Source organism: Loxodonta africana, chromosome 14, assembly GCF_030014295.1.
Source record: "Loxodonta africana isolate mLoxAfr1 chromosome 14, mLoxAfr1.hap2, whole genome shotgun sequence".
Classification (NCBI taxonomy): Eukaryota; Metazoa; Chordata; class Mammalia; order Proboscidea; family Elephantidae; genus Loxodonta; species Loxodonta africana.
In genome coordinates this window covers 53,750,146-53,888,790 of record NC_087355.1, presented here as the reverse complement: position 1 = coordinate 53,888,790, position 138,645 = coordinate 53,750,146, and the positions used below count along the sequence as shown (strand labels likewise).

The 138,645-nt window shown below is 42.3% G+C and overlaps 1 protein-coding gene across 1 annotated transcript; it reads right to left on the bottom strand.

Annotated features, from left to right (window-relative positions):
- Positions 1–48,786: 48,786 nt before the first annotated feature.
- Positions 48,787–138,230, bottom strand: BAALC (BAALC binder of MAP3K1 and KLF4). The gene is made up of 3 exons (XM_003408426.4): positions 138,042–138,230; positions 69,255–69,424; positions 48,787–50,218 (listed from the first exon to the last, which is right to left on the bottom strand). The coding sequence occupies exons 1-3, from the start codon at positions 138,199–138,201 to the stop codon at positions 50,108–50,110; spliced, it is 441 nt and encodes a 146-aa protein (XP_003408474.2). The 5' UTR covers positions 138,202–138,230; the 3' UTR covers positions 48,787–50,107.
- Positions 138,231–138,645: the final 415 nt, after the last annotated feature.

Below are 138,645 nucleotides of genomic sequence, written 5' to 3'. Positions count from 1 at the left end.
GTGTAAGAAAGTGAAAGAGGACTCACACCTCACACCATACACAAAAACTAATTCAAAATGGATCAAAGACTTAAATATAAAACTTAAAATGATAAAGATCATGAAAGAAAAAATAGGGACAATGCTAGGGGCCCTAATACATGGCATAAATTCAATACAAGCTCTAACAACGCACAAACACCAGAAGTTAAACTAGGTAACGGAAGCTCCTAAAAATTAAACACTTATGCTCATCAAAATACTTCACCAAAAGAGTGAAAGAGGACTGGGAAAAAAAAATTGGTTATGACATATCTGACAAGGGTCTAGTCTCTAAAATCTATGGAATACTTCAACACCACCACAACAAAAAGATAAACAATCCAATTAAAAAATGGGCAAAGGCTATGAACAGACACTTCACCAAAGAAGACATTCAGGCAGCTAAAAGACATATGAGGAAAAGCTTGCGATCATTAGCCATTAGAGAAATGTAAATCAAAAGTAAAATGAGAGACCATCTCACCCCAACATTACTAGCACGAATCAAAAAAACCCCAGAAAATAACAAAAGTTGGAGAGGCTGTGGGGAGATTAGAACTCTTATGCACTGCTGGTGGGAATGTAAAATGATATAACCATTATGGAAAACAATATGGTGCCTCCATAAAAAGCTAGAAATACCATATGATCCAGCAATTCCACTCCTAGGAGTATATCCTAGAGAAATAAAAGCCATCACACAAATAGACTTATGCACACCCATGTTCATTGCAGGATTATTCACAATAGCAAAAACATGGAAACAACCTAAGTGCCCATCAATAGATGAACGGATAAGCAAATTATGGTGCATACACACGATGAAATATTACAGAACTATAACGATGAATATCACATCATGGATGAGTCTGGAGGGCATTATGCTGAGTGAAATAAGTCAATTATGAAAGGACAAATATTGTATGAGACCACTATTATAAAAACCCAAGAAAAGGTATACACACAGAAAAAAAAAATCTTTGATGGTTTTGAAGGAGGGGAGGAGTGAAGAGGGGAAATCACTAATTAGATAGTAGACAAGCAGTAACTTCAGTGAAGGGAAATACAGCATGTAATATAGAGGAAGTCAGCACAACTTGACCAAGGCAAAGTCATAGAAGCTTCCTAGATACATGGAAACACCTTTAGGGACCAAGGTACTAGGGCTGAGGGCTGGGGACCATAGTCTTGGGGGACATCTAGGTCAAGTGGCGTAACATAGTCCATAATGAAAATGTTCTATATTCTACTTTGGTGAGTAGCGTCTGCTGTCTTAAAAGCTTTCGAGAAGCCATCTAAAGTAGATCTATTGGTCCCATCTTGTCCGAAGCAAAGGATTATGAAGAAAACCAAAGACACAAGAAAAATATTAGTCCAAAGGACTAACGGACCACATGAACCACAGCTTTCACCATCCTGAGCCCGGAAGAACTATATATTGCCTGGCTGGCGCCACTGACCACTCTGACAGGGATCACAGTAGAGGCTCCCAGACAGAACGGGAGAAAAATGTAGAACAAAATTCAAACACACACAAAAAAGACCAGACTTACTGGTCTGACAGAGACTGGAGACCCCCAAGGCTATGGCCCCGAAAACCCTGCTAACTCAGAATTGAAGCTACCCCCAAAGTCTACCATTCAGCCAAAAATTAGACAAGCCTATGAAACAAACAATAACAAGTTAGGAACGTGCTTCTTAGTTCATTTAAGTATACCAGACCAAATGGGCAACACCTGCCCAAAAGCAAAGACGAGGAGACAGGAAGTGACAGGAAAACTGGATGAACAGACACGAGGAACCCAGGGTGTAAAGGGAAAGGTGAAGAGTGCCTACACATTGTGAGGATTGCAACAAATGTCGCAAAAGAATTTGTGTATATATTTTTGGATGAGAAACTAGTTTGTGTCATAGACTTCCACCTAAAGCACAATAAAATTAAAAACAAAAAATCAATGGAATATTTCAATAATGGGTTGTTTTCCTAAATAAATTTTGATTGGTTCAAACCAAAAATGCAATTGGCAGGTTTAGTCTTGAGTGGGACCAGAATATGGTGAGAAGGGTAGATATGGAGGTGAGAGATAAACTAGACATTCCAAGGAAGTATAAGAAACTGTTTACATTGGGTCCCCTGTGGTTGACTGGAATCAGATGAGTATAAGGCAGAGGCTGAGGTACAAAGAGGATTCTTACTTTTCTTCCCCCCCATATTGAGCATACACTGAAGGAAAATTGGAAAATCTCACAGTGTAGTATATATACAAGAACAAATGGCAAAAAGGGGAAAGAAAACCCCACAATGGTAGGGAAATTAGTGGTACTGCCTACTCTAATGGAGAAATTAGACAAGACAGGAAGTTTTCAGAAAAATGGGTTATGCCTTCATCACATTTCATCTGGTTTGGCAAAGGAAGTTTTTATTTAAGAGCTTTCATAAAAAAGGCTACCAGACTGTGCAGAAAATGTTGGGATCGACATATTCCTTGGCTTTTTTCCAGCTGGGATGGCTTAACTATGGCTGAAGTGTTGGCAGCCCATTGTATTTAACAAGAAAAACAGTGATTTGAGACTATCTTGAGCTATTTTTTGAGCTATATGGGAACTATATCAGGGAGGAAAAAATATACATCTTGGACATAAGGCATGATTATTATGTCAGCTTTTAGAATGTTATTTAGTATTTGGTTCCCTGCTTAAGCCTTTTGCATAAGCCCACCTCATACGTTTTTCTAAGCCTAATATATACACATTTCCAATTCTGGGTAGGATGACAACTTCCCCACTGAGGAATTTATTCTCTTCTGGAAAAAGAGTGTTTGTTCTACTTGCTGTCAGGCTTTTGATAATAATCTTTTAAAACATTTCTCCTAATCATAAGTTCTAAGCTCCAATAGTGAGATTCCTCAGAAACAGGCAGTACGAAAAATGACTTTGAGGTGGGAGAAGTCTGAAAAATGTGAATGAGGTATTTGGTAATACTTTAGGTTCTGTAAAGACAGCTTAGTGAACAGCATCGGAGGAATACTTAATACTCCCAAGTTTTGTGAATATATATATAGCCTCTGCAGATTCTCCTTCCCTTTAGGTCAAGTAGCAAGAGGCAAGGGCTGTAGCTTTAGACTTCCTGAGCTTAAATCCAGGGCTGGACATTTACTATGTACCTCGGGTAAGTTCCTTAAGCTGTCTCTGCATAGTTTCCATATTTGTAAAATTGGCAGGGGTCTGCCTATGGAAAATAGTGCCTATGGCAATTAGTTTTAAATTGCTGTAATATCTCTCACAGCTGGTGATGGAAACTGCGATGGCCAATAGAAACTGCTCATTAGTGCCTCTCCTCAAATGGCGCCCAGGGCGCGTGCTGTACCTGCCATACCTTAGTTAGGCCTCTGAAATTGATCCAAAATAAGAATGCATTTTCTACTGGTTGTTACAAGATTTAAGGAATTAATGCATGTAAAGCATTAAGACCATTGCCTGGCAAGGAGTAAGGTGTTCAATTACTGTGGGCTATTATTAAGTCCATTGAGAAAAGTCCCTGGAGACCTTCTGGAAAACAGGCAGATGATGGTGGCACAAACTCTTCCGATTGGGAGGGACATCAGGCATTCTCTACCTCTTCCCTTCATCCCAAGAGGTGCCTTTGAGAATCACACAACCTTTTATTATTGCCATGAATTTACCCATCAACTGGGTGGTTCTTCTTGTCTCAGTGGCGCTTATGCACCTGTGGTCAGCACAGTCAGCTAGGTGGCTCTCCTTCTGGAGGTTGCCTGGGTATTGGTTGGGCACTTCCGTTCTCCACATAGTCTCTTGTCCTCCATCAACTTAGCTAGCATTCGTGCACACAACAGTCTCAGGGTTTCTAGGAGAGTGAAACTATGCAGGGTCTCTTGAAAACTAGACTCAGAACTGGCATACTATTGCTTTTCCTAATTTTGTGGAAGCAAAACACATTATAAGGCCAGCCCAGATTCAAATACTGGGGAAATAGACGCCACCTCTCAATCGGAGACAATGCAAAGTCATCTTGCAAAGTAGAATGGATAAAGGGAAGGGAATAACTGCAGCCACTTTTGTAAACAGTCTTCCACACTACCCAATTTAATAATTTCTTCTTGAGCATTTCCAGCAGGTGGTTTTGTACCCAGAACACCTTCAAAGGTGGGCAGCTCACTGTTTTACCAGGCAGTTTTCACTGTGGAGTGTTCTTTTCTTTTATGCATCCATAGAAACAGACTCTCACAGAAACTTTGAGTTATAGAACTGAAGGTCGTCCAGGCAATGAGCTTTTTGAAGTTACTTTCATGTATAGGAAGCCACAGGAAGTTTGCAATTTCCATTGATTTGTCCCAGTTGTACCTTTTGGAGCAAAACAAAGCATTATGTATTTATTACTCATTGTTTTTAGAAGCATCTAATCCCGGCCTATTTGGACATGACATAACAGGTACATACTCCATTCCAGCATCCATTCACTTGTTCCTTTATTCATGCATTCAACAAATATCTCTTAAGCAATTTCTGCAGGCCAGGCACTGGATGCTGAGATGAGAGACAGCATGGAGTTTCAAATCACTTAAACTTGACTCCAAATCTCTCATTTTACCACTTATTGACTGTATTACTAGGAAAGTTATTTAACTTCTCTCATTTTCAATTTCCTTATCTGAAAATATGTATAATTATACCTACTTCATAGGGTGATTATGATAATTACAGTGCCTACAACTTAGTAGGCAGTTAATCGTAACTATCATGGTGGCTCCCTGGTGGTGCAATGGTTAAGCATTCAGGTGTTAACCAAAAGGTCAGCAGTTTGAATCCACCAGCTGATCCTTGGAAACCCTATGGGGCAGTTCTACTCTATCCTAAAGAGTGGTTATGAGTTGGAACCGACTTGATGGTAATGGGCCTGGTTTTTTTTGTTTGTTTGTTTATCATCATCATTATTAGCATGTTTATTAATATTATTAAGAGATGATTCCTGACCAGGATATATTTCCTGTGATCTCACTATTTCCTGGGGTCTCAAATTACTGTCAATGTCTTGGCAGCACTTTCTTCTGTGTTGTTGTTGTTAAGTGCTGTCCAGTCAGCTCTGACTCATAGCAACCCTACATATGACAAAACAAAACACTGCCTGGTCTAGTACCATCCTCACAATGGTTGTTATGCTTGAGCCCATTGTTACAGCCACCATGTCAATCCATCTCGTTGAGGATTTTCCTCTTTTTTGCTGACCCTCTACTTTACCAAGCATGTTGTCCTTCTCCAGGAACTGACACCTCCTGATAACATGCCAAAAGTACATGAGATGAAGTCTCACCGTCCTTGCTTCTAAGGAACATTCTGGCTGTACTTCTTCCAAGACAGATTTGTTCATTCTCTGGAAGTCTATAGTATACTCAATACTCTTTGCCAACACCATAATTCAAAGGTGTCACTTCTTTGGTCTTCCTTATTCATTGTCCAGCTTTCACATGCATATGAGGCAATTAAAAATACCATGGTGCACCCTAGTCTCAAAGTGACATCTTTGCTTTTTAATACCTTAAAAAGATCTTTTGCAGCAAATTTGCCCAATGTAATACATTGTTTGATTTCTTGACTGCTGCTTCCATGGGTTTTGATTGTGGATCCAAGTAAGAGGAAATCTTTGACACGTCAGTACTTTCTCCATTTATCATGATATTGCTTATTGGTACAGTTGTGAGAATTTTTGTTTTCTTTATGTTGAGGTGTGATCCATACTGAGAGCTGTAGTCTTTGATCTTCATCAGTAAGTGCTTCAAGCCTTCTTCACTTTCAGCAAACAAGGATGTGTCATCTGCATATTGCAAGTTGTTAACGAGTCTTCCTCCTATCCTGATGTCTCTTTCCTCTTCATATAGTCCAGCTTCTCAGATTATCTGCTCAGCATATAGATTGAATAAGTATGGCAAAAAGATACAACCCTGGTGCATAGCCTTTCTGATTTTAAACCACACAGTATCTCCTTGTTTTGTTTGAACAACTGCCTCTTGGTCTATGCATAGGTTCCTCATGAGCACAATTATGTGTTCTAGAATTCTCATTCTTCACAATATTATCCATAATTTGTTATGATCCACACACAGTTGAATGCCTTTGCATAGTCAATAAAACACAGGTAAACATCTTCCTGATATTCTCTGCTTTCAGCCAAGATCCATCTGACATCAGTAATGATATCCCTTATTCCATGTCCTCTTCTGAATCTGGCTTGAATTTCTGGCAGTTCCCTGCTGATGTACTGCTGCAGCCATTTTTTGAATTATCTTGTGGGTAGTATTAATGATATTGCTGAATAATTTCCACATTCTGTTGGATTGCCCTTCTTTGGAATGGGCACGAATATGGACCTCTTCCGGTCGACTGGCCAGGTAACTGTCTTCCAAATATCTTGGCATAGACGAGTGAGTGCTTCCAGTGTTGCATCCATTGGTATTCCATCAATTTCTGGTGCCTTGTTTTTTGCCGATGCCTTCAGTGCAGCTTGGACTTCTTCCTTCAGTGTCATTAGTTCTTGATCATATGTTACCTCCTGAAATGGTTGAACTTCAACCATTTCTCTCTGATACACTGACTTTCTATATTCCTTCAATCTTCTTTTGATGCTTCCTGCGTTGTTCAATATTTTGCCCGTAGAATCCCTAAGTATTGCAACTTGAGTCTTGAAGTTTTTCTTCAGTTCTTTCAGCTTGAGAGTTGCTGAGCGTATTCTTCCCTTTTGGTTTTCTAACTCCAGGTCTTTGCACATTTTATTATAATACCTTGTCTTTTCCAGCTGCACTTTGGAATCTTCTGTTCAGCTCTTTTACTTTACATTTCTTCCATTCGCTTTAGCTACTCGACGTTCAAGAACAAGTTTCAGAGCCTCTTCTGATATCTATTTTGGTCTTTTCTTTCTTTCCTGTCTTTTTAATGTCCTTTTGCTTTCTTCACATCTGATGTCCCTGATGTCTTCCCACAGCCCTCTGGTATTCAATCATTAGTTTTAAATGTGTCAAATCTATTCTTGAGATGGCCTCTAAATTCAGGCGGGATGTACTGCATTTTTACACAAATAAGTGTATCTTCTGTTTGTTTGCCAACAGTGCCCTCTCCACCATGGGGTATTTTCATAAGTGTGCTATGCTAATTTTTTTACAGCAACATATAAAAAAATTGGCATAGCTGCACTTATGAAAATACCTGGAGGGGGGATGGTGCAGTTGGCAGACAAACAGAAAGCACATGTTATCGCTGTAGAATTACAGTACTCAAGATGGTACTTTGGCTTTCAGGGAATTGTTTTAATTTTATTCAGCTTCAGTTTGAATTTGCACTTGAGAGATTGATGGTTTGTTCCGCAGTCAGCCCTCGGTCTTGTTCTGACTGTGTGTATTGAGCTTCTCCATTGTCTCTTTCCACAAATGTAGTCAATTTGGCTTCTGTGTATTCCACGTGGTGAGGTCCACGTGTATATTTGTCATTTATGTTTTTGAAAAAGGTATTTGCAATGAATGAGTCATTGAGCTTGCAAAATTCTATCATATGATCTCCGGTGTCCTTTCTATGAGTAAGGTCATACTTTCCCTTCCTTCTTAGGATAAGTAATATTCTACATAGACAATATAGTGTAGTGGAGTAGTTTGAATGCATGGCCTTTCTAGTCAGACATGCCTGGGTTTGAATTATGACTCAGCCATTTACTACTCCATGATTTAAATTCTCCCAGTCTTAGTTTATAAATCTGCAAAATGTGAGGATTATATGAGAGAATGTACTCAAAACTCTTAACATGGTCTGACACTTGGTGAGTCCCTTCATTGCCACTCCCCACAAAATGGAATCTGTGAATTTTATTCAATGCATTTTCATTGTGTATAGCATGGCGTCACGGAAAGAACCAGAAGAAAACTTGGGTTTTAGTGCCCACTCTATCCTATAATGGCAACAAACGCTTGGTCAAGTTGCTCCAGCTCTCAGAGTCTTAACTTCAATCTGTTAGGAAGGGGATGGACTCTCCGATCATCAAGGTAGCATATAGCTCCAATAGCCCGTGGTTTGCTTCCTCCTAATTGTTCTTCTACTCCTTTTACCAGGAATAGAATTATGCAGAGTATTGTGGTGACTGTAAAGAGTAAAAGAAAATGGAAATTCCAAAGCGTTTCCAAGACCAAATAATCCCATGAGAGTCTCAAGTCTCTAAGAGTGTGCCAGGCCACCCTCTCCTTGGTGATCAAATATGATGCTCCAGAAAGCCAATGTTAGAGGAAAGTTGTCCTCTTTGTTCAGGCATCCTGCCAGAGGTTTCATGTGGTGTTAAATAGACTATGTGGCTTCATAGCAGCTGTAACTGAAAGGAGAGGCAACTAGATACAGTCTGTTTTGGAAAGCAGTGATAACACTGCCAAGTGTTACAAGTAAACGCTTAACAAGCTTTATTGCTTTTTTTTACATTTCCCTTTCAATGTCCTCTGAAGTGTGGGAAAATAACTGGTTGACTACCTCTTCATCTGGATCTTTTTAACGTGCTTTCTTGTGATCTTCTTAAAGTTACCCTCCCTTACGTATTAAAATAAATAGCTTAAAGTTGAAAGACAGCACTAACTAATGACCAGGTGTTAATTTCCGTTGACTTTTAAAAATATCATTCACAGGTAGAAGAGAGCTTCCATGTTCTAGTGTCTTGGAATGCTTTACCAAAAAAAAAAAAAAAATTGATCGAAGTTTTGCCAAATGATTTCCTTAAAGATAATCTCCTAGTCATGAGGACTAGATTTAATGTAAGAATGAGAGGATTGCAGGACAACTGTGGGTCTTGTGATTTGTTTCACTTTGTGTAAGAGCTCTCACGAGGAGCCCTGGTGGTACAGTGGTTAAAGCACTCGGCTGCCAACCAACAGGTTGGTGGTTGGAACCCACTGGCCACTCCTTGGGAGAAAGATGTGGTAGCCTGCTTCCGTAAAGATTACAGCCTTGGAAACCCTATGGGGAAATTCCATTCGATTATAGTCGCTGTGAGTCAGGATTGACTCCACAGCAATGAGTTCATTTTTTCTTTTTTTTTTTGGTTAAGAGCTCTCACTGATGTTAATAGTGTATCCAGAGGAAAAATCCAGAGCAGTACTCAACCTTGCCTGGCTTTGGTGAAAGGCCTAATATGCCCGTAGACACGTCATCACATATTACTAATAGCAGCCCACTGTAGGCACCCACAGACCAATCTTGTTATTGTTGGATTAGGTTCTATTTAGGACACAACATTCCTTTATATTCATTCTTCCCTCAAAAGGCTTCCTTGTAAGTTATCTAAGAAACGTGCCACGTCCAATTTGACCAAGGCAAGGTCATGGAATCTTCACAGACACCTCCAAACTTCCTGAAGTACTGAATTACTGGGCTGAGAGCTGGGGACCATGTTTTGGGGGACATCTAGCTCACCTGGCATAACATAGTTTATAAAGAAAATATTCTACATCCTACTTTGGCGAGTAGCGTCTTAAAAGCTTGTAAGAGGCCATCTAAGATACATCACCGGTCTCACCCTTTCGGGAGCAAGGGAGAATGAAGACAATCAAAGACACAAGGGAAAGGTTGGTCCAAAGGACTAATCGACCACAACTACCACAGCCTCCACCAGGGTGCATCCAGCACAACTAGATGGTGTCCACCACCGACTGCTCTGACAGGGATCACAACAGGGAGTCCCAGACAGGGCTGGAGAAAAATGTAGAGCAAAATTCTACCTCACAAAAAAAGACCAAACCTACTGGTCTGACAGAGACTGGAGAAACACTAAGAGTATGGCCCCCGGACACCCATTTAACTCAGTAGTGAAGTCATTCCTGAGGTTTATCCTTCAGCCAAAGATTAGACAGGCCTATAAAACAAAATGAGACTAAATGGGCACACCAGCCCCGGGGCAAGGACGAGAAGGCAGGAGGGGACAGGAAAGCTGCTAATAGCGAACCCAAGGTCGAGAAGGGGAGAGTATAGACATGTGGGGTTGGCAACCAAGTCACAAAACAATATGTGTATTAATTGTTTAAGGAGAAGCTAGTTTGCTCTGTAAACCTTCATCTGAAGTACAATTGAAAAAAAAAAAAAAAAAAAGGAAGAAATGTGCCAGTCAATCAAAGTAGTCGAGCAATGAAAATATTTTGTTTTTGTTTTTTTTCACCCCATGAAAGGATCATTTTGCTCCCGGTGCATCTCATTAGCCCTGTTTCTGACTTGAACCAAGATAAGCTGCTCCTCCAACACAGCTGCAAGGATGGTTATGTTGCGTGAAATTCCTGTCATTTTCAATTGGAATGTTGTTGTCTAAGTAGCTGACAATATATATTCTGTTTCGGTATCTTTTGTGTAACAATTATTCTTAAGATGCTAATCTGTTCTTCTAAACTACCCAAAGAGCAGAAGAGATTTGGACACAAAACATGTTTTACAATAAATTGTCTCTGCAGTATATCAAAATTATCATAAAACATTTGTAAACCTCTGTAAGTCTTTCTTATCTTCAAGAATATGACAAGGAAAAGTCAAACATAAACATACAGTGAAATGTGTTATGGCTAAAGCCTCTTAGTGTGTCACAGTGGTGTTAGCAAAACCACTTTTGGGAACAAAATAGTAAATAGCAAGAAAATTTGTATCACCGTGTCAGGTCCAGGAGACATTATTTTGACATACTCATGAACTGCCATCACATGTGATAATTTAGTAAATCTTCCATAATAATATGGCCATAATAGTATGGTGAGTAATTCAAACTAAAAAACCCATCTTTACCATAAGAAGAATAAAGAGACATTGATATCATTTGCTAGACAAAGTGACAAAGAGTGATGTAGAAAGGAGGGAGAAAGACAATGTTCAGCAAATATATTCACAGAGTTTTAGCTAAAACAGACATTGGGAGACAGATGGGATTACCATCTCTCCACAGACTTCCTGCACTGAATGCATCCCCCCCACCACCATCATCAAAAGCTTTGTAAACATTTATTTCAGATGATAATTATAATGAACATTTATTAGACACTTACCATCAGTCAGGCATTTGCTGAATGCTTGCATCATCTTGTTTAGTTCTCCCAATAGCCCTATAATCCTAGGAGGTAGGTATTATTATTAGCACTGCCATTTTTGCAGATGGCTTCCAAAGATTGAGTAACTTGTCCAAGATGGCACAGTTAGTGAGTGACAGACTGAGGTGGAAATCCAAGTCTGTCTGACATAGATTCTCTACTGGTCATTTGCCTGCTTGCTTTTAGCTCCAATCTAGCCCTTCCATGACCTGCTTTGTATTGCAGGGTGTGAAATCTACATTGTCCAGTATGGCAATCACTAGCCACATGGGCTATTCATTATAAATAAAATTAAAACTTCAGTTCCTCAGTCACACTAGCCACATGTCATGTGCTCAGTAGCCTCCATGTGGTTAGTGGCTATCATATTGGACAGCACAGATTATAGAGCATTTCTATCATTGCAGGAAGTTCCACTGGACAGTGCTGAATTCTAGACCCTACACATTATATTTCCTTTCACTGAACTTCCAGTGCCAGTGGGAGGCCCTGATGGGAAGTACGCAGAGGGGTGAAGTCATCGTTGTTCTTCTAACAACCTCTGATGGCTACAGACTCCTGTGACCTTTGGCAGTTTCAGCAGCAGCAGCAGTGGGCCACAGCTGCTGGCGGGCAGTGGGTAGCAGCTGTAGCATCTGCAGGCCCCAGTGATGTCAGTGGTTCTGGCAGTAGCAGAAAACTTCAACAGTGACTGTGATGAATGCCTGATGGACCCGGTAACTTCACTTTCTCCCTTTCACCCCCATCCCCAGCCCTTTTTTCCTCTAGCCCTAGAAAATGGTGGCAGATTCCTGTACTACTAATCTCTTAGTTATCTCAATGTCCCCTTACTTTAGCCCTTCCAGGACTTTTGTAACAGTTCCCTCTATTTTAATCCCCTGTTTGAAGTACTTACTGGGCTTCTGACTAGACTATGACTCTGAACCCAAGTTCTTAACTAGTCAACTGTGCTGGAAAGAAAATGAATAGAGTTAGAATTTAACTAAAACTAGCAGTGGCATGACTCAAAATGAGAAGAAACAGCTGCAAACATCCAAAAGTAATCGGAACATGGAATGTACAAAGTGTGAATCTAGGAAAATTGGAAGTAGTCAAAAATGAAATTGAACGCATAAATATTGATATCCTAGGCATTAATGAGCTGAAATGGACTGATATTGGACATTTTTTATCAGAGTATGCCAGGAATGACAAACTGAAGAGGAATGGAATTGCATTCATCATCAAAAAGAACACTTCAAGATATATCCTGAAGTACAACGCTGTCACTGATAGGATACTATTTGTACATGTGATGTAAGGATTTAGTTAATATGGCCCTTCTGGCCATGGTCTTTGTGACTCACACACAACGATTAAATGGGACTATGCAAATAAGGTATATGGAACTTGTGATAGTTGGGGTTCAACTTGGTTAAGCCATGATTCCCAGTATTGCATGGTTGTCCTCCATTTTATGTGCTGTGTATCCTGACCTCTACATGTTGATGAGGCAGGATTGGTGTAAGATGTGTCTTGGGTCACAGCCTCGTAGGAGGGCATGGCTCAAGTCCCATCTTACTCAAGTTACGTTCTTCCCTGGGGTGTAGTCTGCATCTAAGATGTATGTGTAGATGACCCGGTGGGGCTCTCTTTCTCTGCACCTGGATCCCATGTCCAGTTCTTGGTCAGTTGAGCTCCGGTTCTTGGAACTTGAGTCAGAGGCCTACTGTCTGACCTGCCAATTCTGAGATTCGATGGCTTCCACAGCCTCATGCATGGGCCGGCAGCCTATTGTCTGACCCGACTCACCAGAGTCACTGTACTAAAATGAATTGGTGGACATTCAACCATTTCAGGAGGTAGCATATGATCAAGAACCGATGGTACAGAAAGAAGAAATCCAAGATGAACTGAAGGCATTAGCAAAAGATAAGGCTCCAGGAATCAAAGGAATACCAGTTGAGATGTTTCAAGAAATGGATGCAGTGCTGAAGGTGCTCACTCATCTATGCCAAGAAATTTGGAAGACAGCTACCTGATCAATTGATTGGAAGAGATCCGTACTTGTGCCCATTCCAAAGAAAGGTGATCCAACAGAATGCAGAAATTATCGAACAATATCATTAATATCACATGCCAGTAAAATTTTGCTGAACGTAATTCAAAAACAGTTGCACCAGTACATTGTTAGGGAACTGCTGGAAAGTCAAGCCAGATTCAGAAAGGGACGTGGAACCAGAGATAGCATTGCTGATGTCAGATGGATCATCCCTGAAAGCAGAGAATATCAGAAAGATGTTTACCTGTATTTTATTAACTATGCAAAGGCATTCAACTATGTGTGGATCATAACAAATTACGGATAACTTTGCGAAGAATGGGAATTTCAGAACACTTAATTGTGCAGAACCTGTGCATAGACCAAGAGGAAAGGTGTGTGTTGGGTTGTATTCTTTCACCATACTGATTCAATCTGTATGCTGAGCAAATAATTCAATAAATGGGACAATATGAAGACAAATACCGCATCGTATGAGGAAGACTAATTAATCTGCAATACGCAGATGACACAACCTTGCTTGTTTAAAGCGAAGAGGACTTGAAGCACTTACTGATGAAGATCAAAGACTACAGCCTTCGGTATGGATTGCACCTCAACATAAAGAAAAGAAAAATCCTCATAACTGTACCAATGAGTAACATCATGATAAACGGAGAAAAGATTGAAGTTGTGAAGAATTTCATTTTACTTGGATCCACAATCAATGCCCGTGGAAGCAGCAGTAGAGAAATCAAATGGTGTATTGCATTGGGCAAATCTACTGCAAAAGATCTTTTTAAAGTGTTAAAAAGCAAAGATGTCATTTTAAGGACTAAGGTTCTCCTGACCCAAGACATCGTTGTTTTCAATTGCCTCATGTGCATGTGAGAACTGGACAATGAATAAGGAAGACTGAAGAAGAAATGACACCTTTGAATTATGGTGTTGGCAAAGAATACTGAATATACCATAGACTGTCAGAAGAATGAACAAATCTGTCTTGGAAGAAGTATAGCCAGAATGCTCCTTAGAAGCGAGGATGGCGAGACTTGATCTCACATACTTTGGGCACTTTATCAGGAAGGACAAGTTCCTGGAGAATGACATCATGTTTGGTAAAGCAGAGGGTCGGAGAAAAAGAGGAAGACCCTCAACGAGATGGATTGACATAATGGCTGCAACAACAGGCTCGAGCATAACAACAATTGTGAGGATGGTGCAGGACTGGGCGGTGTTTCTTTCTGTTGTATGTAGGGTTCCTATGAGTTGGAACTGACTCAACGGCACCTAACAACAACTACCTGAAAGGTTGGCAGTTCATGCCCACCCAGTGGCACCATGAAAGAAAGGCCTAGTGATATGCTTCAGTAAGGATTACAGCCCCAAAAAACCGTATGGAGCAGTTCTACTATGTAACACATAAGGTCACTGTGAATCGGAATTGACTTGACAACAACACAACAACAGCAACATATCTTCCCTGTCTTCCCCAGTTCTACAAAGATGGCAGATTGCAATATTTTATGGAAAAGACTACCATCTCCTGGTTTTGGGAGGTCCCTCCTTGAATTCCACATGGAGTCTTTGCTTACACCAATGCAATACATTTACTTGTTTGTGGATCTGTTTATCTCCCCCACTGTCATGGATTGAACTGTGTTTGCCAAAAATACGTGTCAACTTGGTGAGGCCATAATTCCCAGTAATGTATCATTGTCCTCCATTTTCTGATTTGGTATAATTATCCTCCATTTTACAATGTGCTGTAAATCCTAACCTCTCTATGGAATGAAGCAGGATCAGTGTAGGGTATATCTTGAGTCACAGCCTTAGAAAAGAGTATGACTCATGTCACATCCTTACTCAAGCCACACTGGCTTGAGTCATACCTTTTCTCTTACAAGAGATAAAATGAGAGAGAAGCAAGCAGAGAGAGGAGGGCCCTCACTATCACCATGGTCCCTGCGCTAAGAGCTTCCTAGACTGAGAGGGAAGATTGATATTGAGACACATGGAGCTCTCCAAGGAATGGCGAGCCCACAGATGTTGAAAGTAGGTAACGATCTTCCCCCCAGAGCTATCAGAGAGAGAAAGACTTCGCCTAGAGCTGGGGCCCTGAATTCAGACTTCTAGCCTCCTAAACTGTGAGAGAATAAATTTCTGTTTGTTAAAGCCATCCATTGGTGGTATTTCTGTTATAGCAGCACTAAATAACTAAGACACTCAGTAAATGGAGAACCCCTTGTGAGCAGGGGCAGTGACTTATACTTCCTTGTACCATTGGTTCCAATCACAGGGCCTGGTGAATAGCAAGAGGTGAAAACATGTTGGTTGAATGAATGAACACTAAAATTCCTGGGACACATTCACTTAGTATCAAAATGTTTCACATAGCAACTTTTCACAGGAGAAATGCAAGCCAAGAACTTTACCTAGAATATTTTCATATGTGAGGGATACATGCACTTAAATTACAATGTGCTGTGCTATTTATCGTTCTGTTCAGCCAAGAAAACCCTGTGGGGCAGTTCTACTCTGTCGTATAGGGTCACTATGGGTCAGAATCGACTAACAACACGGGTTTGGGTTTTTTGTTTGTTTAATCCTATATAATTTTTATTAATTGAGATTTAATTCACATACCATAAAATTCACCCTTTTAAAAGTGTAGAATTCAGAGGATTTTAAGTATATTTACAGAGTTGTGCAACCATCACCACTGTCTAATTCCAGAATATTTTCATCGTCTCAAAAAGATACCTCATGCCCATTAACTGTCACTGCCCATTCATCGTTCTCCTCAAGCCCCTGGCAACCACGAACCACTCCATGGGCACTGGTAACTGGTAAGTATCAATTACAAACTGTAATCAGAACACTGAAAGAGGAATAGCTTGGTGGGAGATTTTGAAACGAGGAAGAGCTGTGTTATGGATTGAATGGGGCTCCCCCAAGATATGTGTTGGAATCCTAACCCCTATGCCTGTGAATGTAATCCCATCTGGGAATAAAGTTTTCTTCGTTATGTTAATAAGGCCATATCCATGTAGATGTGTCCTAAGCCAATCGCTTTTGAGATATAGGCACAGAAGAAAGTGAGCAGGAATGGGGGACAGATAGATGCCATGTGGACATCTCCAAGGAGCACTGAGAAGGCTGGAGAAGCTGAGACAAGGATCTTTCGCCAGAGTTTCCTCCTGTGTGTGTGTTGGGGCGGGGGGGATTCTGTTCATTGAAGTCATCCAGTTGCATTTTTGTTATAGCAGCACTAAGAAAGTAAGACAAGCTAGATGTGCTCAAGTAGCTGAGGTATGACCAGTGTGGTTTCAGCATGAAGGAGGGAGAAGCGGCTGAAGGCAAAGAGCGAAGCAAAGGCCAGGCAAAGGCCAGATCATGTAACCAAAACCCATTACCCTTGAGTCAGTTCCAACCCATGGCGACCCCACGGGCTACAGAGCAAAACTGCTCCACAGGGTTTTCTTGGCTGTAATCTTTATGGAAGCAGGTCACTGGTCCTTTCTTCTGTATGCCACTAGGTGGGTTCTTACCACCAACCTTTAGGTTAGTAGTTGAGTACAAAATTTTTGCGCCACCCAGGGGCCTTTCAAATCATGTAAAGCCTTGTCATATAAAAATGAGAAGGAGGAAGCTGGTGGGGGCAAGGGAAAGGAGAGCTGAAAGTTATTGAGAACTTGCTATCTGCCAGGCACAGTTCTAAGAGTTTTACATTTATTAACTCACATAAAACTCTAGATAAGAGGCTGTTATTGTAGGTCACACTAAGGAGTTTTTTGTTTGCTTGCTTTATTCTGGGTGCAAGGGGAAACTATTGGGGAATTATAAGCAGGGAGAGATAAAACCAGTTTTCAGTCTTACAAAGAGCCTGCTGTTACGTTGAGGAAAGATTGGAGATACGCAAGACTAGAAACAACTGATTATATTCTCAACTGTCCTTTTGCACTTATTGTCCTAACTTGCAGGGTTTTTGTATATAAAGTGCCTTACAATAAATGGGTGAAATTATCACAGTAAGTTCATTGCACATGCAGCAGGAGATAAAAACAGAAGTAAAAATGTGGAAACTGCAACATAATATGACTTTTTACCTTGTTTATCAGATGAGGAGCCCTGGTGGTGCAGTAGTTAAAGGGCTCAGCTGCTAACTGAAAGGTTGGTGGCTTGAACCCACCAGTTGCTCCACCAGAGGAAGATGTGGCAATCTGCTTCCATAAAGATTTACAGCCTTGGAAACCCTATGAGGCAGCTCTATTCTTTCCCACAGGGTCACTATGAGTCAGAATCGACTTGATGGCGGTGGGTTTCCGCAGTGGAATATAGTCATATAAGAAGTCCTGGTGGTGGTGCCCGGCTACAACTGATGACTGCCCTGACAGGGAACACAACAGAGAACCCCTGAAGGAGCAGGAGAGCAGTGGGATGCAGACCCCAAATTCTCATAAGACCAGACTAAATGGTCTGACTGAGACTGGGAGGACCCTGGTGGTCATGGCCCCCAGACCTTCTTTTGGCCCAGGACAGGAACCATTCCCGAAGCCAACTCTTCAGACATGGATTGGACTGCACAATGGGTTGGAGAGGGATGCTGGTGAGGAGTGAGCTTCTTGGATCAGGTGGACACTTGAGACTATGTTGGCATCTCCTGCCTGGAGGGGAGATGAAGGGGTAGAGGGGGCTAGAAGCTGGTGAAATGGACATGAAAAGAGAGTGGAGGGAGAGAGCGGGCTGACTCATTAGGGAGAGAGTAACTGGGAATGTGTAGCAAGGTGTATATGGGTTTTTGTGTAAGAGACTGACTTGATTTGTAAACTTTCACTTAAAGCACAATAAAAATTATTTAAAAAAAAGAAGCCCCGGTGGTGCAATGATTAAGTGCCTGACTATTAACCAAGAGGTTGGTGGTTCCAACCCACCCAGAAACTCTTCAGGAGAAAAGACCTGGCGATCTGTTCCTGTACAGATTACAGCCTAGAAAACCTTGTGGGGCAGTTGTACCCTGTCACAGGGGCCTCTCTGAGTCGAAATCAACTCAGCACCCAACAACAACATAGAGTCATATAAGGTTCTGGGTGGTGCAAACAGTTTGTGCTCAGCTACTATCTGAAAAGTTGGTATAGGCAGTCCCAGGGTTACAAAAGCCCGACCTATAGGTACAACCTGTAGTTACGAACCAACCCTGTAAAGCCTATTATATAAAAAATTTGATGTACATACGATGGTTCATAATAACAAACGTAAGCTACCTTTCGATGCACATCAAAACGTTATTATTACTATTACTGTATTATTATGTTAGAGATGTTTTAGTATACCTGGAAGTGTTTCTTTAAATTTTTTTTATGCATAGAAAGGTACTCTATATACCATATACTAAGACAAACATTTGACTAATTGACGTTAGATAGGAAAGGTACCTAATTTGCATAAAACTTCAATTTAAAGGCAGACTTAGGAATCGTTAGGAATCCAGGGACTGTCTGTAGTTCTACCCACCCAGTGGCACCATGAAAGAAAGGCCTGGCAATCTGCTTCCATAAAGATTACAGCCAAGAAAACCCTGTGGGGCAGTTCTACTCTGTAACACATGGGGTTACCAAGAGTCAGAATTGACTCAATGACAATGAGTTTGGTTTTTTACGATATAGTCATCTGGGTGATAAGTTTCTTTTGGGATAAGAAGTCAAGTTAAAAAAAATAACAATTATGTGGATTCCTTGGCTCTGTGAGAATGGAACCTCGCAGAATAGGAATGAATTTTATACTGAGAAACTTGGCTGCAATAATTTGCAAGTTAGAAAATAATTTCTTAAAATGAGTTGGGGGTGGTGTAAGACGTCTACAATGGCATAAGGGAATCAGGCTAAGGCAAGGGGCCCAACTTCCCTGAGTGTAATGATATCACTGCTGTTGGTATGTACTAACCACTTCGCCAAGTCCTAGCAGAAGGACTCCTTCCTTGGAGAAATGCTAACTTTAATAACCAACATTGGTTTTCTCAAGCATACACAATCCAATTTCGAGAATTTAATTGGCATGTTCGAGATAATATCAAGGACTGTCTTCATGGAGATTTCGTGTTTCATATTTTCCCTCTCCATGCTTTATTTAGCAAATTAGCAAACTTGTCATTGAGAGCAGGAGCCCCGGTAGTGTAGTTGTTAAGAGCTCAGCTGCTAACCAAAAGGTAGGCAATTCAGGTCTACCAACTGCTCCCTGGAAACCCTATTGGGCAGTTCTACTCTGCCCTAGAGGGTTGCTGTAGGGTTGCTACGAGTTGGAATGGGCTCGACAGCAATGGGTTTGATTTTAGGGTTTAGTTGAGAGCGTGTCTACCATCTCTTTTTCCTCTCTACCTTACATGGTGTGTTTGTTTTAAACATTCAAGAGAAATGACTTTGAAGCTGATTTCTTTGGAGATGTGTGAGCATCTGGGGACTCCTTTTTTTAGACTGTACTTTAAACTCTTTAAGTAAGCTGGGACCTTGGTTTTTCCTTTTAGCAGTCTTTTACTTGGCTTAGGTGGTCTTACTGTATCTAGTTGCATTCACATTTGTAATTTTCTAGGATAAGATAATTTGGATTGGGGGAGGTTAGTTAGACTACTCATTGCTATGAGTCAGAATTGACTCGACAGCAATGGGTTTGTTAGACCACAGAAGGACCACCTTCAGCTTCTAAGCCTGTTCCTTTCCACATGTTAGAGAAATGAATACTGATTTTGTTGTTTACAGAGTTAGAACCAGCCTTACTGTTCTGATTGGGAGGAGGGATGATGTCATTTCTCTGCTGAGTCTAGTAACTGTTAAGGAATGTATTGGTATAATTTTCTACAGTTGGGGTTATAAGCATTTCCCTTATAAATGGCAGAGGTGTGAAGAGGCATCTTTGCCTAGACAGGCCTTTGAGCTCGTAGGAAATCTCTGAATTTCCTTCTGCTTTAGCAACTGAAATGTGCACAAACTCCCATCCCCTTTCCTCTACTGTTTCTCAGACCTGTAGCCCAGTGTCCCGTGATGTATCCGTCAGGATTCAGTTGCAGACAACAGAACAGTCTTTTGCTGGTTTTAGCAGAAAGGGATTTAATATGAAAGTTAGGGACTTATAAAAATTTTGGAAGTGCTGGAGGGGCAGGTTCTAGCCTAAGATAAGTGCTAGGATAACCTCTAGCACAGCCCCTGTCCAGGGAACTGCTATAAAAGGAAGACAAAAAATTAAGATCTTTGTCAAATTTATTGCCACAAATTCGTTATTGACTAAATACATGGCTCAACAGAATTGCTTTATTACGTTGATGTTGGGATAAAATGGTGACCTGTCTCTAGGCAGTGAAATGTGGTCCATAGATTAGCATCATGGCATCCCCTCAGCTTGTTATAAATGCAAAACCTTGGGCCCCCACCCTAGACCTATTGAATTAGAAGATCTGGGGGTGGGGCCCAGGATTCTGTGTTTTAACAAGTCCTCTATGTGATTCTGATGCAGTGTGTGTGACCAACTATCTGGTTTGTCCGGACTGAAAGGCTTCCTAGGACACCGGACGTTTATAGCTTAAACCTGGAATGTCTCAGGTAAGCCAGGGCAAATTGGTCACCTTAGATGCAGTTGAGTTGGAAAATACAGTCTTAGGCCACCTGTGCAGGCACTTGTTGACAGTGGGGAGGGAGAGTGATGATGTTTGTGATCATAAGTATGAAGCACAATATCACTGAAGCACTGTGGTCATGAAGCTATGCTCACTTCAGATAACTTTAGCTGTAACAGCAAAATGCTCATTTGTTGCAATTTTTTATACCACATTGAAGAAGGAGGTGCCCAAATGCTATGAGCTGAATGACTTTAAAAGGTGGGATATGACAAACTGAGAACACATGTGTTACAGATGAAGTTTCATAAGTCATACACTCGGTTGTGCAAAAATGTTCTTTTCTAGAACTAAACTTAATTTTAGTCATAAACCCCCATTCTGCCCAAGCTTAACTTAATCTAACCCATTTTAAAGAAACCTCTGTCAAATCAGAGTTTTCTCACCAAATCAGAATTTTTTTTTTTTCAGCCAATTCAGGTTTTCACCACCCTTAATTCCCTGGATTATGTCTAAATTCTGGGGAGCTTTCACAGAGCCACTTTGTTGGAGGAGGAGGTATCTGTCCCTGCTGACATCTATGGAGATGTACATCTTCCCCATAGGAAATTTCTAGGATGCCTGGATTCTCCGCCTGGTCTCTGGTGGTTGGTCCAGGAAAGTCACCCTATATCCCTCTCATCTCAATCTCAAAGCTTATTCAGGTTGCTGGCTTCTTTCAGCGTGGTTTAAGGCCTAAAATGAATATTATGTGCTGCCTTGACATCTGAAACAGGAGGGCTTCTAATGGCGTAACCCCAAGTCCTCCTCCCCACTCTGCTGTGCAGATAAGGTCCCCTAGCCAAACAATCTCCTTTTCAAGTGAACAAAATGTAGTTCCTGCTTATCCCTGAGTAGTGGGTTTCAATTCCTTGGCAGTCCATGGAATTTTTCAAACAAGCCAATTTGATCCTTATGAGGGAACTGGGGGCACCCCACCCTCTTAATACTACAAAGCCTGCCTTGCACAGCCCTTGGTTGTTCATTCTTTTCACGAGTGTGGTGTCCATGTGCCCCTGCATGGTGTGCAGTGTCCTCCCCCAGGCTGTGAGTGTATGTGACTAATAAGCTACTGTTGACTCAACCGTCCAGTGTCAGGTGTTGCGTGTTTGGTCATCCCCGTAACCCCAGGACAGGAATCCTTCCTTTTCAATGGGGCGAAGAGGTAATAAAAACACTCAGCTACTTCCAAGCCCCTCTTAATGGAGTAGGGAGGGCTTGGGGACATACATTTTGGGTGGTCACCCACACACTACCACAGGATCACAGGGAGTCTCAGACATGCCAGGCTGCCATTTCTATTATGGATATCACACCACGCAGGTCCCGGAAATGCCATGGTGCTTGTTACCTCTTAAATCTCAATCAATGGACAAGTACAGAACGTCTCTACTTTTGGATCCCCAAATCTATCTGAAGTTTCTCATAGCCCTCATGAGGGTCCAGTGATGAATCTTAGGGCACAAGGACCTGTTCAGGAACCTATAACACCTATTTGCTCCTAACTTTTTTTCTGTTCTTCCCCTCACCCCTCAGTCCAAAGGATGCTTATTTCATCTGGGGTGAGAAAACTTGCTCTTGCGTAATCACAAATTAGTCTCAATTACATTTATAGTATAAACTTCATGCCTTGGGTGCTTCAGGGATGTGGCAGAGGCTGCCATTTTACAACCCTGTATTAATTCTCCTTTTCTACTTTAGTAACAGAGTGCTAGTTGTATTTAGGTCAGCAGTGCACTGTATTAAAAGATTATATTTTTCAGGCTAACCTTGCAACTAGGCATAGCCATGTAACTAAACCCCAGTAAACGAGAACTAAACAGAAGTGTTGTGACATGGATGTGTAAGTGACCTGAGTTAGTGGGAAGGGATACTCTTTGTCTTTCCCTGGCTCCTATTGCCTCATCTGTGGATTCAATGGTTGGAGCTCTAACAACCATTTTGTACCATGAGGATACAAGCCAGTACTAGGAGGGAACTGAAATATAGATGGGGAGCCTGGGCCTCTGATGACCATAACAGCTCTAGACTATCTACTATACTTCTTTTACAAGAAAGAGAAGTAAATTTCTATATTGTTCAAGCCTTTTTTTATTTTCAGCTTTGTGTTAGTTACATTCAGCTTAATTAACTAGAACAAGGTCTTTGGCTTTTGTTCTAGAAAACCATTTTCTGTCAAGCTATTTTCTCTGTCATGAGTTTGAAACTCAAAAACCAAAATCTAACTCCTTTCTTTTTTTGCATTTATATTGTTACAACCCTTTACTGAAAGCCATGAGGAGGACATCTTGCTGCCTGAGAGGATAGAGAGAAAGAAGCAAATGTTATATTTCAAAATCTTATATCCTCACACACAATATTTATCCAAGCAGTCACCATGCCTCGGGTTATACCTGGAATTTAGGTCTTTAAATATCTAAGAGAAGCCATACAGAGAAACGAAAAGTTATAGATAAATTCAATGATGTCCGAAGGCAGCTCTAGAGGAGTTTGTTTTAAAACATAAGTTGTAGATAATGCATTCTGAACTGCCTCTTCCAGCTCCTATTTGACACATGAGCGTTTTCCCCTCAACAGTTACAGGAGCCAGCATCTGTATCTTATATTTTTTAACATCTCCTATTGAATCTCCTTAATTAACACTTGCTTATTGCTCTGGGGCTCGTCAGGTTGCTCCTTCAATGAATGGCACAAGGCACCAACTTCATGACTCATTATTGCTCCTCTTTGCTTACAACTATAGCAAATTCTATTCTTTCTTAAGAAAGTAAGAGTTACTTAACCATGATTAACTAAATTGAATTTCCTGAAATAGGTATATTATCACAGGAATGTCTTTATTTCCCCCTTAATTTTATTTTTCTGCAAGATTGGGATTAATTTCATTACCTGATTTGGTGGTATAAACACTGATTTCGTTTGGCAATCTACAGAAGTAGAATCAATTCCAATAAAAGTTTGATAAAGGGGTTTTATCTGCAAGCATACAGTGCACCCCTTTAAAAACCTACTCCTCTCCTTTCATTATATATTCAAAAGCCATAATTTCTAGTTTTATATTATCAACTTTAAAAAACGAAGTTGATTTTTTGGTCGGGCACATGACCATGTTGACAAGGAGGACAGTCTTAATTTTCGTTTAATTAATTTGTTTATAGTTCACCACATTCCACAAAGAATGTAGCATCACTCACAAAAACACACACAATAACACAAAATACAACTCAAATCCAGAACCAGGACCATGGACAATAAAGAGGAAAATCAAGACCAGGTAAAAGAAAACATAGCTATGTAAAGCCCGGGAACCAGGGCCAACAATTGTTTTCCATTTGTCTCTGAGCTTCCTCAATGCCAAATCAGAAGGAAAGGTCCAGTAAGTCACATAATTCTCATTATTATGAAAAAAAAAAAAGGAAGCAGACAACTTCCTAAAAAAAAACTAAGGAGGTACATATTTTGTTCTGGCAAAATTTTAAGAGAAATGTATCATTTGAAACTTAATAGGGGACCCTGAGTTCCATAGTGGATAAAATCTTCACTAATATTTAGAGTTAACTCTGACTCCCTTTTCCTTTACTTTATACCAAAGTCGAGGAAATAAAACAACTGAAATTCAGTGGTGACTCCTAAAATTGGTATACTAGGGAATGATGTTCTCAAGGGTATCAATAGGAGGGTCATTTAAAAGAAAACGTGTTCCATGCTCAAGTAAGTTTGGAACCTGCTGAGTTAATCAAAGTCAAGTAGGTTCTGCTGCTACGGGATTTCTTGGAAACTTTGAGGTGTTGGTGTGCATTGTGGCTGCCCAAAAAGGGGACACACAGTGCAGTGTTTCTAGAGTTTATTTTATCACAGAAGCTTTTCTTCTGAGGCTTACCTATTAACAATCTCGAGTTCTGTGACACATAGTTTGTGAAGAATGAGCCATGGTAAAAACAAACAAACAAAGCTGATGCCGTCAAGTGGATTTCGTCTCATGGCAACCCCACGTATTACAGAGTAGAACTGCTCCACAGGGTTTTCCTAGCTCTAATCTCTACAGCAGCAGATTGCCAGACCTTTCTTCTGTGGCACCACTGGGTGGGTTTGAACCACCAGCCTTTAGGTTAGTAGCTGAGAGCAAACCACTTGTGCCACCCAGGCACCTGAGCCATGGTAAACTGATGGAAATACAATGATGAGAGGGCAATGCAATCGCATTAGTGGTTAAGGTCATGTGTGTTGATGTTGGGCAGATTCGGGTCCCCATCTTGTCTATGGCACCTACTGGTCACATATACCACCGTCATGGACTGAATTATGTCCCCCCAAAAATGTGTGTATCATTTTGGCTGGGCCATGATTTCCAGTATTGTGTCGTTGTCCTCTACTTTGTGATTGTAATTTTATGTTAAAGAGGATTAGGGTAGGATTGTAACACCCTTACTAAGGTCACATCACTGATCCAATGTAAAGGGAATTTCCCTGGGCTGTGGCCTGCACCACCTTTTATCTTACAAGAGATAAAAGGAAAGGGAAGCAAGCAGAGAGTGGAGGACCTCACACCACCAAGAAAGCAGCACCGGGAGCAGAGAGCATCCTTTGGACATGGGGTCCCTGCGCCTGAGAAGCTCCTTGACCAGGGGAAGATTGATGACAAGGAATCTTCCCCCAGAGCCAAGAGAGGGAGAAAACCATCCTTTGGAGATGACACCCTGAATTTGGACCTGTAACGTACTAGACTTTGAGAAAATAAATTTCTCTTTGTTAAAGCCATCCACTTTTGGTATTTTTGTTATAGCTGCACTAGATGACTAAGGCAACAACCAAACAACAACAACAAAAACCCTGGTGGTGTAGTGATTAAGGTTTGGTTGCTAACCAAAAGGTTGGCAGTTCAAATCCACTAGGTGCTCCTTGGAAACTGTATGGGGTGGTTCTACTTTGTTCTGTAGGGTCAATATGAGTCGTATGTCGTAAAATATATACTTACAGATATATATCTTTTATAAGAATATTTAACTCATTAAAAAAAGAATTGAAGATTTATTTCTTATAAATTTATCATTGCTCTTGGAAATCCTGGTGGTGTACTGGTTAAGAGATACTGCTACTAATCAAAAGGTTGGCAGTTCAGATCCACTAGGTGCTCCTTGGAAACCCTAGGGGGCAGTTCTACTCTGTCCTACAGGGTTGCTATGAGTCAGAATCAACTCCATGGCAACGGGTTTGGTTTTTGTTTTTTTCTGCCAAGACATAAAGGCTGGACTAAATGATCCAAGTTTCCCACGTGTTTTTGTTTTTTGTTTTTTTTCATTGCAGTACCTAATCTCTATATCCTTAAAAAGAGAGGATGGAAAGCAATACAACTATGAGTCAGTCTAGGCCAGCTGTGCTAGGCCAGCTCCCCACTCTCTAGTGCAAGAGGAAAAAGATCTGACCCAGAATCACCCAACTGCTTGGCTTGGCTCGGCTCAGCAGATTCCAACAAAGTTTCAGCAAGATTGTTACAAAAGCAATGGGCTGAGCCATGTTCCACACGACCTGCTGTATCCTAAGCATTTGAACGCTTTCTCTCTTTCCATTTCTCCTGACCCACTCTTCCTCACTCCTTTGCCCTTCGAACTCCATGTTCCTACTGCCCTCAGCCTGTTCAGAATTTTCCTGTCATCTAGAGCTTGTAACACGAGAAAGTTACATTTAGCCCTCAAAGATGTAACACGGAACATGGATCGTGTTCTTGTGCTTGGGCTTCTGTTGTTTACTGATGCCCTGGGAGGAAACCCTGGTGGCATAGTAGTTAAGAGCTATGGCTGCTAACCGAAAGTTCAGCAGTTCGAATCCACCAGGTGCTCCTTGGAAACTCTCTGGGGCAGTTCTACCCTGTCACGTAGGGTCGCTATGAGTCAGAATCGGCCCGACCGCAATGAGAAGGAGAGATGCTTTGGGAGGTATCATCTTCCTTCACAGTTTTCATTTCAAGACATTTACAGAGCAATCCCAGGCTATGCCTTTTCTTTCTTTCTTTTTTTTATTTTGCTTTAGGTGAAAGTTTACAGCTCAAGTTAATTTCTCATACAAAAATTTATACTCGTATTGTTATGTAACACTAGCTGCAATTCCTATAATGTGACAGGACACTTCCCCTTTCCACCCCGGGTTTCCCAGGTCCATTCAACCAGCTCCTGTCCCTTTCAGCCTTCTTATCCTTCCTCCAGACAGGAGCTGCCCACTTAGTCTTGTGTACTTGAATTAAGAAGCGTACTCTTCATGAGTACTATTTTATGTTTTATAGCCCAGTCTAATCTTTGTCTGAAGAGTTGGCTTCAGGAATGGTTTTAGTTCCGGGTTAACAGACAATCGGGACACCGTGTCTTCAAGGGTTCCTCTAGTCTCACGTCAGACCATTAAGTCTGGTCTTTTTACGTGAGTTTGAGTTCCACACCCCACTTTTCTCCTGCTCTATCAGGGACTCTCTGTTGTATTCCCTGTTAGGGCGGTCATTGGTGGTAGCTGGGCATCATCAAGTTCTTCTGGTCTCAGGCTGATGGAACCCCTGGTTTATGTGGCCCTTTTGTCTCTTGGGCTAATATTTTCCTTGTGTCTTTGATGTTCTTTATTCTCCTTTGCTCCAGGTAGGTTAGGACCAATTGATGTATCTTAGATGGCCACTCACTGGCTTTTAAGACCCCGGATACCACTCACCAAAGTAAATCCCAATCTATTTCTAGCTAGGTGTACAAAACAGGAGTTTAGGAGGACTAGGTGGTGTATCTTAGATAAATTATCTTTTGCCAAAATGAAAGAACTAAAGTTCTTACTTCGTTCTACTGGCCAAGTTGGTTATTCTCATATCCTGTTTTGTTCTTTAAAGTTGTAAATTTCCCACAGATAGCCACCACTTGTGAACAAGCAAATAAAAAAGGACATGAAGCAGAATGTCCAATTAATTTATGACATCTAAAAACACGTCAGAAAAAGGTTGTTAGATATTTAATTTAAAATATAGATTTTATAGGATGGTGTCACAGGGTTTGATTTAAAAAAAAAATACTATGTCAGGATGTTCTGAGAGCTGTGATTATGGAGCAGAGATTTGCAACCCTTATATGATTATCCATCTCAGAGCAAATTGTGATTTGACCTCATCCTCCTTACAATTTACCCTGATCAAGAAATCTGCCTTCATTTCCAATCTAAACAGAAGGTCTATAGGGTTTGCCCATTTTCTCTAAAGGATTATCATTTGAGTCTGTTATAAACTATCAAATGTAAGAAGGAGGGAGAGCACTAATATTTATAGCATATCTATTCTGTGGGTGGTATAGACAGTTAATGTGCTCAGCTGCTAACTGAAAAGTTGGTGGTTTGAGTCCACCCAGAGGTGCCTTGGAAAAAAGGCCTTGTGATCAACTTCTGAAAAATCAGCCACTGAAAACCCTATGTAGCACAGTTCTACTCTGACACACATCAGTCGCTACGAGTTGGAGTCAATTCAACGGCAGCTGGTTTTTACTGGTATTCTGTGCCAGGCAATTTGATATTTTAAGTGTGTTAGTTACCTCATTTAATCTTTAATACCAACCCATAAAATAAAAGCCCATCTTCCTTTTGATGACAAAGGAGAAAGTTGAGACTTAAAATAATCTAAGTAATTCATCCAAAGCCATACAGTCAGTAAGTCAGGATTTGAACAGGAGTCTGTCCACTTTCAAAGCCTGTGTTCTTCCTTCTCCATACAGTGACTCTCAGTCCAGACTTCTGATTACAATCACTTTGGTCTCCATCTCAAGCTAGTTAAGTCAAAACCTCTGAGATTGGGCCTTGTTTAAGTATTTTTCTTAAAGTTCTCCAGATTATTATAATGTGCAGCCAGAGTTGAAAATCTCTGCTCTATACTAAGTTTAACATTAAATGTCAAGGTTGGACAGCATTCTTTAAAGAGATGGAAAAACTAATCATTAACTTTCAATGGAAAGGGAAGAGGCCCCAGATAAGTAAAGCCGTATCGAAAAAGAAGAATAAAGTAGGAGGACTTGTACTACCTGACCTCAGAACCTACTATACAGCTACAGTAGTCAAAACAGCCTGGTACTGGTACAATGACAGATACATTAACCAATGGAACATAGTTGAGAACCCAGATATAAATCCATCCACCTATGGTCACCTGATCTTTCACAAGGGCTCAAAGTCCATCAAATGAGGAAAAGACTGTTTTTTTAAAAAAAATAGTGCTGGCAAAACTGGATAGCCATCTGCAAAAAAATGAAATAGGACCCATACCTCACACCATACACAAAAACTAATTCAAAATGGATCAAAGACTTAAATATAAAGCCAAAAACAATAAAGATCATAGAAGAAAAAATATGATCAACTCTAGAGGCCCTAAAACATGGCATTAACCGGATGTAAACTATAGCGAACAACACACAAACTCCAGAAATAAGCTAGATAACTGGGATCTTCTAAAAGTTAAACACTTATGCTCATCAAAAGACTTCACAAAAAGAATAAAAAGAGAACCTACAGACTTGGAAAAAATTTTTGGCTATTACTAATCCGACAAAGGTCTAAACTCTAAAATCTACAGGAAAATCCAACACCTCTACAACAAAAAGACAAATAATTTAATTAAAAAATGGGCAAAGGAAATGAACAGATGCTTCACCAAAGAAGACAGCCGAGTGGCTAACAGACACATGAGGAAATGCTCACGATCACTAGCCATTAGAGAAATGCAAATCAAAACCACAATGAGATACCATCTCACCTTGGCATTACTGGCACAAAAAACAGAAAATAACAAATGTTGGAGAGGCTGCAGGGAGATTGGAACTCTAATGCACTGCTGTTGGGAATGCAATGGTACAACCATTTTGGAAAACGATATGGCACTTCCTTAGAAAGCTAGAAATAGAAATACCGTATGATTCAATAATCCCACTCCTAGGAATATATCCTGGACAAATGAGAGCTATAACACGAATAGGCATATGCACCCCCATGTTCATTGCAGCATTGTTCACAATAGCAAAAAGATGGAAACAACTAGATGCCCACCAACAGATGAATGGATAAACAAACTATGGTATATACACACACGGTGGAGTACTATGCAATGATGAAGAACTATGATGAATCTGCAAAACATCTCACAAAATGGATGAATCTGGAAGGCATTATGATAAGTGAAATAAATCAATCACAGAAGGACAAGTATTATATAAGACCAGTACTATAAAAATTCACAAAAAGGTTTACACAGAAAAAGAAATAATCTTTGATGTTTACGAGGGAGGGGAGGGGTGGGGAGGAAAAAACACTAAATAGACAGTAGATTAGTGGTAACTTTGGTGAAGGATCAGACAGTACACAATACTGGGGAAGTCAGCACAACTTGTCCAAGGGAAGGTCATGTAAGCTGTATAGAAACATCCAAACTCCCTGAGGTACCGAATTACTGGGCTGACAGCTTTAGGGACCATGGTCTCGGGAAGCATTTACCTCAATTGGAATAACATAGTTAATAAAGAAAATGTTTTACATCCTTCTGTTAGTCCAAGACTGGAACCATTTCCAAAGCCAACTCTTCAGACAGGGATTCGATTGGACTATAGGACAGAAAATGATGCTGGTGAGGAGTGAGCTTATTGGCTCAAGTAGACACATGAGACTATGTGGGCAACCCCTGTTAGAGACGAGCTGAGAAGGCAGAGGGGGACAGGAGCTGGCTGAATGGACACGGGGAATACAGGGTGGAGGCTAGGAGTGTGCTGTCTCATTAGGGGGAAAGCAACTATGAGTACGTAGCAAGGTGTATATAAGTTTTTGTATGAGAGATTGACTTGATTTATAAACTTTCACTTGAAGCACAAACAAAAAAATGTTCCACATTCTACTTTGGTGAGTAGTGTCTGGGGTCTTAAAAGCTTGAGAATGGCTACCTAAGATACCCCACTGGTCTCACCCCATTGGGAGCAAGGCAGAATGAAGAAAACCAAAGACACAAGGTAAAGATTAGTCCAAAGGACTAATGGACCACAACTACCACAGCTTCCACCAGACTGAGTCCAGTATAACTAGAGGGTGCCTGGCTACGACCACAGACTGCTCTGACAGGGATCACAATAGAGGGTCTCGGACAGAGCTGGAGAAAAACGTAGAATAAAATTCTAACTCAAAAAAAAAAAAAAAAAAAAAGACCAGACTTACTGGTCGGACAGAGACTGGAGAAACCCCGAGAGTATGGCCCCTGAACACCCTTTTAGCTCAGTAATGAAGTCACTCCTGAGATTCATCTTTTATCCAAAGATTAGATAGGATCATAAAACAAAACAAGACTAAAGGGGCACACCAGCCCAGGGTCAAGGATGAGAAGACAGGAGGGAAAAGGAAAAGTAGTAATAGGGAACCTTAGGTTGAGAAGGGAGACTGTTGACATGTCTTGGTGTTGGTAAGCAATGTCACAAAATAATATGGGTACTGATTGTTTAATGAGAAGCTAGTTTGTTCTGTAAACCTTCATCTAAAGTACAATAAAAAAAGTCAAGGTTGAAGAATGAACAAATTATTATAGATTAAATATTTATGCATGACTAACGAATGTCCACCACATTAATTATGATAATAAATTATCTTGACACTTATTGTAACAAAAGAGCTTTGCTTGCAATTTCAATTCCTGGTGCTAGAAATATAATCAGCATTATTTTCTCCTATTTGAATCCAGAATAGGAAACCGAGCAAAAAGACTTGAACTATTGTCTCCAGGTTGCCTCCTTAATAAGTGGAGAACTTGGCAGGCAAATAAGAGAATTTTCAGCCTTTTGTGTGACCCCTGGAGCCCTGCTGCTTCTTCTGACCAGAGCGGAGTGTGGTATAGCAGCTTAATTCCAAAGCACCACCACCTAATGCATCTTAAAACTGAGGCAAGTCAGAAATTGCTCCCCAAGGAAACAATGACAACAAAAAACCCCAAATATGTTGCTGGTGAGGCAATTCTGACTGTCCCATAGGGTTTCCAAGGAGTGGCTGGTGGATTTGAACTGCTAACCTTTCGGTTAGCAGCCATAGCTCACCATAGCTCTTAACCACTGTGCCACCAGGGCTCCTCCCAAAGAAAAGTAGAAAATATTTTCAGCACTTTGTTTCAACACTCGTATTTCTGAAAGACTTCATAGAAGCTAAAGTATGCCCAGCTTTTAACTAAAATTTAGCAAGATAGAAGAAAGAGGTAACAAGTTCTACAAAAGAACCAACAAAGTGAAATACAATGGACTCTAGAAGCAGAGGATTCAGCACAGGAAAGTAATGAAGTGATCATCAGATTATTCAAAACGTTGAAACAATAGTTGATAAACCTGATGCCAAAAAAACAAAAATAAGGCTAGATGTACAGAAATCTAAGGAGATGGAAAAAAGAGGCAAGTATTAACTCCAAGAAAACCAAAAAGTTGTACAGAAGAAGGATATGTAATCATGGTAGACCACTTGACTCTGTAGTGAATAATATATAGTTGTAATAATGTAAACACTGATTATTAATTTTTTTTAATTATAAATATATTAGGAGGATAGGTAGAATGGTAGTGAGGGTGGTGGTTGTGTAAGAGAGCTAAATCCCATCTGCTAAAACATGGAGTTAATAGATCATGTATAAAGCTGATAAATCAAGAAATGGCAGTTTAAGCATATTATTTAGAAATACAGAAGTAATTATCAAAACCGGAAAACAAACAAACAAACAAAAAAAGCCCATTGCAGTCAGGTAATTCCGACTCAAGCAACCCTATAAGACAGAGCAGAACTGCCCCGCAGGGTTTCCAAGGCTGTAATCTTCGTTGAAGCAGACTGCCACATCTTTCTCTTGCAGATTGGGTGGTGGGTTCAAACTGCCAACCTTTCATTTCGCAGCTGAGCACTTTACCACTGTGCCACCAAGGCTCCTAATTATCAGAAGAAACAACTAAAAGAAGTCAAATTGGTTGACTCTGGGGAATAGGACTAGGACTGAAAAAGGGTAAGACAAGAGATAACTACTTTTCTTATACCGTTTAGCTCATTTTGCTTTTCTAGTTATGTCTATTACTTTAATAAATTCTAAAAAATATTTTATATATTAAAAAATCATGTAAAAACGTGAAAGCACTGACAGCTTTTCTATGCACAAAATATTTAATAAAGCCAATGTAGTGGGGTAATATTTTTGAAAGATTTATTGGTCTTTTTTTCCAGTATTTTCTGCTGCCTCTTGACCTCTTCCTTTCTTTGAGTCAGGTAGTGTTTTGTTGGCTGTGGAATTTTAAAGGTGCATTCCCAGGGGTTAAGAGAAACCCATCATAGATTTGTACAATTGGGGTGAACAGGTTAGGGGACTAGAGATTCTTTTTCAAGTGAGCACTCGGAAGGGAAGGAAGACAGTGAGAAGCGGCAGTGTGGTCTGTCCAGGCTGAAGGGCCTTTGGCAGCCTCACAGAGCCAACTGCAGCACAGTACAGAGCAGCGGAGTAACCACGTGGGTCCCCAAACGGTGCAGGCATAGACTGAGTCTTACCAGCACAGAGTTGCTTTCCTGTGCCCAGCATGGATTGGAAGCCACAAAATGTTTCCTGTGCACACAAGAAAGTGCAAAAGCACCATTGGTCAGGAAGGGACCTTGCTGACAACGTGATGAACACCTCAGTCATTGTCAACATGAACAGGCAATGGCAGATGTCCAAATGTTCTGTCACTCACACACACACCTATCCCCAGCGTTTGGCATTCCTGATATGCAGATAATAACTCTTAGGAAGGGTGGGAGCCCTGAATACACTGAGATTATGTTTCTTTTACCTACAAGAATGAAGACTATAGTAGAAACTAAATTATAGAACTAAAAAAAAAAAAAAAAAACCTACATTTCTCAAATGCCTGAGTTGTGGATTGATGGTAGTACCAGCTGCAATAACAAACACAGTCCTCACCATTTTCCTATGAGATCTCAGAATAAGCCCTGTCCCTGCTCTATCCTTCCACCCAATGGAAAACATACTTTCAATGGAGTTTAAATGTCTTTGGGTAAAGATAGAAAAATACAAAGCCTGCTCTTTACCACCTAACTTTCTTGTACAAAAATTTGAAAGCATTTTCACATCATATATTTTGTTTCTATTTTATGGTTAAAAAAAAAATCTGTTTTATGAATTATTACATTTTCTTTCCAAAAAAAAGCTATCTTCATAATCTTTCCACAACATCTTGAAAACTCCAAGCTTCTTTTTATCTTTCTAAATTCTTTAACAAATACTGCATAGTGTTCTCTTGACAGTATTCCAGACTTCATCAGCTTTTGCTTAGAGTTTCCCTGCATTCCACTGTGCCAATAAAATACTTGGGTGGAAGCTGAGGTTAGTGGTTAGAAACTTGGACCAGGAACAGCCCTTGATTCCTTTCTCAGGCCCCTGGGTGGTACCTCAAAAGAGGCGGAGCTTCTAAAGACAGGACTTTAGGGAGGACACTTTGAGTTCATGCTTCAAAAAGGCCATTCTTTCCAGAGTTATTTAAATTTCTTTTGGTGAAAGGTGTCATTTGAATTATCTTACCACATTTCCTGGTTGAGTGATTTTTCTAAGTCTTGGATTCTCCAAGCCAAGTATCTCTAGTTTGTTTAATATCTAAGTCTTCCAGCAGAGGAGCCAGTTTCTATCTCTCGAGATCAATAACTCAAGTTCCTAGAACAGACATCTGCACCAGGGACAGGCCATGCACAGGCCCTCAGGTGGCCGCCTGATTGTTGACTGGCAAGTTATATCACAGGCCAATTGATGTTAGAGAGTCCTGGGTTTAAAAACTGGCTCAGAACGTCTAATTGTAGGACCTTACACAAGTTATGCAGCTACTCTTAACCTATTTCTGCATCTATAAAATGGGGATAAGAATATCCCACAATAGTTGTGATAAGGAAGTAACGTGTGTACATTGCTCGCCATCTAATAAGCAATAACCAAACCCGTTGCCGCCGAGTTGATTCTGACTCATGTTGGCTTATGGGATAGAGTGGAACTGTCCCATATGGTTCCTTTTTCCCAAAAGAATATGAGTGGGCTTATATATCTAAATTATGGGATTTTACAAGGACTAAACTGAAATGAAATCTTTTAAGGCAATCACTGTAATGGAATCACTTCTAATGGAATCACTGTAGTCAGTAATCAAAGTACTTGTGTTCCTGTTCATTTACCTGTGGAAACTCTATGAGGCGGTTCTACTCTGTCTTACAGGGTCGCTATGAGTCGGAATTGACTCGACAGCACTGGGACTGGGTATTTATCACATTATATTTTAACTGTCTGATTATGCTATGCAATTATTCAGGATAGGAACTCAGTCTAAAATTATTTTTCCCTAGGACCTAAAACGTATTTAGTAAATGCTTGATAGATGAACAAATGAATTAATGGATTCCTAATTAAGTATTCAGGAGCCCTGGTGGTTCAGTGGTTAAGCACTCAGCTGCTAATCGAAGGTCGGCGATTCAAACTCATCTAGCAGCTCCACAGGAGAAAAGGCCTGGCAATCTGCTCCCGTAAAGATCACAGCCTAGGAAACCCTACAGGGTAGTTCTACTCTGACATATAGGGTCAATATGAGTCAGAATCGACTCAATGTCATACAACAACAAGTGCTTAGATCATGAACCCTGATAATGCCTTATGTCCCATGATTACTTTCGATTGAATAAAGATTCGTTGAGCACATACTATATTCAACATAGTGTATACTGTGGGTCTAAGATCCTTATAATAAAGTAAGTATCCTAATCACTTAATAGACAAGTACCGGAACATCTTTAACATGGGCAGTTTGGTGCCATAAGCTATAAACATAGAGCTGGGTCTTTCAGTGCAGGGAGAGATTCCACTTGGTTCAGAGAATTAAGAAAAGCTTCATTGAGGAATGAGGTAGCAGTGGAACTGAACCGCAGGAGATGAATAAGATTCTAACAGCAGGGAAGAGAGGAATGCTCCAGCAGAGACTCGAGTCAAAGGCAGAAAGTGTGGCGGGTGTCCAGAGGGCTGCAAGTAACCTAGTTTGTAGCATAAAATATGAGCAAGTTGGGTAGCACTACCGAGACAGGGAGGGCTTTGGATACCAGCCAAACTGAGAAACTGATGCTTAAGCTAAGCAATGAGAGCCACTGAATTTTATAGCAAGGAAGGTTCAGGTTTAATTAATGTTTACCGAGCACCTCTATTTTACAGATTAGGCAAATGAGACTCCAGCAGGTTAAATGACTTGACCAAGATCACAGGGATTGAAAATGGCAGAGCTGAAATTCTACTGAAGGGTCTTGACTCTAAGATCAATACTCTTCCTACCACACTGCAGCCGCTCCTTGGGAAGGTTCATTATGAAGCATGGTAGGCTGCATAAGACGGGAAGCAACTGAAGTTGGCAATGCCAGCTGGAAGGAAATGAGGGATATATCCTTTACTTCATTCACTAAATCATTGCCAGAAATACAGCAATCCCAAACATAAGGTGATCTTCCATTTTCCCAGTGAGAAGATCCAAAAAGAAGCGACTAATGGTTTAGTGCTCTGCTACTAACCTAAAGGTTGCCTGTTCGAACCCACCCAGCAGCTCCTCCGGAGAAAGACCTGGCCATCTGCTTCTGTAAAGATTATAGCCAAGAAAACCCTACCCAACAGTTCTGCTCTGTTACTGGGGTAGTTATGAACCAGAATTGACTCCACGGCACCCAACAACAACAACAACAGAAATGAGATGGCAGGAGCCAGATTTTGAATCACTTACTAAGTCAATCTTTTTAGAGTCTAAATCTTAAGGGCAGCAAGTGACACTTAGAAGGATAATCTTGTCAGCAGTGTGGAGCCTGGATTACAGGGCAAAGCAGGAGGCAGAGAGACCGTGTGTCAGGAAAGCTACTAGAGAAATCCAGGAGATTTAAGTGGCCTTGGCTAAGATAGTGGTTGTGAGAAAGGAGAGGAAAAGGGAGCTGTGAGACACATTTAGACAGTATACAAGACAAGATTCAATAACAGAGGGAGAGACAGCAGTCAAGAGTCAAGGGTGTCTCCAGGTTTCTGTTTTGAGCATTTTGTTGAAGGGTGCAGCCATTCATTGTCAGATGCAAGGCACATTGATCAGGACAAATTTATGAGCTAGTTTTTTTAGGAAGTTGGAGTAGTATTAGAGAGGGATCAAACCCAGTGCCGTTGAGTTGATTCTTAGAGAGGGATAGATGCAGGCAAAAGGATGGAAGAGAAGGGATGGAACAGCAATATACATAGAAGAGTCAAGAGGAGCAGCTGGTCAGGAGGAGTAGCTGAGTTGGGGGAAATGCTGAACTCTGGGGCACTTCTTGCCCTTCTCCTTCCAGTTTAAATTTCAACATTGTCTCAAGGGTTAAGCACATGGTGCCGCTTGAAAGATTTCCTTTCCTGCTCTGATTATTCCAGGAGGAACAGAAAAACGTGGTAATTACCACTCTGTAATTTCCTCTTGGGAAAGGCTAAATCTCCTTCAAAATGCACATAAGGTTTCACTGACATGGAGAGAAAAAATTTGGATAGAATGAAAACAATCTTCCTCTGGAGACAAGAATAAACAAAGTCACTGGCTGCAATCACTCCTGTCTCAGCTGCTGTCACCAAAGAAGAAAATGGGAGAAAATGATTGGTCTCGGTATAGGGTGACTGACTCATTCTAGTTTTCCTGGGATTTTCATGGTTTTATCACTGACAGTTCCACAAAATTGGCAAACAAAAACCAGTTAGACAACTCTAAAACCACAGTGAGGGTGCAAAAATATTGAGCAAGTAGAGACTGAGAGAGGAAAGAGCCCTTCTGTTAAGTCCTACCTCCATCCTTACAGGAACAGATGGGGTGAGGAAGTTGTGGAATGAGACGCTTCCTCTCAAGTCTAGTGAGAGGGGCTTCCATAGGCCCATCTGGAGAACTTGAGATGCATTCCCTTAGCATGGTGGTGGGGAGGAAGATAGTGCGCTAGGGCCTGAGAAATGTAATAGGCAAAGAAACTCACAGATGGGGAGAGCAAAAGAGAAACAGTTGCTCTGGGATGGGTCTGCCCAGTACTTGATTGTTCCCCCTGGCCTGGAGCCAGGAGGACAGCTTGAGAGGGTAATGAGCTCCAAACACGGGCAGATTAACCAGTAAGCATGGTACACACTAGTTTACAGCAAGCAAGGTCAACAAGGTGTGGTGAAAACCAGGTGAACTTGTGTACTACAGATTAATAAGTAAACATAAAAGCCTAAGTGTTACCTTGCTTACTGAGTAATCTGTCCCTAGCTCCAACAGAGGGAGTCTGGATGGAGTGGACCACTGGAAACGAGGGTCTGAGAGGACAGTAGCAGCCACATCACCCACATCACACTTGAAGACCCCGCAAGTGAGTTTATGAGGACACAGAAAAATACCCAGGCCAAAGCCAACCAACCAAATAAGAAGTTGAACTACCAGAGGAGCCCGAGAACTGGAAGCAAGCTTTGAACTCTTTACTTCCTTTTTCCTCATCATTCAGCAAACTCTAGAATGGGAGAAAGAGAGAGGAGGTAAGCAAAGAAGGCCTAGGAGCTGATCACAACCCCTTCCCTAGGGCAGGCTCCAGGCCCTAACAAGGGCTGAGAGGGGAAATCTCATCTTCAGTGAAGACTGAGGTGTTGATTAATATCTTGGACTTGCCATTCTAATTTCTAAATTGAGGCCATATTTGTGACTTTAAATAACTATAGGACTTTCTGTTATCTATGAATGACTCGACGGCAACGGTTTTTTTTTTTTTTTTTTTTTAATATGAATGTCCTGGGGTTTTGGGAGGCAGCAGGAAAACCCTTCCCTTGTAGAAAACAGCTTAAAAGGACAGTTTGAGACAAAAATAAAGTCATATTATGACTACGTCCTACAAGCTATGCTGCCCAAATATGCTGCTTACACATAACAAGTAGCCCAGATTGGAGCTGAACCTGGGTCTGTCCAAATCTCAGACCCTTGGCCTGAGGCTGGAAAGTGTGATCAGTGCATCAACAGGAAGTATAGGGTTACTGGAATCCCATCTGTTCTTTCTTCTTTGTCTAAAAACTTCCTCTGTCTCAAAAATAAGACTTGATTTTTGCTCAAGAATTAGTAGGTAAATTGTCACAATTCTTCCTCTTTCAGGGATCTTGAGAAAAGCTATTTTAGAAGGCTCTCTTCTTTAACCAAACCAAACCCACTGCCATAGGTCAATTCCAACTCATAGGGTTTTCAGAGCTGTAATCTTTATGGGAGCAGACTGCCATGTCTTTCTCCTGTGGAGCGGCTGGTGGGTTTGAACTGCCAACCTTTAGGGTTAGCAGCTGACCTCTTTATCCACTGTGCCACCAGGTTTCCCTTCTGGGCTTTAATTTTCTGTGCCCACTCCAAGTGATATATTTAAATATACATATTTACTTGGTTCTTTCCTTGTTCTGAGGGCCAGGGAGAAAATCAGATGTCTTAGACAGGACAAAGAGGCGCCTGCCCTGGGTCTGCATGGGTGTCAACCGCCTTGTCACACATATCAGGACAAGTGTTTTCCCTTCTTAGAGAACAGCAGAGGAGCCCTGGTGGCACAGTGGTTAAGAGCTCAGCTGCTAACCAAAAGGTTGGCAGTTCAAATCCACCAGCTACTCCTTGGAAACCCTATGGGACAGTTCTACTCTGTCCTGCAGGGTCAGTATGAGTTGAAATTGACTCCATAGCAATGGTTTGTTTGTTTGTTTGTTTGTTTGTTTGTTTGTTTGTTTGTTTGTTTGTTTGTTTAGAGAACAGTAAAGGAACCAGCAGAGGAGCCCTGGTGGTGCATTTGTTAAGCGCTCAGCTGTTAATGGAAAGGTCAACTGTTCAAACCTACTAGCCACTCTGAGGGAGAAAGATGTGGCAGTCTGCATCTGTAAAGATACAGCCTGGGAAACTACTGTGTCCTGTAGGATTGCTGTGAGTCAGAATTGACTCAACAGCATACAACAACAGAGAACAACTTTGCATATTTGATCCCAGGTACTGGACAATTTATCAGTACAAAAGAAAAAGTCCAAATCCATTGCCATATAGCTCCTCAGATGGAACTCCTTTATACCCAAAATTGTGTCTCCCTTGTCAGTAACCAGCTTGGGAAAAACTACAACCTTGAAAGCCCTGTGGAGCAGTTCTGCGCTACACACCTGTAGTCACCACGAGTCAGAATCGACTCTACAACTAACAACAACAACCCTCCAGAGAGCCTGCAAAAAAAAGTTGTGTCAAGTTGAAAACGACAACACAATGCCTTTACTGCCCAAAACTAACTGACCAAGTGTTTTCTTCCTCTGCGTTATCCTGAGTCAGTGCTGAGTGCACGAACCTTATGAGGACTTCTTGAAGCTGTTTATTTTCTTCATCCCAGAGATGCCCAAAGTACATTTTGTAGTGGATAAAAAGTGCTCAAATGTAAAAAAGTACATTTTGTGGTGCATGAGAAGAAACAAAGTGCTTGACTTAGGGACTTGTGTGTTTACCCACAAGAGCTGAATTTTATGTCAGCCCTTGTCCTTGCCCTGGAAATCTTAGGGCTGGATCACAGTTCAACACTAATAAACAACTGTGTGTTTATCTTCATGTGCTAGGGACTGTGTAAGTAAGGGCTTTGCACATGTGTCCTTACCAAATCCTCGTGTTACTATGAGACAGTCTCATTTCATAAATAGGCAAACAGAAGCTGGAAGGGGTTAAATGACTTGCCCAAGGTCACAAAGCTATTAAGTGGTGAAGCTAGGATTCATATACAGGGAGTCTGATTTAAGAACGCCTTCCTGGAGACTGAGACACTAGGTCTGTCTGTGATCTGTTGTGACAGTGGCTTTCAACCCTGGCTGCACATCAGAGCACTCTGAAGTGGTAAGAAATCCTGGTGTCCAGGCTGCACCCCAGACCAAATCAGAATCTCTGCGGGTGAGACTCAGACACCAATATTTTCTTAACATTCTCAGGTGATTTCATTGTGCAACCACATCGTGAACTGTTGTGCCAAGCAATCACAATTCTTTCACCTGTTAATTTTTTAAAAATAGAAAACAACTTTTTCCACAAGCATGTATTGAGTGGTCACTGAGTACAAGGCACAATGCTACCTCTGTATTCTGGCATGTTCTTGCTCCTTGGGGACCCAGCTAGCTTAAGCCTTGATTTTCTCATTCTCGAGCAAAGAAGAAAAAGTGGTTACTATGGTAGATTCAAGGGAGAAAGATGTGGCAGTCTGCTCCCAAAAGATTACAGCCTTGGAAACCTTATGGGGGCAGTTCTACTCTGTCCTATAGGGTCTCTGGGAGTCAGAATCAACTCGATAGCAGTGGGTATGGTAGATTCATAATGCTTAAGTTTGTTACATGTTTTAGAAAGGCTCCTCAAATTGATAAGAACTACCTTAAAAGGAATTTTAATATTGTGGCACAACTCAAAAGACTGCTACTGCCTTTGTTGGTGTTAAGGAAAAAAAGTTGAAAGAAACAAAGGTGGAATTTCACAGATGTGCATCTAGGGTACTATATTTGATCTTGCCATTAGCCTACTGATGTTGTAAAAAGGGCCGTGAAGTTACTTGCCATCCATTGTGACAGGAAGGAAATGAACATTTATTGAGCACTTACTCGTGGTGCAATGGACAGAGCACGGGTTCAAATCTCAGCTCTGCCATTTAGTAGCCCTGTGGCTGTCAGCATTTAAGTCTCAGTTTCCTCATCTGTAAAGCAGGGTGATAATGCCCACCTGGTAGTACTGCTGTGTTGATTAGAGATAGTGTGTGTGAAGTACCTCGTGTGGTGCCTGGCAACCCGGCACATGATTATAATTATTATCATATGGGAGACACCATATTCACCTGCTCTTCATTTGTTATCTCATTTAATCCTCACAACACATCCTCAAAAAGATGCTATTATTTCCACTTAAGGGAAGTGAGCCTCGGAGAAGCTACATGATTTGCCCCAGGGCACACAGAGGTAAGATGCTGGGTTAAGATTTGGGCCCTAGTTTCCTGCATCTGAAGGGTCCCTGGGTGCTGCAAATACTTAATATGCTCAGCTACTAGTTGAAAGGCTGGCGGTTTGAATCCACTCGAGGTGCCTCTAATGAAAGCCCTGGCAATCTACTTCTGAAAGATCACAGCCCTGTGGAGCTCACTGTTACTCTGACATACGCGAGGTTGCCATGAGTCAGAATCGACACGATGGCAATTGACTTCTCACCCATCTGAAGCCCGTGTTCCTCTGTTCCTCTGTGCTGTCTGCATGCCTCTTATTGTCTCACAGGCCACCCTACAACTCATTTATCTGTTAAAAAAGAAGGGGATATTTTCTGGATAATGAAATAAAATTTAAAAGGCAAACAAGTTGTCAGTTATCTCATGGTATATGGCAACATTGTGAAAAGGGCTATTTGGATCATAAAGGGCAATATTATTTACCCCTTTCCCCTTAAATGGGAAAGACTTCTGCCTGGAGAACACATATCTAAGAAATTAAAATTGCAAATCTCACTTGGTCAATAAGTGCCTCAGCTTGACTCCCTGCTGGGTTAAAAAAAAACTTGAGTGATCCATGCATCGTGTCAAAAGTCTTTAATAGTTCCATATTCCCAAGAGCATTAAGTAGAAATTCCTGTTAATGCTGGCTTTTAGGTGTCCCATGACATGACTTCTACCTTTCTAGCAGATGTCCTAGTTCCCCCTGCAGTCAGTGCATTGACCAAACCTGACAACTTACAGGTCCCCAAATAGAGCCTGATCTTGGCAGGTGGCTTGTATTTTGTCACGCTGTCTCCTCCACTTAGAACACCAACCCAAGCAGATGGAACTCCTTGAGAATGAGGGGGCAAGTTTCTACCCTTTGTGGTGTCCACAACACCTACTGCAGTCTGACAAATAGCCAGAGCTCAATAAATGTTTGGTGAGCATTTAATAAATGGATCTGCATTCTGGTCCTGCCTGCCTCGTAGATTGCAGGTCCACTGATAGTTTCTTATTCATCTTCATATTTCCTGAACCAAGAACAGAGGTGCTATCCATAGGCCTATTCCTTAGGACTTTTCTTCTGATACTGATAGGGAAAAGTCCATCTTTTCTACTGGGCTATCTAGACTAGAAGATTTTGAGCTGGGGGCCATGGTGGTGGCTATGTTAGAGAAAGCCTGTGGTCAAAATGAAGGTGAGCAGAGACCCAGAGAGTAGAGCGGAAGAATGCCAGAGCCGTAATGATGGAGGTTGTCTGAATCCTTTGACCTGTCCGTGCTTGAGGCAGTGACACCCTCTGACTTGCAAGTGCATGAGCTGGTAAATCTCCTTTTTGCCTAGGCCGATTTGTGTTGGACTTCCATCACATATGACTAAAATTGTCATGATTCTAAGCACACAGTCACACTTGATAGCTATGGCCACAGGTGATAGGAGAGCCCTCAAGGTTTTTAAGTAGAAGAGAGAAGTGATTCTAGTTTCACTAGAATTATTTTTTTAGCTGCAGAAGAATAGATGGATTGGGAGGGGAGGGCCTGGAAGTGGGATGGGGGGGTGCTAACAGTTATGACAACAATCCAAGTGAGGACAATGAAACCTGAACTTGAGCAGTGACAAGGCAATCTCGAGAAAGGTATTTCAGAGGTGGGGCTGACGGAGAACTGTGGGTTAGATATGTTGGGGTTAGGGGAATGAAATTGGAATAATTCCATGATTTCTAGATTCTATGTCTGGGTTGAAAGTCATGCCAAGTTCATGAATATAGAAATAGAAACAAGTTTGAAGGGAAAATAATAATGAACAGTCATTGTGCCGGGCACTGTGCTAAGCACTTTGCATGTATTACCTTGTTTAAAATTCATGGAAACCTAAACAGAAATAAAATTACAAGCCTAAAATTTAATTCCTCCATGGTCAAAATAAAAGAATACTATAGACCACAATAGTATTTAGTAAGAAGTCTTGGAAAGATATAAACTTTGAAAAAGAAATTTCTAAGAATAATCTTTCTTGGAAAGAAAGAATCCAAGTATGGTGCTAGTTATTAACCTCCTTTGGAAGATAAGAAAAAGAAGGTTAGAAACTATTTATATTCTGCTGACCACAGGAGTGCAATGATCAAAAAACACTGTTAGAAGATTAGCCAGGCAGGCCAAAGGTTTAATTTACGTTGACACATGCTCTGTTTCCTGTTATCATGAATAACAACTTCTCTTTTTAAGATTTACCAAGGCTTTGTAAGATGGTCTACTGCTGTGAACCAAAAGCTTTGTTTGGTTTAACAGGAATGTAATCTTGACCCAGCAGACTTGAGAGGACCATTAACTTTTTAAACACTTTTGGTACAAAAATCTGCATTTATTCACTAAATTTATAGAATACAGTTACTATGGGAAATTGTATGGATTTCTTAAATTATAGAATGTGTTTACCAAAAATTGAACTTGTTCACATTCTGTATGAAGGAACTCAACGAACCTTGTGATAATTAATCCACCACCTATAATGAAATTACAATCTCACACTAATAAACCCACCACCATACACACATGCACATCCCCAGACACACATGCATACACATAGGCACACACACACACGCACGCACACACACCCTCACACACATGCTCTCACAGGTGCCCTGGGTGTGGTGCTGTTCTAACTTTTAGGCTGAGATTTATCTTTTGGGGTCCAATGACCTCTGGACTAGAAAGACAAGCAATCTACATTCCCTTCCAAAACACACACACATTAAGCAATGGTTGGAGTAATTTGTTGTTTGGTGCCGTTGAGTCGATTTTCAACTCGTAGCAACCTCGACTCGATGGCAGTGGGTGGAGCAACTCCATGTGTCAGGGTAGAACTGCCCCATAGGGTTTCCTAGGTTGTAATCTTTATGGAAGCAGATTGCCAGGTTTTTCACCTGGAGCTGCTGGGTGGGTTTTATGGGTTGAATTATGTCCCTTCTAAATATGTGTTTTAAATCCTAATCTCCATGACTGTGGTTATAATCCCATTTGGGAATGGGTTGTCTTTGTTGTGTTAATGAGACAGGATTAGTGTAGGGTGTGTCTTTAAGTTAATCTCTTTTGAGATATAAAGGAGATAAAACAAACTAGGAAGCAGAGATGGGGTAAGATAGATGCCAGGATGCATGGAGATCTCCAAGGAACCAGGAAGCACACAAGGAATTTCCTCCAGAGCCAACAGAGAGAGAAAGCCTTCCCCTAGAGCCAGCGCTCTGAATTCAGACTTCCAAACTGTGAGACAGTGTTTCTGTCTGTTAAAGCCATCCCTTTGTGGTATTTCTGTTATAGCAGCACTAGATAACTAAGACAGTTTGGTTTGAACCACCAACCTGTTGATTATCGGCTGAGCGCTTAACTGTTGCACCACCAGGGCTAGTACCTACAACAAAAGCAATTACTGTATAATGTTGGGCAGTCAATGCAAAGACCTACCTTGGGCTTACAGGGATTCCTTGATTAGACCTGGATTCTCTGAGAAGAACTCCCTTGCTCTCTCTGGCCTTTGACTCCATTCTCCGGGGGATTCTTTCCTGTCCGTTATTGTCTATAACCATATATGAAGGAGGTGTTTGAGATCACGCGTTTCTTGTCCATTATTCTCTGTCACCATATATGAAGTAGATGTTTGAGATCATGCATTCCAAACAGTTTTTGCAGTCTGCTGCTTGTGTATTTGGACAGATAAAGTTGTTTTAAGGTTTAATCAAAGTCTTTCTAGGCTCATGTGTTTTTAGCCATGCATTTTTCTCGAAAATTTTGGATATTTCTGACCTATTTGCTTAATGAATTACTTACATTAGTCCCACAAGCAAAATTCTCAAGCCTAATTTATTTATTTCTTCCCTTACTCCCATGTCTTTCTTTTTCTTTTAACTTAATGGGGACGATCTTGAAGCCATCGTGCTTGGTTGGCAAGGCCACATTCTTACTCTGATCTTTCCTGCAGGGTTCAGTCTTCATCAGGGACAAATTATGACTTTAATAAGTCCTGGGCATTTTTTTCTTTCATAGGCCCTCTCCATATTTTATGACTGAGTTGGTAAAAAATACAAATGTAAGTTTTGACTCTGTAAGTTCCTTTTCTTCTGATTTAAATGTAAATTTTTTGAATTTTAATAAAAATATTTAAAAGTCTACAAAGTAGTAAATATTAAAAGAATTATGGGCCCTAGGCACTGTGCCTACTGTACCAAATGAATAGGTTGAGCCTGGTCTTACTGGCCCTTTATGACTTAAAGTCTTTTTCAATGTTATCAAGCTATTTTTTTCAGTCTAGAGGCACTTGGCTTTTATAAATTTTTGATGCCCCAAATTTCTGGACTCTCATTCTATTTGATTTCTGCTTGCAAACCAGTCAATTCTTGCTGAGCTCAATTCCTTGTGTTATAACTTACTAAACCAAGCCAGTAAAGCTTCCCTAGAGCTTATAGGCTTGGTAAACACTTGTTCTGCTTTTCAAGTGACTGAAATAAACAGTTTCACCAAATATTTTGCCTCTTCACAGTTTGGGTCTCTGCAGATAGTCCTAGCCTCTGATGTCAGTCTCTCTACCACCCATTTGCCCACCTGCTAAGCCAATGCTTTATATTTAGGCTTTTGTTACAGCCACATGCCACTACCAGTACCAAGTTCTGTATTAGTTAAGGTAGTCTAGACATTAAAATAAATAAATAAACTCCCAAATATTAGTAGCTTAACACAACAGAAACTTGTTTCCTGCCACAAAATTATTGGTTGGTAGATCAGTGACAGTGAATGTGTTGTGAAGAGGTTTTTGCTCCTCGCTGTCATTAAGGGAACCAAGATGATGGCGACTTAGCAATCGTCAGTGCAGGATTTCCAAGGTCTTGCTTGGAAGATATTGGCACCTAGCCAGCAGAAAAGGGAGCAGAGGATTGCAAAAACTTTGTGTATTAATTAGGATTAGGCTTGACAATAATGACCAAAAACATCAGTGTAAATGAGGCAGAGGTACATTTTTCTCTCACATAAAGAGGTCTAGGGGTGTGCAGTCTAGGACTCATGAAGGCTAAGTGGAATCAGGGACACAGACTTCTTCTAATTTGTTACTTGGCTTGACATGGCTTGCATTCCCCCAAGGCCACCTCATGACCCAATGGATTGTTGTAGCTCCAGCTATTACCTCCTCATTCCAGGCAGCAGCAAGGAGAAAAAAGGGGAAGAAAGGGCTTGATTATTGTTATGGATTGAATTGTGTCCCCCAAAAATGTATGTCAACTTGGCTAGGCCATGATTCCCAATATTGTGTGGTTGCCCACCATTTTGTGATCTGATGTGATTATCCTACATGTTATAAATCCTGCCTCTATGATGTTAATGAGGCAGGATTAGAGGTGTTATATTAATAAGGCAGAACTCAATCTACAGGATTAGATTGTATCTTGAGTCAAAGTCATTTGAGATAAAAAAAGAATAGAGCAGAGAGGAGAGGGACCTCATTACAACTAAGCAAGAAGAACCAGGAGCGGAGCACGTCCTTTGGACTCGGGGTCCCTCTGCTGAGAAGCTCCTAGATCTAGGGGAAGATTGATGACAAGAACCTTCCCCCAGAGCTGACAGAGACAGAAAGACTTCCCCTGGAGCTGGCACCCTGAATTTGGACTTTTAGCCTCCTAAACCATGAGAGAATAAACTTCTGTTTATTAAAGTCATCCACTGTGATATTTCTGTTATAGCAGTGCTAGATAACAAAGGTAATCATTCTTTTATAAAGAGACTCCCTAGAAGCTTCCACGCCTTGCTTCTATTTCATTTCATCAGCCAGAACTTAATGATGTCACCATGCCTAGATGCAAGGGAGGCTGGAAGGTATATGAGTGGATATTGGAGCTCTGAACTAGGATTTTTTTTTGCCACAGCTGGATTTTTTAGTGAAATTCCCAATTTTAACAGCATGACAGCCAAAACATGCCAGCCATCTGGTTTCAGCATAGGAGCTGCCAGTTTTGTGAACCCTGCTTATAGCAAGGATAAGGAAGCTTGGGACAAACTTAACTCCCCAAGAGCTCACTGGCCTTCTCTAATCCCTGCCATCACTTTCTTAGACCTGGGCTGGGCCTTAGTCTCAGGTTCCATGACAATTCCCCTGTAAATGTCTGAGTCTCCTAACCACGGTTAGACTTTGCCAGAAGAGACACCATGTTATGGTGGAAAAAGCACTGGATTTGCTGGCAGACTTCCTTCACTGGAATTCATGCCCCATCACTTACTAGTTGAGACTATCAAGACTTTTTAACAGTAAATTGAGGCTAATACCGTTCTCCTAACCTACTCCTCAAGGCTTTTTGGAGGATTCACAGGGATCACTTCTTAAAAGCCTTTTGTTAAAAAAAAAAAGAAAGGAGGGAGGGAGGGAAGGAGAGAGAGAAAAAGAAAAGAAAGTCTAAACTGCTTTATGTACAAATTTAAGGTACCCATAGAGATTCTCCGTAACAGTCTATATATGCTGTTTATTAATGATTTTATTGATACAAACTTTGCAATGGAAAGTGTTATCCTAATAGGATAGTAAGAATCAGCTCCTGTATCATACACACATGAGAAAACATTATCAGATGAATTTTCAGTAAAATGGCTTAACTTTTGGTCACGGTCTTAGTGAAATCCAGATGGTTCCAGGGAGAAGCAGATCATATGCCCTTTGCTCCCTTCTCCCCAGAAGTGAGAGACTGTTTGTGTATAACACAGAGATGCTTTCTCAAGTTGATAAATTCCAAACAACGTGCAGCAGCTAGATGATGCAAAAACAAAGTTGTAATTAGAAACCAGGCACATCTCATGACTGATAGCACACAGAGACTGATGAAGGAAAGCCTTCCATACACACGTGCCCTGGAAGAATGAGCCCTTGAACTTGGAGGATCATTGCAAGCACCCCTTTGGCAGATGGGGGCTCCTGCTGAGTGATGCCAGTGGGGACATATGAATCACAGATTCTCTAAATTCTTCTTCTTTTTTTTTTAATTTTCAGAACATGAAATTCCCTAAAAGCCCTTTCTCAAAGAATCACAAAATAAAGAGGTTTGGGAAACCTGTAGTTTTGTGTATGGTAAAGGCTTGTATAGTGATTAGGAGAACACCCAGATCTGGACACAAGCCTACCCTGAACATAAAAGTGAGATTTCATCGCAGAGCAACTCACAACACACACTATCCCTTAGGGTAGAAGTCAGTATCATAGTAAGTCCAGTGTTAAGATTCAGGATATAGTCATGACTGGCCAGATCCCCAGTCCCTCAACTCTGCCCAGTACCTGAAACAGGGCTGGCATTTATGTTTAATGCATAAATATACAAGCTACCGATGAAAAAATTAATGAATAAAGGACACTACCCACTTGTGTCTGAGGAACAACAGAGTTGGGCAGTAACGAGGATGAGTATCTGAATTTTAACCTGCTTATACCAATTCTCTGGACTATGTTACATAAACAGACACCTTCAGACTTCCTATTTAAGCTAAGCATGGAGTTTATTGGTACAGTTTGGTACAACTTTAGTCCTATCTTTCCCAACCCCAGACACGTTAACAGTCCTTTAAAAATCTTTCTACATTACTTCGGAGGAAAACACTTCCAGCTGAACATGTTTAAAGAAATGCTAGAAAATTATCCCTATTAAAACATTATTATTATTTTACTGCATCAGCTACCTGATTTCTAACCCAGTGCACATCAACCTAATGCCAATATGAATTCACATCAACCAGGTATTGGCATTCTAAAGTGATTACTTTTTAGATACCAGAATGACATAATCCTGGGGGCTGTGTACAGAGAAGCCAAAGGGAAAGCCAACACTTAAGTAAACACAGTAAGTTTTGTGATGGTGCTATTTAAAAAGGAAGAACAAAGAAAAAGCTTGCCTGAAACAGTATACATGACTGTACCCAGGAGAGCTTACAACTGACTTGTGAATCTTTCAGCCAGGGAAGCCCCTCCTTCTAATTTTCTCTGTTTCAGAAACTGGTCTGTGGCTTTAGCTTACTGCTTTTACTCCAGATGACATTAGAGAAGTTGCAAAGAAGCGAACTGAACTGCACATTTGCAGTTATTCACATGTGCAGGTACTGTGCCAATACGTTTATGTAAGAACATCCCAACAGCGCAGGTAGCTGTTTCAGGCAGATGGGACGGAATCTCTCGAGGCACTCAGCTTCTTTCATGCTCAGTAAAGGGCATCCACGTCTTCAAGTTTCCTTGACGGGATCCAGTGCTATGAGGGGTACCAAAGAAGTTCCCTCTCCCTTCTATTGGCACACTCTGCTAGTTGACACAGTTCTTTGTGATTCTTTGACTTCTGTCCATTTGTCGGATGCTATCTGTAACATTGATGGTGACTTCTTTTGCAGACATCCGTTTAGCATCTCTTTTAGCCTGTTAAAAAGTTTAAAAGAGTGAATTGAGATACTAGGAAATATCCGAAGGTCCCCACATTTGCATTAATCTCTTAAAGTTGTTGTAAAACACACACACACACACACACAGAAGCAGGAAGAATGGCACACAAGAACACATGTACCTATGTTCCTTTTCACAGGTTTCTTAGTTGAACCTGTAACACCAACCTAGCACAGAGCTTGGCACAAAACATGCTCAGTAGAACACTGTCGAATGAATGAGTTAATTAGGTGACATGAGAGGCTGCACGGTTGTTTTTAGTACAGTGGTTAAGGGTTCGACTTTTGAGCTAGATAGACTTTGGCTCACATACTAGCTATATAATTTCACTATGGGCAAGTTTTTTCTAACCTTTGCTTCCTTCATCTGTAAAATGAGGAATAATAATAGCACCTACCTCACAGGGTTATTGTAAGGATTAAATAATATATGCATGTAAGGTACTTAGTACAATGTTGTTGTTATTAGTTGCCATCGAGTTGATTGTGACTCACGGCAACCCCATGTGTGCAGAGTAGAACTTCTCCATAGGGTTTTCAAGGCTATGTGATTTCGGAAGCAGATTGCCAGACCTGTCTTCTGAGGCACCACTGGGTGAGTTCGAACCACCCACCTTTCAGCTAGTAGTCCAGCACTTAACCATTTGTGCCACCCAGATGCCCTACTTAGTACAATGCCTGTCACTAAATAAAAATTAGAGGAAAAAAAACCTTAGTAAGCATAATAAGTAATAATGTAGGGTAGACTGTGAATACAAAACAATAATGAAAGTCAAGAATTAATACTAAATACTGAAGCATTAACTATACCATAGATTCTTCGACTCTATGTTTCCAGTTCCCCATTCCCACCAAGAAAGAAAAACCCTTAAACGGTGGGGGCAGTTTTGGGCTCAGCCCACTCAATGATCACATGTTCTGGAGGGAGCATGAGGTGGGCTCTGAGTCAGCTTCACCAGCAGGATTCAGAAATGTTCTGCCCAATCTCCATTCCAGGAAGGACTGCTGCCCAGTTACTGGGAGAAGAGTCAATGAACAGCCTGCAGTTATCATTCCCTTCAGGGGTGGCCTCAGCTGCAGAGAGCCCCCTCCCACAAGGTCCCACCTTTCCCAGGGGTGCCCAATTTAGGGGTATAGAGGCCTGGCCATTTTAGCTCTAGGGCTCCCCATGGGGTGAGGTGGGCTGTTGTCAGACCTGCATTGTGGCTCAGTTTCTCCCTCAGCCTACTTTTGCTTCCATCTCTCCCCTTCCACAGGTGTTGACGCCAAGGCCACTTCCTAATGATCAGCCTGTCCAATGATGTCTCAGACAGCTTTCTGGAAAACACAGTCTCAGGTCCTATAGTAGCATTCCTCATAGCATGAGCACCCCACCATGGTGGGTGTGAGCCTAGCGTTGACACACGCACATTTTTCTTACATCATGGCCCCTGAACACAAGCCAAACACTTCATCTATAGTGCATCCAAACAAACAGTGGCCTGTTGCACCACTGGAGAATAATTAATTCCTTCGTTGTACGTATTAATAAATGATATGTAGGTTCCTGTAGTAGCTGTTGGCGATGCCCCCTCTCCAGGTTCCCTTTGCTTGGCTGATGCCTCTACTCCCCAGCTGCTGAAAGTGTTGGCTGATAACCACCCACAGCAGCATCTTTCTTCTGAGATTTGCTTTCATCTGACTGAAACCACCTACCCCAGAAATGCCAAGGAGGTTACATCCTACCTCTGGAGGAGATCCACAATCAATGACTGACTGTTGGGATACAAAACGCTGACGTTTTTGCTACAAGGGGTCACAAATCTATGATGCTATCCATGCTCCAGAGCTCCTTGTGGAATCAGGCTGAGGCTAGACGATGGCTATTCAGCTGAGCTGACGTATTTGTTGAACTTGGTCCCCTGCCCTACCCTGCTTCCCTCATCACCTTACGGGTTTCACCTCAGAGCCCTCCTTCAATCAATCGCTTGCGCAAAAATCCTCGTCTCAGGCTCTGCTGAGGGAACCTGACCTAAGATGATACTTTACGGATGATTTGGGGGATGTTGAAGGATAATCTGACTATATGTAATTTTGGCCTTACCCACTGGTTTCATGAGATACGACTTCAGTGTTTCCCTCTTTATGTTCCCAGTGCCTACTACAGTGCTGAGACACAGTAGGCCCTCAATTTAACCTTGGTTCAATAAAAAATAGACGAATGAATAACCGTATTTGTCAAAGAAATGCACCCTTGCTCTAACAATAGTTGTGTTGCTGGGTGCCGCTGAGTCATTTTTTACTCATAGCGACCCCATGTGACAACACCTCATAGGGTTTTCTAGGCTGTAATTTTTATGGAAGCAGATCACCAGGTCTTTCTCCCACGGAGCTGCTGGGTGTGCTTGAACGCCAACCTTTTGATTAGCAGTCAAGTGCTTTAGCATTTGTGCCACCATGGATCCTTTTCTAACAATCAGTAGTTCATACTATTTAGGGTTCAGTCTTACCCTCTGCTCTTCGAAACCTGAACTTGAACTAGAGCTAGCAGTGGTTTTTATGGGTTTATTTTCCCTAAGAGCAGAGAACTCATAAAGTCTCATAACCTTCAGAGTAGACATTTCTGGGCATCTATCCTGTGGCTCCGCTTATAAAACCCTTTCAAGCGTTCCTCCTAAGAGTAGTTACTTCATCCTCCCTCTTCACTTTGGGCTGCCGCACATCTGCTAATCACAAAAAAAGCTTTGTGGAAAAAGAAGTAGGCACCAATTCTGTTTCCTAAAGAAAAGTGTGGCAATTATGAGGCCAATTCCATCTGACTTCCATTTCAGATGCTATTACATAAAAGGTTTGAGGAGTGGGGGATGGATCGACACAGAGGCCTGATTTGAAGTGAGCCAAGGTGGTTGCAGCTCTGCCCTCAAATTGGTGGGGAGTAAGACAGCTTTGGAAAATGGAAATGTAAACATCCCGGCTGCATACTTGCTTTTCTTTAGAGTTATTGGCAAGATTTCACAGAAGGCCGTTAATGATTCTGCACAGAAAATGCTCTGTTCCATACTTCAATCTGCATTTCTAGCTTAAAAATCCAAGCAAAAATTCAGGCGCTTGGATGATTCTTAATTTCCAAGCCTGTGTTAAGTGTCAACGGCTACAAAATAGTCATTTTTAGAACAGCCACAGAATATATAGGGTTTTATTCTCAGTTACAGTGGGTGATTTCTTAAGTCTGTGTATGGCAAGTCTGCACAATGGGGATGTTCGGAGCACAGGTTTAGGGACCGGACAGAACCTGGATTTAGCAAAAGATAGTGCCACTTGTTAGCTATAACACGACATGCTGCTTCAGCCTCTCTGAGTCTCAGTTTCCTTACTTGAAAAATGGGGAAATAACAGCTACTTCTTAGGTTTTTTTTTCAGAGGATTAAGTATGTCAATTAGCATTAGTAGGATGACCAATTCTTCTTCATTTGCCTACGATGGCCCCATTTTAATACTGAAAATCCCACCTCTCAGGAACTTCTCCAGGCCCCTATCAAACCAGGATAGTTTTTGTTGTTAGGTGTCATCGAAATGGTTCCAACTCATAGCGACCCTATGTGTAAACAGAAAGAAACATTGCCCAGTCCTGCACCATCCTCACAATCATTGCTATGTTTGAACCCATTGTTGTAGCCACTGTGATTCACCGTAATTATACCCTAAGACAGTGACTCACCCTAATTATAGCCATTATCATCCTTTTTATGTGCAAAATGATGGTGTCGGTCAAACATACCAAATGCAAATTGAAAACCTTCTTATTCTACTGGAACTATGACAACTGCAACTACTACTTCTAAACAACAACAACAATAATAACTCTTTAAGATAGTTGTTGTTGTTGTTAGGTGCTGTCAAGTTGGTTCCAACTCATAGTGACCCTATGCACAACAGAATGAAACATTGCCTGGTCCTGCACCATCCTTACAATCCTTATAATGCTTAGGCCCGTTGTTGCAGCCACCTTGTCAGTCCACCTTGTTGAGGGTCTTCCTCTTTTCTGCTGACCCTGTACTTTGGCAAGCATGATGTCCTTCTCCAGTGACTGATCCCGCCTGACAACATGTCCAAAGTATGTAAGACGAAGTCTCACCATCCTTGCTTCTAAGGAGCATTCTGGTTGTACTTCTTCCAAGACAGATTTGCTCATTCTTTTGGCAGTCCATGGTATATTCAGTATTCTTCACCAACATCACAATTCAAAGCTGTCAGTTCTTCAGCCTTCCTTATTCATTGTTCGGCTTTCACACACATATGATGCAACTGAAATTACCACGGCTTGGGTCAGGCGCACCTTAGTCTTCAAGGTGACATCTTTGCTCTTCAACACTTTAAAGAGGTCCTTTGGAGCAGATTTGCCCAATGCAATGCATTGTTTGATTTCTTGACTGCTCCTTCCATGGCTGTTGATTGTGGATCCAAGTAAAATGAAATCCTTGACAACTTCAATCTTTTCTCCGTGTATAATGATGTGGCTTATTGATCCAGCTGTCAAGATTTTTGTTTTCTTTATGTTGAGGTGTAATCCATACTGAAGGCTGTGGTCTTTGATCTTCATCAGTAAGTGCTTCAAGTCCTCTTCACTTTCAACAAGCAAGGTTGTGTCATCTGCATAATGCAGGTTGTTAATGAGTCTTCCTCCAATCCTGATGCCCAGTTCTTCGTCATATAGTCCAGCTTCTCAGATTATTTGCTCAGCATACAGATTGAATAGGTATGGTAAAAGTATACAACTCTGACACTCACCTTTCCTGACTTTAAACTACTCAGTATCCCCTTGTTCTGTCTGAGCAACTGCCTCTTGATCTATGTAAACGCTCCTCACGAGCACAATTAGGTGTTCTGGAGTTCCCGTTCTTCGCAATGTTATCTATAATTTGTTACAATCCACACAGTCGAAGGCCTTTGCATAGTCAATAAAACTCAGGTAAACATCCTTCTGGTATTCTCTGCTTTCACCCAGGACCCATCTGACATCAGCAATGATATCCCTGGTTCCATGTCCTCTTCTGAATACAGCTTGAATTTCTGGTAGTTTCCTGTCAATATACTGCTGCAGCTGCTTTTGAATGATCTTCAGCAAAATTTTGTTTGCGTGTGATATTAATGATATTGTTCGATAATTTCCGCATTCGGTTGGATCAACTTTCTTGGGAATAGGCATAAATATGGATCTCTTCCAGCTGGTTGGCCAGGTAGCTGTCCTCCACATTTCTCGGCATAGATGAGTGAGCAATTCCAGCGCTGCATCCGTTTGTTGAAACATCTCAATTCCTGGAGCCTTGTTATTCGCCAACGCCTTCAGAGCAGCTTGGACTTCTTCCTTCAGTACCATCAGTTCCTGATCATATGCTACCTCTTGAAATGGTTGAACAGCGGCTATTCTTCTTTGTATAATGACTCTGTGTATTCCTTCCATCTTCTTTTAATGCTTCCTGCGTCATTTAGTAGTATTTTCCCCATAGAATCCTCCACTATTGCAACTAGAGGCTTGAATTTTTTCTTCAGTTCTTTCAGCTTGAGAAACACCGAGCATGTTCTTTCCTTTTGGTTTTTTATCTCCAGCTCTTTGCACATGTCATTATAATACTTTACTTTGTTGAGAAGCTAAAGCAAAAGGAAGAAATGATGAAGTAAAAGAACTGAACAGAAGATTTCAAAGGGCTGCTCAAGAAGATAAAGTAATTATAAGATAAGCATTTAGATAAAGGACAAACTGGAATTCTATATTCAAATGAAAGGTGCCTAAGGTTCAAAGCAATAAAAAAATCCCTTTTCAAATAATTACACTTTATTAACTTTAGTGGAGTCCTTGGGTGGTGCAAACAGTTAACGTACTTGGCAGTTAGCCAAAAGGTTGAAGGCTCGAATCTACCTAGAGCTTCTCAGAAGAAAGGCCTAGCAATTTATTTCTGAAAAAAAAAAAAAAAATCAGCCATCAAAAACCCAGTGGAGAATAGTTCTACCCTGACACACACAGAGTCTCTATGAGTCAGAGAGGACTGAACGGCAACTGATTTATTAACTTGGCAAGTTAAACAACTGGAACAAGGACTATTTTATTTGAAACATGATAATTCCTGTTTTATGAAAGAGAAGCTTTCAAGTCTGAGACATGAGTCAAAAGGTGCCCACTCTTTCTATAGGAGCTCAGATGTTCAGGAGGTCAGTAGTTGCTACAATCTAGTTACAATTTAGAAACTGTAAATTCCAAGCTCAAATGAGAGAGGGAGAGACAGGTGAGGAAGAGAACTACTGAACTACACACACAGGTTATACCTCTAAATCTCAAGCAGTCATGAGACTGCTAAAATGAGGACTCTACCAGCACAACTAGATGGTGCCCTGCTACCACCACCAACTGCTTTGACAGGGATCACAATAGAGGGTCCTGGGTAGAGGTGGAGAAAAACGTAGAACAAAATTCTAACTCAAAAAAAAAAAAAAAAAAAAGACCAGACTTAATAGGCTGACAGAGATTGGAGAAACCCTGAGAGTATGGCCCCTGGATACCCTTTTAGCTCAGTAATGAAGTCACTCCTGAGGTTCACCCTTCAGCCAAAGATTACACAGGCCCATAAAACAAAACAAGAATAAATGGGCACACCAGCCCAGGGGCAAGGAGGAGAAGGCAGGAGGGGTCAGGAAAGCTGATAACAGGGAGCCTAAGGTTGAGAAAGTGAGAGTGTTGCTATGTCATGGGGTTGGCAACCAATGTTATAGAACAATATAAGGAGAAGCTAGTTTGCTCTGTAAACCTTCATCTAAAGTACAATGAAAATAGAAAACAAAAAATATATATATAAAATGAGGACTCTACTATCCAATCTGATTGGGTTGCACACAGAGACAAGTGTTAGCAATTGAAAGCTGTTACTGTTATTTATAGAAGATAAACAGTGAATAACAGGAACAGATTACTTATGAAAACAAATGGTTGGAGACAGGAACAGATTTGAGATGAATTGGTCCCCTCCACCCTGATGAGTATCCCACTTAGCAGATTAGGAGAGGAGCCCACTTATATCTAAAAGGACCTGCTCACCCTTCCAAATTACCCATGTCCGTTTCTGTGTCAGTAGGTGGGCATGCAATGGAAGAGATATCAGCTCAGCAATGTGTTCTCTGTCTCTCTCTGCAGCTTTTCTTGGCTGGATCTGGCCTCCTGTGCTTACTGGTCTAGCTCCTGACCAACTTTGGGAAAACCCTGGCCAGTGCCAGGGTTAGGCTGGCATTACCACAGCTTTCAAGGCAAAATTTTTACAGATAACCCTTGTATAGTATATGCCCAAACCTCTGTGGGCAACCTCTCAGCCCTTTGGACAGGTTTCCTCTCGGCCCCTTCAGGACAGACCTCCTCTCAGCCCCCTCTGGAAAAGCCTCCTCTTGACCCCTCCTGAACAGGCCTCCTCTCAGTCCCCTCTGGGCAGGCCTCCTCTTGGTCACCACTAGACAGGTCTCCTGTTGGCCTCTCTGGACAAGCCTCCTCTTGCTACCCTCTGGACAGGCCTCTTCTCAGCCTCAGGCTTACAGCTCTCAGCACAGCTGAGGTGTCTGTCACTGCCAAACACAGGCCAGCTCAGCCCCCACAGTTCCACGTGCTCTGCTCAGGCGTCTGCCTGCAGAGGCCTGGGCTTCGACTGCTTCCCCTTTACAGGGCACTCAGCTCTATTGGCAATCTCCTGCCCAGAGGTGCCTGGTGCTGCCGTTTTCTCCATGGACTGACTTGCCTACCACTGCTGTCCTGACTTCTCTCTCTGCTGGTGGGCCACTTCTGGGCCTCTCACCACTGGCTGTGCCACTGTTTCTCTTGGTCTTCAGTATTATCAACTCAGTGAGTATCACCAGTTTAGTGTTACAGTCCTTGGCGCATGTTACAGCTCTTTTATTAGGGTCAGGAGGTCCTCCGTGCAGGGACCCTGGGTCCAAAGAACATGCTCCTCTCCTGCCTCTTGTTGATTTAGGAGGTCTCAAAAAAGCTCTGTGAGATTGGCCGCTTATATAGAAAAATTCCTTGTCAATTTCAAGGCGTGGTTTCTCTAAGCCAACCAATCCTACTGGGTGGATTACAAGCAAACCGAACAATCTTTGAAAGCTGCTTATGCAGATAGCAAATAGACCAATTCTTGCAAGCTGCTTATGGGGCAGATTGTGGCCTGACCAAACATTTTGGGAGAATTGCAAACCCAGAGCCAGAAAGGCCACAAAATAAACCCATTGCATCACAACTACAATTCCAAATATTTTCTCTAGAAGTTCCAAGAAGTAAGCTGCTTTGCCCTCCTATGAGAAAAAAGCTATGAGGAATGGCTACACCACTTTGTCTCTCAGGCCTATGACACTTTGGACAAGGTAGATACTTTCCCTCTGACATGGCTTTCAGCCAGCCAAACCTTTTTATTTAACACCGCCTCCCCACCCCCGTTTTTAATGACAGGAAAAGAAGTGTCTCTAATACAATTACTGGCTTTAAAAAAAAAAAAAGCCTTATGGTTCCCAGTTCAACGATGAGAAGCCTACTTGGCACCTTTCTCTTCTGTGGCTGTCTGCTAATTTAATTCTTCCTCCACCTCTAATATTCTTGTTTTGTAAATTTTATCACCATTGACTCTTGTTAATGGGCCACATCTTGTTTCTCACCCACTTTTACAGCTGTTTTATTCTTCCCTTGACTTTTTTTGATTTCTGTAGACTTAGTCCCCCATGAATCGCAGATTTCAGCCTTCTTGATACCGCTTCTTTAATTGAAAGCCATTCATTGGTTGCTGTTTCCCAAGGGTAACCAGATTGGCTGTAATAACTCCTTGGCAGGCTTAACCCCAGATGGGCTTGTTTCTTTTTGGGGTTCAGAAGTAATAATCCAGCTCATTACCTGTGGAAGTCGGGCAGCCTTGCTGTTCCATGGAGGCCTGGACTCAAGAATAAAGCTAAATGTATTCAGAATCTTCCCACTTTCTCCAAAATGGAAATAAAGATATCCTTGGCTTTACTGTGACTTCACAAATTCTTAATGGGATTGTATGAACTTCTTCACAGTTCTTTACAGACAATGAAGAAAAGCAAGGCTTACTGAGATTATGATTTATCAGGCACCAATCTTCCTGTAAAACTAGCACCTTTTAATTATAAAACTAATACATGATCTTGGTGAAAAGAAATTCAAAGAGATGGGTACAGCAAAAAGTAACATTTGCCCTTATGCTCTGACCCCTAGTCCTCTCCCCAGTGTTAATCACAGGTAATAACTTCTTGTGGAGAACTGCAGGGCTTTTTTAAGCATAAACCAAACCAATTCATTTGCCATCAAGTCGATTCTGACTCACAGAGACCCTATAGGACTGGGCAGAACTGCCCATAGTATTTCCCAGGCTGTGAATCTTTTGTTTTTCTTGGTTTCTTTTTTTTTTTTAATCTCTACTTTAGATGGTTTACAGAACAAACTCACTTCTCATTAAACAATTAGTACACATATTGTTTTATGACATTGGTTGTCAACCCCACAACATGTCGGCATTCTCCCTTCTTGACCTTGGGTTCCCCATTACCAGCTTTCCTGTCCCCTCTTGCCTTCTCATTCTTGCCCCTGGACTGGTGTGTCCCTTTAGTCTCGTTTTGTTTTACAGACCTGTCTAATTTTTGGCTGAAGGGTGAGCCTCAGGAGTGACCTCAGTACTGAGCTAAAAGAGTGTCTGGAGGCCATACTCTCGAGGTGTCTCCAGGCCATACTCTCGAGGTGTCTCCAGCCTCTGTCAGACCAGTAAGTCTGGTGTTTTTTTTTTGTGAGTTAGAATTTTGTTCTACACTTTTCTCCAGCTCTGTCCAAGACCCTCTATTGTGATCCCTGTCAAAACATTCGGTGGTGGTAGCCAGGCACCACCTAGTTGTGTTGGACAAAGTCTGGTGGAAGATGTAGTACTTGTGTTCCATTAGTCCTTTGGACTAATCTCTCCCTTTGTCTTTGGTTTTCTTCTTTCTTCCTTGCTCCAGATGGGGTAGGACCGGTGGAGTATCTTAGATGGTCACTCGCAAACATTTAAGACCCCAGACGCTACTCACTAAAGTAGAATGTAGAACATTTTTTTTATAAGCTATATTATGCCAACTGAACTAGACGTTCCCTGAGACCATGGGCCCCACACAAAGCTGTAAATCTTTATGGAAGCAGACTGCCACATCTTCCTCCCAACTGGTGGGTTGGAACTGCCAACCTTTCAGTAAGCACCCAAATGCTTAGCCACTGTGCCATCAGGGCTCCCTATTCAAGCACAAGACCATGTTATTCTCTCTCCCTGTGTTCCTTCTTTACTTTTATTTTACTGTGGTGAGATATATTTAAAATTTGCCATTGTAACCATTTTTTAGTGTGCAATTCAGTGACATTTCCATATTTTTACACAAATAACACATGACTTCTATGTTTGCCAACTGCATCCTCACTCTGTGAGGTATTTTCATAAGCACCACTATGTCAATTTTTTTTTACATGTTGTTGTAAAAAAATTAGCATAGCATGCCTACAAAAATACCTCACTGGGGGAAGGTGCTGTTGGCAAACAAACGTAGAAGGCACACATTATTTGCATATAAATATGGTAATTACATTCACCATGTTGTGCTACCATCACTACTATTTATTTCCAAAAGTTTTACATCACCGCAAACAGAAACGCAATACCCCTTCAGCAATAATTCCCGTTCCCTCCTTTCCCCAGCCCCTAGTAACCACTAATAAATTTTGTCTCTACACATTTGCCTAGTCTAGATATTTTATATAAGTGGGATCATGCAGTATTTGTCCTTTTGTATCTGGCTTATTTCACTGAGAATGCCATTTTCAAGGTTCATCCATGTTGTAGCTCTCTCCCTATACTATTTCACTTCCTTCCTGGCCTTTAACCACGGTTTGAGTTATATATTTGTTTGGTTACTTGCTGATTTTCTGCTTTCTCCACAGATTATAAGCTTTGAGAAGGTAGGGACTCCATAATATAATTTAGTGCCTGTCACATAATAACCAAACCAAACCTGGTGCTGTTAAGTCAGTTCCAACTCCTGGTGACCCCATGTGTTACAGAGTAGAACTGCTCCATAGAATTTTCTTCGCACTTTTTTTCTGCAGTGCCCCTGGATGGGCTTGAACTACTAACTTTTCAGTTAGTAGCTGAGCACAAACCATCTGTGCCACCCAGGGACCTACTGGTATAATATTTATTGGGTATAATAGATACCCAGTAAAAACTCTGATTAAGACCACATGTGTAAAGGTAAATCTTCAGAAAGGAAGAAGGAAGAAAGAAGGGAGGGAGGAAGGAAGGAAGGAAAAATCCCTGGGAACAGACCTGTTTGTATTGCCCTGCTTAAATGTCCTAGAACTTCCCTGACAAGATTTCAATTATGCTCATAATTGATCATTCCCTGCACCACCCCTGAGAGATTGGCAAAAGTGTTACTATGTTCACTTTTCTGATGAGGCAACTGAAGTCACTCAGGCTAAAGGAATTTTCCTAAGGCCTAAGTCAAATACAGGTGGTGAGTCAAACGAAAGATGGTGACCCCAGGTCCCCCATTCAGCCTCCCACAACTCTGCCAAAGCTTACTCTAAATTCTCCATTGTTGTTTCAGTTAATAGGAAGAGCATGGAGTTAAAGGCAGAAGACCTGTGTCATGGATTGAATTGTGTTACCCCAAAATGTGTGTCAACTTTGTTAGGCCATGATTCCCAGTATGGTGTGGTTGTCCTCTATTTTGTGATTTTCCTAGGTGTTATAATCTGCCTGTGGATAAAAAGGATTAGGGTGGGATATAACACCCTTGCTCAGGTCACATCCTTGATCCAATGTAAAGGGAGTTTCCCTGGGGTGTGGCCTGCACCACCTTTTATCTAAAAGGAAAAGAAGCAGACAGAGAGTTGGGGACCTCATACTGCCGAGAAATCAGTGCCGGGTGCAGAGCATGTCCTTTAGATCCAGGGTTCCTGTGCACAGATGTTCCTAGTCTAGAGAAAGATTTATGACAAGGACCTTCCTCCAGAGCTGACATCTCCTGGAGCTGACACCCTGAATTTGGACTTCTAGCCTACTAGACTGTGAGGAAATAAATTTCTCTTTGTTAAAGCCATCCGCCATCCACTTTTGGTATTTCTGTTATAGCAGCACTAGATCACTAAGAGAATCTGGGTTTTAATTCCAATACAGCCAAGCTACTACTCTCTGTGCCAAGTTGGCCAAATATCTATCCTTTTTTGAGCCTCTGTTTTCCCATGTGGGAAATGATGCTGTTGACCACTTAGAGTTGTGAGGATTGAAATGATGTCATATCCAGTGTGTCTGGCACCTAGTAGGCACTCCCAAAATGTTGGCGTCCTCATCTGCCCACTTCCCAAAATATTAAAGATCGGATCCCTGTTAGCTAAAATTCAAGATATCTTTTTTCTTTTCAGTTAAGTCCCATTAAAAGGAGAGAAACAATAGCAAACCTCTTACTGTCCCCAAATTCCATGGATTTATTTGTTTCTGCTTCATGTATTTTTCTGGCCTTAATACAAAGTCAGTCAGGGAAGATTTGATCATAGCAACTCTACCAAAGGTCAGGCTGCAACCTGAGGAAGGCAGGGATCAAATCATGCTTCAGGTAAAATTCTCAAGAACTCCCCAAGGCTAGAGCGAATCCTGCACAGACCACAGCCCCACGCAGGACACTCTCTAAGGCCTAGGGACTTTTATCTATAATGTACCCCAAGCCATCAGGAGTTATTGTTTCTCAACTTGAACCTCAGATAGAAAGAAGATCAAACATCAGGAAAGCAGCAGAACTTGCTTTAGAAAAGTAATGGAGTTCCCACAGAGCAGACCTTATATGATGGCGATGCTGGAGGGTGCATGGTAAGAATGAAGCCATGAGAAACTTGTCTAATCTTAGAATTACTAGGCTGGTCTCAGTTAATCAACAGTTAATCAGGTAGTTATTGAGTACCTACAGTTTCTAAGTCAACTCCAACTCATGAAAACTCCATGTATGTCAGAGTAGAACTGGGCTCCATTGGTTTTTCAGTGGCTGATTTTTTGGAAATTTTTTTTTCAAGGGGCCTCTGGGTGGGCTCAAAACTCCAACCTTTAGGTTAGCAGCTGAGCCCATGTTAACTGTTTGCACCACGCAGGGACTCAACTGAGTAGCTACTAGGTGCATGACTCTGAAATAGGCCCATGGGACAAGGGAAGAATATAAAGAATAAGGAGGTCTCTGTCCTGAAAGACACACACACACACACACACACACACACACACACACACACTCCTCTACTGCTAAATCCCTTCCTTTTTCCCAGACTTGACCTAGTGAGCGCACCAAAGTGCCTTCCTAACAGGTCTGTCTTTGGTTTTCCCCAATGGTTTCTTTTGTTCTCTCCCTGTTTTTCTAGGAGAGGTCTATATTTATTTTCCAAACTCCTCCCTCATACATCTCATATTACTGTTGTCCAAGAGAAATTCTGGGCTGGGCCTAACCTCTCTCTTGATTGGGCCGCCCTCTCTGGCCACAATCATCTCTGTGAGGCCTCACCTGGGGTGAGGTGGGGACCACTCCTTAGCAGAGGATCAGCCCAAAACAAAAACCAAACCAAACCCAGTGCCGTCGAGTCTATTCCAACTCATAGTGACCCTATAGGACAGGGTAGAACTGCCCCGTAGAGTTTCCAAGGAGTGCCTGGCGGATCTGAACTGCCAACCTTTTGGTTAGCAGCCGTAGCACTTAACCACTATGCCACCAGGGTTTCCATTGGTAATTCCTTTAGCACAGTCTAATCACTTTGCCAAAAATAATAAAGCAACTTGAAAATATGCAGCTTCTGAAGACACAAAGGCTCATTGGGAGTCCAGCCACATACTCAGAGCTTTGTCTGCCTGCCGCTGTATCCACATATACAGTTCTGCCTGAGCTGAATACTTGAGGAGGTAGTTCTGGGGAAGAAAAACAAGAGGTCTAAGCCCAGGGAAATGGCGCATTCAGGTGAGAATAAACATCTGGTGGCAGCACGGAGTTCCCAAACAATTAGTTAGCAGGAGAGGACAAGCAACTACACAGCTTCCTCTTGGGTTGTTTACTGAGCTCAGGGAGAGAGGTGAATGAAGGAGAACTAGCCTGATGCTGAGGAGTTGATAAGGTCCCAAATTACAAGGGGAAATCAAGGTGCAATCAAGAAAGAGCAAGAGCAACCCACCAAGACAGTTCCAATTTGCAAAAGATCAGTTTTGCCATATTCTTTTTGCCAGTTAATACCTATTAACAGCAGGCATGAGGTAAGGGCCAAGGAAAACTGGAATAAGGAAAATACAGTTTGTTTGATGAGATACAAGGCGGGGAAGGGCTCAGAAAATGAAGCGCTGTTGCTCACTGTCATTAGCAACATTAGATGCCCCTCATGGCCCTTCAGAAAGTGATTTGAACTGCGGGATGGCATCTCTGTGAAATAGAGTAGTTGCTACACCCTACTAGTGATTTTAAGTAGTTCCACAACTATACATGTGCGTCGAAGCTCATCAAATTATACTCTCAAAACAGTGAATGCTGTTGAATGTAAATTATACCTGAATAAAGCTGGTTAAAAAAAAAAGCCAAATTCTTTCTAATCCCTGTGTGTTTCTATATGGCCTGTACTCCACTCCTTGCCCATCACCATCTCCCCTACTTCTCTTCTGCTGGCCTGCTCCTCTTCAGCCACACTGGCCTCCTTACGTTGCCTCAAACCTTTCTATTTGCTCCTTTTGGAAGGCTCTTCCCCAGGCACCCACAGGGCTCACATCCTCCCTGTCTTTAGGTCCCTGCTCAGAGGTCACTCCATAGACATGTCTTCCCTTACCCCTGCACGTGGCTGTCCCTGCTGTTGTTAGGTGTCATCAAGTCAATTTTGACTCAAAGCAACTCCACGTGACAGAGTTGAACTGTCCCATAGGGTTTTTATAGGCTGTAATCTTTACAGGAGCAGATTGCCAGGTCTTTCTCCTGCGGAGTCGCTGGTGGATATGAATAGTCAACCTTTCGGTTAGCAGTTGCGCACTTAACCGTTACACCATTATATATATATGCACACATTATATCATTATATTTTTATTTACTTGTTTATTGGCTCTCTTCCATCTATAACAGAAGCTCCATGAGGGCAGGGACACTGTCCGTTTCGCTCATTGTTGTATCCCCAGCACTTATAATACCTGATAAATATAAATATTTGTGAAATGACAAAATAAAGTGGCTCTGAATTCAGAAGGGGAAAATAAAAGTGCTATTTTTCTGCCAACTCACCCCACTCAAAATCTTATCAGTAGATACTCAATGAATGATTTTGGAATACATACAAAGGAATTAATCATTTTATGAGAATATATAAAGCAGCAAGTAATTCACGGCATTAAAATGTCTTATGAGGCAGTAGATCTAAAATTTATCCCACCCTGGATTGGAGCCAGGTCCCAGACCCCACTGTTTCCCAGAAGGGCCTATTATTGGTGGTTACACGTGTGCAGGTTCACCAAGAGCTGTTGCTGGGAGTCGACTCTGACTTCTGCAGAGTAGAAAAGCTCCACAGGGTTTTCAAGGCTGTGACCTTTCAGGAGCAGATCACCAGTCCTCCGTAAGTTTCAACCACCGACCTTTAGGCTAGTAGTCCAGTGCTTAACCTTAGAGCTTCAGGAATACACAGGAAAGCTACCTGGAGTGTATGTAAGTTATTGTCTCCATGTCAGAGAGAGAAGCTTCAGCTGAGAAGCTTCAGGTTATCTAAGAGCAGCTGGGTGCCGGAGTAGAGAAAGGACATAAACAGCCCTCTTTCCTTTCCCTTAAGAGCTCAGCTGCTAACCAAAAGGTTGGCAGTTGGAATCCACCAGCCATGCCTTGGAAACCCTATACGGTAGTACCGCTCTGTCCTACAGGGTCACTATGAGCCAGAATCAACTCGACCGCAACGAGTTTGGTTTGGGTTTGGTTTTCTTTGCCTATTTCTGGCCATTCAGCGAAGGGAGTGGTAGAAGCCAAAAATGCCTCTGGGTGAGTTCAAACCACCAACCTTTCAGCTAGTAGTCCAGTGCTTAACTGTTTGTGCCACCCAGGGACCCCCAGAAGGGCCTAGGGTTTGTTGATAGTTTTTCTTCTAACCACGCAGCCCAGACTCTTGCCCACCACAGAGAGACACACAACTTGGTAGAACGCTTATCCCTGAATCAGGGAAACGAGGTTTGTATCACCCAGCAGAGGGTGCAGGTCCTCGAGACCTGACCTCTCTGCCCCTGAGTTTCCCTGGAAGGAGCCCTTGTAAATGGACACCTCAGACAGAAAAATCTTTGCCATGGCCTTTGAAGGATTCTGGTTATCTGGTGGTTGGTGAGGTCCCAGGATCCAAAGACCACTGATGCACTCCAGCAACTGTTAGAGTGCTTTAAACTGAAGTTCTTTGCTCCCTGGCTTTATCTGGGAAATAGTTACAACATAGCCATTGTGTATTGAATTGTGAAAACAAAAGCTGCACAGATTGCTTATCAACATGCGCCATCTGCCCTGTAGGGCTGTTTGTCAGGTGTGTGTGTGGTCGCCACTCCCCTGCCACACAGCTTCCACCACTGCGGAGCCCGTCTCTAGCACGCATATGGCCTTGTTCATGCCACACAACCAAGTGAACCTCAGCTTCCTTGTCTATCAAATGGGGTGATGCTCACTCCACAGTGTTCTTGGGAGGATTCTGTGAGCCAGTAGCCCTAGAAGCACTTTGTAAACTGCTGGACACAGTTTTGAAGTGATGCGTGATGGGGGCAGGAAGTGAGACAGGGGAGCAAGGGCATGGACCCTGCCATTCTCCAGGCAAAACTATCTCCTCACTACCACTGCCCTTCCTGGCTCAAACGCTAGGGGCACAAGTGTGGGGAGGAAGCTGGGGGGCATATGCTGGCCTCACATCAGAACACTCGCCAGTTTTTGAGCAGTTCTATGGTGCCCAGACTGCCTTGAGAGATGCAGTGAAGACTGGGCCTCTAGGACGCCAGTTTATGCACAGGCACAGGGGGCAGCGGTGGTTTAGCGGTAGAATTTTCACCCTCCATGCAGAAAACCCAAGCACAGCCACCACCTGTCTGTCGGTGGAGGCTTGTGTGTTGCTCTGATACTGAACAGGTTTCAGCAGAGCTTCCAGACTGAGACGGGATAGGAAGAAAGGCCTGATGACCTGCTTCCAGAAATCAACCAATGAAAACCCTATGGATAATAACGGTCTGATCCGGTTGTGCATGGGGTCGCCGTGAGTCAGAGGCCAACTCGACAGCAGCAACAACAGTAACATGCACAGGAGAAGTTGACAGCAGCCTGCAGAGGGTGATGGGCAAGATCCGAGGAAGGCTACTGCTACCCTCTAACAGTCCCTCCCATTATCTTCTATAGAGCCTGAACCCAGACAAACAAACCCATTGCTGTAGAGTTGATTCTGATTCATAGTGGCCCCACATGCTACAGAGTAGAACTGCTCCATAGGGTTTTCTTGCCTGTAATCTTAACAGAAGCAGATCACCAGGCCTTTCTTCCATAGTGGGGTTAGGTGGACTTGAAATGCCAACCTTCAGGTTAGTAGTCGGGTTATGACACTGTGTGGCTGACCGTCCTTGCTAATCCTTACTGCCCTTCTAACAGCACATCTCAGTTTACAAAGAGTATGCCCATCTGTTCTCTCATTTTCATATTATTTCCATTCTGTGGATAAGGAACCTGAGACTCTGAGCGACTGAGTGATTCCTGAAAGACCACTTAGTTAATAAGCATTAGAGCTGAACGTGCAACATGTTTTCTGAGCAAAGCTTAGAGAGGTAACTCACTGACGTAAGCAAGAATTCTATCATAAGATAACCAGATGCACCCTCAGAAAACAGGTGACATTGGTCCGAAAGTACAGGACCAGTCAGTTTTGACAGGTAAGAGGGGAGAAGAATGGGTCTGGAGCATAGGATGAGCTGTGGACTTTGAAGGGAGGTGGGATGAGGGGAAGAGGAGAAAGTGGGGGAAGGAGCTGAGTGGGAACTTAGGTTACTAGGAGCATCTTTCTGGGCTGGACCCTCTCCTACTCATGGGGTTCTCACTCCATCCATGGGATTCTCATTGGGGAGGAACCAAGGGCAGCAGGAGGAGCACTTCCTAAGACTATCCAGTTGCCTTCGTGTTGACTCCAACTCATGGCAGCCCCATGTGTGTCAAAGTAGAAATGCACTCCATAAAGTTTTCAGTGGCTGATTTTTCAGAAGTAGATTGCCATGCCTTTCTTTTGAGGTGATGCTGGGTAGACTAGAACCTCCAACCTTTTGGCTAGTAGCCAAGTGTGTTAACCTTTGCACTACCCAGAGACTCCTCCCATATATACCTCTGGGAGAAAAAAAAGGATCAGAAAGGATGCAGGCCAGATCCAGATGCCCTAGTCCTGCCTCCTCTCCAACGGCACCAGTCTGGGAATGCTGCTGCCACCATGTTCTGCTAAGAGGCCCCCTCCCCTGTCTGGTTGGAGTCTCTAAAGTAAAATACCAGGACTCGTGTCCTACCACGTCGGTGCTCTCTCTCCTTCCCCTGCCTACTCGCCATCCTACCATCCCCTGAGACAGGCTGACTGCCTGGCCTAAGATTGACTGCTGTAATCAGCATTCCCGTAACTGAGTCCTGTTCTCATTGTCAAGATGGTGAAAGCTGCAACAGAAAAGGAGATCCTCCAACAAAGCTGTATTTAAGCAACAAGCACGTCCTTTAATATAGAAATATCAAGAACACATTTCTGTTCATTCAATAACGACAACAACAAAACAACCTCCAGGCAAGAGCAGGGTCTTGGTATTTTGTTTGCAACAAATTTGACATGGATGGGATGGCGAATTTCAGTTGCCAAAGTGGCCCAGGGCACAGCCTCAGCCTGGCTTTGCCCTGACCAAGCTCTACCCCCTTTCTCCAGTACCAAGTTGGTTTTGTGGCTGTGATCCTACCTCAGTGGTCCGAAGGCCATTATTCTGTTTCTGGGTCAGGGGGCCTGAGCTGAGACTCTGGGGGTTGGGGCACTGGGTCCCGCAGCTCATCGTCTTCTCTGGGTTGGATATTCCACTTGGGACCGAAGATCGGGGAACACCATTGGAGGACGGTCCATCTTCCAGCACACCTGGGAAGGTAAGAAGAGAATGGCACCACAGGCTTGCACATGACAGTTGCTGCAAACAATTCCCCATAATCTTCATTCCATGTTGAAGGTTAAGTTGTCAGCAAGAGCCAAAATGTAGTTCAGGCCTGTCTTTAGTTCAACCATTTAACTCTGGTCAAGCCTCATAAGTTTTAGCTCTTATACAAATACATTGAAGATAGATATTTTTTTGTACCATTAAATAGTCTACCATATTATTTTTCTTAATTTGATGTTTATTTTTTCCAAAAATTTATTATAAAATTTTTCACACATTCAGTAAGTTTCAAAGAATGTTACTTATTTTTTTAATAAATTTTTTTTAGTCCACATTATTTTTTTAAACATAGTCACCCATTGTATTTAACTAAGTCCCTATAATTGCATCTTTTTTCTACTTTTCCATTATAATAAATGTCACTGTGATGAAACTCCTTGTAGTTAAGACTTTATTCTTAATTACTTCATTGGGATAAATTCCTAGAAGTGGGATGAGTGGCTTAATGTTATGCAGAGATTCTCGTGTAATTCCAGCTCAATGTGTTGACTTGTGCAGGTGCCTTTCCTGTAATGAACGCCAAGAAATGAAAGAAAGGAGCTTAAATTAAAAAAAAATAGCCTCGCTGATAAACAATAGGAATAATATCTTGAGGATGGAGAGTATCTGATTTTAGAATGGCCCAGGAAGCATGAGGACAGCTTTCATGGAGGATTCTAGAGGCAGAGAGAAGCCCTGCCACAGCCTACAGGGAGGCCAGGAGTATCCAGGTAGGTCAGCCATTCTATTCCTCCCCCAGCTGAGGCCAGGCAGCAATGATGGAGGAGTCTGTGAGGGGCTCAGCTCTGAGATGTGCAGTGCTCTCTGGGGCTGGTCATACCCAGTAGAAAGAGAAGATTCATGCCAAGAAGACTGACTTTATGAAAACAGTTGCAGGAGTTTGGGCCTTTCCCATCCCTGTCCTCCAAGTGAGCTTCTCATACAAATGTAGATTCTAATGGGAAATTTCAGTTACAAAAATGAGTTTAAAAAAAAAAAAAGGAAGAATAAACATTTGAGGAAGGTCAGCACTTAAAGATAACTAATTCTATAAATGAAGACAGTTCACCAAAGGAAATTGAGTTAATATGGTATGCAGGAACCATGCAGGAGAGAATTTTAAATAAGTATAATTAGTCCACTCAGAAAAATGAGAGAAGATAACATAACCCCCAAATAAGAACAAGAGTAACCAAAAAGAGATCAACTGGAGACATTTGAAAAAGTAATCTTAACTGTTGAAAGGAGAGGAAAAAAAAAAAAAAAACCTCAGTGAAGAAGCTGATATAAAGTCCAATTTAGTGAGCTGGAAGATGGAGTCAAGAAATTCCTTTAGATGGTAGTAACAAAGGGATAAAATGAATTCATGAAAAACTGGTTAGGAAACACCTCATGGGATTTGGTTTCTCGGTTTGGAGTTTTAGGGTTGTGGTTTCAAGGCACATTCCAGTTAATTGGCTAAATATAGTGTTTGGTGCTTCTGTCTCCTAGTTCAATTCACAGTGCCTGGGGTCTTAAAAGCTTGCAAACGGCCATACAAGGTACAGTTGGTCTCTATTGGCATAGAACAACAGAGGAAGGAGAATCAGGAAGAGAAGGAGGTTATGGAATGTGTGGCTAATTGACTCCATGAACAACAGCCTCCTTTGTCATGAGACCAGGAGAACGGGATGGTGCCTATCATTACTATATGTTTTGATCAAAGAGTCTATAGAGGAATCGTGTTCAAAAGGGTGAAATGCAGAACAAAAGTTCAGATTTCATGGAATCCAGACTTTCTGAAGCCATGGAGGCTGGAAGAACCACTGAAACTGACTGCCCTGAGATAATCTTTCAACCTTAAACAAAAATATGCCCTGAAGTCTTTTTAAAACCAAGCAATAGTTTAGTCTAACTAGTAGAGAATGCCTGACTTGAGCATTACGTTGTTTTAAGACAATCTCTATGGGATTAAATTGACAACAGCAACTCAAAAGTTTAGACAGGAAACTTAGGGGGCAGTCAGTTTATGTTAATGGGGGAGAAACAATTTGTAAAAGGAGGGTGAGAATGTTTCCACGACTTGAATGTAATCAATGTCATTGAGTTGTACATGTAGAAATTGTTGAATTGGTGTATGCTCGGCTGTGTATACTCTGAACAACAATAAATATAAAATAAATAATTAAAAGAAACAAAAACAGGTTAGGAGACATGGGGGCTCCAGGCCCAGAAGTTACAACCTCAATCTAACAGGAATTTCGGAAGGAGAGAGTAGAGAAAATTGAGAGGAAGCAAAAGTCACATAAATAGATAAGAATTTCTTAGAAGGGAAGAAGACATGAGACTCAGATTGAAATAGCCCATCAAATAGCCACCAGATTAAAAAAAAAAAAAGAAACTCGACCTAGCCAGATCTTGGTGAAATTTAAGAATGCCCATAATAACAAGAAAACCTTCAAAAGAGAAAAAAAAAAAAAATCAAGAATGAGTTTGACATCTGGCTTTTCATGAGCAACCACTGAAAATAAGACGGCTATGGAAAAACATCTTCAAAATTTCAAATGATACACACATTTGTAAGTCTTTTGCCACAAATTGCCAAATTTCCCTCTGTAAGTATTCCTCCAGCTACCCAATTACCCTGCTGCCAAGAGTATATGAAACTGCTCATATCTCCCAAACTCTCACAAATACTGATATGCTTTCTTTCTTTCTATTTTTGTTACTTTAAGAGGCAAAATAAAGTATGCCATTGCTTGGATTTACACTTTCTTTGTTTACTAGAGATGTTATATCATTATTTATACATCTATTGACTATGTATTTGTATGCTTAACTGTCATCTATCTATCTGTCCTTTGGGGTGTTTGCCTGTGTTTGCTTTTAATCAAACTTAAGGAAAACAAATAAAATCCTTCCCCAGAGTGCTGAGAAATTATTTGCCATCAGGTAGGCATCAGAAGCATAAGCCCAAGGCAGGGACTCAGCCTGTCCAAGTCTAGGGTGGATATGCCTTCAGCCTTTGGGGCTGCTGGGTGAACCTCAAGGCGGCTCCCGGCCAGTGCTACCTTGGCTGTTTATTGCAGTATGCTGTCCAAATGTTATCATTTTCAGTGCATGCTGTGTGTCTGGGTTGAGGATGGGTGAGAGGCCATTACTAAGCTGTTTATCAATCGCACCATGCTGCTACCAGCCTGGGATGAGGATGGCCACCAACTTCTCCTGCCCTTAGATGTGACAAGATGTGTACCTGACCTCAGCCCTCCCCACACTTGTGCTCAGGCCCCCGTGAGGGATGGAGAGGAGGATGGAACATCTCCCTTCCTTGCCTGAACCAGTGCAACCCAGTTGCTGTCTCTGGTAGAGGGCGGCAGCAGTGGTGGGGTGATAGTAGGAAGGCGAGGAACAGGCAGTGGAGAGCACATTCCAGGGAAGAAGGAAGTGAGACTGTGCATGAGCCAAAGCTCCATGCCCCCAGCACATGCTCCACTATCCCATCGGCCTTTACTTACAAAACCCAATTCAAAGATAAAATTATTAAGAATTTCAAGATAGTCTATAGAACATTAAACCCTAAGCATACGGCCTCTTCTGAGGTGGGGCTCTGGGCAGCAGCCCTGGTTGCATGTCCAGGAAGCCAGCCCTGCCCACATTTAAAACAGATCAGGGCAGATGCGGTGAAATAAGTTCCTTTACATGGCCTTTTGCCTTGGTTCTTTGGAGAAACAGTTTTAGAGGTTTTTCACCTACCCTGAGGAGTTACCTTTGCCCTAGTTTTGTACCTACAGAGTTTGTTACTTTTGTCTAGGTTGATTGACATTTCCTGGGTAAGCTGTAAACAACTTGGTTTAATACTTTTTGTCTGGTTCTGGGCTGCAGCTCATCCTGTGATTGGTATGCACCTTGCAGGGATTGGTCAATATACTATGCAAATAAAGTGACTATGGACTATGCAAATGAGGTGACTATAGCCTACTATGCAAAAGAAGTATCTGTGGCCTACCGAGAGGGGATTGGTCAGTTCATGGCCCTGGCGAGAGGGCCATGCCTTGAAACAGACGAGGGGTTTGTGTACATATGCAGCCAACCCCACAGAGGTTTTTCACACAGAAAGAAGCAGGAAGAAGGAGAAAGGAGAACAGGCTAGATAGAAGAAGCAGAGAGAGAGACAAGGCAAGGAACCTCTTAAAACAGCTATAACACGGATCAAGGGCTGTAACACTGAAGACAGCAAGAGGCCCAGAAGACGCCCTGTGGCAGAGTCCATGGTGACAGACGACAGGGCTGAGAGGAGCTTGTCCTCAGGGGCCCAGAGGAGGCTTGCACAGCCAAAAGGAACTGAGAGAGCTGTCCTGCACTGAAGAAGGGAGACTTTGCCTACCTGCTTCCTGATCCTGACCCTGAGTTGTAGCCTGTTATTTCTTTAATAAACCACTTAACTATGGTGTCAGAATTGGTAAAAAGGTTAGAGGGCAGAGGTATGTCTGACCTTCACCTCATAGGAGTCAGCTTTGGGCTGACCCTGGTCATTATCCCCCCTGAAGTTATACAGGATCTGATACTACTACTGCTACTACCATTCTATAGCAGAACTGCTGTGATTGAGGTGCAAATGGCCAGTCCTTCCCTCTCTGCATCCCCTCCACTCCCTGGGCATCTTTGCTGGATCTCAGGCTCCTAGAAGCAGTTTGAAAAGCACTCATCTGGTCCAGAGTTTTTAGTTTTCATTTGTGGCTGAACAAAAATTAGAGCTCTGATTTCTTAATCCCCAATCTGGAGACTTCTTCATCTATTAAATAGGAATAAAAATTCCTACTTTGTGCAGCTATCGGAAGGATTAAATGAGAACATATAAACTTTCTAAAGAGCCCTGGTGGTGCAACAGTTAAGTGCTCAGCTGCTAATCAAAATGTTGGCAGTTCCAACCCACCCAGCAGCTCCTCAGGAGAAAAACCTGGTGATTCACTTCCATAAAGATTACAGCCAGGAAAAACCCTATGGGGCAGTTCTGTTCTGTCACACAGGGGCGCTCTGAGTTACAACTGACTCAACAGCGCCTACCAACAACAAAAAGGTTCTGTCAGTGTCTGGCACATACGCTGTGGTTACTATGATTATGGCCCAACACCAGCTGCCTTGTCTCCTCTTCGTGGCCCTCTTCATTAGCTATATTAGTTACAAATATTCTTGATTTTTTTTTTATAAGTCACACAATCAGTGCCATTAAGTGCTAAATGACTGGCCCACTGGGCCTGATAAATATAAGCAGAAAAGCTCTGATGACAAGAAGAAAAAGAGGGTTTGGGGACTTTCATGGCCAAATAGTGAGCCAGTGCCATCTGACCAGTGTTGTTAAGTCCCAGAGGTCACCAGAGGGGGTCAGGCTTATGGTGTCATTTATTGCTACTTCTGCTGCCACAAGCCAGTTGTGTGAGCTATGTGGATTTTAGTTTTTATCTGTTATTTACAAACATAATAGGCTTAAATTTAGAGAACTTGTAAAACAAAGAAAATCATAAAGAAAAAAATAATTTTTACTTCATCACCCAGAGATATCCTCTGTGAACAGGGAGGTGATGCTGCTGGTGCCCCACCCAGATCCACTTACCAGACCCCTGCCTCAGGTGCAGTGGATGTTGGCTGCTAATGGCTCACACCTTCTGAGACTTGCCCTTGGCTAAAGGAATCCCCCTAGTCCCCTAGGCTGGTTATATCAGGGACAGCCCATGACTGACTAAAAGCATGTGGGGGTGGGTACAATGGCCCAGTCCTCTTGTCTCTGGGCAGGACAATTTCTGTCCCTCTGCTCCAAAGTTACCCATGAGATCAGTCTAAGGCTGAGTAATCCTGAAACCACATCTCACCCAACTTCTTCCCCTGCCCCACCCTGCTTCTCACTCCCTCACATAGTTCTTCTGAAAGCACTCCCTTCATAAGTCACTTGCACAAAAATCCCTATCCAGGTTCTGCTTCCAGAGAACTGGACCTGAGACAGGGTATAGATATTCAGCATGCTGGATATATTCCATTTGGTTCTCCAGACTCACTCTCCCCCCTTTCCGCCCTGCTTTGCATCCTGAGAGACTGACCTGAATGAACCATGTCAACAGGCTCCCTTGCTTGCTGGCTTCTTGTCAGCTTCGGCCGAGAGGGGGCACTAGTTGTGAAGGGAGAGGCAATACCACTCTTCTGCCACCCTCTCCCGTCTCCACCTAACCACCACCAGCTGCCACCAAGTCGACTCTGACTCACGGCAATCCCGTGTGTGTCAGAGTAGAACTGTGCTCCATAGGGTTTTGAATGACTGATTTTTGGAAGCAGATTGCCACACTTTTCTTCCAAGGGACCTCTGGGTAGATGCGAACCTTCAATCTTTTGGTTAGTAGCTGAGTGTGTTAAACTGTTTGCACCACCCAGGGCATTGGCTAGTTACCCATATTTTACAGGAGAAGAAATTGAGGTTTTACCCAGGTTCTATATACTTCCAAAGCTTATGGTCTTAGCAAGTGTTTACATTTTCTTCCAGGAAAAACTTTTCCCAAGTAAGCAGTTCTCAAAATTTAGTGTGCATGAGGCCCGCTGGGGTGTCTGTTAAAATGCAGATCACTACATCCAACCCTGTGGTGCACTGAATTCCTTTATGTGGCCTTTTGCCTTTGTTCTTTGGAATAAACAGCTTGGAAGATTTTTTTCCTAAACCCTGAAGAGTTGTTACCTTTGCCCTAGTTCTCTGGAGAAATTACTTGGGGGACCTCCCAGAATGCTTTCTGCCCCAGAAGGTTGTTAGTTTTGCCCAGGGAACAAGCTGGTCTCTGAAAGCAGAGAGTGTTACTTTTGTACAATACCTGAGTTGACTGACATCTCATGGTGTCATGGATTGAATTATGTCCCCCCAAAAATGTGTGTATCAATTTGGCTGGGCCATATTTCCAGCATTATGTGGTTGTCCTCCATTTTGTGATTGCAATTTTATGGTAAAAGGATTAGGGTGGGATTTTAACAGCACACTTAGCCAGGTCACATCCCTGATCCAATGTAAAGGGAGTTTCCCTGGGGTGTGGTCTGTACCACCTTTTATCTCTCAAGAGAGAAAAATGAAGGGAAGCAAGCAGAGAGTTGGAGACCTCATACCACCAAGAAAGCAGCAACAGGAGCAGAACGCTTCCTTTGGACACGGGGTCCCTGTGCCTGAGGAGCTCTTCGACCAGGGGAAGATTGAGAGAGCTGACAGAGAGAGAAAGCCGTCCCCTGGAGCCGATGCCCTGAATTTGGAGTTGTAACCTACTAGACTGGGAGAAAATAAATTTCTCCTTGTTAAAGCTATCCACTGTGGTATTTCTGTTATGGCAGCACTAGATGACTAAGACACATGGCTAACTGAGGACTGGTTGAACTCTGGTGAGGGAGGTCCTGCCTTGTAAATGATGAAGACTGGGATATATAAACAGTTGAAATGAAGAGGTTTTCAGAGGCCTCCTGGTTGACACAAGCAGGAAGGGGGGTGTACCCTTTGGGACAAGGAGGCCCCTCCCAGGCCTGGTGAAAAAAAGCTGCAGCAGAGAAAGCTGCTGGCTAAGAGCTGGGCTATTAGCTGAAAAAGCTGCAGCTGAGAGATCTTGGCTGCGAGCTGGGCTGGCAGAGAAACAGAGCCACGTGGAAGTCAAGCAGTTCTAAAGTGACTACACTGACTATGAGCTGGGGCATTTAGCAGCAGAAAGGCAGATGGTAGGAAGGCCTCATAGCAGAGAGGCCTAAAGGCAGAGAGCAACTGAGAGAGCTGAGTAGACTGCTACGCTGGCCATGAGTTGGGCCAGCTAGCAGCAGATAGGCCTGACAGCAGCGAGCAAGGGCAGATTATTGAATAAGCAAGGTAACCACGGGCTTACTTAGTAATCTATAGTGAACAATTTCACATTTTTTTCACCACATCAAAGATTACGCTTCTAGGTATGACTGGGATCTGTCTCTCTCCCAACCCCACAGCACCCTCCTACAGAATCAAAGCATCTTTTCAAATTTATAATCCCTTACAGGGGCGGGTGGGAGAAAGAGTGGCAGTCTGCTTCTGTAAAGATTTATAGCCTTGGGCACCCTATGGGGCAGTTCTACTCTGTCCTACGGGGTTGCTATGAGTTGGAATCAGCTCAATGGCAGTGGGTTTGGTTTGGACAGAGGAGTATGACTGAGTAAGCATGGGCTTACTTGTGCTTACTTAACTAATCTGGAGTGAACAGTTTCACATAGGTTTCACTTTGATGGTGAAACCCATGTGAAACTGTTCACTCCAGATTAGTAAGTAAGCACAAGTAAACCTGTGCTTACCTTGCTTATTGGATAATCTGCCTCTGGCAGAGAGGTCTGACAGTGGAGAAGCCAACCGCAGAGAACAGCTGGGAGAGCTGGCCTGGTTAGAAGCTGTCCTACACTAAAGAAGGGACGGATGTATTCTTCACTTCAGGAGAGCCTTCCAGATCTTGCCTGTGTGCTTCCTAATCCTGGTCCCAAGTAGTTCCTGTTACTTCCAAGTTGATCCTGATCCCATGTTGTAGCCTGTTACTTCTCTAATAAACCACATAACTGTGAGTATGGTCTGTGAGTTCTGTGTGGCCACTGCAATGAATTATCGAACCCAGCAGAGAAGTAGAGAGTGCTGTGGGCAAGGGTGGGGGGTGGAGGGGGTGGCTGGTGTCAGAAATGGTGAAGAAATTGGAGAGTGGAGGTATGTCTGACTTCTACCTAATAGGAACCAGCTTTGTGCTGATCCTGATTCTTATCCCTCATGAATTTAAACAAGTCTTTATGCTGTGCTCCAAACCCCCAGAATTTCTGATTCAGTAGCAGCCCAGGAATATATATTTTAACAAGTCCCCTCTGCCGCCCTACACCCTAGGTGGTTCTGAGACAGGGGATTCTAAAGATTGGACTTTGAGGCTCTGACATGGAGATCTACACTCCTGCTAGTTTTGAAGGCTTCCTGCAAAATGCCCATCTATATTTTTTCCACAGTGAATTCTACAGCAGTAAATAGAGAGACATCTGTGTGCCCTGGGGTATATCTTTTTTGACACCCTTCACAAAATTTCCATTCTATCCAGGAGACAAGCCAAATCACTGACTTTGCCAAAAGATGGGAAACAGCTGTGTTCAATGCTTGTTAATGAATTGCAACCAATGACTTCTTGCTGAAACTTGCTATTTTGGAAATGGGACTTAGAGGGTGGGTAAGACCAAAAAAAAAAAAAAATAGCAGCTACAAGGCATGTGGAGAGCAGGCCAGGGGACAATCCCTTCTTAACCCAAGCACCTGGGCTTCCTTGGTGAAGGTGATCACCAAGCCTGTCTAAAGTCACCAGAAACCACATAAAAACCATTCCCTTTGATGACAGAAAAGCAGAGTGTAAGACATTAGCAGTCTAATTAGGAAGAAAACCCTAAAGTCTCATCAAACACTGTCTGGACTCAGGCCCTAAACACATGGCTGGTGATAATTTTGTCTGAAGTGAGATATAAATTAAATAAATTGCAACTATCCAGCCACTTTCTGAGAATTTGTCTCCTCCTCTTTCAAAATGATTTAGAATGGGAAGATGTCAGTCATTTCTTCAATCTGATGAGTACCTGTTGAGCACCTTCTAGGTGCAAGAAACTGATATGTGACTTTTGGTATGACTAATATAAAAAATAGTAAGCTACCCTCACATTTACAGTCAATTGATTTATTTTCAACAAGGGTGCCAAAATAATTCAATGGGGGAAAATAGTTTTTCAACAAATGGTGCTGGGACAACTGGATATCTACATGCAAATGAGTGAAGTTGGGCCCATACCTTACATATATAACACATACAAAAATTTACTCAAAATGGATCAAAGACCTAAATGTAAGAGCTAAAACTATAAAACTCTTAGAAAAACCACGCATGCAAATTCTCGGGCAACAGTTTGTTAGAAATGACCCCAAAAGCACAAGCAACAACAAAATTGAAAACTTTTGTATTTCAAAGGATATATCAAAAAAGTGAAAAGACAACCCTAAAAACAGGGAACAGCTGCCTCCTCAAAGTAGAGTCAACCTTAATGATGTGGGTGGACTCAAACTTTCTGGACCTTCATTTGCTGAGGTGGCATGACTCAAAATGAGAAAAAATAGCTGCAAACATCCATTAATTACAAGAACTTGGATTGTACGAAGTATGAACATAGGAAAATCCAAAGTTGTCAAAAATGAAATGTAACACATAATCATCAACATCCTAGGCATTAATGAGCTGAAATGGACTGGTATTGGCCATTTTGAATCAGACAATCATATGGTATACTATGCTGGGAGTGACAAATTGAAGAGGAATGGTGTCGCATTCATCATCAAAAAGAACATTTCAAGATCTATCCTGAAGTACAACGCTGTCAGTGATAGGATAATATCCATACACCTACAAAGAAGACCAGTTAATACAACTATTATTCAAATTTATGCACCAACCACTAATGCCAAAGTTGAGAATATTGAAGGTTTTTACCAATGCACTGGGTTTTGTAGTCTGATACTGATCAAATATGTAATCAGGATGCATTGATAATACTGGTGACAAGTTGTGGAATGACATCAAGGACATCAAACATGAAAAAAAAAAAGGTTCATTAAAAAGACAGGAAAGAAAGAAAAGACCAAAATGCATGTCAGAAGAGACTGTGAAACTTGCTCTTGAACTACAGTAGCTAAAGTGAAAGGAAGAAATGATGAAGTAAAAGAGCTGAAAAGATTTCAAAGGGTGGCTCAAGATGAAAAGTAAAGTATTAATGAAATGTGCAAAGACCTAGAGTTAGAAAACCAAAAGGGAAGAACACACTCGGCATTTCTCAAGCTGAAAGAAGTGAAAAGAAAATTCAAACCTTGAGTTGCAATACTGAAGAATTCTATGGGGAAAATATTAAATGACGCAGGAAGCATCAAAAGAAGATGGAAGGAATACACAGAGTCACTGTACCAAAAACAACTGGTTGATGTTCAACCATTTCAGGAGGTAGCATATGATCAAGAACCAATAGTACTGAAGGAAGAAGTCCAAGCGTCACTGAAGTCACTGGAGAAAAACAAGGCTCCAGGAATTTACAGAATACCAATTAAGATGTTTCAACAAATAGATGCAGCACTGGAAGTGCTCACTCTTCTATGCCAAGAAATTTGGAAGACAGCTACCTGGCCAACTTACTGGAAGAAATCCATATGTGTGTCCATTCCAAAAAAAAAGGTGAGCCAACAGAATGTGGAAATTATCAAACAATGTCATTAATATCACACACAAGTAAAATTTTGCTGAAGATCACTCAAAAGCGGTTACAGAAGTATATTGACAGGGAACTGCCAGAAATTCAAGCTGGATTCAGAAGAGGACGTGGAACAAGTGATAATCATTGCTGATGTCAGACGGATCTTGGCTGAAAGCAGAGAATACCAGAAAGATGTTTATCTGTGTTTCATTGACTATGCAAAGGCAGGACTGTGTGGATCATAACAAATTATGGATAACATTGTGAAGAACAGGAATTCCAGAACACTTAATTGTGCTCATGAGGAGACTGTACATAGACCAAGAGGCAGTCATTCGAATAGAACAAGGGGATACTGCATGGTTTAAAATCAGGAAAGTTGTATGTCAGGGTTGTATCCTTTCACCATACTTATTCAATCTGTATGCTGAGCAAATAATCTGAGAAGCTGGACTATATGATGAAGAATGCGGCATCAGGATTGAAGGAAGACTCATTAACAGCTTGTGATATGCAGATGACACAATTTTGCTGGCTGAAAGTGAAGAGGACTTGAAGCACTTCTTGATGAAGATCAAAGACTACAACCCTCAGTACAGATTACACCTTAACATAAAGAAAACAAAAATCCTCACAACTGGACCAACAACAAGATAAACAGAGAAAAGATTGAAGTTGTCAAGGATTTCATTTTACTTGGATCCACAGTCAATGCCCATAGAAGCAGCAGTCAAGAAATCAAACAATGCATTGCATTGGGCAAATCTGCTGCAAAAGATCTCTTTGAAGTTTTAAAAGGCAAAGATATCACTTTAAGGACCAAGGTGTGCCTGACCCAAGCCATGGTGTTTTCAGTTGCCTTGTATGCATGTGAAAGCTGGACAATGAATACGGAAGATCAAAGAAGAACCGATCCCTTTGAATTATGGTGTTGGAGAAGAATTTTGAATATACCATGGATTGCCAGGAGAATGAACAAATCTGTCTTGGAAGAAGTACAGCCAGAGTGCTCCTTAGGAGCAAGGATGGTGAGACTTCTTCTCACATACTTTGGACATGTTATCAGAAAGGACCAATCCCTGGAGAAGGTCGTCATGCTTGGTAAAATAGAGGGTCAGCAATAAAGAGGAAGGCATGCAAGGAAATGGACTGACACAGTGGCTGCAAGAATGGGCTCAAGGGTAACAGCAATTGTGAGGATGGCTCTGGACTGGGCAGGGTTTCGTTCTGTTGTAGACAGGATTGCTATGAGTTGGAAGTGACTCGACAGCACCCAACAACAACAACGTGTCCATACACAAATATGTACATGAATACTCCAAGCAGCATTATTCCTAATAGCAAAAAATAACAACACAAATGTCCATCAACTGATATTCGTACAATCAAATATTATCTCACGTTAAAAAGAAATCAAGTACTGATACATGTTACAACATGGATCAACCTTGAAAACATGCTAAGTAAAAGAAGCCCGTCACAAAGGCCACATATTGTAGGATTCCATTTATAGGAAATGTCCAGAAGTAGGTAGATATATAGGGAAAGCAAGTAGATTTGCAGTTGCCTTAGAGGTGCGGGACTGGGGGCTAGAGGGAAGGAAATGAGGAGCGACTGAATGCGCTTCTTTTGAGGGTAATGAAAATGTATTAAAATTGTGATAATGGCTCACAACGCTGTGAATCTACTAAAAACCATTCAATTGCACACTTTACATGTGTGAATCTCATGGTATGTAAATTATATCCCAATAAAGCTGTTATTAAAAAATGGTAAGCAACACGCTGGAATGTTACATTGACTAAAGGAAAAAAGAAGCACATTTAGACTTGAATAGCAAACGTCAGGGACAGAAACTGGCTAATGGACTTATACAGTCCTTCAGAACAACTTTATTACCAGCTGAAAAGTCCCCAAAGGCCATGTGTCCTGACCAGGTGGGCGTTGGAGGGCAGTTGTTCCCTGAGATGAATTGCTGGCCTGACACATTTGCCCTTAGCCACGGGGAATTGGTGATGAAAATGGCTTCCCGGTGGAAGCCAACCTCACGTGAGGAAGACGCCTGCTGAGAGCAACAGCTGTAGCTAAGAGGACAGCAAGCAGAAGCTGTCTGTCCTTGGTGAAATCAGTCTGATATTTTTTCTCTCCTTCAAAGGTAGATCCAGGAGACAACAAACAAGCCAGTGACCTGGGAGGCAGCAAAGAGGAAAAGTCAAAAACTCACTTTCTTCTCCCTACTGACATCTGGTGGTATAGTGGTTAAACGCTACAGCTGCTAACCAAAAGGTCAGCAGTTTGAATCCACCAGGCGCTCGTTGGAAACTCTATGGGGCAGCTCTACTTTGTCTTGTAGGGTTGCTGTGAGTTGGAATTGACTTGACGACAACAGGTTTTTGTTTTTTTTTTTACTGACATCCTTGGAATCTGACAGTCTTCTCTGAGGGCTTACTTACCCACCCCTCTCTCCCTTTGGTCCCCTCAGTGGTACCTCCCTTTCATGAAGCTTCCAGTTCTGCTCTGAGATCACCACGGAACAGATTCTTCAGGGTGGGTACTTCTTGCCTTATCTCTGTGTTAATTACTGTGGGCTGTCCCCACTCTGTAATAAAAATCCAGCTATCTCTCTCATTAAAAACACTTCATATCTTACTGTTTCCTAAGGTGTGTAACAGTGCTGTGACCGTAACAACACCTTGTACTTTTCTAGAGCCTTCCTCCCAAATTGTTCAAAACATTCCTCTGATGCTCTTCCCTCTTCTCTTTGTCTTTGACAATACCCAGTCTCTCCTTGAACAAGTCTCTTGAACTGTTAAAATGTTTACCTGGTGTTTCATGTTTTAAAATAATGTTATCACACAAGAAATAAATGTTCAGTGTAGGGATTCAGCTAGAGTGGTAAGAGAAAAAAAGAAAAGAAAAATTACCCATAATCCTACCAACCAGGGATAACTGTTCTAATGTTTTTACTACCGGTCCCCAAACCTTTTTCAATGCATGACCCATAACCATAGCTTTTAAGAAATGAGATTATACCATAATAATGTTTCATTAGTTTCCTCTTATCTACCAACATTTGTACGCAGCTTCATCCTCCTTCATCTACTTCTTCCACACCACAGATTACTTATTTGTTGTTTTACCATTAGTGCTCTAATCCGTCAATCATTTGAAAAAAATTTAGTGCCTACTATGTGCCAGGAGTTCCTGGGTGGTGCAGACTGTTAATTTGCTGTGCTGCTAACATAAAGGTTGGCAGTTCAAGTCTACCCAGAGGCACCTTGGAAGAAAGGCCTGGCAATCTACTTCTGAAAAATCAGCCACTGAAAACCCTAGGGAGCACATTTCTACTCTGACACACATGGGGTCGCCATGAGTTGGAACTGACTCAACGGCAACTGTAAAGGTATATTTGGGTCCATGAGAATTAGAATTCAATCAGAATTAGGAGAATTAGGTCAATAGAATGGTTTTTGAAATTTGAAATCACCAAAGCCTCTATGCTCTATTCAGATGGAAACTCTGCTGGTGTGATTAAGAGCTATGGCTGCTAACCAAAAGGTCAGCAGTTTGAATCCACTGGGCGCTCCTTGGAAACCATATGGGTCAGTTCTACTCTGTTCTATGGGGTCACTATGAGTTGGAATCCACTCAACTGGCAACAGATTTTGGATCCTCTACTGAGAGCTAGCACTGTGCTGTTATTAGGGATATAAAACACTGCCCTATTCATATCCTTCCTGCTTCTTTAATTTCATCAGGAACCTGTGGCTTATTTAAGAATTACAGAAAAATGGTTAGCTGTTGGTGGTTGCCATCAAGTCATTAGCTATGCAAAATTTAAATAGTAACATATCCTTCCTTACCATCAGAGTGGTAAGAAGTAAGTATTCGAATGATAATAAATGTGGAAGGCGTGTGGTTGAACGGGTCTCTCACGTATTTCTCGCAGGAGTGCAGACAGAACTATTTTGAAAGACAACTGGTAGAATCTTTTCAAGTTTAAGATGTACATACCATTATGACGCAGCAATTCCAGCCCTCAGCGTCAATTGTAGAAAATCTCTCACACATGCACAAAGAGCCTGCTGAGGATGTTCCTTGCAGCACTGTTTGTAATCCATGGCAAACTGTTAAATAATTCGTGGTTCACCGACACTTACAGGATCACTACGAGTCAGAACTGACTAGACGACAATGGGTATAGTGTGGGATTCCACGCAAGAATTTCAAAATAGGAAGTAGATTTATATAGCTAGAAGTACAATATATAGTGATGAGTGGAAAAAGCAAGTTGAGGAAAAATACGTACAAGTGACAGTTTTATGTAAAAGCAAACAAAACCATGTTACATGTTTTGGTACAGGAACACACACACACGATGTAAATACAAGGGATGGACTAGAGGGGTGTCCAACAGATAACAATGGTTGTCTCTGGGGAGAGGGCAGGGGACCAGGATCAGGGGTAGCCAAAGGGGCCTTGTCTGCAACATTTCTACTTTTTTCATGCATTACTTTTAAAATAAAGATTTTTTTTTTTAACAGAGCTATGGTACGCAGTTACCACTACTAACCGTTCTCATCAGGGCCACAATACATGGATCCTGATAGATTAGGAGAAAAATGTGGAACAGAGCTCAAATTCTTAAAAAGTCCAGATGCACTGGACTGCTTGAGACTAGAGGACTCCCCGAGATATCACCCTGACAGACTCTTTAGACCCTAAACAGAAATGATTCCCTGAGGTCACCTTCTAGCTAAGTAACAGATTAGCTCAAAATAAACAATATCACCTGTGAGTGCTGCGCTCCTTTAAAAAACAACCTATACGAGATCAAAGGTCAACAACGAAAGCAAAGATGAGAAGGTAAGGGGGCAGGGAAACCAGATTGCTGGAGACAGAACAATCAGAGCAGAAATAATGAGAACGTTCACGCATTATAAAAAATATAACCAATGTTGCTGAACAATTTGTGTAGAAATTGTTAAACGGGAACCTAATCTGCTGTGTAGAACCTCACCATAAATGCAATAAAATATTATTAAAAAAAAAAAAAGCTATGGCATACTCTGGAGTCCCTGGGTGGCGCAAACAGGTAAACGCTCAGCTACTAGAGGAAAGGTTACAGTTGAAACTCACCCAGAGGCACCTCAAACGACAGGGCTGGTCATGTGCTTCTGAAAGGTCACATCCTTGAAAACCCTATGGGAGCAGACCTACTCTGCACACACAGGGTCGCCATGGGTTGGAATCAACTCGACAGCAACTAACAACAACATAGCATACTCGGACTTTTTTCCTTAATAATAGCTTTACACCTACCCGGAGCATTTGGTTATTTTTTAGTTTTATGTCACATTTAATCATCAATATGCTATCAAAAATTGTAACCAAATGTAATGACACACAAGAACAAGAACAATACTAATAGATTGCTATTGGCCTGTTTTACAAAGAGAGTTCCACATTTTCAGCCATTTTAAAATCAAGGGATGAGATGTCTGACCTGCTGTCGAACAGTCAAATGGTAACATTCATGAAGCCACATTACTGTTCATTACCGTAAATATGAATGGAACAAATTAGAGTTGTTCATAAGACCCTGGGAGTTACTTGAGTAACTATGAGTAGGCGTGGTTAATCCCCACAGAGAGATTCCTGGGTAGTGTTTAAAAGGGAAGACTGGGTATTGCTGGCACAGAGGTTAACAGAAAGAAACGAAACAGATCTGTGGGCTCCAGCTGATGCCAGCCCGGTGCTCAAGGCTAAGGATGCTAAAAGAGAAAGACTTTGAAATGGTTCCTATGTAACTAAGAGAACAGAGTTGGAGTTAGGCTGGTCTCCATTTGATTCCCAACTCTATGTCATTCTCACCTACCTTGTATATAGATGTTACGATTCCTAATCGTTGCAGAAGAGAAAACCGAGGTTCAAGGAGGCTAAGTAACCTGCCTGAGGTTCTACAATTGGTGCCAGGGTCAGGCTTCCGCCCAAGTCTGCTGACTTTAAAACCTTTGCTGTCACATGCACCTGTGTTTACTCATATATATATAAAAAAAATCTATAACTAATCATATTCTCCCTTTTCGGGGTGGGCAATAATGAGGGGGTCTATGGTGTCACCAAAATATATGAAAGGCTTTTTGTTTGTTGTCAAAAATAATCCATAGCTCAAACGTCTTACTCCTCCAGCGTGGAGCAGATCTTTGGAAAACTTTAGAATTCAAATAGTCTGGCTTCAGAATCAAGTAGGCCACATACATGCAGCCAGTGAGAAAATGAGTGTACTTAAATAAACCATTTCAGGGCGTTTTCAACTCCTCAGACCTGTGAAATTGTTCTCCTGCCAGGTCCCCAGAGCTCTCGGTCACCCACTGAAAATTCTGCATTTATCCTCTTATACTCTGAAGTGAAGCAGACTCATTTTCTGCACTCAGCTGCTCCCGTTTCAGGGAGGCAGCCAGGTAGCCTTTTCTAATCTCTAGTCCCAGCAGGATCATAGCTACCTGCTTTGGGGTGTAAAATAATTCCAGGGGAGCTCAAAAAGCCAGGGTGCTGCCGACAGTTGGTGATCCAATCAAGAAGACAGAGAGGTTGCCAAACCAAGACAAAAAGAAGGGATGGAGGACTGTGGACGCCATGCTCCACTGGTAGCCAGGGCCATCGTTTAGAATATGAATCTGATTCTGACCCAGCCTTTCACTGACTTCTCAATACTCTTTGAATAAAGTCCCAAATCCTTGCTTGCCCTACAAGGCTTTTTGCAAGCTGACCCCTGCCTTTCTCTCTAGCTTCATTGGTTTACACTCTACCCCCTGCTCTTTGTTGTTGTCGTGCCATTGAGGAGCCATTGAGCCGCTTCTGACTCATAGCAACCCTATGTCACAGAGTAGAACTGCCTCATAGGGTTTTCTTGGCTGTAATCTTTACAGAAGCAGATGGCCAGGTCTTTTTCCCATGGAGAACCACCAATCTTTTGGTTAGCAGCCAGACACTTAACCATTTGTGCCATGACAGCTCTTTATTGGAAGTTAAAGGTACCTCACAGCCTTTATAAGGCTGTTCCTTCTTTTCAGAACGCTCTTTCCTTCTCCTTCCCCCTGGTCTCCCCTTGGCCTGGCTAATTCTCCATCTGGACTTACACATGGCGTCCTCAGGAGGCCTTCCCAGCATCCGCCCCCATGTGAGATCGGGCCCCTGGTATATCCTCCCCAGCGCCCTGTGATCGCCTCTCTTTGGAGCATTCATCACTGGGAATTATCTGTTCTGTGCCTGCCTGCACCACTAGCCTAGGAGCTCATGAGGACAAGGGCTGTGCCTGTTGTGTCCATTCCATCCCAGGCATACATTAGATAGATACTGGAGAAATGCTTGTTGAAGTCTTGAACCATTGAGCAGGTTGGGAAAGCTCGGTGTCACCACGGCAGGGTGAAGCTGCAATTTAGACCTCTATGTGGGAAAGTGTTTTCTCCCCTGATGTAACAAACAGCTGGAGTTCCAAAGACAGCAAGTGCAAACATGAAGCTTGCTGCTGTTCTATTACCGTGGAGATACTGAGGAGTGACGCTCACGCAGACAGTGAAATCAGCCCCTAACAGAGACTTGCCACATGCGGACAGCCGCTCACCCTACCCACCCCTTCAGATGGAAGGGTTTCCTTCGAGCTGGGCTCCAATCAAGGCTGGCGTCTGCCTGTCCTGGAGTCAGGGTTGAGAGCAAACATGAAGACAGTACTGTCAGCCCTCCCCAGAGTCTCCCTTTGGGAGTTTGTGCAGCAGGAAGGAGCGGCAGCTTCTCCTCCTCATGAACGTCAGAGCCCTCTGGCGACAGCAGTTCTCCAATAAACTCAGCTCAGGAAAGGTCACCCTGAACCCAGCTACTAGAAGGGCTGGTGGCAGGGCTGGGGACAGCTGTGTGGGGGCCGGGAGGGTGTGGGGGAGAGGTGAGTCATACCCGGCTTTCCTTTCCTGTCCTACAGATGTCTGCGTCACTGCTGGAAAGGGCAGCTTTGATGATGGGACTCTAGCAAGACGCTGAAGGCCTGGCCCCTGGACCTTCCATTTCCAGGTTGGAGGGTCTACAGGGTCACCTTAGTGCAAGGAAAGAGGAAAAGTCCCCAGCTTCCAGAATGCCCCTTCCTTGTTACTGATGCTTAGAGCTCCTTACCCAGGGAAAAGTATCTTTTACACTATCCTTATCACTAAGGTTTAAAACGTAGTTTGCTCCAGGAAAAGGAACATGGTAACTGAAATTCACATTCTTCTGTGACAGGAATTAAGTAAAAGATGTTACATTATGTGTATTTGCCACCTCCATCCACCTCCACCAATCTTTCAAAGGCAAAGGATCCCTGCTTGCAGAATAACCTCAAGGCTGGCTGGCTTTTGGGCCCAAGAATCCAGGGACTTAACCCACAGAAAAGAAGTCAAACAAAAGAGAGACAAATTGAGTCGGTTTATTTTACAGGGTTTAGGTGAAGGATAGTCCTGGGTGGTGCAAACAGTTAACATGCTTGGCCACTAACTGAAAGGCTGGAAGTTCGAGTCTACCCAGAGGCATCTCAGAAGAAAGGCCTGAGATCTGCTTCCGAAAGGTCACAGCCTTGAAAACTCTATGCAGCACAGTTCTACTCTGCACACATAGGGTCACCATGAGTCAGAATTGACTTGATATCAACTAACAACAACAATGATCCTGGACAGCTAAAAAAAATAATTTTTTTTTTTTTCCAGAGGTTAAAGAATCCTGCCTCCCTTTTATGTTCTGGAAAATGGCTTATTGCAAAGAACTGGCTAAGATGGCCTTAATGATCTCCTCTGTTTAAATATCTCTGTGACCTTCTCCTCTCCCTCTCTTTACACTTTCCAGGTGCCTATTAACCAGAGAATGCCTTAGCCCGTACCCCCGCCCCCAGGCAGCCTTTTCACAAGGGAAAAAAATAAGTATCCTCAGCCAAACAGCCCCAGTCGAAAACTCCATAAATCGCTCATCCATCCCAGGGGTCACCCCACTTAACTTTCCTCAGTGCTCTTCCACTGCCCACCTCAGCTTTTACAAGCCTTGCGATCTTTGGTTTCAGAGATGTGGAACACAGACTTGGTCTGTTTTCTCCCCACTGCAACAGTCTCCCTCCCTCCTATTGCAATGTTCTTTGCTCGCTTCCAATAGTTCTTCACCCTCTTCTTGCAATAATTCTTTTTAAATAAACTCATCCTAGCCTGTTTTATCTGGTGCAATACTTTTTTTGACAGCCATTTCTCTGAATTTGATTCTATTTTGAGACTGACCCTCTTAGGGTCCCAAGTGTTTGTAAGTTGCAAGACCTAACTTCACGTTCATTCAACAGCACCCTTGGTGACCCCCTCTGTGGCAGGACTGAGTGGGACACAGTGGAGTGGGCACTGTCTTTGGAGTGCTGTAGACAGTTGGTGATCCAATCAAGGAGACAAATTCCAGGACAGCCAAAAGAAGGAACAAATCAATCTGAGAGGAAATACAACCAGAATGTTCCTTAGATGCAAGAATGGCAAGACTTCAACTTGCTCACTTTGGACATGTCATCAGGCAAGACCAATCACTAAAAAAGGACGTCTTGTTTGGTAGAGTGCCAGTGAAAATGAGGAAAGCCCTCAATGAGCTAGACTGACACAATAGCCTCAACGGTGAACTCAAACACACCAACGATCATGTAGATGGTATAGGACTGGGCAATGTTTCATTGTGTTATTCATGGAGTTGCCATGAGTTGGAGCCAACTCAACGGCAACTAGTGATACCAACAGCCATGTTTTTTGTCTACCAAGTGCCAAACACTCCGCTGTGTGCAGTATCTCTACTTCTGCAATGTGGATACTGCTATTCCCATTTTACAGTCTAAGAAGAGGCCAAATAACTTGCTCAAAGACAAACAATGAGCCAGTGGTGGAGTCAGGATTCAAAACCCAGACCTGTGTGACTCCTAAGAACCCTCTTTCCCGTCTACTGTCTTTGTCATTGCCCCATTTCTTAGCATCACTGAGCCTCAATTTCCTTGGGTATAAAATGAGAATAATAACTGCATCAAAGATTTAGTCATCAAAGAAAAAAAGAATAGGTGAACCTGGCTCTGCTCCCAGCGCACAATCATTGTTAGTTACACAACTTCTCATCCCCAGATGTGACAAGGTACAAATAACAAGGGGAAAGCACTGATCAGGTGAAAGAAACTGGGGGAAAAAAGCAAGGACAAAAGAATATCACCAAAGATCAACTTCACCAAGGCCACAACTTTGTCTCACATTCAGTCAGGGTGTAGCAACCTCTAAAGAGACTAAGACCCACAACTAAGAGGGCCCAGGAGGCCAAACAAGAGGTCAGAGGGAGGAGATGAATGGGAGCCCCAGATTTAGAGAGCATATTGCATGCTATCAGGGGACTGATATGTGACATACATGACGTTTGTGACAGGAATAAAAAAAACAAAGCATAATATTCACAAGCTCTCTGTATGCCTCATCTTCTCTAGAAGGACAGATAATTTGGGTCTTAGCAAGCTGCCAAGCTGGGCCTTTGTCATGGTATAGGGAAATGGACAGAGTCAGAAAAAAACAGGCCATTGGATTGTGGGGGTGGAGGGGTTCATGCAGCCATGTACCAGGTATTTACTGCACCTCTCTGATGTGCCAGGCTGTGTTCTAGGGGTTGGGGATAAAGAGGTGAAGGAGACCAGGCCAACCCTTGCCCTCTGGCAGTGATATCTGGGACACTGTGAAGAAAAGATGTCTAAGAGATGTTGCTAATGACAAACTGCAAGACAGGTAATAGCCAAGGAGAGGCAGGGGCCATGTCACACGTGGCCTATGTACCTTGTTAAGGAATTTGGACATTTGTCCTGTGGGCAATGGAAGACTTGGAATGGCGTGGAAGATCCATCCATTCGAAAGGCTCAAGCCTGGAGGTAAGGATTCCATGCAGAAGAGCCTGCCTTTGAGGTATACCTCTTTCTAGAGTTTTCCTTAGCCATCTGAATGTATTTTTGAGATGATTATCTTCCCAGCTGTATTTACCAAATCGAAAACCACTCCCAGAAGACTGTAACTGGAAATTAACCCACTTCAGAAAGATGGTTTTCGCCAAAAAACACACATGACAACTACAATTGAGTATTTAGAAAGAAAGGAGAAAAAAAAAAAAAAAAGAAAAACAATAGCAAATTAATTAGGATAATCACCTAAAACCACCACCTAGTGAAAAGGTTTTCAGTAACAATTTCATAGCCAGAATAAAAAGGATTAAGCTGGACAACCTACTGAGTGTTACAGATTGAATTATGTCCCCCAAAATACGTGTTGTAAATCCTAACCTCTATGCCTGTGGTTATACGTAATCCCATTTGGGAATGAGTTGTCTTCGTTATGTTAATGAGGCAGGAGCAGAGATGGGGGAAGATTGATGATGCCAAGTCACATGGAGATCTCCAAGGAACCAGGAAACAAGCCGAAGAGACGAGGACCTTCCCCCAGAGCTGACAGAGAAAGAAAGTCTTCCCCGACAGAGAGAGAAAGCTTTCTCCTAAAGCTGGCACCCTGAATTCAGACTTCTAGCCTCCTAAACTGTGAGAAAATAAATTTTTGTTTGTTAAATCAATCCACTTGTGGTATTTCTGTTATAGCAGTACTAGATAACTAAGACAAACAGTCACATAAGACAGTGATGCTGTGGGTTTTCTGTTGCAAGTATGAAGTAAAAACCCTTTTGGACAGATTTCCGCTACCCATCTGTCAGTTTGTCGTACTGTGGTGGTCTGCATGTTACTGTAATGGCAGAAGCTATGCCATTGGTATTTCAAATATCAGCAGGGTCACCCAAGGTAGACAGGTTTTAGCAGAGCCTCCATGCTAAGACAGAGTAGGAAGGAAGGCCTGGCGATCTACTTCTGAAAATTAGCCATTAAAAACCCTATCGATCACTACAGAATATTGCTCAATGTAGTGCTGGAAGATGAGCCCCCTTGGTTGGAAGGCACTCAAAATACAGTGGCCAAGACAATGGACTCGAGCATACAAACTATTATGGGTTGAATTGTATCTCCCAAAAATATTTGTTGGAATCCTAACCCCTATACTTGTGGATGTAATCCCATTGAGAATATGGTTTTCTTTGTTATGTTAATGAAGCCTTAGCAGTATAGGGTGTGGCCCAAACCTAATCACTTTTGGCTTATAAAAAGAACAGATTTAGACACAGAAGCAAGCACAAATAGGGGGAAGATAGATGCCACATGAGGAGCACCAAGGAACCCAGGAATGCTGGGGCTACAGAAGCTGAAAGAAACAAGAATCTTCCCCCGGAGCTGACAGAGAGAGAACTTTCCTCTAGAACTGGTGCCCTGAATTCAGACTTCTCTCCTCTTGAACTGCGAGAGAATAAATTTCTGTTCTTTAACGCCACCCACTTGTGGTATTTGTGTTACAGCGGCACTAGCTATCTAAGACACCAACCATTGTGAAGATGGTGCAGAACTGGGCAACATTTCATTCCATTGTACATGGTGTCACCATGAGTTGGAACAACTTGATGGTACCTAACAACACGGGACTGATTTAATTTCATACTTCTGAAATGTAGTAACTGACTCTTAAATTCCCAATTCCTGCCTCTGCAGCTTTCCCTGGATAGCTTTAAGGTAGTTTAACCAAAACAAACCTGTTCTTGTCAAGTCTATTCCGACTCATTGCGACTCTATGGGGCAGAGTAGAACTGCCCACAGGGTTTCCAAGGAGCAGTTGGTGGCTTTGAACTGCCAACCTTTTGGTTAGCAGCCAATCTCTTAGCCCCTGTGCTATCAGGTTTAATCTTACTTTTTTTTTTCTGAGAAACTAAGTTAAAGCTCCTCTCCTTTCAACAAGTTGGAGCAGGATTCTGGGAGTAGACACAGTTGGCTTTGCTTGAAATCACATCATTGTTCTTGATATTTATGGAAGGAGGTGGCTTTTCCAATGGAATGGTTTGGACCTCATCATCTAAGGAGTTAATAATCTGCTTGTGTAACCTGGCTCCTCCCTCTATACACAGATTTCATTTTGAACAGAGGTTTTACTGGGTTCTGCATAATAGAACCAGGGGATGTGAAGCCTGACCTGAGTAAGATCAAAATCCCTCCTAGGGATTTTTTCATAAGGCAGTTTTCCTTCAAAAACTAGTGCTATTCTATAAAACAATAGTGTCTTAGCTTCTTAGTACTGCTATAACAGAAATACCATAAGTGGGTGGCTTTAACAAACAGAAATTTATTTTCTTAGAGTTTGGAAGCTAGAAGCCCAAATTCAGGGTACTGGCTCAAAGGGAATGCTTTCTCTCTCTGTTGGCTCTAGGGGATAGTCCTTGTCTCTTTCAGCTCTGTTCCTGGGTTCCTTGGCGATCTTCTGGTGGTATGGCATCTGTCTTCCCCAATTGCACTTGCTTTCTTCTGTGCCTCATCTGCTCCTTTTATATCTCAAAAGTGAAAAGCTTAAGACACACCCTATACTGACACAGCCTCATTAACATAACAAAGAAACTTCTATTCCAAATAGGGTTACATACATAGGTACAGGTGTTAAGATTTACAACACATATTTTGGGGGGAACACAATTCAAACCATAACAAATAGCAAAACTGATTTTTATTCAAGTTTCCATTCAAAGTATCTGGATCAGATCTCAGGGATATACAAGAAGGTAGGTAGCCCTATGGAAAATTTCATGAACCCAAAGTCATGCAGAGACTTAGGAGTATTCCTAATACTGGGACCGTCATTAAACTGCTTTATTCGGAGCTCCACACTATTTACCCAGAAAAAGCATGGCTTATACATCATGAGGAGAAGATGGCTACTCTAAGAATCGTGTTTCCCATCTTTGTTCTAATGTATTTCCCTCTCAGAGGAAGAATCCAGCTTCACTGTTTCAGCTCACCTCTGATACCCAGCTCTCTGCTCCTATCAGCTCATCTCAACCAGTATTTGCTGAACCCAACACATGACAGATATTTCACCAGACTCTGGTGACTCTCAGAGGGGTAAATTATGGTCTCTGCCCTCAAGGTACTCACACATCCAGTAAGAGAGTCAGAAATCAACGTAATCCTTATAAATCAAGTCATCCTGGTGGTCTGGTCTCTAAGTGCCAAAGGAAATAAAATTCAACACCCAAAAATTAGTATAAAATAATCTAAATCCTTTACTTGCTGCTCTTGCAGAAAAAAAAAAAAAAAAGAGAATCCCATTCATAATGCACTGCAACATTTGATAATCTCTCTAGATAAATACTGAATTAGCAATTTGAAAAACAAAATGATGGGGATAATGAAAACTTAAGAGCGAAGTTCAAAGACACAGAGGAGAATAGATGAAAGAGGATGAAACTGGAGGGAGGACTATTACAGTAGCGGAGGCAAGAGGCGATGTGGGTCTCAACTAAGAAAATGGGATGGAAGGTGAGGGTTGGACAGGAAAGGATGGATTTGAGAGATACGTAGTGGGAAAAGAGAGAGAAATTTAGGAAGTGAAGTTGACAGTCTCGCAGAACTAGCTGCAGTCTACCTTTTCCAGAGAGAAGTCTCTCAAGTCATTCTAGGTTCAATACAGTCACGCATCGCTTAACGTCCATGATATGTTCTGTGGTCTTAAAATTAAATGCAAGAGAATTAGTACTTACAGGAAGACACTGAATGAGATGCTTTTTTTAAGCCTCACTAACTTTTACCATATTGTGAGACAGGTACAAGGATATTTTTTCCTTAAAATCTTGATTTTTATTGAAAAGTTATGTTTCAAATAGTACTTGGATAAGTTGAGGAAAATGCACTTTGAAGTCTAATGGAAATAAAAAGCATTTCAATCACCACTTTGTGACTTTTCAAAGAAAATAGCAAGACATTGTTTCATAAAGTAATTAATCAAAATAAAGATGTGAGATTTTACAAAAAATTTTAGGGACAATCTTAAAACTTGAATAAATTGAAATATAGAACAATATAAGTATTCATCTCCATTAACTACATTCTGACATTATTAAGAAAATAATCAAAAATGTGATTATAAATTTCAAGTATTAAAAGTGGGGGAAGGGGAGTATATGTCTAACTACATGTGGCTATAAAAAGTATAACAGGAAGAACATGCAAGCAGATTTTCTTTCTACTGCAGTTCCCTTTAGAATCCCCTGCACTTCTGCTCCCCACACCTGTTCTGATTTGCTTAAACAGAAAATTATGCTTTTCCCTCGTTTTAAAAGGATATATTCTTCATCAGAGATTCCTTTCCTAACCTACCTAATGATCACCATGAGTTGGGTGCCGACTTGAGTACAGCTGAGAATAACAAGATTCTAAACCATGTATAGTGGGCAGGTCCCCCCAACATTCAGGGCGCCTTTTCTCCAAGAACCCCAGCCTCTCACTTGCAGAATGGTCTTTTTTGGAGCATGTAACCAAGGTCAAAGCCATTCACCACTTTGTATATGCCTGAACAAGGTGATTAGCTCAGGGGTAGTACATGACCTGAGTCAGTCCAAACACAGTATATCTCAGGACCTTTGCAGAAGCTGTTGGAAACAAGGCCTTCTCTTTTCTATTATACTTCAATCTGGCATATGTGCTGTGGGAATCTGGCAGTGAGGTGGCCACCATGAGGGGTGGGGGTTCTCTGAGAATGGTGCCAACACAAAAGAGGCTTAAGGGACAGAGAGGGAGACAATGAGTCCTGCAATATCATTTAAGCCTTGAAACCAGCCTCACCTAACCCAGTCCTACCCTTGGCCTTTCAGTTACCTGAGCCAATGTTGTTGTTAGGTGCCATCTAATCAGTTGCAACTCATAGCGACCTTATGGTCAAAGGGATGAAACAATTCCTGATCCTGGACCATCCTCAGAATCACTGCTATGCTTGAGCCCATTGTTGCAGCCGCTGTGTCAATTTATCTCTTTGGGGATCTTCCTCTTTTTTGCTGACTCTCTACTTTACCAAGCATGATGTCCTTGTCCCTCCTGATAACACATCCAAAGTATGAGATAAAGTCTTGCCATCCTCACTTCCAAGGAGCACTCTGGTTCACACAAGGCAACTGAAAATATGGCTTGAATTAGGCATACCTAGGGTCGCTATGAGTCCGAATCGACTCGACAGCACTGGGTTTGGGTTTGGTTTGGTTTTAGTCCTCAAAGTGACACCTTTGATTTTTAGCACTTTAAAGAGATCTGTTGCAACAGATCTGCCCAATGCAATACGTCACTTGATGTCTTGACTGCTGCTTCCATGGGTGTTGAGTGTGGATCCAAGTAAAATGAATTCCTTGACAATGTCAATCTTTTCTCCATCTATCATGATGTTGCTTATTGGTCTAGTTGTGAGGATTTTTGTTTTCACGTTGAGGTATAAACCATACTAAAGGTTGTAGTCTTTGATCTTCATCAGTAAATGTTTCAAGTCCCCTTTTTAGCAAGCAACGTTGTGTTATCTGCATATTGCTGGTTGTTAATGAGCCTCCCTCCAATCCTGATGCCACATTCTTCTTCGTACAGTGGAACTTCTTGGATTATTTGCTCAGCATACAGATTGAGTAAGTATGGTGAAAGGCTACAATCCTGATGTATACCTTTCCTGACTTTAAACCACACAGTATCCCCTTGTTCTGTTCGAACAACTGCCTCTTGTTCTATGTACAGGTTTCTCATGAGCACAATTAAGTGTTTTGGAATCCCATTCTTTACAACGTTACCCAAAATTTGTTATGATCTTCACAGTCAAATGCCTTTGCATAGTCAATAAAACACAGGTAAACATCCTTCCTGTATTTTCTGTTTTCAGCCAAGATCCATCTGACATCAGCAGTGATATCCCTTCTTCCAGGTCCTCTTCTGAATCTGGCCTAAATTTCTGGTAGTTTCCTGTCAATGTACTGCTGCAATCGCTTTTGAATGATCTTCAGCAAAATTTTACTTCTGTGTGATATTAATGATACTGTTCAATAATTTCCGCATTCGGTTGGATCACGTTTCTTTGGAATGGGCACAAATATAGATCTCTTCCAGTCAGTTGGCCAAGCATAGACAAGTGAGTACCTCCAGCGCTGCAAATGGAAACTGATTCAATATAACCCTGTTTTTTGCTTAAGTTTTTTTGTTTGTTTGGTTGGTTTATTGATTAGTTGTTTGTTTACTACTTGTCACCAAAAGTCCTAATTTATGCACAATATAAACCACAAGCCCTAACCTTCAATAACGCTTACCCAAGTTCTGTGGTACCTGGAGATCAATTCACCAGAGTCTCTGTCTTGTTTGAGCTTAAGCTGTGATCCGCACTGGAGTTTAGACATGTCAGCACAAACTGGTGGGATGCCAACAGCAAACCTGCACTAGGGAGTAAGGAGATTCCCCAAAATAAGAGAAGGAGGAGCCAGCCCAGCAAGCCTAACCAGTATCAAAGATGAGCCTAGCCTCAAAAGTTTGAGTGAAGGCGCAATTTTAAAAAGAATCAGTGTTTATCCCTCAGATCTGTCTTCTGCCTACGACCTGACCCCATGGAGAGGAGGATGCCATAAGCAAAAACTCAGCTGTTTGCCAAGCAATTATCTAATTCACAGGGTACAAGAATCACTACTCGGGGTCCCCTCTAAGGTTAGCATAACAGAAAGTGGGGAGACAGGCTCCTCTCCAACTTGACAATATAACTGCTCATGCTGGATACCCCTGGCTCCAGTGCAGGGTTTCTCAGCCCTGACACTATAGACATTTGGGGATGGATAATTCTTTGTTATGAAGGGCTATCCTGAGCATTGCAGGATGTTTAGCAGCATCCCTGGCCTCAATGCCAGCAGTACAGCTCACCAGTTGTGATAACCCAAAATGTCTCCAGATGCAGCTAAATGTCCCTGGAGAACAAAATTGCCCCAGTTGAGAAACACTGCTCCAGAGATTAGTGGCTATAGCAACAACTAAGAGGGGACTTCAGTGCCTACAGGAAGTGCAGTGATGGCAGCTGCCATAAATAAATATGCCTGGAAGATATGCCAGTGCCCAAAATGTGTACATGTGTGTGGGGAGGTAGTTCTTAAGGCAGACAGTGAAAAAGAACAAAAACAGGACCCCACAGTAGCAGAACAGCAGCTGTCCAGTCTCATGTGTGAGGCATACCCTGGGGACCCCCTGAAAGAACTGGAGAGACTTTGCAGAAGAGCTAGCTAGGGTGCTGGGAAGACAAGAGGTTGTAAGAAATAGTGAGATATGCTTATTGTTTTTCATGTGAGACCATTTGTACCCAGAGACCAGTGAGACCTGTGGGAATTTGGATTAAACCTAGAAAATCCCATAAGCCTAGGTAGTTTGGCTGAAGATAACCCACTTCTGTTCCCTCCGTAAATTTACTTACGGATTTACTTATAGCCACAGGGTAATAAACTCCAGAAACCACTGCTGAAACTCAGTGTGGCCTCTGTCTCTAGGGCTTGGATATTCTGGTATGTGTTCAGGGAGACTGAGGGAGCTGGAAGGTGTTTCCGAAGTAAATTTAATCAAGAGTCTCCAAGACAACAGGAAGATTAGCCTGGGTGAAGAGAAGGCCTTGAGAGAGAAAGTGATCCCTGTGGGCAGCAGGAGTGGAGCTTGATAACAAGAAGCAGAGCCCTTTGGAATTTTGGAATTTTCAAAAGGAACCAGATTCATTTATTCATCACATTTTTGTTGACCTCTTACATGTCTAATGCTGTGGTACTCTCGTGTAATGAGAATTGGTGCTGACAGAGCTGAGGTCAAAGATGAGTCAAAGATGGCTGCTGCATATTGGCCCCAAACTGTGTCCTTACTCATAGTGTGCTGATGTCTGTTAGCCCCCCAAAAGCTGCTGGTGCCAAACTCAAATTTGCACACATCCAATTGTTTTTAAAATACTCCAAATAAGCAGATTTTTAGCCACTTAGAGCCTGCCTGCTTTACATACTCCATGAAACTGCACTCAACGTCTGCTAGCCCCAGACAAGATAAACCCTGTAGTTTTAAGGACCCTACGGTGCTGCTGCAGTCCCTGTTGTTGTTAGGTGCTGTTGAGTGGGTTCTGAGTCATAGCGACCCTATGTACAACAGAAGGAAACACTGCCTGGTCCTGTGCCATCCTCACAATTGTTGTTATACTTGAGTCCATTGTTGCAGCCACTGTGTTCATCCGTCAATTGAGGGTTTTCCTCTTTTTTGCTGACCCGCTACTTTACCAAGCATGATGTCCTTTTCCAGGGACTGATCCCTCCTGATGACACGTCCAAAGTATGTGAGATGAAGTCTGACCATTCTTGCTTCTAAGTATCATTCTGGCTGTACTTCTTCCAAAACAGATTTGTTCATTCTTCTGGCAGTTCATGGTATATTCAATATTTTTCACAACACCATAACTCAAAGGCATCAATTCTTCTTCAGTCTTCCTTATTTATTGTCCAGCTTTCACATGCATATGAGGTGATTGACAATACTATGTCTTGTGTCAGGTGCACCTTAGTCCTCAAAGTGACATGTTTGCTTTTTAACACTTTAAAGAGGTCTTTTGCAGCAGATTTGCCCAACATAATGCATTGTTTGTTTTCCTGACTGCTGCTTCTGTGGGCATTGATTGTGGATCCAAGTAAAATGAAATCCTTGACAACTTCAATATTTTCCCCATTTTTCATGATGTTGTTTATTGGTCCAGTTGTGAGGATTTTTGTTTTTTTTATGTTCAGGTCCAATCCATACTGAAGGCTGTAGTCTTTGATCTTCATTAGTAAGTGCTTCAAGTCCTCTTCATTTTAAGTAAGCAAGATTGTGTTATCTGCGTATCGTAGGTTGTTAATGGGTTTTCCTCCAATCCTGATGCCCTGTTCTTCTTCATATAGTCCAGCTTCCAGGATTATTTACTTAGCATACAGATTGAATCAGTATGGTGAAAGGATATAGCCTTGACTCAAGTCTTTCCTGACTTTAAACCACGCAATATCCCCTGCTGGAGTCCCTGGTTGGTGCGCATGGTTAACGTGCTCAGCTGCTAACCGAAAGGTTGGAAGTTTGGGTCCACCTAGACAGGCCCCTACAACAAAGAATTATCCAGGTCCAAAATGTCAATAGTGCAAAGGTTGAGAATTCCTGGTCAAGAGTTTGTAACTTTGTTTGCACATTTGATGAAGTAGAGCACATTTTTTTTTTAATAATTTTTAATTGAGCTTTAAGTGAACATTTACAAATCAAGTCAGTCTGTCACATATAAGCTTATATACACCTTACTCTATACTCCCACTTACTCTCCCCCTAATGAGTCAGCCCTTCCAGTCTCTCCTTTCGTGACAATTTTGCCAGTTTCTAACCCTCTCTACCCTCCTATCTCCCCTCCAGACAGGAGATGCCAACAGTCTCAAGTGTCCACCTGATACAAGTAGCTCACTCTTCATCAGCTTCTCTCTCCTACCCATTGTCCAGTCCCTTCCATGTCTGATGAGTTGTCTTCGGGAACGGTTCCTGTCCTGGGCCAACAGAAGGTTTGGGGACCATGACCGCCGGGATTCCTCTAGTCTCAGTCAGATCATTAAGTCTGGTCTTTTTATGAGAATTTGAGGTCTGCATCCCATTGATCTCCTGCTCCCTCAGGGGTTCTCTGTTGTGCTCCCTGTCAGGGCAGTCATCGGTTGTGGCCGGGCACCATCTAGTTCTTCTGGTCTCAGGATGATGTAAGTCAAAGTAGAGCACATTTAATGATTCTGTGAACTAATAATGTGTGATGAGTTTCTTTTATCTCTGGTAGAAAGAAGATAACTCCAAAGATTATGGTTTTTGTGACCTGTAAGATATAGTAACTAGTTTCATATTTAGTTTAGCAGTTTTATCTTTCCTTCTTTCTGTTACCTATTTTTTAAAAAATCATTTTCTCATATTCTCTTTTTTTTTCTGAGCTATTTATTTATTTGTTTTGGTTTTGTTTGATACAATCCAGCAATCTTATTCATATTCCCCAGTTTTACTTGTACTTATCTGTGAGACTCGCCTCTTCCCTGCTTTATTTTTCCCCAGAATACTTAGTATCATACTATATGGTTTACTTTTTTTTTTTTAATCCATATCCCCATACTTAGAACTTAAGCATGAGGGCAGGGTTTTTTGTTTTTGTTTTATCACTATTATATTCCCCAGTGCCTAGAACACTGCCTGAAACATAATAGGTGCTCGATAAATATTTGTTTAATCAATTTAGATATTTTTTTTCCCCTGTGGATGACAGTGAAATAGTAGTAATAATAAACGACAGGGCTTTCTCATGTCCTGACAGCAAAATAAAAAGTTGGCAACTCTATATTAGTATGCAGACACTCACGCTTTTAGTCTTCTTTTTTAAATTTTATGTATGGTTTTTCTTTTCAACTGTATTCGTCTATGAGTTCCAAAAGTCTGGAACTAAGTGGCCTCGAGGAAGGGTTTTAGAGGAAGGCAAAGCTTGGTTTGAATCTGGCTCCACCACTGTGTGACCTTGGGCAAGTTCTTTTATATTTGAGCTTCAACTTCCTTACCTACAAAAGGGTATGGCAATGACAAGGGGCTGTTCTAAAGATTAATTGAGAGGATGACATTTATGAAGCAGAGGCCTGCACAGAGTAAATTTAGTTCAATGAATAAACTGTGCTCACCATCATGGCTCAACTATACTTGAAGCAGTCCTTCTCCACCAAGATCTGTTTTCAAAAGTCCCTTTGGGGGCTGTGCTCTGTACTACCAGCCAGATTGCTAGTAACTGTTAGGGTTGCCCAAGACAAAAGTCAACCAAAGGCAGTTTCCTGGCATTCATAGAAGCTATTCTTAATTCAGACCTGTTTCAAAAGCAACTTTCCTGCTATAAATATGAATAATTAAATCAAAAGTCTTCAGGGCAAATTAAGCAGAACAAAGAAATCTTCAACACCACAAAAATACACACACACACACACAACAAAATGACAGCAGTAAACACATCTCTATCAATAAGCACACTGAATGTAAACAGCTCAAGTGCACCAATAAAGAGACAGAGTGGCAGAATGGATTAAAAAAGAAAGAAAGAAAAAACCACAGCCCATCAATATTCTATCCACAAGAGACACACTTTAGACCCAACATTAATAAACTAAAACTCAAAGGATGGGGGAAAAAAAAAATACATATATATATATATCAAGAAAACAATGACTAAAAACCAGCAGGAGTGGCAATATGAATCTCTGATAAAATAGACTTTAAGGCAAAATCCACCATAAAAGATAAGGAAGGACATTATATAACAATTAAAGGGTCAATCCACCAAAAGGGAATAACCATAATAAATATATATGCACCCAGTGAAAGGACATCAAAATACATAAACCAAAGTCCAACAGCATTTAAAAGAGGAACAGACATTTCCACAACAATGGTAGGAAACTTTTAACACACCACTTTTGGTGAAGGACAAAACAACTAGAAAGAAACTCAACAAAGATACAGAAGACCTAACTGCCAAAATCAACCAACTTGACCTCATAAACATATACAGAACAGTCCACCCAGCAGCTACAAAGCATACATTCTTTTCCAGTGTATGTGGATCATTCTCCAGAAGAGACCATATTTTAGCCCACAAAGCAAGCTTCGATAAAATCCAAAGCACTGAAATAATACAAAGTAAAAAAAAATTTTTTTTTTTAATTTTCTCTATAAAAATTAAAATCAATAACAGGGAAAGCAAGGGGGGGAAAAAAAACAGATACATGAAAACTGAATAACGCCTTACTTATAAAACCAATGGGTAATAGATGAAATTTTAAAAATTCCTAGAATCAAATGAGAATGAAAACATGCCTTACCAATACCTTTGGAACATAGCAAAAGCAGTGCTCAGAGGACAATTTATAGCAAAAGACAGACAGACTCATCAAAAAGAAGAAAGGACCAAAATCAAAATATCGGCCCTACAACTTGAACAATAGAGAGCTGCAAAAGAAGCCCACAGTCACCAGAAGAAAGGAAATAATAAAGATTCACGCAGAAATAGAGAACAGAAAAAACAATAGAAAGAATTAACAAGACCAGACATTGGTTCTTTGAAATAATCAACAAATCATTGGCCAAACAGACACAAGAAAACCAGGAGAGGCAACAAATAACCCAAATAAAAATGAGATGGGAGACATTACAACAGACTCAACTGAAATAAAAAGGATCATAACAGAATGGCATGAAAAACATTACTCCAACAAATTTGAAAACCTAGAGGAAATGGACAAATTTCTAGAAACATACTACCTACCAAAACTAATACAAACTGAGATAGATAATCTGAACAAACCCATAATAAGAGATTGCAGAGGTAATAATAATAACAAAACTCCCAACAAAAAAAAGCCCTGGCCTGGACGGCTTTGCTGGAGAATTCCACCAAACATTCAGAGAAGAGCTCACACCAATGCTACTAAAAATATTTTAGAACATAGAAAAGGGAGGAATACTCTTGAATAACCCCAATACCAAAGCTTGGCAAAGATTCCACAAAAAAAGAAAATTACAGACCAATATCCCTCGAAAATATAGACACAAAAATTCTCAACAAAACTCTAGCCAATATAACTCAACAGCATATCAAAAAAAATAATACATCATGACCGGTGGGATTCATACCAGGTATGCGAGGATGGTTCAACATTAGAAAATCAATCAACTTAATCCACCGCATAGATAAAAGAATTACAGGATCATCTCAATCGATGCAGGAAAGGCATTTGATAAAGTCCAATACCCATTCCTGATTAAAAAAAACTCTCAGCAAAATAGGAATAGAAGGGAAATTCTTCGATATAATAAAGGGCGTTTATATAAAACCGTCGGAATCGGCTCAACAGCACTGGGTTGGCTGGGTATATAAAACCAACCAAACCCGTTGCATCGAGTTGATTCCAACTCATAGGAACCCTATAGAGCAGGGTGGAACTGCCCCATAGAGGTTCCAAGGAGTGCCTGGTGGATTTGAACTGCTGACCTTTTGGTTAGCAGCTACAGCACTTACCTACTACGCCACTAGGGTTTCCATAAAACCAAAAGCCAACATTATTCTCAATGGAGACAGACTGAAAGCATTCCCCTTGAGAACAGGAACCAGACAAGGAGGACCATTATCACGATTCTTATTCAACATTGTACTGGAAGTCCAAGCTAGAGCAATGTCATAGATTGATTTATGTCCTCCCAAAAATGTGTGTATTAATTTGGCTGGGCCATAATTCCCAGTATTGTGTGGTCGTCCTCCACTTTGTGATTGTATTTTTATGTTAAGGAGGATTAGAGCGGGATTGTAACACCTTACAAGGCCACATCCCTGATTCAATGTAAAAGGGAGTTTCCCTGGGGTGTGGCCTGCACCACCTTTTATCTTACAAGAGATAAACAGAAAGGGATGCAAGCAAAAACTTTGGGGCCTCATACCATCAAGAAAGCACTGCCAGGAGCAGAGCACATCCTTTGGACCCGGGGTCCCTGTGCAGAGAAGCGCCTAGTCCAAGGAAAGATTGATGAGAAGGCTGACAGAGAGAGAAAGCCTTCCCCTGGAGCTGATGCTCTGAATTTGGACTTTCAGCCTACTTTACTGTGAAAAAGTAAATTTCTCTTTGTGAAAGCCATCCACTTGTGGTATTTCTGTTATAGCAGCACTTTTTTTTTTTAGATAACTAAAACAAGAAAAGGAATAAAGGACATTCAAATTGGTAAGGAAGAAGAAAACTATCCCTATTTGCAGACAATATGATCCTCCCAGTCCAGTCCCAGTGCCGTACATAAATATGATCCTATACATTCTATGTATAAAAAAAAAAAAAAAATTTTTTTTAATACATAGAAAATCCCAAGAATTCCACAAGAAAGCTACTAGAACTAATAGAAGGATTCAGCAAAGTAGCAGGATACAAGATCAACATACAAAAATCTGTTGGATTCCTATACAACAACAAAGAGAACTTCAAAAAGGAAATCAACACCATTTACTATAGGCTCCCCCCACTCCCATAAGATAAAGTACTTAGGAATAAGTCTAACCAGGGATATAAAAGGCCTATATAAAGAAAACTACAAAACACTACTGCAAGAAACCAAAAAAGGGGCTACATAAATGGAAAAACATACCATGCTCATGGATAGGAAGACTCAACATTGTGAAAATGTCAATACTATCCAAAGTGATCTACAGATATAATACAATCCCAATCCAAATTCCAGCAACATTCTTTACAGAGATAAAAAAACTAATCACCAACTTTATATGGAAAGGAAAGAGGTCCTGGATAAGTAAAGCAATATTGAAGAAGAACAAAGTAGGAGGCCTTACGTTACCTGATCTCATAACATACTATACAGCCATCATAATCAAAACAGCCTGCTACTGATACAATGACACATAGTCCAATGAAACTGAATTGAGAACCCAGACGTAAATTCATCCACTTATGTTCAGCTGATCTTTGACAAAGGGCTAAAGACCACTAAATGGGGGAGAGATGCTCTCTTCAATAAATGATGCTGGCAAAACTGGATGTCCATCTGCAAAAAAAAGAAACGGATACATGCCTCAAACCATACACAAATATTATCACAAACTGGATCAAAGACCTAAATATAAAACTTAAAACTATAAGAATCATGGAGGAAAAAATAGGGACAACACTAAAAAAAAAAAAAAACCAAACCCACTGCCGTCGAGTCGACTGCAACTCATAGTGACCCTATAGGACGTAGTAGAATTGCCCCACAGAGTTTCCAAGGAGCGCCTGGAGGATTCGAACCGCCGAACTCTTCGTTAGCAGCCGTAGCACTTAACCACTATACCACCAGGGTTTCCGGGAAAACACTAGGGGCCCTAATTTATGGCATAAAGAGAACACCAAACATAGCTAAAAACGCACACACAGCACAAAATGAACTAGATAAATGTGACCTCCTAAAATTAAACACTATGTTCAACAAAAGACTTCTCCACAAGAGTCAAAAGAGAACCTACAGACTGGGAAAAAATTTTTGGCTTTGATGTTTCCGACAAGGGACTAATCTCTAAAATTTATACAAAACGTCAACATCTCAACAGTAAAAAGATAAACAGTCCAACTAAAAAATGGGCAAAGGACACAAACAGACACTTCACCAAAGTAGACATTTGGGTGGGTAACAGACATATGAAGAAATGTCCATGATCATTAGCCATTAAAAAGAGATGCAAATCAAAGCTACAATGAGATACCATCTTATCCTGACATTACAGGCACTGATACAAAAAAAAACAAAAACAGAAAATAACAAATGTTAGCGAGGTTTTAGGAAGATTAGAACCCTTATACACTGCTGGTGGGAATGTACAATAGTACAACCACTATGCAAAATGATATGGCACCTTCTCAAAAAGCTAGAAATATAAATACCATATGATCTAGCAACCCCACTCCTAGATATATACCCTAAAGAAATAAGAGCCATGACACGAATAGACATATACGCACCTGTGTTCATTGCAGCATTATTCACGATAGCAAAAAGATGAAAACAACTTAAGTGCCCATCAACAGATGAAGGGATTAACAAATGGTGGTATATACACACAATGGAATACTACGCAATGATAAAGAATAATGATGAATTCGCAAGGCATCTCACAACATGGATGAATTTGGAGGACATTATGCTAAATGAAATAAGTCAATCACGAAAGGACAAATATTGTATGAGATCACTACTATAAAGTAACAAAAGGTTTACACACAAGAAAAAACATTCTTTGATGGTTACGAGGGATGGGAAGGGGAGGGAGGGAAAATTACCAATTAGACAGAATACACTAGTAAATATTGGTGAAGAGAAAGGCAATACATTTTATGGATGAAGCCAGCACAACATAACCAAGGCAAGAGAGGACACTGAGAGGAACGCAAGAATAAAGGGCAACTACAGTAACTACTGTAGCTTAGACAATCCTACAGCAATAGTATTAACAGACAATAATTTACGGATGGACAAACAGGTAAATAGATACACCAAGAGGTGTGGAAGGATATTAAGAGAACACATCCACTGGCAAATCTAGGTTTGCTGGTGGATATTTCTACATACATGACTGTAGGTTTGGCTCATATAGAGGGGTATAGTCGGGGGCAGTGGGGAAGGTGAGCTGAGAGATGAGTAACCCAAGCGGGTAGAACAGTTTTGCCACATTCTAAGAGGCTCTCTTCTGGAGACTGATCTATCTCGGTTTTTCAAGCCCTTCAACAATATCTATTTCTTTTTTTTAATTGTACTTTAGATGAAGGTTTATAGAACCTTTCTCACTGAACAGTTAGTACACATATTGTTTTATGACATTGGTGAACAACCCCACAGCATGTCAACACTCTCCCTTCTCGACCTCGGGTTCCCTATTAGTAGCTTTCCTGTCCCCTCCCGCCTTCTAGTCCTTACCCCTGGGCTGGTGTGCCCCTTTAGCCTTGCTTTGAACAACATCTGTTTCTACACCATCCCAACATCAAAACCTGCATCAAGGGAAATTAAAACTCAGGTAACAAAATCAATATCCATGGCACTTTGGGGGGCATAATGTTGTTGTTGTGTGCCATCAAGTTGATTCCAACTCACAGCAAATCTTTATGACAGAGTAGAAGTGCCCCGTAGGGTTTTACTGGCTGTAATCTTTACAGGAACAGATCACCAGAGCATTTCTTCCACAGAGCTACAGGACTCCTGCTGGGGCATAGTAGTGGACTTATGTTACTTCTGGAGGCAAAAAAAAAAAAAAAAAGATTACATTTCACCCCAGGTGTCGCTCTTTCTCTTAATTAGATTCCAGGTTTGTTTTATGAGCCAATCATTAGAATTAACCTGGAGGACATGTATTTTTGGAGCCCATTTAGATTAAAAGCATCCTAATGTGTCCCCTGACTGTGGCAAGCTAAGACACTTTGGGCACTGTGGATTATCAATCCAGTTTAGATGCGGTATTTAGCATTATACAAGAAATAGATTAAATAGGTATAATTTTCTTTTAAGAGGATGATTACCAGGCTCTTGAAGAGGTATAAGCACCTCATTAATGGTTAGCATGTTCATTGCATTCGAACAAATTTAACAACCCGGAGATGCATTCAAATACATTTAAGCACTCAGGCGACTATTAAGAAAAAATAAAATCAGGTCTTTCTGGATAACAGTAAAATCACCATCTCCCTCACCCCAACATGCTTTGCTGGCGGCGACACAGGCACCTCCTTACCAACTTCCCTGGTTGGGTCCAAAAAACGGGATCTGCACTTGGATCCTCTCCCTTCCCCACCCATGCACTGTCTCCATTTCAAATCCTGATTCAAGGAGAACCTAACAACAAAGAAAATATTCTGACAAACAGGCCTGAAATAGCAGTCTGGGGAAGCAGGGCTCTCTCCTGCTCTCTTTTTCAATAATGAATATTCAGCTTCTGCCTCCTTTTCATCTGTTTCCCTGCCCTCCTGTTCTCCCACTCCCTGGAACAAAAGCAACTGAAGGGGCAGTCCCAAAGCATTTCAACAGCAGAGACTGGGAGAATCAGAGGTTAAAGAAGCAAGGGGATTTTAAAAAGCTAGCGAGACACTGAGTGACAGAAGTTTAAATTCTGGGTCTCTGAAGGGGCACTGTGCAAAGATGGCTTCCTCTTCCCAGACAAGTCTTTGTCCTGCACCAATGGCATGTGGTCATTTTAGGGAAAACCAAACAATGGAGGGGCTATTTGGATGATAGATAGACCTGTGACAACCGAGCAGGCACTGAACTTGTACAACTAGACACGGGGGTACAGTGGAAGAAGCACAGAAGGACATAATCACAGTCATAATAAATGATGGCTAGCATTTATCAAAGAAGCCCTGGTGGCGCAGCTGCTAACTGAAAGGTTGGTGGTTCAAATCCACCCAGGGGCTCTGCGGGAGGAAGACCTGGCAATCTGCTCCCATAAAGATTACAGCCAAGAAAATCCTACGGGGCAGTTCTGCTCTGTCACATGGCGTTGCTAAGAGTTGAAATCATCTTGATGGCACCCAACAATAACAACAAACATTTATTGAGCACTTACCGAGAACTGTGTCTTCGACATACATTATACCATTCATTCCGCGCCACAACCTTCTACTTTTATTATACATGCTGTTCCTTGTTAGAAATTTTCCTCACACCAGCCCAACCTAGCAAACCCCACACATCCCTCAGTTTTTTATTATAAAGATGTGTTTCCCTATAAGGAAACTGGGATACCTTTAAAGAGATAAATGTCTTACGACCAGTGTGCCCTCATCTGCAAACTGGGGCAATCTGACCTCAGAGAGTTGCTACCGGTGATTCTTGTTCTTTGGTTAGAACAGTGCCTGGCCCAGAGTAAGTAAAGTACTGCATACAAGAACAATCGATCCTCATTATTCATGGATTCCATATTTGCAAATTTGCCTGTTGGCTAAAATTTATACATAACCCAAACACAATACTCATAGTGTTTTTGCAGTTATTCCTAGACATGTAAAAAAAACCAAACCCACTGCCATCGAGTCGATTCCGACTTCTACGACCCTACAGCATGGTGAAAAATCTGAGTCACCTGACACGCTAGTTCTTGACAGGGGTGGAAAAAAGCAGTGCTATGCCTTCTTGTTTTGGTCCTCATGCTGTTAACAAGTGTCCTCTTGGTGCACTTGGTGCACTGCTGACTGAAAGGTTGGTGGTTCACACCCAGTCACTGGCCGCTGCAGAAGAAAGCCCTGGCAATCTGCTTCCATAAAGACTACAGCCAAGAAAACCCTACGGAGCACAGTTCTACTCTGTAACACATGGGGTTGTCAGAAGTTGGAATTGAGTCGGAATGGACTCGACAGCAATGGGTTTGGTGTTTTGGTTTCGTGGTCTATTTAGTGGAAACCCTGATGGCATAGTGGTTAAGTGCTACAGCTGCCAAAGGGTCAGCAGTTCGAATCTGCCAGGCGCTCCTTGGAAACTTTATGGGGCAGTTCTACTCTGTCCTATAGGGTCGCTATGAGTCAGAATCAACTCAACAGCACTGGGTTTGGTTTTGGTTTGGTCCATGTAGTGCCTTTTTTTTTTTTTGCATTGTTGTGCTTTTTATTGGTGATTTCACTGTTTCAAACGGCCCCCAAGCGTACTGCTGCAGGGCTGGTGGCTCTTCCCGCAACACTCTATCCTCTAACACTTACAAGGCTTCTCCTGCTCTTCATTCACAATTTACCTCAAATACCACCTCCACAAAGAGGGCTTCTCTGACCACCAGTCTACGTACGCTAGGTCTCCTTTCCAACTCCAGTTACTCTCTTTCATTATCTTGGCATTCTTCATAGTACTTATCAATAGTTACAATTACTTTGGTTACCTCTCTGCCCACCGCCATTACCCAAATGTAAGCTCCGAGAGCAGTATTATCTGTCTTGTTCGCTGCTATAATATCAGCATCTAAAACAGTGCCCACTGAGAGTAGGTGGTGAATAATATATGTGGATGGAAAGGAGAAAGAATAAAGAGGGAAGAAGAAAGAAAAGAAAGGCATTCTCTGAGAAATATATAAAAAATTCAGCTGAGCTTATGGCTTTGGGAGAGACAAGCATGAAGAAATGAGGGAAGATGAGGACACGTGCCTAGCCATCAAGATGCCCCCACATCCAGCAATGTCAATGGCCGGGGGGTGGGGAGATTTGAATAGACCAGGTGAGCCTTACTGAGCATCTGCACTAGGGGAGTAGTCCTGGGACTAGAAGGAAGGGAACCAACCATTACAACCATTCATTTCAAAGGCAGTCTATAGGATTTAGCTGCTCGTTTTATGCAGAGAAGTACAAAAAGGAGTAAAAAAAATAAATAACTCCAAAGTTTGCACCTGGGCAAACGAGAAGAATGATTATGGTGAAACCGAAAAGGAACACACAGTAGGAGGGGCAGGTATGTGGACGAAGAGGTTAATTTGGTTTGGGACAAGATGAATTGGAAGCACCTGGGTGACAGTGGTAGAGAAATGTGGGCTGAAATCAAGAGGGAGATAGAGCCAGTGGAGCATCTACTAGGAGGAATAACTAAAGTCAGAGGAGCAGCTGAGTTCACCAAGGCAGAGCCTGCCGAATGAGGAAAGAGAGCTGGGGACCGGCGTGAAGAGTGCACACACCTGAGGGTAGAGGTGTGTGGTAGGTCCCAGAAAGAGGAGCCTAAAAAGGAGGCTGAGGCAGAAAAGATGTAATCAGAGGTAGAAAAGCAACAGTGGCATTGTGAAACTAAGGTAGAAGCTTGATTTCTTGAGAGGGTAGGAAGAGAGGGCCAAAGGGATTGGCCAGATCAGTGATGGCGAAAGCTGCAAAGAGGTCAAGAGAAATGAGCATAGACAAGGCACTGACAAGGTCATTGGTACCCTCTGTGAGAAGAGGTTGAGGAGACTAGTGGGAACAGAAATCTCCCGTAATGCAGCCCACTGCCTGTGCAGGCAACAACCTGGATCCCCCTGTGTCACCCCTGTGGAGGTTGGTGGAAACTGAGGCAAATATGCTAATGCTTATGCTGCTTGCTGTGTCATTAATGACAAAGTCCCTTGTTTTTGACCCAGAAGTTTCAGGTGTTCCACCAACATCCGTGAAACTGTGATAGGCTAACTAAAAAAAAAAAAAAAAAAAGGCTAACTAGTAGGATAAAAATCTCAGAGCCTTCACAGTTCTCGAAATCACAACACTCTTCTAGAACTTTGTCATTCTCCCACCAAGAGATAGAGAGCCTAATTTCCCTCCCTTTGAATCTGGGCACACTTGTAACTCACTTGTAACCAAAAGAATGCAGCAAAAGTGATGCTGCATAACTTCCAAGGCTAAGTCATCAAAGGCAATGCAGCTTCTGCCTTACTAGCTGAGACAGGCGCCGGAGCTCTGAGCAGTTACGTAGAGTCTGCCTACCTAGAGGCCACCATGTTGTGAGGAAGCTCAAACTAGCCTATCTAAAAAGACCACATGCAGAAGCCCTGGGACTACACGAAAAGCAAGAGATGCCCAGCCAGCTCCCAGATGCTCAATCTAACAACAAAAGCCCAATAATTTTATCCACAAAAATTGATTTCAAATAACTTCAGGGACTTTTAGCTTTCTCAAAATATCTCACCCATCCTCAAAGGGCAAAGATTTGCCACTAGTGAACATGGTCAAAAGAATATGCCTAGAGATGTGAACAGATAGCTTGGGAGGCGCCAACAGTGACGTATAATCATATGGAAAGATGACAATCTCTCATAGATATGCAAATTCAAATGAACTGAGCTACCATTTCTCAACTATTAAAGTCATAAAAACCCCTAAGTTTCATGTTATACTCTGCGGGCAAGGCTATGGGGAAATGGGCACTTTCATACCCTGCTGGCAGGAATGCGAAATGGTACAAGACCTATGGAGAGGAATTTGGCAACATCTAGCAAAATTATATTTGCATTCAGCCTTTGGCTCTGCTACCCCACTTTTGGGAATCTACCCAAAGATACAATACACACTGGCAAAAATTAAAAGACACATCCCGTTGCTGTAGAGTCGATTCTGACTCATAGAGACCCTATAGGACAGAGTAGAACTGCTCCATTGGGTTTCCAAGAAGTGGCTGGTGGATTTGAACTGATGACCTTTTGGTTAGCAGCTGAGCTCTTAACCACTGTGCCACCAGGGCTCCAAAAGACACATAGACAACACTATTTTTTATGGTAAAAGACTGGAAACAACCCCACTGGCCATCAGAAGTAGACTGGTTTAATAAACTATGGCACATCCACACAACTGAGCACTATGTAGCTATAAAAAGGAATGAGGAGCATATCTCTATACTGATTTGAGATTACCTCTGGGATATACTGTTAACTATAGAGGCCAAAGTATAGAATAGTGAGTATAGGATGCTACCTTTTATCTTCAGAAGGGAGAGTGTGTGTGAGTGCATATATATATTTGCTTTTTAATTTTTTTAGTGGAAAGCTAAACCAAAACTAATAATATGGTTATCTATAAAAATCTATAGGAGGAGGGAAACCCTGGTGGCGCAGTGGTTAAGTGCTACGGCTGCTAACCAAAGGGTCAGCAGTTTGAATCCGCCAGGCGCTCCTTGGAAACTCTATGGGGCAGTTCTACTCTGTCCTATAGGGTCGCTATGAGTCGGGATTGACTTGACGGCACTGGGTTTTCTGGGTATAGGAGGTGAGGAAACCCTGGTGTCCTAGTGGTTAAGAGCTATGGCTGCTAACTAAAAGGTCGGCAGTTCAAATCCACCAGGTGCTCCTTGGAAACTGTACGGGGCAGTTCTACTCTGTCCTATAGGGTCGTTATGAGCCAGAATTGACTCGACGGCAACAGGTGGGTTATTAGAGGAGAAAGAGAGCAGAGTAGAGGAGACAGATGAAAGATAGACTTTGAAAATACAGCATGTTTTGTACATTTGCCATTGGAAATGTTTCAGCTAAAAATAAAATTAAACCGAAATGCAAAAAAACAGCAATTCCTGAAAATCAAAAGCAAAATGAAACAAATGAGCCTACCTATATATCAAGTTGATGGCTCAGCCACACAGCAAGAAATTATTTCAAGTGGCTTTAAAACATATGATCTAACTGTACATCTTTAATGGGTATACCCTAAGGATCAAAAAATCTCACAAAAATCTTAAAATATTTCCAGTAATCATATTGTTAGATATATAAGACAAAGTAAATAAGTACTAATAATGTTGTTAGGAACGAAGATTTTCAGCATTTTTTAAAAAAGAGAACAAATTAAAAAATCAAAAAAAGGAAAAGCCTTACAATTAAAAAATTTGAATTGGAAATGGCAATACAAACGCACAATATATTGTCTCTTGAAAAAAGAAAACAAATATATCCTAGCTCTGTGTACTGAAAAGGACTAAACAATAACCAGCCCAGTATCCACGGCTCCCAAATTGTAGATTCTATCATATTTCAATTAAAGGAACCAAGGCTCCTTAGGGAAATTCCAAGTCTAGTACAGGAGAAGAACAAGAACCCAAAAAACCAAACCTGTTGCCATCGAGTCGATTCCAACTCATAGCGACCCTATAAGATAAGCCTAGAAAAAGGTATCATACCAGAAAACAAGGGTTATGGGAAAGGGGAGGAAGGGGCAGGAAACCTACAGATTAAAAGAAATTTAAGAAAAACACCAACCAAACACAATGTGTAGACATTTTGCATCCTCATTCAAACAAACTTACTGTAGAAAAATATTTATGAGACCATTAAAGAAATTCAAACACTGTCTGGATATTTGACTATATTAAAAAAAATAAGGAATTATAATTAATTTTTTAGGTATGATAATAGTAATATGGTTATACATTAGGTTGGGGTATATAAAATTACTGATATTACACCATCTTTTAACCTACAAAAGTGACAATTTCATATGGTTTAATCTAATATCTTTTAAAAAAGAGCTTTTATCTTTTAGAGGTTCATACAATAGTATGTACAGATGAAGTTACATATATGACATCTGGAACTTTCTTCGAAATAATCCAACTCTTGAAGGGAACGAAGGTATAGATGAAACAAGATTTGCCATGTATTCATAGGTGTTAAAGTTGGGTGATAGGTACATGGAGGTTCATGATACTATTCTCTAAAATGATGTATATATGCACATACGTGTGTGTGTGGTGTTGTGGTTGTTGTTAGGTACCACCAAGTCAGTTGCAACTCATAGCAACACTATATACAACAGAACAAAACACTGCCTGGTCCTGTGCCATCCTCACAATCGTTGTTATGCTTGAGTCATCGTTGCAGCCACTGTGTCAATCCATCTTGTTGGGGGTCTTCCTCTTTTTCGCTGACTCTCTGCTTTTTTTTTTTTTTCTTTCTGCTTTACCAAGCATGATGTCCTTCTCCAGGGACTGATCCCTCCTGATAACATACCCGAATTATGTGAGATGAAGGAAGTCTTGCCACCCTTGCTTCTAAGGAGCATTCTGGCTGTACTTCTTCAAAGACAGATTTGTTCATTCTTTTGGCAGTCCGTGGTATATTCAATATTCTTTGCCAACACAATCATTCAAAGGCGTCAATTCTTCTTCAGTCTTCCTTATTTATTGCCCAGCTTTCACATGCATACGAGGCAACTGAAAACACCATCTCTTGGGTCAGGTGCACCTTAGTCTTCAAGGTGATATCTTTGCTTTTTAACACTTTAAAGAGTTCTTCTGCAGCAGATTTCCCTGTGTAATATACCAGTTGATTTCTTGACTGCTGCTTCCATGGCTGTTGATTGTGCATTCAAGTAGAATGAAATCCTTGACAACTTCAATCTTTTCTATGTTTATCATGACGTTGCTTATTGGTCCAGTTGTGAGGATTTTTGTAATCCATACTGAAGGCTGTGGTCTTTGATCTTCATCAGTAAATGCTTCAAGTCCTCTTCACTTTCAGTAAACAAGGTTGTGTTATCTGCATATTGTGGGTTGTTAATGAGTCTTCCTCCAATTCTGATGATCCTTTCTTCTTCATACAGTCCAGCTTCAAGGATTATTTGCTCAGCATACAGACTGAATAAGTATGGTGAAAGGATACAGCCCTGATGTGTGCTTTTCCTGACTTTAAACCATTCAGTATCCCCTTGTTCTGTTCGAATGACTGCCTCTTGGCCTAAGTACAGGTTCCTCATGAGCATAATTAAATGACTGGAATTCCCATTCTTCCCAATGTTATCCATAAATTGTTATGATCCACACAGGCAAATGCCTTTGCATAGTCAATAAAACATAAGTAAATATCCTTCTGGTGGTCTCTGCTTTCACCAAGGATCCATCTGACATCAGCAATGATATCCCTTGTTCCATGCCCTCTGGTGAATCTGGCTTGAATTTCTGGCAGTTCCCTGTCTATCTACTGCTGTAACTGCTTTTGAATGGGTTTTCAGCAAAATTTACTTGTGTGATAACGATATTGTTCAATAACTTCCACATTCAGTTCAATCACATTTCTTTGGAATAGGCATAAATATGGATCTCTACCAGTTGGTTGGTCAGGTAGCTATATTTCAAATTTCTTGACATAGAAGAGTGAGTACTTCCAGCACTCCATCCATTTGTTGAAATACCTCAGTTGGTATTCTGTCAGTACGTGGAGACTTGTTTTTCGCCAATGTCTTCTGTGCAGCTTTGACTTCTTCCTTCATTACTATTGGTTCTTGATTGTATGCTACCTCCTAAATAGTTGAATATTGACCAGTTCTTTTTGGTACAGTGACTCTGTGTATTCCTTCCAGTTTCTTTTGATGCTTCCTGCATCGTTCAATTTTTTGCCCATAGAATCCTTCAGTATTGCAACTCAAAGCTTGAATTTTTTTTTTCAGTTCTTTCAGCCCGAGAAATGCCGAATATGTTCTTCCCTTTTGGTTTTCTAACTCCAGGTCTTTTCACATGTCATTATAATACTTTGTCTTCTCAAGCTGCCCTTTGAATTCTTCTGTTCAGCTCTTTTACTTCATCATTTCTTCCTTTGGCTCGACATTCAAAAACAACTTTCAGAGTTTCTTCTGACATCCATTTTGGTCTTTTCTTTCTTTCCTGTCTTTTAATGACCTCTTGCTTTTTTCATGTATGATGTCCTTGATGTCATTCCACAACTCCTCTGGCCTTCGGTCATTAGTGTTCAATGTGTCAAATCTATTCTTGAGAAGGTCTCTTAATTCAGGTGGGATATACTCAGGGACATACTTTGGTTTTTGTTGACTTGTTCTAATTTTCTTCAGCTTCAACTTGCATATGAGCAATTGATGGGCTATCCCTCAGTTGATCCTTGGCCTTGTTCTGACTGATGATATTGAGATTTTCCATCATCTTTTTGCACAGATGTACATACATGTTTGAAATTTTGGAACAGTTATATGTTTAAAATTTCATGTTAAAAAACAAACACGCCCAAGGCTACAATTAAGGGATTTCAGAATTGTTATGAGAATTGCAACCAGATGTCTGTTGGGAATAGACAACGTTCATTTGAAGGTACAATCTCTGAGGTATGTGTATGTGTATGTGTGTGTTTAAATTACCTTTTCATATAACCTTTGCTACATTTCCCACTGATTTTTTGCTTATGGCTATGGGATTTTTAGGAGCCCTAGCGGCACAATGATGAAGGACTTGGCTGCTAACCAAAAGGCTGGTGGTTTGAACCCACCAGCAGCTCTGCAGGAGAAAAGAACTAGTAATCTGTTCCTGTAAAGACTACAACCTAGGAAACCCTATGAGGAAGTTCTGCGTTGTCCTATAGGGCTGCTAGGAGTTGGAATTGACTCAATGGCACACAACAACACAGGATTTTGGGGTCCCAAGGATAGACAGTGTTTGATTTTTGCATTCAAGCGCAAAAGAAAAATAAGACTAAAGGGTATGGGGCATGTTCCCTTTGGGTCCCTTTGTTAATACACCTTTCCTCTAAGAACCCACCGGGTGTTTTATGAAGCCTTATGCAATAGCTAGAACCTCCTACCCCTACAAATGAGCACCTGATCTAGAAAAGTAAACATCCTAACAGCAACCCATTCATCAGCTGCCCAGACTCACAGCAAACCAGACATGCAGCAACTTTTTACAATCGCCAATCCTGGTGTTGCAGTCTCTGGGGATAACTAAGGGCTAAGGAGAGCTGAGCAAAGCACAGGAAGGCACAAGGGAGAATTATTTCTCACACTTACAGCAGCACTCACACCCTGAAAAAAAAATAGAAGGAGCATTATCTAAATCAGGGGCAGCTGTGAAAAGCAACTCAAGCCACGGGGGGCCAATGGGCTGGGTGCTGAGTTGATGGGAGGGTCCCCACATTCCCGGGAGCCCGAGGCAGGGAGAGGTCCTGAGAGCACTGGGAAGGAGGTGAAGTTAATTTTCAGGTGCCCTCTGCTTTACTGTGGGTGGTGCCATAGTAGTATTTTCTTCCTAAATCCTACCGAACTCAAGAGCATGCTTTGCCCAATAAAATCTCTAATACCTTAATGCCCTAATGTAATCAGAGATATTTCAATACCCTTTAAAAACTGCCTTCAAGGCGAAAAATCAACATTATCCCACTTATTCATTCTTTGTTGATTCCACAAATATTGTTTAAGTACCTATGTGCTTGGATATTTAGAGGTGGGTTTGAGGTTTGAGACCAGTAAGTACAAAACTGCAGAAACTGAAAAGGTATGTCTTTCCTCTCTTTCATGCTTCCTCTGGGGTTAAACACTGGCTCTTAAACCTCACTGTGCCTCAGAATCACCTAGCACAGGAGTAGGCAAATGATGGCCCATGGGCCAACTCTCGCCTAATGCCTGTTTTGGTCAATGGTCGTATTAGAGCACAGCCATACTCATTTATTTATGCATTGTCTACGGCTATTTTGGCACTAAAATAGCAGAGCTGAGCAGTTGCAACAGAGATCAGTATGGCCCTTAAAACCTAAAACTTTTACTATCTGTCCTTCTGCGGAAAAAGTTGGCTGACCTCTCACCCAGGACCTCTCTTCTCTATGAATGATCCATGGACCAGCAGCATTAGCTTCACCTGGCAGCTTGTTAGAAATGTAGAATATCAGGCTCCATGTTCTGACCTAAAGAACTTGTTAAACCTACAGGTTTTCTGGTCCCACCCCACCCTACCATACCGAAGCCCAAGGCTGAGGTGTTCTTCATTGTTATTATTTTAGGGTTTTTTTGTTGTTGTTAGTTTGTTTCCCAGGTGAATCTGATGTGTAACAACTACCTATCAGTTGCCATCCACTATATTCCACCTCATGGTGACCCCGTGTTTGTCAGAGCAGAACTGTGATCTATAGGGTTTTCACTGGCTGATTTTCAGAAGTGGATTGCCAGGCCTTTCTTTTGAGGCACCTCTGGAACCTCTGACCATTTGGTTAGCAGCAGAGCTGGTTAACAGTTTGTATGACCCAGAGACATGCAGCAACTAGGGAAGCAGAAAGGTGAATAAGGTGCTATGGTCCCTGCCTACAGAGGTCTCATCCAGGTCACCCAGCAGCAACCCAAGAGAACTGGCTACTGAAGGCTCACAGCTGAGCGCCTCTCTGGGAATTACCTCTGTGGAAGAAAGCTGTGCAGTACCCAACATCACTTCCTTTTTCTGGAGAGAGCCTGCACCCAATGCCTGACTGATATGGGGTAATAAGGCCTACCTCCTCATCTCAGTGGGGAGTACTCTGAAGGGCCATACCAGCTCCAGAGCTCCCCCTGAGATCAGCAGAGGCCTCTACTGTAACAGGCCTTCACCTTTGCCCTCTGCCCCAACCTACATCCCTCACCCCTCACAGGCATTGTTTCCTAGAGGTCTCCCCAATAAAAGTCTATTTCAATGTCTGGTTTTTGACACTGTCTTTAGGAGTGTACAATACAATAGCAGAGATAAGTCACAATCACAAATAAGAAAATTCAAAGCAGAATAAATGTCCTAAAAGGTGTATGCTAGGGAAGATGTGTCTGTCACGGAAGCATGGGAGGGCAGGGCTCTGAGAGGTGGTGAGGGCAGTGAGGTGGAAGATGGGAGGGCAGGGCTCTAAGAGGTGGTGAGAGCAGTGAGGTGGAAGATGGGAGGGCAGGGCTCTGAGAGGTGGTGAGGGCAGTGAGGTGCAAAATGGGAGGGCAGGGCTCTAAGGTGGTGAGAGCAGTGAGGTGGAAGATGGGAGGGCAGGGCTCTGAGAGGTGGTGAGGGCAGTGAGGTGGAAGATGGTAGGGCAGGGCTCTGAGAGGTGGTGAGGGCAGTGAGGTGGAAGATGGGAGGGCAGGGCTCTAAGAGGTAGTGAGAGTAGTGAGGTGGAAGATGGGAGGGCAGGGCTCTGAGAGGTGGTGAGGGCAGTGAGGTGGAAGATGGGAGGGCAGGGCTCTAAGAGGTGGTGAGAGTAGTGAGGTGGAAGATGGGAGGGCAGGGCTCTGAGAGGTGGTGAGGGCAGTGAGGTGGAAAATGGGAGGGCAGGGCTCTAAGAGGTGGTGAGAGTAGTGAGGTGGAAGATGGTAGGGCAGGGCTCTGAGAGGTGGTGAGGGCAGTGAGGTGGAAAATGGGAGGGCAGGGCTCTGATAGGTGGTGAGGGCAGGGAGGTGGAAGATGGGAGGGCAGGGCTCTGAGAGGTGGTGAGGGCAGGGAGGTGGAAGATGGGAGGGCAGGGCTCTGAGAGGTGGTGAGGGCAGGGAGGTGGAAGATGGGAGGGCAGAGCTCTGAGAGGTGGTGAGGGCAGCAAGGATGAGGCAGCTCAGGCAAAGGTCCAGCAGAGTGGAGATGGCTTTCAGAAAGCTGGTGGAAGATGAGGCTTGTTATAGACTGAATTCATCCCCCCAAAATATGTGCTGAAATCCTAACCCCTATTCCTTTGGATGGAAACCCTGTGGTGGTTAAGTGCTACAGTTGCTAACTAAAAGGTAGACAGTTCGAATCTACCATTCCTTGGAAACTCTATGGAGCAGTTCTACTCTGTCCTATAGGGTCGCTATGAGTCAGAATCGACTTGACGGCAATGGGTTTGGTTTTTTTGGTTTTTGTATTTCTGGCATAGCGGCACTAAGACAAGGCTGGAGAGAAAGCCCTAAATGCGAGGCTAAGATGTTTGCTTTCAGTAGGCAACAGGAAACTATGAAAGGCTTTAGAGCAAAACAGGACAATAATGAACCCAGCTATGCTTCGGGAATGTTCTCCTGTCAATAGCATAAAGGGGATTGGAGTAGGAAGGCTGGCAGGATGGGGACCCATCAGAGGCTATTACAAATTACTAGGTGAGGAGCAACGGAAAACCCGGGCTAAGGCTGCAGAGAGGCAAGACCAGGGGCTCAGAATGGTGAGCCCAACTCCACTCTGCCACTTACAATCTGTGTGCCCTTAGCCAAGTTACCTTCACCTCATCTCTCTGAGTTTCCTCATCTGTAAAATGGAGATAGCAGAATTAAGTGATAAATATGCAAAGCCTGGCATACGCTGGGTACACAATAAACGACAGCCACACTCATGAGGCCAGTGGCTGTGTTCATTTGTGTTTGCACACACATCACTTATCACCCAGCAAGCATGTCTGATCATGGCTGCTATGAAGGCTGCTCTTGAAAAATGAATCCTGGAGGTTAATAATTTAATGAGGCCTCATGCCTGTTGCTGATTGAGGTGCCGAACCCTGAATCATTCCTCTCACGATGGGTGGACAGGCGATTGTGGCTTCCACTGTAACTGCCCCATGCCCTGTTGTTATGGCAACCAGTTTCCCAAACGGCCTTGCTATTTTCTACAAATCCTCTGTTTCCTCATGCCCTGAAGCCCACACGTCCTAGAAAAAATAGCAGGATGATTTTTTTTTTTTTTTGAACTTCCACAGGAAACACAATCAACTCTTTAATTAGCCAACTGGCTGTCTGCAGCTCCAGCAGAAGCCCCCCGCCCCCAGCCTGTGCGTCAGAGTGACGCTGCCCTGCAAATCTCCACACTTGTTCTCACTAATTGGAAATTTGTGCCACAGAATATCACCTGGCGCATCAGTCTTCCGGCTGGCATGAGCCTTGCGGGGAAATGAACAAAAAACAAAGGAACGTCAACCATGCATCTTATGTACACAGCACAGACTTTGACGTCAAAAGCCCATTCTAAAAGATTTGGCTGAGTTTATGGTATTACTGTATTATTTTAAAAATCAGCACATGTAGATTTCAGCACATGTAAACTTTTCAGCAAATATTCACCTTTATGAACTTGACTGACGCATGGGAATGTTGAAAACACGATTATTATTATTGTTAACAAAATCTTAATACTAACAATTACTTAAAAAAAAAAAAAGATGAGAAGGTAAGGGGGCAAGGAAACTAGATTCCTGGAAAGGGGAGCAACCAGAATGGAAACAATGAGAATGTTCACACATTGGGAAGGATTAACCAATGTCCCTGAACAATTTGTGTAAAAATTGTTGAATGGGAACCAAATCTGCTGTGTAAACTCTCACCAAAAACACAATAAAACATTATTAAAAAAAAAAAAACTTAATAATAACAGGCAGACCTCTCTCCTCATCTACCTACTTCTCCCTTCCTCCTGCTAATTTTCTCTCTTTTCTGACCACAGCCTTAGGATCAAAGGTCCCGCCACCCTGCTGGCTGCCTACCCGTATCTGTTCTCCCCTTTTTTTCCTTTGGCAAAAGAACCCTGATACTTTTAGGGCACCATGTTTCCAGCTAAAAATCTTGATTTCCCAGAGTTCCTTATAGCCAGGGGTAGCCACGTAGCACACTTCTGGATAGTGAGACCAAAGCAAAGTCGGCTGGGTTCTGAGAAAGCTATTGCTTTACAAATAAACAGGGAACAGGCTCAGGCACTCTATTCCTTTCTGCCCTTCCCCCTCCTCCCTATTGGAAATAAGATGACACGACATCTTGCAACCACAGGGATGAAACCCACACACTGAGGATGGCAAAGCAATCAACTAAAAGGAGCCCCAGTTCTTGATAGCATCCTGAGCAGCACACCTATCCAAGTCTAAACTTCTTAAGTGCAAAACATAAACTCTCTACATGCGAAGCCACGGTTCATATGATTTCTGGTCCATGTAGCCAAACCAATTCCTAACTGACAGAAAAGGTGAAGAGGGCTCCATTCGTTCAACAACCATTCCCTGCGTGCCTACTCTGTGCCAGGCACTGTGCTAAGCAATGGGTCTACAATAGTGAGCGAGGCACTCAAGGCCCTAGACTCCATGGAGTGAGGTAATTAAGAAGTAATAGATTCACAAAACAGTGGGAGACTGTACTGTCAGGAAGGAAATAACCAGTCAGTAACTAGGGTAGGGAGTCACTCCCTAGGTGGTGCAAAGAGCTAACATACTCAGCTGCTAATGGAAAAGGTGGAGGTTCAAGCTTGCCCAATCCTCTTCTGAAAAATCAGCCACTGAAACCCCTATGGAGCACAGTTCTACTCTGACACACATGGGGTTGCCCTGAGTCAGAGTTGACTCGGCTGCAACTGGGTTTAACTGGGGAAAGCTGATCTCTCTGAGGAGATGATGTCTGAACTGACAGCTGAAGGGTGAGGTGGAGTCTATATGTAAAGGAGATGGTGGGGAGAAGCACATTCCAGCAAGTGTAAAGTCTGGGTTGCAGATTAAGTTTGGAGTATTCAAAGGACAGACAGGAATCCAGTGTGATCAGAACACTCTTAATGAGAGAAAGAACAGTGTAAACAAAGCTGAAGAAGCAGACAGGGACTGAGTCCTGTGTAACGTAGACCCTTGTAGGCCATGGGAAGGGGCTGAGATTTTATTTCCCGTAAATTGAGAAGCTATCAGAGGGTACTAAAGGGGAGAATGGCAGAACCTGGGATATGTTTGTAAAAATTACTTTCCCTGTGACATGAAGAATTAATTGTCAAGGGCAACAATGGAAACAGGCTATTACAGAGATTCACTGTTAAAAGATAACAGTGGCCTGGATTTGGGTAGGGCCAATGGAGATGAAAAGTAGACCTTCATCCAAACGGAACTGCCTTTGTTGTCCTTGTAGATGATTATAACAAAGAACAAGTTCATCAGTGCACTTAGAATCCAGACAGGACAATTGGAAGAAGATGACTAAAGATGTTAGAAAAACTCTGAAGTAGCAGGAAAGACATATGGGAGGTAATTTGAGGGAAAGATGGAAGAATTCACAGTAAGTCTTTGATTCTTCTCAGTATTCAGAGGGAAAGAGTGGGACAGTATGGGAAGCTATTTTATATAGGACTGTAATAGCATATTAATAAGAAATGGATAGAATTGCCAAGAGATTGTGAAGATGGAGATTCTAGAGTATGAATTTCTCTTGGGCACAATTACCAGCACTTAACACTTTTTCCAGCAATGCCAGGCAGCTTGGACACACGGATGGAAGAAGCAGAGGGGAAGGTGACCCAGTGTTTGAGACTGGCATTGTAAGCCCAGGGCAAGATGGAGGAGGTGAGTGAACTTTGGTGGCAGGGTAGACAGTACTGAAATGCTAGACCCTTCGTATTTGTGGGAGAAGCTTGGGTGGCACAAGTGGTTTGCAATCAGCTACTAACCTAAAGTTTGGTGGTTCGAAACCACTCAGCAGGTCCATGGAAGAAAGGCTTGAAGAACTGCTTCCATAAAAATTACAGCCTAGAAACCCCTATGGAGTAGTTCTACTCAACAGCAATGGGCTTGGGGATTTTATTTTATTTTTTTGGTTTTCATATTTTTTGTTGTTGTTGTCAGGTGCCATCGAGTCAGTTCCAATTCATACTGACCCTATGCACAACAGAACGAAACACTGCCCAGTCCTGAGCCATCCTTACAATCGTCGTTATGCTTGAGCTCATTGTTGCAGCCACTGTGTCAATCCATCTCGTTGAGGGTCTTCCTCTTTTCTGCTGACCCTGTACTCTGCCAAGCATGATGTCCTTCTCCAGGGACTCATCCCTCCTGACAACATGACCAAAGTAGTTAAGACACAGTCTTGCCATCCTTGCTTCTAAGGAGCATTCTGGTTGTACTTCTTCTAAGACAGATTTGTTCGTTCTTTTGGCAGTCTATGGTATATTCAATATTCTTCTCCAACACCACAATTCAAAGGCATCAATTCTTCTTCAGTCTTTCTTATTCATTGTCCAGCTTTCACATGCATATGATGCGATTGAAAATACCATGGCTTGGGTCAGGCACACCTTAGACTTCAAGGTAACATCTTTGCTCTTCAAAACTTTAAAGAGGTCGTTTGCAGCAGACTTACTGAATGCAACGAGTCTTTTGATTTCTTGCCTGCTGCTTCCATGGGTGTTGATTGTGGATCCAAGTAAAATGAAATCCTTGACAACTTCAATCTTTCCTCCATTTATCATGATGTTGCTCATTGGTCCAGTTGTGAGGATTTTTGTTTTCTTTATGTTGAGATACAATCCATACTGAAGGCTGTGGTCTTTGATCTTCATTAGTAAGTGCTTCAAGTCCTCTTCACTTTCAGCAAGCAAGGTTGTGTCATCTGCATAATGTAGGTTGTCAATGAGTCTTCTTCCAATTCTGATGCCCCGTTCTTCTTCATATAGTCCAGCTTCTTGGATTATTTGCTCAGCATACAGATTGAACAGGTATGGTGAAAGAATACAACCCTGACGCACACATTTCCTGACTTTAAACCAATCAATATCCCCTTTTTCTGTCAGAACACCTGCCTCTTGACCTATGTAAAGGCTCCTCAAGAGCACAATTAAGTGTTCTGGAATTCCCATTCTTCGCAATGTTATCCATAATTTGTTATGATCCACACAGTCAAATGCGTTTGCGTAGTCAATAAAACACAGGTAAACATCCTTCTGGTATTCTCTGCTTTCAGCCAGGATCCATCTGACATCAGCAATGATAACCCTGGTTCCACGTCCTCTTCTGAAACCGGCCTGAATTTCTGGCAGTTCCCTGTCAATATACTGCTGCAGCTGTTTTTGAATGATCTTCAGCAAAATTTTGCTTGCGTGTGATATTAATAATATTGTTCTATAATTTCCACATCCGGTTGATCACCTTTCTTGGGAATAGGCATAAATATGGATCTCTTCCAGTCGGTTGGCCAGGAAGCTGTCTTCCATATTTCTTTGCATAGACGAGTGAGCACCTCCAGTGCTGCATCTGTTTGTTGAAACATCTCAATTGATAGTCCATCAATTCTTGGAGCCTTGTCTTTTGCCAATGCCTTCAGAGCAGTTTGGACTTCTTCCTTCAGTATCATCCGTTCCTGATCATATGCCACCTCTTGAAATGGTTGAACATTGACTAATTCTTTTTGCTATAATGACTCTCTGTATTCGTCCCATCTTCTTTTGATGCTTCCTGCGTTGTTTGATATTTTCCCCATAGAATCCTTCACTATTGCAACTCGAGGCTTGAATTTTTTTTCAGTTCTTTCAGCTTGAGAAATGCTGAGTGTGTTCTTCTTCCCTTTTGGTTTTCCATCTCCAGCTCTTTGCATGTGTCATTATAATACTTTACTTTGTCTTCTCGAGATGCCCTTTGAAATCTTCTGTTCAGTTCTTTTACCTCATCAATTCTTCCTTTTGCTTTAGCTGCTCGACATTCAAGAACAAGTTTCAGAGTCTCCTCTGACATCCATCTTAGTCTTTTCTGTCTTTTCAATGACCTCTTCCTTTCTTCATGTATGATGTCCTTGATGTCATTCCACAACTCGTCTGGTCTTCGGTTACTAGCATTCAATATGTCAAATCTATTCTTCAGATGGTTTCTAAATTCAGGTCAGATATACTCAAAGTCATATTTTGGCTCTGTGGACTTGCTCTGATTTTCTTCAGTTTCAGCTTGAACTTGCATATGAGCAATTGATGGTCTGTTCCACAGTCGGCCCCTGGCCTTGTTCTGACTGATGATATTGAGCTTTTCCATTGTCTCTTTCCACAGATGTAGTCAATTTGATTTCTGTGTGTCCCATCTGGCGAGGTCCATGTGTATAAAAAAAAAAAGTGTATAGTCACTGTTTATGTTGGTGAAAGAAGGTATTTGCAATGAAGAAGTCATTGGTCTTGCAAAATTCTATCATTCGATCTCTGGCATTGTTTCTATCACCAAGGCCATATTTTCCAACTGATCCTTCTTCTTTGTTTCCAACTTTCGCATTCCAATCACCAGTAATTATCAGTGCATCTTGATTGCATGTTCGATCAATTTCAGCATGCAGCAGCTGATAAAAACCTTCTATTTCTTCATCTGTGGCCCTAGTGGTTGGTGCGTAAATTTGAATCATAGTCGTATTAACTGGTCTTCCTTGTAGGCATATGGATATTATCCTATCACAACAGCATTGTACTTCAGGATAGATCTTGAAAGTTATTTTTTACAATGAATGCAACACCATTCCTCTTCAAGTTGTCATTCCCAGCATAGTAGACTATATGATTGTCCGATTCAAAATGGCCAGTACCAGTCCATTTCAGCTCACTAACGCCTAGGATATCGATGTTTATGCGTTCCATTTCATTTTTGACGATTTCTAATTTTCCTAGATTCATACTTGGTACGTTCCAGGTTCCAATTATTAATGGATGTTTGCAGCTGTTTCTTCTCATTTGGAGTCATGCCACATCAGCAAATGAAGGTCCTGAAAGCTTTACTCCAACCACGTCATTAAGGTTGACTCTACTTTGAGGAGGCAGCTCTTCCCCAGTCATCTTTTGAGTGCCTTCCAACCTGGGGGCTCATCTCCCAGCACTATATCAGACAATGTTCTGCTGCTATTCATAAGGTTTTCACTGGCTAATACTTTTCAGAAGTAGACTGCTGGGTCCTTCTTCCTAGTCTGTCTTAGTCTGGAAGCTCAGCTGAAACCTGTCCTCCATGGGTGACCCTGCTGAGATCAGATTAATTCTACAACAATTCCCATCCTACACATGTGGAAACTGAAACCCTGAAAAGCTAAGAAACTTGCTCAAGGTCACACAGATGGCAGATGCCTGGTGTTAAAGTCTAATTCCTTAACCACTGAGCTGTATTGCCTCCAAACAAAGTAACCAGTAAGGTGATGGATAAAGACAGCAGAAAGGGGTCCAGGAACTCGAGGTCATGATGAATGTAAAAAGCTGGCTGCCTGGGGACAGGAAATATCTGAAGTCATAAAGAGTGAGACCAGATCTGGTAAGGTGGTCCTGTAGGTGTGGCCATGTCAGAGGGCAATACAATGGCTTGGATCGTCTCCAGATCAAAAGACTCTGTTTTGGATTTCCAGCCAAAGGGCATCTGGCTAGCAGCTGGCAACTCAGTCTTTCCCAAGTGCCCACTAAAATACCTATAAAGACATAGTAAAAGACCAAGACTCACAGTAGCACCAAAAACAAAGACTAATATACAACCTAATCCCAGAATCTAGGAGAAATTGGTACCATTAGTAAAGCAGATAGTGCTAGATTGAGAAAAATCTACCCAGGCTCTTGGCTTTGTTCATGACACAGAAGCCACATGGCAAGATATAGGCAGACAATCCATACCTATCCCATCTAACACAGAGATCCAGAGCTGGAAGTGTATGAAGCTGTGCCAACTGGAACACTGGGCAGCCAACACACCTGACCTCTGGGCATCTGGGACTGAGACAGAGAGCTGGTCCCAACACACACATACACACCCCATACACACAGGGAGAGGTCATGTCGCTACATCCATAAAGAGACAGTAAATCCCGGAAAAACAGTTGGGCAGAATATAAAACAGCATGCTCAGCATGAACCCATTGGGGAGGGGGGACGATTACATCTAGTAGAGTCAGAATATGCATTTACCTGGTAGTACTTGTTGACCCCAGGCTCACAACAACCCAATGCACAACAGAAGGAAAGGCTGCCTGGTCCTGCATTATACCCACGATCATTTGGGGATCACACTGTTTTGACTCATAGGGTTTTCACTGGCTGATTTTCAGAAGCAGACCACCAGTACTTCCTTCCTGGTCTGTATTCATCTGGAAGTCCCACTGAAGCCTGTCTGGTATCACAGCAGCACACAAGTCTCCACTGAGAAACTGTCAGTGTTTGCACATGAGGCGCATTGGTTGGGAATTGAACCCAGGACTCCTGCATAGAAGGTGAGAATTCTATCACTGAACAATCACTGCCCTCTGGTATTTAATCTACCTGAATTCAACTACATTTTCTTAGTACTGAATGAAAAAAAAAAAAAAAGGAAAAGATCCTTTCATTTATCCATGGCCTTTACTCCTTTGCTCTTCCTCCATTCAAACCGGACAGTTAAGAGCTCTTTTGCTAACCAAGAGGTTGGCGGTTCAAACCCATCTAGCAGCTCCAAGAGAGAATCTGCTCCTGTGAAGATTACAGCCTAGAAAACCATATAGGGCAGTTCTACTTAGTCACATGGGGTCACTATGAGTCAAAATCGACTTGATGGCACCTAACAACAACAACTCCAAATATTTTCCTAAAAGTAGAAAAACAAAAAATATTTTTAATTGGCCTTTGAGCTTCCAAGGAATTTGAGGGATTTTTCCCATAGCCCTAACATTTGGACATCACAACAACAAGCCAAACCAGTTGCCATTCAGTCAATTCCCCATGTGTGTCAGAGGAGAACTGCGCTCTATAGGGTTTTCAATGATTGTGATTTTCAGAAGCAGATCACCAAGGTTTTCTTCCAAGGTGCCTCTGGGTAGATATGAACCACCAACCTTTTGGTTAGCAGCCTAGTACTTAACCATTTGCATCACCCAGGGACTCCTCCCTTAAATATAACCCCCACAAAAGACGAAACCTGCACTGTATATAAAGGGCCTGAAGAGTGAGACCTAAATGTTGGCAGAAGCATTATTTTCCTCTGTGTGTTTTTCTATATTTTCTAATTTTTTTTTTTCCTGTGAGGAACATGCATTGTATTTGAACCCAGAAAAAAAAATTTTTTTCTGCCCAAAGACTTCTCATCTTTAACGAGCTCACCAGGTGATTTGGATGCAAGTGATTTTCTGAATACCCACTATAGCACTGCTCTAGAGAGACAGGGGCAGGCCACTTAGCATAGGCAGGAGGCAGCACCAGCGCCCCCAGGCTGCAGGTATCCTATCCTCAAGGACTTGAGTCTTCAGCATTGTTAATGTTGGCAGGAGGCTCCCATTCCAAGTGGTTAACACTTTCAAACAAGCCAAAGGCAGATGGGATGGGGAGGCTACTAAATTTGTGCTTAACAGTTACAGGAAGATGGACACTTCCCTGGATTTAGAAGCAAGAACTTGAATTCTGATCCAGACTCTTCTATTGCCTAGATGTGTGACCTTGTTCTTTTAATCTCGCTGAGCCTCAGTTTCCTCATCTGGCAAGTGGTGATGACAATGGAAATTTATGAGGTCACTAAGAGGGTTATATGAGCTAATAATAAAAAAAAAAGGTCACACATACAAATAAATGCTTGATAAATGCTATATTTGAACCTAAATGGCAAGCAAATAGACCCACCCTCAGAAGGAAGTGTGAGGAAGTGGCAATGGAAATCCTCTATTTCCAGATGTTCACAGTATTTGTGCTCATAAAACTCACTCTAAAAGAGATTTATCCCCAGAGAGGAAGGGATGGCTAGGGCATGGGGGAAGGGGAGGGTAGCATGTGAGGAGGTGAATGCTGCTGGTTGCCAAGCTAGAAAGGGCTAGATTACAGTCTGAGTCAGGGTAAACCCATCCAGTCTGCTCTACAGATGGAAGCTACAGGGACATTCAGACTGTCCAGAGAACCTCTGTAGGAATCCTGACCAGGACTGGATTTTGTAATAGGAAGCCAAGTAGTCTGCTGGGAGCAGCTAGCAGCTCAGGGTCTGACCCCAAAAGGCTCCAAGAATGAATGCCCAGGCACCAACAGCCAAAGAACAACAGGTTCAGATGCCCAACTTCACTAAAGGGTAGAACAACCTTAGCAACAGCAAGGTGTGTGCCATGGGCCACAGATCCCAGGGCGAAGGCAGAACCTCCAGAGGCCCGAGCCTGAGAGATTGATGAGCACAGGATAAGCTAGAAAAAGACCGCTTGCCAGACCGAGAGGAGGCTGTCTTCTTCCCACTGCGGTCCATGCCTGAAAAAAAAAATACAGGAAGTGATTCTGGAATGCATTCATGATCTTACCACACTTAGTAGTGGAGCCACCCTAAATCCATCTCAGGTTAAAGTCAGAATAGCTTTATCTAGAGTCCAATGGCCTGGTTTTTAAGACCAAAGCACCTAAGATGAGACTCAAAAAAGAGGTAACAAGAAAGACTAAGCCTTATTTTCATATCTACATCAGTCATCCATTCATTCATTCATTTTTGGAAGCACTGAACAAATGTACGGTAGATGCTAGGCATGGAAATGTCAGTAATGAGATCCCCAAACCAGAGGAGCTCACAGGCTCACTGGAGAGACAGAGGCATGAATAAGCCCTAGCAATACAGTGTGATCCATGGTATCACAGGGATAAATCTCATTGGTAGAACCTGATACCTCTGCCCAGGAGACAAGGACCATGGCAACGCTAAGACTTCCTAAACCTTCATAACTTGCCTAAGTTTGCTACCACCTGTTTCTGGGTAGTGATTTTTGCAATATGATTCTTACAACAAAAAAATTTCTGTTTGAGAAAGAGGTACTGGAGAGGTGGGGATGCTGTCTTACTATGTAACTGACCAGGGAGACAAGAACTGGAAATGGATGAGGAGATGGAAACAATTTTGTTGAAGAAAGAAAACAGCATCTCTGTGGCCTGCAGGAAGACAAAAGTGGACGCAGAAAAGCTTGAGGAGATTCCTTCATTAAGAGAGATCACTTGAAGCCACAGTATTAGGCACAGGGATACAACAGTGAACAAAAGACCTGACCTTACAGAGCTTGTCATCCTCGAGGGGGACAGACATTAGTCACTAATTATTTAGAGTACACCAATGTTCACTGCAGCACTTCCACAAAAGTCAAAACATGGAAACAACCAAAATGCCCATCAACAGGTGAACAGGTAAACAAAGCGTGGTATACACATACAGTGAAACGTTATTATTCAGCCATAAAGAGAAACGAAGTCCTGGTGTATGCCATAACATGCATGAACTTTGAAAACATTATGCTGAGGAAAAGATGTCAGTTGCAAAAAGACAAATACTAAATGATCTCACTTATATGAACTAAGCAAATGTATAGAAACCAAAAATTATTACTGCTTATCAGTAGTAAGAGGGAGAGGGGAAAGGGGTGTTTTTGATTAGGGAACATTGAGTTTATGCTAACAGTAGTGGAATAATTTGGAAGGGGATAGTGAGACTTGTACATCTTGAAGAATTTAATCAATGTCATTGAATTCTACATGTAGAAATTGTTATAAATAAATAAAATAGAAAAGTATAATTATTTGGAAATCTAACCACAAGTGGTAACTGGTATATGGAGGGAGATAGGAGGGTAGACTGAGGGAATGGTTAAGTGGCAGAAGTCCAGGCGGGTTCTCCATGGGTACTCTCAGGGGAAGTAATCAGGGCAACAGGATGCCTTCCTTCACCTCTCCCAGCTGTAAGGGCCTGCAGGACCAGTCCTCTCCCTTCTCTGGGCAAATGCAGAGGTCTGTACACACACTAGGGGAGCCCTGGTGGTGCAGTGGTTAAGAGCTCGGCTGCTAACCAAAAGGTCAGCAGTTGGAATCTACTAGCTGCTCCTTGGAAACCCTATGGGGCTGTTCTACCCTGTCCTACAGGGTTGCTAAGAGTCAGAATTGACTTGATGGCAACGGGTTTTGGTTTTATGGGTACACACCACACTGTCACTTCCTCAGAGCCCCCGCTCTCACACTCCCCAGGCAGAATAAACTGCTTGGTCCTCTGCACTCCTACAGCACATTCCCTCATGCTATTCCAACATGTTCCATACTACCTGAGGTGTGTCCACTTTTATGTCTGTCTTCCTTATATTAACTTCTTGAGGCCAAGCAACATCTCTCACTCATATTTGTACTAAATGTGTGTTGAAGGAACAAAAGAGCAAATTAATGTCTTGTATCTTTAAAAAAAAAAAAATTTTTTTTTTTTTAATCTTTAGTCTGTCAACATAGGGAAATAAAGGCCAAGAATACTGTCTCCATTGCACTATCAAAATAAATCAATGTCAGCAACTTTAAACATTGAGCTGAAACCAAAAAGATGAATTTAAACAGGAATAAATGCAAAATCCCAAATCTGAGTTACTAAGATCAATAGTATGAGTGCAGGACTCACGGGGAAAAATTATTCATTCATTCATAAGATCTGACTTAGACTGAGTCCCATCAACTCTAAAACTAAAAATCCTATAGTTGATCTCTAATTATTCAGGAAGGCAGTATTTAAGAGCATGGGCTTTGGAATCAGACAGAGCTGGGTTCCAGTCCTGGCTCTGCCTTAATAACTGTGTGAACTGGAAAAAGTTACTCAGACTCTCTAGGTCTCGTTTCCTCACTTGTAAAGGGGGATGGTAAGAGTTTCTACCTCATTTGTGCTTAGTACTGGGCCCTTGGTAAATAAATGTTAGCTAATGGTAACATCAAGTGTTCTTCAGTTCATTTGACCATCCTTCAATTTATTTAGGTAAATCATTTTGCTGTGAGTCTCTAAGTCTGCAAGTTTCTGTATACTGGAGCAATTGTTACAGCAATTTAAAACTAAAAACTGGAAGTATTCTAGAAAAATTTTAAATGTTTTATTCCCTAAAGAAATTAGGAAAAAAAATCTAACAGTACAGATGGGGATATTTAAGGATGTAATTTAAGGAACTTGTGATTAAAACTAGATGAGGCTAGGAAGTTATTAATGTATGGAATGGCAGAGCTAGGCTGAGTCATGGTGACCTCAGCCTATTTCTCCTTAGGAGACCCCTCTTAGACAACAGAAGTAAAAATCAATCCAGCAAACTGATTTTATGAGGACTACATCATACCAGACCAATTTAATTTCCTTCTGTGACACAGAGACAGGCTTCAGTGACACAGGGAAGCAATGGATATCAGATATGGTGGCTTCAGTTAAGTCTTCAATTCCAAACCACGGAATAGTCTAATCTAAAAAACTTAACTGAACTGTGATGGCCAGTAGAGATGATCTCCAAAAAGCAAAAACCAGAGGCTCAGTATCACTTAGGGAGTGAGGAGGAGGCAAGAAGCTTTCCTTTGTGGGATGGCAAAAATATGCTCCCAACGGCGAAACAAAGAATCCATCCAACAAACATTTATTGAACACCTGTCATATGACAGGCCCTCAGTCTGGACAGGACTAAGAGAAACTGAAGTGAGACTTAAAGGCAGATATGCTTAAATGGGGAGAGCCCTGGCAGCGCAGTTAAGCACTGGACTGCTAACCGGAAGGAAGGCTGGCAGTTCCACCTCTCCAGCCCCTCCTGAGGAGAGACTAGCAGTCAGCTTCCATAAAGATTACAGCCTTAGAGGCCCTGTGGGGCAGGTCTACTCTGTTCTACGGGTCACTACGAGTTGGAATCAATTCCATGGCCGTGAGTATGTTTAAATGGGGGGTTTTTGGTATACGTGGTTGTGGAATTGAGGTGGGGTGGGGAGAGAGCTTTGAATGGGATTCCATTCAAAGAAATGGAATCTTTGGGCTGGGCCAGGTGTTTCAATGAAGTGGGTAAAGGTGGAGAGAAATTTTTTTAGAGAAACTATGGGATCAGAAAGGCACTTAGGAGGACCTAGGTTAAACAGATTCAAGTGAGAAAACTTCAACAGCAAGAACTGGAAGGAAGAGAAAGACGGAGGGAATCTAGGAAGAGCTGACAGGATTGAAGACCAAGTTCAAGCCAAGGGGAGGTTTAGGAAGGGCACCTATTCACTCAGAAAACCTTCATTAAATCCCAACCAAGTGTCCCACGCGTGTTAAACACAGAAGATATGCAGGTGAATTAGACCCACCCCCTGCCCTCGAAGTTTCTGAGGCTGAGGTGGCCAGGAGAAAAATGACATCAATTAGACACTAAAGAATGATCAAGGGCCCAGAAAGAAAGGACTTCTGAAGCCTGAGGAGTTGGGGGTATGTAAGGGTTCTGAAGTGGTTGAGGGATTGTCCATCCCTGGGCAATTTAACTGAGACTTCATTTGCCTTGGGTAGATGACCTCCAGAGAACTCTTCCAGCTCTAGAATTCAAGCGATGAAACCATTTTTGTTGATCTTGAATACTGGATTCTCCTGTATCTCCTCCATTTGCTCCTTCCCCCTTCCCCCCACCCCCCACCAGAAAAGGATTGGTGTTAAAAAAAAAAAAAGTCATTCTGGCTTCTTATCACAATATGGACTCGGTAATGGTAGGCCAATAGCTGCTCCCCAGCAGCCTGAGACAGAACTCACTGGTGGAACATTGGCAGAGGGAGAAGGGAGTAGAAGAGAATAAAGAGTCTGACTAATATCCCTGGGTATCTGAAATCCAAGAGATTTATAGCTTACTTGGATGACCCATTCTGACTAAAGATGACCAATTCTCAGCCTGAAAAACCCACAGGGATCAAAACACTCTTCCAAGGTCCCTTGAGAATGCCAAGGGAAGCCTTGCTTCAGTCTTGAGGTTCAGAAATGTCTCCCTCCCCCAAGGCTAATGGAAATTTCTACAGGATTGGAAGAATCCTGCCCATGAGAGTTTTGCCAATTTTCAGGTACTGCCCTGGGACTGAAGCCTGGATGACGCCGGTGTCCCAAATCACCTGCGTGGCAGAGCTGTCCCATGTTTGGCAGGGTACTATGAATAAGAGCTCTTGTCCCAGGCCCCATCTGTTGCAGGAACAGAACTCATGATGTATGGGATATGACTCAGGATGGCAGAGTAATAAACAAGCATTGGAAAAGATTTGGGGATCATATATGCATATATTTAAAATCAGTTGCCACCGAGTAGATCCTAAACTCATGGTGATCCCATGTGTGTCAAAGTAGAACTGTGCTCCATAGGGTTTTCAATGGCTGATTTTTCAGAAGTAGATTGCCAGGCCTTTCTTCTGAGGTGATTCTGCATGGACGTGCACCTCCAACCTTCAGCTAGCAGTCAAGTGCATTAACCGTTTGCATCACCCAGGGACTCCTTGTATATATTTAGCCAGTCCATAATGACTCTCTCACACACACCTACACACACACACACACACACACACAGTCACCATGGCAACCACTCCCTAAAGCTGTACTTGATGTTCTTTTTTTCACACTAGATCTGTTTAGCTTACTTCCCTGGAGTGCAGTTTTGGCCTTTGACTGCTGAGCAGTACCATGCCTGCTGGGGAGATGCTGCCACACCTAACATTCACCAGTTCCCTTTAGAAGGCTCATGTCTTAACCTTATTCTGACACTGGATCCAGCCAATGCGTCATTTGGAAATTTGATGACTGTCACTGTGAGTCGGGAAAATTAGAGACAAATAGAGGATTATGTCCTGCACAGCTTTCACTGACAGTTCTCATTAAAACTTCAGTCACAAAATTCATGTGAAAAGCTTTGGTCCTAACAGATGGACAGGACAGTTTTCAAGATTAAGGTGACATCTCTTATTTAGGAGGCATGGATTTAGGACTGCTTATCTTTTAAAAGTAGTTCACATTTCTTTCTTCCTCCTTATAATATACACTATGCTTCAAATTGGCCTTATTTCATATTTCGTATTAGATTTCATGACTCAGAATGAAGGGAAAACAGTTAAAATATTCTTATCCAAATATTAATCTGACTTTTGACAATATCTATGTAATAAGCAGTTACTATTTTTTTTTAAGCAGTAAGATTTTTTTCCTGTCAATGTCACAACATGTTTATGATTAAATGTCAGTCTATAACATGCAGTCTATTTTCATCTCTACCCTACAATTATTAGCATATATAAATATATATATTTTTTAATACTCTGATTTTGGCTGGAGCAGAAAATTCTTTGCATATCCTTTTATCTCTGCTAGACTTTTTTTTTTTTTTAGACTGGGATTGGCCTAGGAAAGAGGATTTCACTTCCAGCCATAGTCCAGTTTTATGTCCTTTCTCATATAAAACATTGAGGTCCCATGGGGTGGGAAGAGGAAGTTCTTACCATAAAACAACTGCTTGAAAAGTACGGTTAAGTGCAGAACTAGTGATGGGAAGGGTGAGCATTCATTTTGCCCTGCACTTGGGAAGGGTGAGCATTCATTTTGCCCTGCACTAGGAGTCTGGTTTTCGTAGCCCTCGAGGGGCTCCTTCCCAAAAGGGAGAAAAGGCAAAACGACAACGATGACTCCACCCAGGGAATCACCATCAGTCGCCTTGACTGTATGTTGAAGGCAGAGCTGCCAGGTGGCCAGTGGATGGAGAACTAACCTGGCTGGGTATGCAGGTAGACAGAGCAGGAGATGGGAAATGGACCACAGTAGGACAGTGGCGACCCTGGAAAGTCGGAGGCTTAGAGTGGGCTGAGGATGGCCGGGGCGGGGGGGGGGGGGGAGGTGGCGGGGGTTAGGTGCGCCTGCGAGGTGGGCTGTGTTCCCACCTCATCCATCCCCCGGCCAATGAAAGTGCAAGGCGGAGGGAAAGAAGAATTGGGCTTCCCCGAAAATCAAGGGTTTCGCTCTCCTTGTGTAAGGGGCTCTCGCTGACCACGAACCTCTCTCTCCCCCGCCCCCCACCCCCCGCGGAATTCTCCGGGGAGACTGCGCTGCGCGCTGCTTCTGCAGGCACCAGCCCTCCGGGTTCTCACTCCCCTGACCCCGGCCTCGCCGGCTCCGGGAGAGCGCGGCCAGGCGGGGTCCGAAGAGCAGGGCCACTCACCCGCGTGCAGGCCGCCCGCCTCGGGGCCGCTGTCCGGGGCGGCGGCGCTGGGCAGTGCGTCAGAGTCGGTGTAGGTGAGCCAGGTGGACTCCGTCTCCCGGGTCCAGCTCTCGTAGTAGCGGGGCTCGATGGCATCGGCCCGGCTCCCACCGCAGCCCATCCTCCTGCGCTACGGGCGCGCCCGGCGGCCGCTCGGCTGGCGACTCCGCGCAGCTCAGCCCCGGCAGCGCAGCCCGGGTCCGCGGGGAGGCGCCGGCGGCGGCATCGCGTCCCCGCGCCCGCCTGCCTGCCCGCCCGCGCTGCAGCCAGGCGCCGAGCTCCGGCACTCGCCGCCCCCTGCGCCGCGCCCTCTCCCCGCCCGCCACTCCTCTCTGCCCGCGAAGGCCCTCCCCTTCCCCACCTCTCTCTCCTCACAGCCCCCCGCCCCCGCCTCGAGTCCCCCGCTCTCCCGCACCCTCCGTCCTTGCGCCACAGCCTACCAGGGCGCAGGACCAGCGGACCCAGGGTGGGAGGAGAGCTAGGAGGTCCCTCAGGGGCTCAGCTTCGCCCGCCATGGTTACCTGTCCAGCCTCTCGCCTATCCAGCCACCCACCAACCTACTCAA

What these genes read in the sequence shown, in the direction of transcription:
- BAALC (XM_003408426.4), bottom strand. Translation starts at nt 138,201, where the DNA reads ATGGGCTGCGGTGGGAGCCGGGCCGATGCCATCGAGCCCCGCTACTAC. An exon ending in GGCGGGCGGCCTGCACGCGG is followed by an intron (nt 69,425 to 138,041) that starts GTGAGTGGCCCT and finishes TTACCTTCCCAG; the next exon opens with GTGTGCTGGAAGATGGACCG. An exon ending in ATGGCCTTCGGACCACTGAG is followed by an intron (nt 50,219 to 69,254) that starts GTAGGATCACAG and finishes ACTTTTTAACAG; the next exon opens with GCTAAAAGAGATGCTAAACG.